Source organism: Nelumbo lutea, chromosome 2 (genome assembly GCF_056320005.1).
Source record: "Nelumbo lutea isolate HS-2025 chromosome 2, American lotus-T2T, whole genome shotgun sequence".
In the NCBI taxonomy this organism is placed as follows: domain Eukaryota; kingdom Viridiplantae; phylum Streptophyta; class Magnoliopsida; order Proteales; family Nelumbonaceae; genus Nelumbo; species Nelumbo lutea.
The window spans coordinates 23,176,210-23,303,460 of record NC_142685.1 but is presented as its reverse complement, the minus strand read 5'-3'; the positions used below and the strand labels follow the sequence as shown (position 1 = coordinate 23,303,460).

General features: G+C 38.5%; 4 protein-coding genes and 2 long non-coding RNA genes across 10 annotated transcripts; 2 read left to right on the top strand and 4 right to left on the bottom strand.

Moving 5' to 3' along the window:
- Positions 1 to 42,638: 42,638 nt before the first annotated feature.
- On the top strand, positions 42,639 to 46,348 carry LOC148869197 (uncharacterized). 2 transcript variants are annotated; one of them, XM_088968669.1, is made up of 3 exons: positions 42,639 to 43,057; positions 45,441 to 45,742; positions 45,876 to 46,348. In XM_088968669.1, exons 1-3 carry the CDS (start codon positions 42,829 to 42,831, stop codon positions 45,909 to 45,911), a joined length of 567 nt encoding a protein of 188 aa, XP_088824795.1. In that variant the 5' UTR covers positions 42,639 to 42,828; the 3' UTR covers positions 45,912 to 46,348. The 2 variants fall into 2 exon arrangements, with proteins under 2 accessions (XP_088824795.1, XP_088824794.1); XM_088968668.1 differs by having other exon boundaries at positions 42,645 to 43,057; positions 45,441 to 46,348.
- Positions 46,349 to 47,954: 1,606 nt separating this feature from the next.
- Positions 47,955 to 57,988, bottom strand: LOC148869196 (FRIGIDA-like protein 4b). Its single transcript, XM_088968667.1, has 3 exons — positions 57,039 to 57,988; positions 48,996 to 49,171; positions 47,955 to 48,687 (listed from the first exon to the last, which is right to left on the bottom strand). The coding sequence occupies exons 1-3, from the start codon at positions 57,916 to 57,918 to the stop codon at positions 48,124 to 48,126; spliced, it is 1,620 nt and encodes a 539-aa protein (XP_088824793.1). The 5' UTR covers positions 57,919 to 57,988; the 3' UTR covers positions 47,955 to 48,123.
- Positions 57,989 to 69,058: 11,070 nt separating this feature from the next.
- TAFII59 (TATA BOX ASSOCIATED FACTOR II 59) lies at positions 69,059 to 95,293 on the top strand. Its single transcript, XM_088969229.1, has 12 exons — positions 69,059 to 69,647; positions 69,815 to 69,901; positions 70,065 to 70,166; positions 70,255 to 70,363; positions 86,712 to 86,815; positions 86,902 to 87,039; positions 87,121 to 87,216; positions 89,921 to 90,045; positions 92,277 to 92,409; positions 93,934 to 94,059; positions 94,160 to 94,271; positions 94,782 to 95,293. Exons 1-12 carry the CDS (start codon positions 69,522 to 69,524, stop codon positions 95,153 to 95,155), a joined length of 1,632 nt encoding a protein of 543 aa, XP_088825355.1. The 5' UTR covers positions 69,059 to 69,521; the 3' UTR covers positions 95,156 to 95,293.
- LOC148869194 (uncharacterized) lies at positions 94,470 to 95,973 on the bottom strand. Its single transcript, XR_016107121.1, has 3 exons — positions 95,827 to 95,973; positions 95,599 to 95,717; positions 94,470 to 95,399 (listed from the first exon to the last, which is right to left on the bottom strand). It is a non-coding gene; the product is annotated as an uncharacterized LOC148869194 (long non-coding RNA).
- Positions 95,974 to 96,122: 149 nt separating this feature from the next.
- LOC148869193 (serine/threonine-protein kinase AFC3-like) lies at positions 96,123 to 103,678 on the bottom strand. Of its 4 annotated transcripts, none has more exons than XM_088971420.1 (12): positions 102,886 to 103,678; positions 102,589 to 102,709; positions 101,753 to 101,779; positions 101,513 to 101,666; positions 101,359 to 101,407; positions 100,463 to 100,577; positions 100,192 to 100,283; positions 99,944 to 100,091; positions 97,164 to 97,228; positions 96,975 to 97,084; positions 96,778 to 96,880; positions 96,123 to 96,547 (listed from the first exon to the last, which is right to left on the bottom strand). In XM_088971420.1, exons 1-12 carry the CDS (start codon positions 102,973 to 102,975, stop codon positions 96,410 to 96,412), a joined length of 1,212 nt encoding a protein of 403 aa, XP_088827546.1. In that variant the 5' UTR covers positions 102,976 to 103,678; the 3' UTR covers positions 96,123 to 96,409. The 4 variants fall into 4 exon arrangements, with proteins under 4 accessions (XP_088827546.1, XP_088827548.1, XP_088827544.1 ...); XM_088971422.1 differs by having other exon boundaries at positions 96,975 to 97,072; XM_088971418.1 differs by having other exon boundaries at positions 102,799 to 103,231.
- Positions 103,679 to 121,401: 17,723 nt separating this feature from the next.
- LOC148869192 (uncharacterized) lies at positions 121,402 to 123,217 on the bottom strand. Its single transcript, XR_016106450.1, has 2 exons — positions 122,592 to 123,217; positions 121,402 to 122,514 (listed from the first exon to the last, which is right to left on the bottom strand). It is a non-coding gene; the product is annotated as an uncharacterized LOC148869192 (long non-coding RNA).
- Between the last annotated feature and the right edge of the window lie 4,034 nt (positions 123,218 to 127,251).

Sequence of the window (127,251 nt, the reverse complement as noted above, 5' to 3'; positions counted from 1 at the left end):
AATGAAAACTATTTATTTTAAAATTAATTATTACTAGTTTAAAATCCATTTTAATGATATTTAAAATAATATGATAAATCTGTTAATGTAAAATTAACCTAATTTTACAATTTATATGAACTATTTTACATTCTACATATTTGTATTTACACTTATTTGCAATGTTATAGGGGAGATAATGTTTCAGTTGGGCCGGTTTTCGTTATTATTTGTTCCAAACTCCTAAATTGACTATTTTATTAAGTAATATATAAAGATTCCTTATTTTTTATATAGTCTTTATATTTCTGTTAAAAGGACAAATTTGATATAGATAATATATAATCCGATTATTAATCAAGACGATTTTGGGACTTGGGTCTACTGATTTGTTCTTAATTAATAATTGGTTCAGCCCATCCCTGACCCGACCTATTAACAGTGCTAATCCCTAAGCGAGCTTCTGGTGCATCAGCCCTATTCTGGGAAAAACTTTAGCCGTTTGGGGCCAACAGTCTATGCTATTGAGAGAATTTCTGAGAATGTCATATTATCCTTAGAATTGGTAAATTAATAATTATATCTTAATATATTTTTACTAAAAAGTAAAAACTAAACTATAGGTGTGAATAGATGAATAGTCCAAAACATGTCCAGCCCATAAAATGTCGAGAGCAAATCAGCCCCCACAAGATTGTCCCCAACAATGTGCCATAGCACATGGCTGGCGAACTGCGCATGGCCTGCACGAGCTGCGTGCGGCGTGCGGCCTGCGTGACCTGGACTAGTCTAGTGCATGATTCGGCCAAGGCGCCCACTGGCGAACCTGGCCTAGACACTGACCCGCCGACTGACACAGGCGCCAGCTTGACGACCTGGTCTAGACACTGACCCGCCGACTGACACAGGCGCCGACCTGACGACCTGGCCTAGACACTGACCCGCCGAATGACGCAGGCACCCCTCTGACAACCCGGCCCAGGCGCCGACCTGGCCGCCTGACACAAGCGCCAGCCTGACGACCTCAAGGAGTTCACCACCGTACCCCGGTTCTGACAGGATGCGACGATTCTTACCGTTTGGAGGCTTTTCACCCACCTAACCCGCGAGGACTCCGGTATATAAAGACCTCACCCCCCAAAGGGGAGGGGGATGGAAAAAAGGGAAGTAACCCCTGCTCTCTAACTCTCTCATATTATCTTCAAAGCTCTCTACAATAAGAGTGCTAACTTAAGCGTTGGAGAGCCCCCACCGGGAAAATACCCCCGGGACCTCTGATTCAGTTCTCGCAGGTCCTTCAGCTCCCGCCGCCTACAAAGAGCAGGAAAAGATGGAGTTCTCGCAGGTCTCTCAGCTCCCGCCACCTACAAAGAGGAGGAAAAGATGAAGTTCTCGCAGGTCCCTCAGCTCCCGCAGCCTACAAAGGAAAGAAGACCACCTCATGCTGAGGGTAGTCGGATTGCACCGCACTAGGGAGCTCCAACATTCTCTAAGTCATCGGCCGCCTAGTAGGCAGTTTGCCACCGAGCAGCTCGCCATCGGGCAGTTCGCCACCAAGCAGTTCACCACCGGGCAGTTTGCCACCAGGCAGCTCGCCACCAGGCAGTTCGCCCCCAAGTAGCTCACCACTAGGCAGTTCGCCACCAGGCAGTTTACCACCAAGCAGTTCGCCACCAGGCAGTTCGCCACCAGGCAGTTCGCCACCAGGCAGTTCTCCACCGGGCAGTTCGCCACCATGTCACGGGGGTAATCGTTGGGGCCCCGTGCGGCACTCAAAATGGGCGAGTAAGCCTACGAAACAAAGCAAACACACACACAAAGGCAACAAGATGGCACACGAATTAGCAAAAGGCTATTTGTATTGCATTAATCAGTGGTAAGCACAAGCACACAGTACAGTGTCGAGGGGATCTCGTGCTTAACCTTTACACGCTTATGAGCACACTCGACTACCTACCTCCCCTCCAAAAGTATGTTAAGCTTTTGGGGGAGTGACAATAGGAAACATCAAAATGATGGAAAAGTATACTAAGTAATTACAATAACGCCATTGGCGGTCCCCCTTACAAAATACAAGCAAAGCCCACCCATGACACACATGTTGACACCATGAAGGCACGCGGTTGGCACTCGGATGGCTCACTGTAGGTGCTTGATGGCGCGACGAAAGAGTCACCTGTGACATTCTCCCCCACTCAATTCGATCTACATCCTCAGAGATCGGCTTCGGCTGGTCCCTTAGAGTCACTGTTGCGGAAGGAGGGTTCTTCTGCTGCTCCCCGAACCGGCTGTCTTCCAAGGCCGAGGTGTATATTTTGGTGGCATGGTTGGGTTGGCTCATTCTGTTGGGGTTTCCTATGGCTAAGTCCTTTCCTGGCAGCCTCAAGGTATGTTAGTGGCTGGTTTTGTTTGGCTAAGGGGTAGGTTTGGGCCAGGTAAGGATCAAAATGGTGTTTCGGATTATTAAGGTGTGGATTCCCATGCATTTTTCCCCAAGGGTAACTCACAGGGCTACTACGGGAACTAGCCTTAGGAATGATGTGAATGTGGTCCCTAGATGGCTTGGGTGGCACACGCTCTCCCCGGTGGTTGTGGTAGTAGATGTGGGCAAGGTTCGACACGGCCTTGGGTCTTCTTCTGTTGGGCCCACCAATTGCGGGCACTTGCGGCTTCTGCTGCGAAGTCGACTTCTGCTGATGTGGTTGGTGTTGAAGCTGATACTGTTACTAGTGTTGACATGGGCGCTGGCATTGGTGTTGGCGCTGGAATCTTGATGTTCATGGAAGCTAGGGTGGAGAGAGTGCTTGGTGTGTTGGCCACTGCCCTCTTTAGGAGAGTCTTCTCATCTCTCACCTCATCCAATTGCGCTTAGAATCTGTCTAGCAAGCCCTGTAGGCTGCTTTGGGAAGGCCCAGCTCCCGAATTCTGTATGGTGGTGTGCATGTCTCTGAAGGCGCCATTGAAACGTCCTTCTAGTTCCACCACTGCATTCTCAACCGTCTCTAGGTTGAGGTGGAGTTCATCAACCCGATCTCGGGTTTCTCCCACTGTCACCTCACAACGTAGGAGGCGCATGTCCACGATAGCTAGTTGGTCGACTGATTTGTCATGCTTGCTAGCTTTAGTTGTACGCCCCTTTGAGGCTTGTGTCTTGGTAGGTTCGTCAAGTGGAGCTTCATCAGTGTCTTGGGCTTGAATCCGCCCATGTGGTGTGTCATCGGAAATGCCCTGATTGCTCTTCATTGGGTTGATGTAGGGACGAAGACAAGGTCCAGAGTGTTTGTAGGAGCTCTTGCTCTGATACCAACTATCATGGGGGTAATCGTTGGGGCCCCGTGCGGCACTCCAAATGGACGAGTAAACCTATGAAACAAAGCAAACACACACACAAAGGCAACAACATGGCACACGAATTAGCAAAAGGCTATTTGTATTGCATTAATCAGTGGTAAACACAAGCACACAGTACAGTGTCGAGGGGATCTCGTGCTTAACCTTTACACGCTTATGAGCACACTCGACTACCTACCTCCCCTCTAAGAGTACGTTAAGCTTTTGGGGGAGTAACAATAGTCAACATCAAAATGATGGAAAAGCATACTAAGTAATTACAATAACACCATTGGTGGTCTCCCTTACAAAATACAAGCAAAGCCCACCCATGACACACATGTTGACACCATGAAGGCACGCGGTTGGCACTCGGATGGCTCACTGTAGGTGCTTGATGGCGCGACGAAGGAGTCACCTGTGGCAACTAGGCAGTTCACCCCCAGGCAGTTCTCCACCGAGCAGTTTGCCAGTAGGCAGTTCACTACCAAGTAGCTCATCACTAAGGCACGCCACCACCGAGTCAAATAATGAGGTACTTAGCCAAAAAATTTTACATCACAAAACATTGGTACGTGGCCGAAAACGGTTACATCAATTGGCGTCGTCTGTGGGAACACGCTACAAAAAGCTAAGCTCTCATCCTACAAAAGTTAAGTTCTCATCTTGCCAAAACTAAGTCCTCACTTTTTAGAAGTTGAAGCTATCGCTTTATAGTTTACATTTTTTATGAACTCAGAGACTATGCAGGGAGTTAACGGACTAAGTAGCTCTACCAACCTTACTTTCAATTCAGATAATGCCACATCAGTCCTCTCCGCAAGGTCCCCCTACAAAGATGAGCTCTTCGTGGCTTCCGCAGAAGTTGGCGGCCAACTGACTACATAGGCGCCCTTACTGGTCGAGCCTTCCAAGGCTCCCGTGTGAGCTGGCAACCTAAAGTTAGTAGTGCTGCCCCCGAAGGTCGAGCCCCTAGTAGCTTCTTGTAGGAGTAGGTGACCGGCATTACGAAGCTGATGCAGGCCAAGCCTACAGGCCACATTACTACTTATGACCCGGTCACCTCTCCGGCACGGGCAAAGTTAGAAAAGAGTAGACCACTGTTCACTCCCAAAGCCTACGGGCCACATTACCACTAAAGACCTGGTTGCCTCTCCGGCACGAGCAAAAGTCAAAGAAGAGTAGACTACGAGTCTCTCCCAAAGCCTACGGGCCACACTAGTAATTGGATCAGCACTTACTAGCTCATCGACTTACGGGCCAAAAGAAATCTACTCCCTTCGTTGAGTTACTATCAGCTCGGGAGTGGGGGGCTATTGATGACGGAAGATTTGGCCCTCCAGTGAAATTGTGACACGTGGCACCTCGTGACAACTAGGAAAACACCCAGCCAACAAACTTACGAATTGGTGACCCACCCGGGCACCAGTCTGGTCGGCCTGGCACGACCTGCACGGCCTGACGTGCGCATGTGCGGCACACGCGACATGCGCGAACTGCGCATGACACGCGCCAACTGCGCGGCACGCACGGCCTGCGCAAGCTGCGTGCGGCGTGCGGCCTGCGCGACCTAACCGACCTGGACCAGCCTAGCGCATGATCCGGCCAAGGCGCCCACCGACGAACCTGGCCTAAACACTGACCCGCCGACTGACACAGGCGCCAGCTTGATGACCTGGTCCAGACACTGACCCGCCGACTGACACAGGCGCCGACCTGATGACCTGGCCTAGACACTGACCCGCCGAATGACGCAGGCACCCCTCTGACAACCCGGCCTAGGCGCCGACCTGGCCGCCTGACACAAGCGCCAGCCTGACGACCTCGAGGAGTTCACCACCGTACCCCGGTTCTGACAAGATGCGACGAGTCTTACCGTTTGGAGGCTTTTCACCCACCTAACCCGCGAGGACTCCGGTATATAAAGACCTCACCCCCCAAAGGGGAGGGGGATGGAAAAAAGGGAAGTAACCCTTGCTCTCTAACTCTCTCATATTATCTTCAAAGCTCGCTGCAATAAGAGTGCTAACTTAAGTGTCGGAGAGCCCCCACCGGGAAATACCCCCGGGACCTCTGATTCAGTTCTCGCAGGTCCTTCAGCTCCCGCCGCCTACAAGGAGGAGGAAAAGATGGAGTTCTCGCAGGTCTCTCAGCTCCCGCCACCTACAAAGAGGAGGAAAAGATGAAGTTCTCGCAGGTCCCTCAGCTCCCGCAGCCTACAAAGGAAAGAAGACCACCTCATGCTGAGGGCAGTCGGATTGCGCCGCACCAGGGAGCTCCAACATTCTCTAAGTCATTGGCCGCGTAGTAGGCAGTCCACCACTAGGCAGTTCGCCACCGAGCAGCTCACCACCGGGCAGTTCGCCACCAGGCAGTTCACCACCGAGCGACTCGCACCGGGCAGTTCGCCACCAGGTAGTTCGCCACCGAGCAGCTCGCCACCAGGCAGTTCGCCACCAGGCAGCTCACCACCAGGCAGTTCGCCCCCAAACAATTTGCCACCAGGCAGTTTGCCATCAAGTAGTTCGCCACCAGGCAGCTCGCCACCAAGCAGTTCACCCCCAGGCAGTTCTCCACCGAGCAGTTCACTACCAAGTAGCTCATCACTAAGGTATGCCACCACCGGGTCAAATAACGAGGTACTTAGCCAAAAAATTTTACATCACAAAATATTGATACGTGGCCGAAAACGGTTACTGTACATCAGTAAGAATAGATAATGAAGTTCAATTCCATCCAGAGACTATTTATCCATCCGAGTTTGTTCAATTCCATCCACATACTGTTTATCCATCCGAGTTTAGTGGACCTGGCCTGGCTATATGTTTATTCCTGAGCGCTTGTAGGTTGGAAGGAATTTGGATTTAGTTCATAAAAATCCTTACGATTCTTGTATTCTTGTAGGCGTGCATCAATAACATTTTCATATTTATACATCAGAAATATCTTTTAATTTATGCGAAAATATTCTTAATACATGGCTACAAAGGCTGTGACGAAATCCAAACGGATAAGACCCGTCGATAAATCATTGGCATATCAGCAGTTGAATTTAAATAGGCAAATGCTAACAGGTGGGAGTACCATTCATTCTATATGATACTGTAATCATACAAGATACAACCCCTCTTTCATAGTCACGTGCGTCATTTTTATGACTCAGGGTTTCATTTTAGGACCTCAGCTTCCATCAAAAGAGAGTCTAGATGTTTCTTTTAGACACGTAATTATTGTAAATATGTTAAATGAGTACTTTTAAATTTTCTTGACATTTGGTTTGTTTGGGTTTGGTGTTGGATAGTGCCAAAGGTGATAGGTGGGTTAGGATAATCAAAATTGTCTAGGGGTGATAGAGGAATGACAGATGTGTTGGGTTGAGTAAGTAATGGCCGATTGACATTTCTTGTGGTGAAGATTTTATGAGTTTCTAGGTTGTAAATTCTGTAACCACGTTGACCATGTGGGTAGCCCACAAAGACACAAGGATGGGTTCCAGGGGCAAATTTTCCATGTAGACGTGGTCGTAATTGGGCATAACAGATGTAGCCAAAAATTTGTAGGTGATGGTAGGATGGGGATTTGTGAAACAAGGCTTCATATGGAGAGACATTAGATAATAATGGGGTGGGTAGTAAATTTATGATATAAGCTGTCAGGAGTAGATATTCTCCCCAAAAAACAATGGGAAGGGAGGCTTGAAACATTAACAAAATATATAATAAAATATAAAACAAGCTGAGCTTAGATCGAGCTTATGAACTTTTGACTTGAGTTGAGCTTGAGCTCAAGGTTCTGGCTCGAATCGAGCTCGAGTTCAAGGTTCTAGCTCGAATTGAGTTCGAGTTCAAGCTCGAACCTTGTAGAATAATCTCGAGCCAAATTCAAGCTTGGTACTATTTAGCTCGGTTCGGCTCGAATCTACTCGTAACCATACCTTGTGGCAGGGACCAATCCACACCACACTACAATTCAGAGTTGTTCTAAACTATGGACAAACTATGTGAACTAAATCAGTCTAGGCTCACAGTGGTGTCCTGTAGACGTGGTGTGGATTAGTTTTTTTATTCCATGTATCCCATATACAATTTATGAAGTAATCTACACAGTCGATCATAAATGTCTAATTTGTAATATTAGATTCTCTCTCTCTCTCTCTCTCTCTCTCTCTCTCTCTCTCTCATAAATAAGCCTATTTAATAATTCTTTGTTTCTCTAATAATAACTCCTACATTTAAGGAAACTTGCCCTAAATAATTCCTAATCCCTTATAATTATTACCTCTCTCTTAATAACTTTTTTTTCTCTCTTAATTAATAATTAATTACTACATTTATGACAATATTCAATTTCAAATTACTAGAGTAGTGAACCCTAGTAATTTGTTTGTAATAAATATAAACAAACCACTACATCATATTTAATTGTTGATTACAATTGTATGTATTATTATTCTTAAGCAAATGTTTGTCTTCTTAATGGATGTTCATTAATTAATGTTAAAATTGATTATTAAAATTTATATACTAATAAACATTAATATAAATTATATTGATTTTCTGAAAATTAATACACATTTTACACCTTCCATTATCTACAACAATTACCAATTTGTCCCTATATCTCACATTTTATATAAACTATTGAGGTATGGATTTGTATGTTTAAATAACTTATTTAAGGTCATATAAAATTTATATTTACTGTTATTAATGTATTTTTTAAGATTTATATAAGTTTCCTAATGTATCTATGTGTATCTTGATTTTCCATATGTGTCCATGTATCCAGAACGTATCCCGAAATGTCTCTTAAGATTATATTTCCCATACTTTGAACCTTGGTGTGGGTAGACTTATCGTGGGTAAGAAATTCAGACTCTGTGTTGACATAGGAATTATAATTATTCCTTTTTCTTATTGTTGGTGGTATTATAAGTTGCATTTCCCGTAGAGAATTGCCCATGTGGGCTTTGGCATGGGTGGGTACTTGGCCAACCTAGAGCACAGATGTTTTCTTTGCAAAATGGGAGTAAATTTTTATTTTGAATATAGGGTTTAGTATCCATGTATTTCAACCTAAAGCTAGCATGAACACAGCCTTCTACACAACTGGGGTAGCCAATCTCCCAAATACATAACCCTCCAACCTTGTTGGTAGTGGGATATATTTCTCCACTACAGACAGCCAAAAAAAAAAAAAAGACTACCAACTTAACTACCATTAGCTGGTTGTAATCATCAACTAACCAAGCATTCTAAGCCCCTATATGGGGGGATGCTTATTGGATAAATTGTGGTTTTGAAAATCAGACAGGATCGAATGGTTGGACCGTTTGACTTAGGAACTAGTCATGACTTTGATCTGATTTTAGACCCAAAAACTGTTTGATTGGTGCTCAGACCTGATGGTCGAACCATTTGACCCAGAAATCGGTGGTCAAAGCAGCTTCATTTCCTATTGGTTTTTAAAACCATCGGATAAACAAGTGCTTATAGGATAAGCCATCATCCTAATAACCACTTACAAGTGTTTGATAAAAAAAAGTACTTCTTTCAAATGGGGGTAATATAGGTATTTTGAAAATTGAGTGGCCGGCCAAGATGGGCCAAAAATGTGATAAGTGCTTTTAGAGGAAAATGCTTAAAAAAGGCAAACTTTTAACCTATCTAAAACAAGCTTGTTTGCTTAATTATTAGTGTGATCTAACCTAAAATAAGCATAATAAGTGATTAAAAACAAACACTCCCAAATAGGAGTTACATGTTGTAATTAGAGGAGTAAAATGAGTCGTGCCAGGCCGGCTCACCTACGGCCCGTGCAAATTACGGGCTGTCTTGGGTCGTGCTGCCCTCCCCAGGGATAATTTGGGGGGTCAGTCCAACACGACCCAAGCCTGTGTCATGTTGTGCTGTGTCGCAGGCTTGGGCTGGGCAGGCTGTAGGTCGGGCCTTGGGCGTGGGCCAAACCAGGCCAAACTATTTTTTGTTTTTTAATATTTTTTTATTTTTTTATTTCTTTGCTAAAAATATTTAACTTTCCTTTGGGAATTATTTGAAAAAAATAAGAAATCTAACAAAGAAATAAAAAAAAATACTTAACCAAATAAGAAGTCAAAGAGACAAAGACTCAAACTAAATAACAAATTGGTAGAAAAATAGGAATTTTGTTTCATTTAAATTTGAATGATGCAAAGCATACAATGGTTGGATGAATGAGATATGAAAATTGGAAAATGAAATAAATTAATAAAATATAAAAAATACAATATAGTTACAAATTGAAAATAAAAAAGTTATGTTATTAAAAAAGATCAAATAAATTAAATAAAATTAAAACAAAATTTACAATAATTTGAAAAAATGATATACAACTATTGAGTATACAAAAAATATTAACTTCATCATTTTCTCCTATTGTTCTTGGTTTTGATCATTGTAGGAATTGAAAATGGTGGAGGATATGGCTATTTATAGGAATTGTTAAATTAGTGTAATGAGAATGGTGGAGGATAGGACTATTTGTAGGAATTAAAAATAATTCAATTGCCAAAAGTACCCTTAAAATTAGTTGTTTTTAATTGTTAGGAGAAGTATTTTGGTCATTGTAAAGTTATTTATCACTGTAAAGGTATTTTGGTCTCCCTTAATCTGTAAGCATAATTGTGGAGGTGGTTCTGCAATTATGTTTGTGTTTAACTAAGATGGTGAAATACCTTGAAAAATAGAATTAATTTTTTGAATGACCCAAATGTGTGAAATGTTATTATCTCTATTTTTTTTTTTTCATTTCAGGCAAACCAAATATAGTATAAAGAAATAGCATACCAAGAAAGAATTTGCCTTAGAAAAAATTTATCTAAAATCTTATGATCAAGATCAAGAATACAATTAATCCAAGAGTCATATGGAATATCAGGAGATAGAATATTCCAAGGAGCAGCAAATAGAACTGATATTGTAAAAGGGAAATCAAGGAATAAATGGTTCATAGATTCAACTTCCATTTGGCAAAAGATAAAAGATCTATATTGTTGACTAGAAAAAAAAATCTTTGACCAGAATAAAATTATGAATAATTCTCCAAAAGAGAAGTTTATATCGAAGAGGACAAATCTGGTACAAAATCCATTTGTTACAACATTTTAGTTGGTTTGATAATTGAGGGATGCAACCATGGTTAAGATCTTTGTAAGTTACGGAATTTTGAACTTACCCAAAAAATGTTTGGCCTAAATCCATTGGATTGTTGTATTACTTGGGAGAATAGGAGTATCAAGAATCTTACATGCTTGATTAGCATCGAAAATATTCTGAATAGAAGATGTATGCCAATGTCCATTGTTAATAAGGTCGGCAAAGGTTATTGATGAAAAAAGATTTGGCCCGACCTCGTAATTATGCAACACATGGCAAAAGCAACAGCTCGGCACAACAGCGCACCTAAGGCGCGAGCACCAAAGGGAGGAACTAGCGGTCTGAACTCCCTACCAGCAGTCCGAACTCCCTACAAGGAGCCCGAATTCTCCCTTCGGCCCCGAGCCAAACCCAAAGGGCAGTAACCCGAACTGGCCTGCCCTATGGCAGTTCGGGACACACCTCTCTGAACTGGCCTGCCCTATGGCAGTTCGGGACACACCTCTCTGAACTGACCTGCCCCATGGCAGTTCGGGACACACCTTCGAACTCAAGACTTCACCTCGCTCACCACTCCAGCACTTCGCCTCCAGGACACAAACTGAACAGTCGTACCGTGCCTGACACCGAGGAAGTTCGTATCCAGGGGCGACGCACCTGACTGACTTGGGATCTGACACTTGACAGCCGCACTTCAAACGGCCACCTACCACCGCCACCTGCCACTGCCATCTCCAGTTACAGAGACGGCTCCAACAAGGAGCAGTGGCGGTTCTGTCCCAGCAGAAGGGATGACACCCGAACTGGCAGAAGCACAGAAGTAATCATACCCAACCTGACAGAAGCCTCGGAGTGAGTGAGCGAAGTGGTTATAAAAGGCCCCCTACCCCCAACAACAAGGTATGCAAACTTTGCACCTTCTGGTTTTCTCTTGCCTTAGGAAGAATACTAACTTGAGCTTCGGAGCAATCTCACTGGTTTCCCCCAGAGTTCCCTCATCTTCTCCGTTTCAGGCTCCCCGTTGCTCCAGTCAGAGGCAGGGTCATTGACAGATAGGACCGGCCAGATTGCGCACCATCAATTGGCGCCGTCTATGGGAAAACGCTACAAAAAGCTAAGTTCTCATCTTACAAAAGCTAAGTCCTCTTCTCCTAGAAAGCTAAATCCTCACTTTTTAGAAATCGAAGCTATCGCTTTATAGTTTGCATTTTTTATGAACTCAAAGACTATGCAGGGAGCTAACAGACTAAGTAACTCTACCAACCTTACTTTCAATTCAGATAATGCCTCATCAGTCCTCTCTGCAAGGTCCCCCCTACAAAGATGAACTCTTTGTGGCTTCCACGGGAGTTGGTGGCCAACCGACTACATAGGCGTCCTTACCGGTTGAGCCTCCCAAGGCTCCCATGTGAGCTGGCGACCTAAAGTTGGTAGTGCTGCCCCCGAAGGTCGAGCTCCTAGTAGCTTCTTGTAGGAGTGGGTGACCGGCATTACGAAGCTGATGCAGCACAATCATATCTCGACACCTCACAAGCAAAGCCTACGGGCCACATTACTACTTAAGACCCGGTCGCCTCTCCGGCACGGGCAAAGTCAAAAAAGAGTAGACTACGAGTCACTCCCAAAGCCTACGGGCCACATTACTGCTTAAGACCCAGTCACCTCTCCGACATGGGCAAAGTAAAAAAAAAAAAAAAAGAGTAGACTACGAGTCATTCCCAAAGCCTATGGGCCACATTTCTGCTTAAGACCCGGTCGCCTCTCCGGCACGGGCAAAAGTCAAAGAAGAGTAGACTACGAGTCACTTCCAAAGCCTACGGGCCACACTAGGAATTGGATCAGTACTTACTAGCTCGTCGACTTGCGTGCCAAAAGAAATCTACTCCCTTCACTGAGTTACTCTCAGCTCGGGAGTGGGGGGCTATTGATGAGGGTAGATTTGGCCGAAAGCCTACGGGCCACAGGCAGCTCACCATAAGCAGCATGCCACTGCTCGCCATAAGCAACTAGCCATAGGCAGCTCGCCACGGACAGCTCGCCATAAGCAGCTTGCCACAGACAGCTCGCCATAGGTAGCTCGTCACTTATAGAGAAGCTCGGTACAGGAGTAGTTTGGCGTATCGCAGGAAGATCTCCTGCCTGACGACCTAGCCTAGACACTGACCCACCGACTGACACAGGCGCTGACCTGACAACCAAGCCCAGACACCGACCCGCCGACTGACGCAGGCACCGCCCTAACAACCTGGCCCAAGCGCTGACCTAGCCGCCTGAAACAAGCGCCAGCCTGATGACCTCGAGGAGTTCACCACCGTTCCCTGGTTCTAACAGGATGTGATGAGTCTTACCATTTGGAGGCTTTTCACCCACCGAACCCATGAGGACTCCGGTATATAAAGACCTCACCCCCCAAGGGGGAGGGGGATGGAAAAAATGGAGGTAATCCCTGCTCTCTAGCTCTCTCGTTTCTCCAATATTATCTTCAAAGCTCTCTATAATCAGAGTGCTAACTTAAGCGTCGGAGAGCCCCCGCCGAGAAAATACCCTTGGGTCTTCTGATTCAGTTCTCGTAGGTCCCTCAGCTCCCGCCGCCTATAAAGAGGAGGAACAGATGGAGTTCTCGCAGGTCCCCCAGTTCCTTCCACCTACAAAGAGGAAGAAAAGATGGAGTTCTCGCAGGTCCCTCAGCTCCCACTGCCTACAAAGGAAAGAAGACCACCTCATGCTGATGGCAGACGGGTTGCGCTGCACCAGAGAGCTCCACCATTCTCTAAGTCACAGGCCGCCTAGTAGGGAGTTCGCCACCAGGTAGCTCTCCACCAGGCAGTTCGCCACTAGGGAGCTCACCACCAGGGAGCTCGCCACCAGGCAGTTCGCTACCAGTGAGCTCGCCACTAGGGAGCTCGTCACCAGGCAGTTCGCCACCAGATAGTTCGCCACCAGATAATTTGCCACCAGGCAATTCGCCCCCAAGAAGTTTGCCACCAGGCAGTTCGCCACCAAGTAGTTCATCACTAAGGCACATCACCACTGGGTCAAATAACGAGGTACTTAGCCAAAAAAAAAATTACATCACAAAACATTGGTACGTGGACAGAAACGGCTACATCAATTGGCGTCGTCTGTGGGAAACGCTTCTAAAAGCCTCCCTCTAAAACTCTCGTAACCTCCTCTTCTTCCAAAAAACTCCAACCCCATGGCTTCTTCCAGCAATGCCGGACGTGGCACAGAAACGAACACCATCGAGGAACAACTCTAGTTCCCGTGGTGTGCATCGGGCAGTTCACCATCCCACTTCCAGTGGATGGGATCCCCATCTTGAAAGCACCACAAGCATGGCGCCCCTGAACCTTCCTGCCTTGAACGTCCCTCTTCCACTCCCTATCGAAACAACATTTGCTAAACCAACTGTTGTCCCACTGATGACCCGCCAGAACCAGCTGGACGACCTAATGCAATGCATGCAGGCAATGCAAGCCCAAATGCAACAATTCCAACAACATCAACTCCAGTAGCACCAGGTACTACACCACCTCTCTCAACACCATTATCAGCAGCAGTTCCCTCAGCTAACCCTGAACCAGTCACTGCTACCACCTCAGCACCCTGTTCCGAAGCCGGTTAAGGCCTCCCCTCGGGGTGGACACCCTCACCGAGGAGAAGCCTCCCAACTCCAGAACCCCCCTAATAGCTAGGCCTCATCCCTAGGCTGAAAGGAAAGAAAAATTACCCCCGCCTCGCAGCTCGCAGGTGGGTCGGGAACCTCGCCCACAAAGTCAGCACCTCGACGCTCCAAGCCTGAGTTCTTGCTCACGGAGAACCAGTTTAGTGCCCTAGCAGCAGACCAACATTCCGGGCCCATCGAGCTCGGCAACACAGAGGCCAGTAGCGCCAATACCAGGCCCGCTCAACGAAGGCGCCAACGAAGTCGCGGAACTGCCATCCGTGTCATGCCCGACCTCAGAGGTAACGAAGAGACGAGCTTGAACGAGGTAAAAGCTGCCCCAATTCTCTCAGTTCCTTCCCCCCTCGCATCAGAATTCCTGGCAGTCCCCATGCCCAAAGACTTCAAGCTCCCATCTTTGGACAAGTATGATGGGTCCTTTGACCCCAACGACCACGTCGATGCTTTCCAGTCCCAACTACACCTCGCTAGGGCCGGTGAATCATGCATGTGCGTGGCCTTCACCACCACCTTCAGGGGGGTGGCCCGCACCTGGTACCGAAACCTAGCCCCCGAGTCAATAAGAAGCTGGACCCAGTTCGTGTAGGTCTTCATCGCACACTTCGTTACCAGCAAGCGGTGCCCCAGAACCGAGGAAAGCATCTTCGGGGTAGTCCAGAGGGAAGGAGAATCCATCTGGGTCTACATCAAGCGGTTCAATGAAGCATGCTTGCAGATACCGCGACTAGACCCCGCAATACAGCTCACTGCAGCCAAGAGAGGGGTAACGCACAAGGAGTTCAAATGGCACATGGTGGCCAGCCAGCCCGCGACCATGGCTGATTTCCTCAAGCTCACGGACAAGTTCATGAGAACAGAGGAAAAAATCAACCAAAGAACCGAAGGCGGGGTCGAGAAAAGAAAAAGAGAAGGTGAGCCTTCCAACCCAGGCAACAGAAGAAACCAGGCCCGAGAGGCGAAGCCAAGCCAGCCGTCCTGAGCTCCCTTAGCAGTTTGAGTGGATTACACGCCGTTAAACACAAGGCGGACCGAGATCTTGATGACGATCAAGGACGCCCCATGCGTAAAGTGGCCACCTCGCCTAAAGAGTAATCCAAATGAGAGAAATAAAAATCTATATTGTAGTTTTCATAGAGATCATGGTCATAGTACCGAATAGTGCAATGATCTCCGGGACGAGATAGAGGGACTTATCCGTCGCGGATACTTGAGAAATTTTGTACAACATAATGATAATAATAATAAGGCAGGTCGGCAAGGGGAGCACGGAAAGGATGCCCCAGAATCCAGCAGCAGACCAGCCGAAGCCTTGCAGCGACCGCCTCCAGAAGAGAGGCCAGTTCGGGGAACCATCCATGTGATAGTGGGAGGTTCGGTGGTAGCAGGGTGCATTTCGGCAGCAGCACGGACGTCAGTTCGTGAGGTATCCCGAGAAGAACAGAACCCTTCAAAGATGTCAAAGACAGAAGAACTGATCTTTTTCACGAAAGACGACGCGCAAGGTGTCCACTACCCCCACGATGATGCGCTCGTCATAAAACTAAGGATCAGCGACTTCGAAGTCCGACGCGTACTTGTGGACTCAGGTAGTTCGGCGGACATCCTCTTCAAGTCGGCGTTTGACCAGCTACAGTTGTAGAGAAGCGAGTTGAAGCCCGCAAATACTCCTCTGGTGGGCTTCAACGGAGAGGAAGTCAGGCCCCTCGGGAAGATAACAGTACCTGTGGAAGTTGGCACATGGCCTTGCGCGGTAAGACTCAACCACGATTTCCTGGTGGTCGTGACCCCCTCCCCATACAATGCCATAATAGGGCGGCCAATTACGTATATTCTACGGGCAGTGGTCTCCACCTACTATCTAGCAATAAAGTTCCCCACAGACTTTGGTGTGGGGGTAGCGCAGGGCGACCAGCTTGAGTCCCACAAGTGTTATGTTGTCGCCCTGAAGGGAAAAACCAAGGCAGCCGACGACCTCGAACTGGAGCGGCCTACGGAGCAGGGTGAGGAACGAGCTTCGCCAACAGAGGAAACGGTCGCAATCCCGACCTCGACTACAGATCCGGCTCGAACGCTACAGATCGGTGCTTCCATCAAAGAGCCTCTATGAACCGAACTGGTGAGTTTCCTACTTCAAAATTTTGATATCTTCGCATGGTCCGCGGCCGATATGCCCAGTATTGACCCTGGCCTTATAACTCACAAACTTAACACTGACCCTGTAGTCAGACCCATTAGACAAAAGAAACGCAACTTAGCCCCGGAGCGCTGGAGGCGGTCGACGAGGAGGTCGAAAAGCTCCTCGCAGTGGACTCCATAAGGGAAATTCATTACCCGAGCTGGGTAGCCAACCCAGTGCTGGTGAAAAAGGCAAACGGCAAGTGGCGCATATGCGTCGACTACACTAAACCAAGCTTGCCCAAAAGACAGTTTACTCCTCCCCCGAATTGACCGCCTAGTGGACGCGACCTCGAGACATGAGTTGCTAAGCTTCTTGGACACCTACTCAAGCTACAACCAAATCAGGATGGACCAATCCGATGAGGAAAAAACCAGCTTCATAACCGAGTTCAGCCTGTACTGTTACAATGTCATGCCCTTCAGACTGAAGAATGCTAGGGCGACCTTCCAAAGACTTGTAAATAAGCTTTTTCGGCCCTTAATTGGCACGAAAATAGAATGTTATGTAGACGACATGGTCGTCAAGACGCTGTTCTCACAGAAATTAATACAAGACTTGGATTCTGTCTTCCAAATTCTACGTCAATTTAGCATGAAACTGAACCCCAACAAATGTGTCTTCGGTGTCACCTCGGGTAAGTTCCTAGGGTACATTGTCAACTGGCGCGGTATTGAGGACAACCCGGACAAGATAAAGGCCATCCTAGATATGAGATCACCCCAAAAAGTAAAAGAAGTTCAGAGGCTAAACGGCCGCATAGCCGCCCTCAGCCGCTTCATGTCCAAATCGGCAAACTGCTATCTCCCTTTCTTTAAGGCGATCAAAGGCAAAGGGTTCGAATGGACCCGAGACTGCCAATTCGCGTTCGATGAGCTAAAGAGCTACCTCGCCACTGTGCCAACCTTAGCCAGGCTCGAGGAGGGCGAGGTCTTAGAACCGTACCTCTCGGTGAGCGACGAGGTGGTCAGTTCGGTACTAATAAAAGAAGTAGATCGGGTCTAGCGGCCCATCTATTATGTTAGTAAAATTCTGCAGGGAGCAAAGACGAGATACCCGCAGATGAAAAAACTAGCATGCGCACTGGTAATTGCAGCTCGGAAACTCCGCCCATACTTCCAAGCTCACACTGTCATCGTCTTGACTGACAAATCTCTGAGACAAGTCTTGCTCAAGCCCGAGGTTTCCGGTCGGCTGACAAAGTGGGCCATCGAGCTCAGCGAGTACGACCTCCAGTGCAAGCCACGAACTGCCATTAAGGCCCAAGCCTTAGCAGACTTTATCGCCGAGTGCACATTCAGCCTCGAAGCTCCTGGGTCGGTTGAGCCCGAGATCCCCAGTTCGGGTGAACCCGGAGCTCCCAAGCCAATAGAGTCTGAACCCCGTGAAGTAGCAGCCAGTGTGGCATCTCTCCTGGTTAGGCCAAGCGCAAACTGGGATGAGGAACCCTGGATCCTTCACGTAGATGGCTCCTCGAACCAGCAGGGCAGTGGGGCTGGAGTAGTCCTACGCGACCCGAGTGGCACGAAATTGGAATACACACTATGCTTTGAGTTTGTGGCATCCAACAATGAGGCAAAGTACGAGGCACTGATAACCGGGTTGAACCTAGCGCAAAAGGTAAGAGCAAAGCACATAGTTATCTGCAGCGATTCTCAGCTCGTGGTCAACCAGGTTATGGGCGAATACGAAGCACGCGAGCTCTTAATGATCGTATACTTGGCAAAAGTAAAGGAGGCTCTGCTCAACTTCTAGTCACACTTCATCAAGCAAATCCCGAGGTTAGAGAACACTGAGGCTGTCGCCCTGTCCCGGTTAGCCAGCACGAGTCACAACACCATGAGAATCGTGTACATAGAGGACTTACCTCGGCCTAGCATTCTCGGTGGGGTAGAGGAGGTCGCTCCCGTCCTTGAAGCAGAGTCGAGCTGGATCGACCCACTCGCGAGCTTCTTGCTAGATGGAACCCTATACAGCCAAGAGAGTGCAGCACCAAGCAGCCAAATACGTCATAATAGACGAACGGTTGTACCGACGGTCCTACACGCTCCCCTACCTGCGTTGCTTGCGACCTGTCGAAGCCGAGCTTGTACTCCACGACACTCATGAAGGACTGTGCGGCGGACATCTAGGGGGCAGAGCCCTCGCCCAAAAGGTACTTCGGTAAGGATACTACTGGCCAACGATGAAGGCAAAAGCCGTCGAGCTCGTCAGAAAATGCGACAAGTGTCAGAAGCACGCCAATATCCACCATCAGCCTGCTGCCAACCTCAAATACCTCACTAGCCCATGGCCCTTTGCGCAATGGGGCATCGACCTCCTGGGGCCATTCCCGCTAGCAACAGGTGGGAGAAAGTTCCTAGTAGTGGCAGTAGATTACTTCACAAAATGGATAGAAGTTGAACCTCTGGCAACAGTTACAGCCCGAAACATACAAAACTTCTTTTGGAAGAGCATAGTATGCCGCTTCGGGCTACCTCGGGTACTGATCTCTGACAATGGCAAATAGTTCGAGGATATTAAGTTCCAAGAATGGTGCCAAAATATGGGAATTCGTCAAAACTTCACATCGGTCGCACTCCCGCAGGCAAACGGTCAGATAGAAGTAATGAACAGATCCATCCTCCGCAGACTGAAAGCACGACTAGACCGAGCTAAAGGGTTATGGGTGGATGAGCTACCAAGTGTTATATGGGCTCACCGAACTACAGAAAAAACCACCACGGGAGAGACCCCCTTTAACCTCACCTACCGCACTAAAGCGGTAATCCTAGTGGAAATCGAAATACCTACACTACGACTAGAAGCATATGACGATCAGACAAACGGAGATGAGTTACGTACCAACCTCGACCTACTGGATGAGGTAAGAGACCTCGCGCACATCCGAACAACGGCCTACTAGCAGAAAATAGCTCGGTACTACAATGCTAGAGTAAAGAAGCGGAGCTTCCGAGTCGGCGACCTGGTTCTTCATAAGATTATGGTGCCCGAACCCGGCGTGGGCAAACTTGGACCAAATTGGGAAGGGCCCTATAGAGTAAAGAGAGCGTTCGAGGGGGCATAGGAGCTCGAAACCTTAGAAGGCAAACAAGTAACCCGAGTGTGGAACATCGTCAACTTAAGACGATACTACCTATAGATCGCCAAGCGAAGTGAACGAAATCGCTACCAGAGCCTAAAGGCCAGGATGCCGAGCTAACAAAGGAACATCGGCATAGGCAAGAAAAGAGAGGCGAAGCGGAGAAGTATTAAACATTGAAATAGGTCGCGCAAGTAACCCGGACAAGAAACAGATCGGGCATATGGTCAATTCGGCAAATACGTCAGTTCGGGAGAGAACAACCAACACTTAACCAAAAGATAAGTTCATTCCCTTACAAGATAAGGAAGACTACATTTGACAAAAAAATGCATTTTCACAATCCCGGAGCTACTTCTTCATTATTAGAAGGCACTTCAACGACACCCGAAGGTCCTGCCTCGCCTTCGGAATCCGGCTCACTATCGGCAGCGTTGGCCATCTCCTGAGTTATGCGTGAAGTGGATAAGGCATTGATATCAAGCTCGGGGTACGTGTTCTGGATCATCCACGGGCTCAGTTTAATCCCCTTCTATACGAGTCCACCATCAGGTTATTGAAGCGCGGCGAGGCGATGTACTCATCAACGACCTTCTTCTTGGCATCTTCGATGCCTTGAGAAAAGATCTTCGCCCTCTCCCTAATGTCCTCTTGAAGGTATTCAACCTGATGCTGCAGATCCAGCCTCAGGTTCGCCATGTGCTTCACAACAACCCCCATTGCCTCGGCATCCCTCTGAGACCTTGCCTGTCTAGCCATAGCAGTGCGAGCGGCCTCCTCAGTAGCACGAGCAGCCGCCTCAGCAGCTCAGGTAGTCGCATCGGCGGCGCGGAAAGCCTCTTTGGCAGCTCGCACCTGCCTCGAGCTCCTCTCCACCTGGGCCGCCAAGGCATGAATAGAAGAGTTCACCTACCAAAAGGAAAGAACAAGTGATTAAGAGAACGACAGCAAGAGGGATAAAAACAAAGAAGCCCGACAAGAAATTTGACTCATCACCATAGCATGAGTAGCAGCATGACAGGCGACCTGTTTCAAAGGAAGATCGGTCCAAGCCGCGATCTCCTCGGGGAAGGTAGCCTCCCTACTCTTCTGAAGAGCATAGTTCAGCGACAACATGCTCCTGAATTCCCCTTAAGCTCCCGAGCCTGAGGGCCCAACTCGCGTATGAGCGGACCTAGAGTAAGTGGGAGCACTAGAGCAAGCGGGAGCCCCCGTGTGAGTAGTCTCGGCATAAGGGGCCCCTGCCGCTTCTTGCATTGAAGGAGCCACCTCGGGCTCACTGGGTGGATCCTCTGACGTGTAGTCTAGTACATGAGGCTCCGCATCCTGGGGCAGCTCGACACGAGTTTGCTTGGCAACTCGCTTCCTCCTCTTCATGTCTTGGAACAGGTGCCCACTGCGAGTCCTTTCTGAGTCCATCACACCTGCAAAAAAGAGTTCGGCATCAAGAAAAAAAATATGAAAGAACAAAGCAAAACAAGAAACCTCTGAGCAAGGAACCCACCCGAACTCAGGCCGGCCGCAATGAGCTTGGCCTCCGTCAGGTACTGATGGCATTTTAGCCCTAGTCGTGCCCATTGCCAGAGGCCCTTCAATGTCTCTTTATCAAGCGTAACACCAGAGTCAGGGGCGGTCATCCCCCACCCTGTCTAAAAAGGCCACCCTAGTACACTTCGCACCCCGAAGTAGTCCCGCTTCCACGCCGGGACCTTGTTGGGAAGTTCGTGCAAGAGCTTAAAACCCGGGTGAGGAGACAGGTAGTACGTCCGCTTACACCCGGGAAGAGGACCCGCTTGTTTCTTAAGCATTAAAATAGAGGAGATTATCTCCAAGTCTAAAGGAAAGCCTTGTTCGCAAAAAAGGGAGATTGTCCCCACCAAGTTACGAATGGAGTTCGGGTGAAGCTGGCCGACGATAACGCCGAAGTGGTTTATGACCTCGACAAGAAGGGGGTGGAAAGGCAGCCGCAGCCCTACAGCGATCTGCTCCCAGAATATTACGATCTCTTCAGGACCGTGTTCCCAAGGAAAGCTACCCGAAGGAATGAAATAGGCATACTCTCCAGGCAAGTTATAATAGGTAATAAGGGATTGGAGCCCCTCAGGCATCATGGTCGAAGGACCAAACCTGTCTAACATCCAACCTCAATGAGAGGTAGACGCCAAACTGCCCGAAGTGGCTCGGCCTACGGGCTCAAACTCTTCCTCAAGTTCTACCTCAGGCTCGCTAAGGCCATCGGGGGATGCAACTCGGTTCGTAGAACCTGCATCAAACCCACTTGAAGAACTGTCTGAGCTTTCCAAGCTAGACATCAAGAAGAAAAAGTGGATTCCAAGAAAGTACTCACCCAAAAAAAGGTTTGAATAGACTTTGGAAACCGGAACAAAGCAAAAAGCCTTGAAGGTGAAATAAAAGCTTGGACGCGAGCTGAAAACTTGGACGCGAGCTCAAGAAGGAAAGCACAGAAGTGACAAAGCGACTGGGGTCCCCCACTATTTATATCCACAGTGACCAAGAACCAACAACGCAGATCAAAGCCAATCTGATGGCCCGCAGTCGCGTAGACCACACGTCCCCCGAGACCGAGACGTGATTGGCGCATGTCTTTCTGAAACTGACAGAACGACAGCGCACGTCTCCTCGCCTTACAAACGGCAGCGGTGCATTTTTTCAAATTCGAAAAGACCCGTTGTCACGTCTCCCAGTGGTGCACTTTTTTGAAAATTGAAATAAGCACACGCCGCCACGTCTGTCAGCATTTGTAGGCAAGTCAGCACGTCTCCCGCCTTTTGGGCGCTCGAGAAACCCAAAGAACTCTGACAATGCACCTCGCGCTATCGAAATTTGAAGTACGGGACAAATCCACCTGCCACCTCGCGAACTTCCCGTGCCAGAGCAAGACTCAAGCACGAGGAGTGGGGGGCAATTGATGAAGGAAGATTTGGCCCGACCTCATAATTACGCAACATGTGGCAAAGGCAACAGCTCGGCACAACAGCGCGCCTAAGGCGCGAACACCAAAGGGAGGAACCAGCGGTCCGAACTCCCTACCAGCAGTCTGAACTCCCTACAAGGAGCCCGAACTCTCCCTTAGGCCCCGAGCCAAACCCAAAGGGCAGTAACCCGAACTGGCCTACCCTATGGCAGTTTGGGACACACCTCTCCGAACTGGCCTGCCCTATGGCAGTTCGAGACACACCTCTCCAAACTGACCTGCCCCATGGCAGTTCGGGACACACCTCCGAACTCAAGACTTCACCTCGCTCACCACTCTAGCACTTCGCCTCCAGGATGCCAAACTAAACAACCATACCATGCCTGACACCGAGGAAGTTCGTATCCAGGGGCGGCGCACCTGACTACTTGGGATCTGATGCTTGACAGCTGCACTTCAAATGGCCACCTGCCCCGCCATCTCTAGTTACAGAGACGGCTCCGACAAGGAGCAGTGGCGGTTCTGTCCCAGCAGAAGGGATGACACCCGAACTGGCAGAAGCACTGAAGTAATCATACCCGACCTGACAGAAGCCTCGGAGTGAGTGCGCGAAGTGGTTATAAAAGGCCCCCTACCACCAACAACAAGGTATGCAAACTTTGCGCCATCTAGTTTTATCTTGCCTTTGGAAGAATACAAATTTATAAGTTGTTCTGAAGCATCTTGAAATTATCGCAGAAGAGATTTTAGATTATCTAATTCATCTCTACGATTTCTAAGAAATAATAAAATAGCATCTACAAAAAGATGGGAGATGATAGGAGTTTGTCTTGACAATTGTATACCTTGAAGTTGGTTATCAGATTCAGTTTTCATAATCATTCTGGTTAGGCATTCCATAGCTATAATGAATAAGTACGGAGATAAAGGATCTCCTTGCCTAATCCCTCTGGTGGGTAGGATTTTTCCTTCTAGGGTACCATTGACGAGAATAAAATATGAAATAGTAGAAACACACTCAAAGATGATTTGACGAAAGTCTTGATTGAAACTTAGGGCTTTGAGGATTTCAAGAAGGAAAGGCCATTCTATGGGTCATAGGCTTTGGCCATGCCAAGTTTAATAACCACAAAATATGTGCCTCATTTATGGTGCTTCAGAAAGTGAAACATTTCATGGGCAACTATAGTGTTGTCTGTCATTTGTCTTCCTGGAATAAAGGCAGATTGGTGGGGGAAATACACTTGTTCAGGATAGTACGAAGTATATTTGCTAAAATCTTAGAGATAATTTTATATAAGACATTATAGAGACTAATAAGACGATAGTCTGTGACTGTAGTACTATTTTCCATTTGGGGAATAAGACAAATAAAAGTATGATTCCAGTGTTTCAACAGTTTCTTATTCTGAAAAAATTCCCTAGTAAATTCAACAATTTTAGTTCCCATGAGATCTCAGAATTCTTTGTAGACTAAAGCAGGAATACCATCAGGTCATGGGGATTTGAGACAACCTATACTAAAGAGGACTAATTTGATTTCTTCCTCAAATGGAATAGTAGTTAACCCTTGATTATCCTCTTCAGTAATAATGGGAGAAAAAAAAGAGTATTAACAAGTGACAAATCAGTAGGTGGGTTTTGAGTGAAAATATTGGAGAAGTACTCAATAAACGTGGCTCCAATATCTTTATGATCAGTTATCCAAGTTCCTTGATGGTTTTTAACTCCCTGTATTTCATTCCTTCTCCAGCGACATATTATGCTCTTATGAAAGTAATTAGTGTTTTTGTCTCCTAGATTCAGCCTAAGTTGTCTTGATCTTTGTCTCCAAAAACTCTCAATTTGTAATTGATTCTCATCAAATTCCTTATAGAGAGCCATAATATTTTGATGATCTCAAGGAGTAGATTGTTCCATCTGAATAATTCGGGTTTCAATGTCCTTCAATTTATCATAGGGATCTAGGAACTTATATTTCCTTCAATTGATAAGATTGCTTTTTATTTTATCCGGTTTTGAGGAAATTCTAAAGGCTACATAACCATTAATTTAAGAGATCCAGCAATTGAGATTCTCTAATTTACAAGTCATCTGATAGTCACATTTTAAAGAATTTAAAAGGTTTAGGATATTGGGTTTTAAGAGGAGACAAGTCAAGTGCAAGGGGATGATGATCATATCCCCATTCCGCAAATGCAGAAAGAGTGGCATGAGGGAAAAATGAGATCCATTTAGGGGAGGCTATACCTCTATCTAAGGTTTTGTTGATGAGACCAATAGAGCATTTATTGGACCAACTAAATGTACCACTTTGAATGTAAAGTTCTATAAGATTATGATCAAATATTAAGTTTCAGTATTGAGTAGAGGAAAGGCGATAAGGGTTGTCTGAAGTAGAAGGATCTTGGATAGAAACATTGTCTGCTTCATTAAAGTATCCAATTAAAAGGAAAGGCAGGTTAAAATGGTGGAGTTATTTATTTAATTGAAACTAGAATTCATCATGATGGGTTGTAAATGAAGGTCCATAAATAAATCCTAACAGCCAATCATTAATTAACAGAGTGGAAGAAACTTTCAGAAGCACATACCTTGGATGGCTCAAAAAGATAGAAGCATTATTACCAATTTTCCAAAACATTGCTAATCCTCCAGCTTGTCCTTCAGGCAATAGGAAAAACATATTAGGATAATGAAAATGATGAGCTAACAAAGTCATTTTGTTGGAGGGGATTTTGGTTCCACAAAGAAAGATAAAATTTGGGTATGAGTTTTAATCAAAACCCCTAGTCCTTGAACTGCCTTAGGGCATTCTACCCCACGGCAATTCCAGCTCACAATCAACATTGGCGACCTTGTGACTGTTAGAGGCCACCCACCACCGCCCTTTTCAATGAACAGAAAAAGTAAGATAAGAAACTAACCAAATTAGTTGTATTTTTATTGTCCTGTGTCAGTAGATTCCAACTTGGAGTTGTCTCATCATTGAGATTGGAAGGAACAATGGACAAAATTCTCTCTCTTTGGTCACTTCGAGAGAAGGACTCTGGTCAGTCATAAACAAGAAGGTTAGTGGACTCCTCAATTTCCAGATGACGCAAAAGGTCAATGCGGGGACATTTACCTCTAGAGGATGATAGATCAGAAGGTCCAAGGGAAAAGACATGAGATAGGATTTTATGGGTTGGTTGTGCAAGATGGAAGGTTTCAAGGGTGACACTTACAGTGGAAGGGTTACTAGTGGAAGGAATGAAACTAGATCCAACAAAGGTGACTCTAGTGAGAGTAGTATCAGTTGGGTGGATGGAAGGTTGGGGTTGTATAGGAGTAGATGGTGGTGAAATGGTGGAAGGAGGGATAATCTCTGGTGCATGAATATTAACAAACTCTCTAAAGAATGGACATTTCCAGCTACATCTCATTGGAATTTCTGCTCTTAACCAAGGACAAAGAGATTGATGAATAGATCGTTGGTTGAAGAATTTCTCATAGGATTGACCAAACACTTAGGGAATAGGTTGAGAACAACGTCAAATAAAAATGCCCAACTCATCCACAAATATAACAAGTTGCAAGAAGATCTTCATATCGAAAAGTGACTCAATTCATGACACTAAAAAAGCAGCCTAATTTGAGAGGTTGATCAATGGTGGTTGTAACTTTAGCACAAATATAGTGTTGAATAATTGAGATGTGGTTTGGCAATCTAAGACCAACAACAGCGGTTCGACTTCAGCAGCTGTGAGTGGAGGTAGGGCCAAGAGTTCTACCGAAGGGTGGTTACACGGGACCCGCCATTCGCATAAAACAAAAGCACTTTTTACCAAAAGCACAAAGTATGAAAAATTGGCTTCGTAGTTTTGTTTTTTATAATGTAAAAGTATAAAATATATAAAACAAACATCATATAAATACAAAAGTACTTCATAAAAATCTTTCCAAACCAGCCTAATCTAAACAGTTATGCATATGGTTGATGGCCGGTTTTTTTTCAAACATAATTTCTCTCCCGGATTGTAGATCATTGACTTACAAATAACCAGTGTTTTCAACCCACTGTTGATCAGCTGATTGAACCATTTGGACCATCACTCAACCAAGATTCTGGGTCCAATTTAGTCAAGACCCATAAGATGGTCAAAAACTGTTGACTTGGTCAAGAACCGTTCAACCCAGCTAGTTCAACCATTGACCCATTTGATCCGGTCATCGGGTCGTGGGTTGCACACTCAATGTATGCAAACTTTTAGAGGGCATAACTTTGCACTCTGATGTCCGATTGGAGTATTGTTTTTCTTTTGATTTTGGGTAAATCTTTTATATCTATGCGTCCCAAGGGACCATAGGCACATTGCCCCGCTATTTTCTCAAAAAATGTCTTTTTAACCTCAAATTACAATTTTTAATATTTTTTTATAAATAAAAATTTAAAAACTTAGTTAAAATATAAAAATACATATAACATATCTAAAACATATTTATACATTATTTATTAATAAAATATATATTTATACATATACATACATATGTATTTAAATATATATATATATATATACACATATTTATACTTAATACATATATATACGATAACGTAGAACGATGTGAACCATTTGACCGGCCGATTGAATCAGTGGCCCTAGGCTTGTAAACGGTATCCAGAAATTTGAATTCGAGATTTGAGATTCGACTTAAACGAATCGAATTTGAATTATTCGAATTGAATAAATGGTCGAATTCGAATATGATTTTTGTATTGATTATTTAATTGGATCGAATTCGAATATATATATATATATATATATATATATATATATCAATTCGATCCGATAAATATTCGAATTCGACAATATATTATAATGTATATCCGATAAATATTATAATGTATATTTAATTGTACCAGTATCCATGTCTTTGTTTTGGATTTTAGATTTAGGGTTTTCTCTATAAAACCAGTTAAATTGAATATTCAAAATTTTAATCAAAACCGAATTCGGTTGAGACTTTTGCATATCCGACGGATTTTAAATTGAATTCAAATCACTTGTTTTATAATCGGAATCAAATTCGAATATGACTTGATTCGATTTGAATTTGCTTAAACAGGCCTAAATGTCCCATGAATCGAAGACAAAAACGGTTCAACCCCCAAGTTGATTTTTAAAACATGACAAATAACTACTGTAGGCCCGACCCGGGCCCTCACTGAAGATGGTACTGCACTTCTGGGGATCTGACCGCTTCTCAGTTTCTCCGGTCATTTTATTTCAAACTTTCCAAGTCCACCGTGAATGCCAAATTTATGATCTTGTAGAAGCATTTCAACTCTGACAAAGGAAAAAAAAAAAATTAAGGCAAAATTTCCCTCTCCTTATTGCACATGCTTGAAATTGGTTTTTCCATATCTTTTGTATATCAAGGATGATTTGACGTTTTAGCTACTTATGACGATTACCCCACATGACCAGGTTTTATACAATGAATCCCAATACGCACATTTCCATGATCTAGGAAGATTGTCAATTATGTGATGTCATAAGGTTCAAAGTATGATATGTATCACATGATATTGTGTCACGGAAAAGTGAAATGCTATAGCATTGGGGGAAATTTACACTAATAAGCCTATTTGTAATAAATATCAAAATTTTGCAATGTATCAACTGTGCTAGTTTTTGTCCCAAATAATTTAATTAGATCAGGTCCCTCATTTATTGTGTGATTATTGAACCTATCAATCGCTTAGACAAATGTTTGATTTGATAGAGAATCAGAAAGAAACAGAAAGTTTTAGGGAAAGTTCTAAAGAAATTTCGCAAAGTTTGATATGAATTTACCCTCAACCCATTCTGTTTCTCTCTTATTTTCCATCCAACTTTGTTTGGTATTAAAGAGAATTATATGGCACAAGTCTTATAAAACAGAAAGTCTTATAAATCTTGTTTGGTATTAAAGAGAATTATATGGCACAAGTCTTAAATAGCACTATCCTGTATGTTTTTTCAATATTTCTTTATGTACAATTTGCTATAGCTCACGTTGGCAGATATATATATATCTTAATCCTTTAAGAGAGTTGGTTGAATTGTTCCATCATACACATGCACTTTTCAGGCTGCATGGTTGTTTGTAATTGTGATATACAATCCTATCTGATATGTAATTATGTATTTGCACTGTATTTATTTGCATTTGTACTCCTTCCAATCTGAGTCTTATGTCTCTTGCGAGAATGATGTTTAAGCATGTGCTCGTTTTAGTGAGTTCATGCTAATTTAATTTACATTATCAGCTAGCAAGTTGCAATATTAAAGTCAATATTAATATAAGCCAGCTAAGATAAAAAAAAAAAAAAAAAAAGTTAGTCAAGTTAGTTCGACCGTGACAGCCATACAAACATACTTTTGTAAGGTTATTCGCTTTATTTTATCATTAATAAGTCCGGTCTCATAGGACCTGATAATATTTTTAACATGTGTTGAAAATAGATTTATTTATATTTTAAATAGATACATTTGGACATAATATTAGAAAAATAGATAACAGGTAGGAGATATGCCAATTCATATATGCATAATTACTTGTACAAGTAGTACAATTAGTCAATTCTATACATGGTTAGAAGATGTCTTAATCGGTTTAGAATAACCAAAATAATTTATACCTAGGGCCTATATAATTAGGTTCAGTTCTGTCGGGTCTGCTCCAACTCATGTACCACTTGGGGTTTTCTAGTCACAAACTCTTCTCACATCTCTATTCACAAAACTCTACTGACGGGTATTAGGAACATTTCTCTATGAATGATAAGGAAAATTTTTGCAATGCACAGCTGTAATGTTATGTGGGAAAAATTTGTGGATAGGAGATCCGAGGCCCTCAATGACTGTCCTATTATGAATATGATGCAATTTGGGCTGGGTGGTCCGAATTTGGGACCAACCCAGCCCCATTCTTAAGACCACCTCACAACCCAAAGTAAAACTAATCTGGCCTAGACAAGCCCAAGGACATCTAAATCCACAGATAAGTTACGTCAGCTTTAAGTAGGGATGATCATGGGCCGGGCTTTGCACCATTGGTAAAGGAATATAGTTTGGACCTGGCAAGCCCGACCCTAAAATTTGCAGGCCTGATGCGGGTCCAAGTCTTTTGCTTTTGCGCTTGGGTGAGCTTGGTCGGGTATAAGTTAGGTTGGTCTAAGTTTGAATCTATCATTTCCAATGTTCTTTCAGTTTTTTATTTCTATTGACTGTATTCTAACATTATAAATAAAAGAAAAGGAAAATTATATAAAAATATTATTAGATGTATCATCGTCGTCGTCTAAGTCATGTCCCAACCATATGGATTGGTTACATGAGACCTATTTATCCATTCCATTCTATTTAGGGTCATATCCATTATTAAATTATGAACACTTAAATCATTTCTTATCACTTCCATGAAGTTCTTTTCAATCTACCCTTAATCTTCTGGTCCTTTCAACATGTAACAAAATTTTGTAACAGGTGCCATACATAATCTTCTATGCACATGACCGAACAATCCCAATCTACTTTTCTCATTTTATCACATATTAATGGTCAGAGTTACACATAAGTTGCTTCATATGACTTCGTTCTAACTCTATCCTTTCTAATTTTCTCACTTATCCATCTAAGGATTTGCATTTCTGCCACACTTATTTATGAAATAAATAATATATGGTATAAGTTCATAGCTTTTATGCACATATAATATACATATTTATGACAACTAAAGGTTGGGCGGGCTTGCTTGGGTTTGAGTTAACTGAGGCTTCTTCAACCCAAGCCCAATCTTAGGTAAGGTGAGGCCTCGCTTACCAGGAAATGCGGAAAGGGCCCAAAACGAAGACCAAAAGTCTAAGCCCAACTTCTACAAGAGCTTAGGTTCGTGCTAGGTTCATACAAATGTGGGCCCTAATTCTTCATACGTAGATTCTGACAGACCCCACGGGCACAAAGGAAGCCACAAGGACCATGAGATCTGGATCATGTATAGTTCTTGTCTCTCCCAATTCAAGATGTTCTCATAAGTTAGGAACTGAAAAGACTTAGGTTGTGTTTGGATAAACTTTAAGACTTGAGCTGATGGTCATAGCTGATATGAACTCCAAGCAAAAGGTTAAATCATTTAGGGCTGCAAATGGTATCAGATTATCTGAATTCTAATTCAATTTTAATCTTGTTTAAGAGTGATACACGGTACATAATGGAGGAGGAGACTGAAAGGAAACAAAAGAATTCATTAACATGAAGCAAATTTGATAGGCCCAACTTCCTTCGATAGCGATAAAATAAACTCAAAAAATCTGTCATAGTAGAGAATATGACGACAGTTGAAGAACAGATACTATGGCCAAGAAATATGAAAAAACAACTATATTCCACCAGTGATGAGTTTTAGCCTTCAACAGAAATTGATTGATTTTCCTTCTTTTCCCTAACATTTTCTTTCGCACCAAATACAGTCTTAGAGTCAAAACTATCTGCTCCAGTACCCATAAATGATTATTGGAATCAAAACAAACATAATCAAAAGAAATTTTAATTGGATTTACAATACCACCATCACAAAATTGTTAATAATCAGTAGATCTCAGCAAAGCAAAGAAGGACAATTGAACCCATTATAAATCATGGATTGGGAACAAGAAATAGTTTATTGAGAGGGTGTTCGACAACATGGTTGATTTTATTTTTAAAAACAATAAAAATAATTACCGCATTAACAAAAAATCAAACCATGGTCTTAAAAGGCTGCAGAGGCGAGACCAAAGGCCTATGCCTTGAGACAAAATTTGAGATTAAGGCTTAGTTTGAAAGGAGTACAAATGCAAATATGTAGAATGCAAAACCTTATATTTTGTAATATTTTGTATGTATTTATATTGTACATATTTGCATTTATACACTTTCCAAACTGAACCTAAAGAAATATAAACAAATCCAAAAGCTTAGGGCACATTTTTCTATGTTACTTTTGAATTAGAGTAGAGTTGTAGAAACTGTAGAAACTGAAGAATGGGAGACGAGAGAAGAAACTAACTACAGTCAATAGACTAGAAGACGAACCAATGTTAAGGGTGAGAGAAGAAGGGTGAGGCTGTACTGGTGCACCAAAAATAAATAAGAAAGCAACAAAGATCGCCAGAGTTAAGAGTTAGACTAAAACGAACCACTAGGTCCCTTCTTTTCCTATATTCTTTTCTAGTTTTTTTCTTTTCATTATACTTTCTTCTTTTCTAACGATGCTTTGTTTTGGTGGCTGTTTTATTCTTCGTTAATATGCAATGTTTAATTTGGAATTGAATAAAATTTAGGCTCCATTTTGTTCACGGGAAGGGGTTTGGAATTGGAATTAGAATGGGCTATTCTAATTCTAACTGTTTGATTGGACGGAATCGGAATTCCATTCCCATTTCTGCTGGAATAGCATTCCTCCATTTGAGGGAATAGTCATTCTCTGCCCTTCCTTGGGAATGAAATTTCATTCCTGCTGATTTTAATTCCTATTCCCATTTCCATTCCTGAACGAAACAGACTATGAGAATGGACTATTCCAATTCTAATTCCAAAGAATTTTGATTCTAATTCCGATTCCAATTCCGACTGTAAGCCAAATGGACCCTTATTTGTTAGTTCAATAATGTCCTACGATCTTGATGTATTCACTCAAAATACTAAAAGCATTTATATATCTATTTAATTTGGATTGTGGGGGTTGCTCTGCACTCCATTCTTCCATTCTGACTTGAGATTGAGCCTCACTCTAAGGCTTTGAACCTTAGTGCAAGTCAATAGACACCCGCCCGCACAAGAAAGTTTACACAAAACAAGACATAACAGATCGGCCAAATGAGTTTTCTCACCCTGGTCGTTGCCAGCACATCTCCCTTCTTGCCAAATTCAAATTAAAATAGGAGTAGTGATGATCGATATGGAATCATCACCCAGTTGCAGAAGTGCTGAAATATCAGCTAAGTCCACTCACTACATGCTAGAATAATCAAAATAAGCTATGAGCAAGATCATTTTGTACTATTTGAGATGATTCATCTTTTCTTCAACCACAATTCCATGGATTATGCCACCAAGGTTTTTAATCTGATTGATGACAAAAATACTCAGACTCAGGTAGGATTCAAATCCATGTCTAATATATCAAATAAGCCACATAATATTATATAAAATTTTGATTTTGTATTTTCTCATGCCTTTATTATTTATAGATTATATCCATCAAATTTTACTTTTTTTTTGTTCGAGGCTTAGGCCTCACCTCTATCACACTCAATCGCCTTGTCTCCACCTTTAGCCTTTTAACACCTTGTCTCAAACATCTCCTTAGATGCCATTCTTTTTTATTTAGGGATGTTTTACAATATGAATTGTTTTTCTTGTTATCGGTTTCCAAACCACCTGGTTTAAATGCAAACTGTTTTTCAAAACAAAAACACAAAAAAAAAATTGTATTCTTTGTTGTGTATGTGTTTTTTGTTTTTAAAATTAAAACAAAAACATGTTTTTATCTGGCTATTTAATATCATGTCATATAAATCATATAACATGATTTATTTTGTTTTAAAAAACATTATTTTGATGATTCCCAAAAGATGTATTGATGTCTATTGAAACAAAACCAACCTGTTTTTTTCTTTCAAAATAAAACGTAGTTAAAAAATGTGTTTTTTTTTTTTGCTGATGTGACGATTTTGCAAACAAAATGAAAACAAGAGCATTCATGTTGTAGAATGCCCCTTAAAAATTCACTTATGGACAAAGTTTTTTTCTTATTTCTATCATAGCCAGATATTGTAGAGATATACCAGAAGACAAACCAAACCAGACAGCTTTTGCAAACATGCAAACATTTCTTTTCTACCAAAAAAACAGAATAAAATTGTATTTGGTATCATCAATGCTTCTACTAGAAATGTTCAGGGTTTATCAATACAATTTTTGATAAAATAGGTCATTGTTTGTATAAAAAATTCCATTTTAGTATTAAATGAAGGTACCATTGCCACTTCTTCGTGAAACACCAAATTGGATGCTTCCGTTATAAATGCCAACACCAATCCAATGCATACATTTTTTTAGTGGAATTAGTTATCTGATGTGCCAAGATAATCTATATTACTTTAAAAAGCACCAATAGCCCTTAAAAATTTTTGGAATTTTAGTTGGACAAATTTTGCCCCTTTGTGTTAATGTTTTTAGATCTGACTTGAGGACAAATTTGATATTTTGTTGATTGCTTTAAATGAGTTACTTAAATGAAAGTATCTGAAATTTCATGGAGTATTTAGTTGGATATATTTCTCTCTCTTTTAATTAATAATGAATTAAATGTATTTCCTTCTTTTAATTAAAATTGAACAAAATCATTGCTATTTGATTGTCATTAAAAGTCGGTCCAATTGTCACTATTTAATTATTTTTAATTGTGGATTTTGAGTGTGGCTCCACAACTTTGATTATGGCTTTTGGCAAGGTTTTAAAAACCGACCCACAAATGGAACCACCTTGACCATCAGTTTCTAGGCTAGCGATTCAGTCATCTAGGTCAAATGATTTGACCCTTAGCATTAAGTTTTTGAGAAACAAACCTTGTAATGCTCGTATTAGATTCACATTCTAATTTATAATTTTTGTTCCAGTCGTTCCATTAAAATTGACGTTTAAAACTTAAAAGCCTATGCTAACACATTAATTGTATTAGGAGATAGGAGACTAAAGGGAGAGATAAAAGGTGAGATATGAGAGGTGACAGAGAGAAAGTGTGTTACAATAGTAGAATTGAATAGGGAGTAGGGGGGAAGAGAGAGAGAGAGAGAGAGAGATTGGGTCGGACAATTTAGTGGTTTGACTGCCTGGGTTAACGGTTTATTTGACAAAATCAATGCTTTTTTTTCATAAAAAGCGGTCCAGCCCAAAATTAGACCTAGAACTATCACCAATTTCCAGGTCGAACTGTCAGGTCGTCCAATCCGATCCAATTTTTAAAATAGTGGTTTTTAGTTTAGCTTTTCTCTTGGTTTATAAGTAGTTTTTTCCCAATCTCAAGATGATTGAGAGGGTCTCATTCGAAATGTCCATTTCAAAAGGTTAATTTTTTTAAGAAAAAAAATTGCTAGATATGCTTTAAATTTTGATTTCTAAGATTACTAGTGAGAAACCGTGCGATGCGTAGGATTTCTTAAGAAAAGCTAAACAACAAAACACATAAGAGTATACAATTGTTTTATATTTCTAATTTTTTAAATAATGACTACTTATTTGTATTTTATAATACTTTTAATAACTTTTTGCAATACAAAAATAACAATAATCTATCTCAGCTAAGCTTGTTCATTGAATTGATGAAACCAACCAACCTGACCAACTCGACCCGAATTGCTTAGTTTCTAATATTTCCAGTTGAAATGGGGATCAATTTCATTGTCGCCATTTGTAAATTGACCAAAACCAAATGACCCAAATCACACACACACACACACACACACACACACACATATATATATATATATATATATATATATATATGTTGTGTGTGTGTGTGTGTGTGTGTGTGTATTTTATATTTTAAATGTAATTTTTTAATACGGGAAAGTGGGGAAATTCCCATATTTCTTAGTCTCAAATATTTTATATTATAAATTTATTTTTTAATAATATTAATGTAATTTTTAAAATTTAAAATTAAGATTTTTAATGCAATTTTTTTAACCAATTGAGTAAACTAAAAATCAACCCAAACTAATACAACCCAATTTAGTTGGTTTTCATTAATGGTCAGTTGATTCTGGGTAAACAACTCCCCAACCTGACCATGTTGATTTGATTGGCCAAATAGCCTACAACCGAACTAAACCAGGTTGTGATCAACACTCCTAATTTTATCTAAATTATTATTTTAATCTTTAATAAATAAAAGTAGTTTAATCTCCAATAATTATTAAAAAATTATAACAAAAATGAACAATAATTGAAAATATATTAAAAATGAAAATAAAATAAATAAATAACAAAAATAAAATAATTATAATAGTTACAAAACTACAAATATATATATATATATATATATATATATATATATATATATATATATATTAAGTTAGTCAATAAATATTGTAATCTCAAATAATAGTTTAATCTCTAATAAATATCAATGAATAAAGTACAACAAAAATACAATAAATACAACAAGTATAATAAATTAAATTTAAAAAGTTAAATAAAAGTAGTTTAATATCCAATAATTATTAAAAGTTGACTAAATAACAAAAGAAATATAGATTTATACATAATTATTGAAAATATATTCATAAAAACTATAAATACTTACTGAAAATACAATAAATAATAATTTATTTATATTATATATATAATAAATATAGATTAAGATTTTAAAATCATTATTAATGAATATTATTTTATTTGAAAGTTATTTTTCTAGAATTATTCATTTATATAAGTGAATTTGGTTATTTAAAATATTATTTAAGCATTGAAATAATATCCTTATTTAAATTTTATAATTTTAATTATTAATTGAATTTAATAACCATTAAAATTATATAACTTATTCTATTATTACATAATTTCATTATTAATTTTGTAAAAAAAATAAATTATTATTAATTTTAATATTATGTTATGATTTTTTTTATTTTAAAACTTTTTAATTTATTTCATAATTTCGTTATTTTAACTATTTAAAATATAGTTATGTTAAATATTTAGTTATTTAAATTTTTAAATATTATATAAAATGTTGAAAATATCATTATTTGAATTTAATATATTTATTTATTGAAATATTTAAATAATATTTTACTTTTTTTAATGTTAAATTTCTATTATTTGAATAAAATTTAATTTAAATAATCTTAAAAATCATAATTTATATTGTTAGTACATAATTTCGTGATAAATTTTGTAAAAATATAAAACTATTCATAATATGAATATCATTAAATCTATTTTAAATATTTTGTGCGTTTTTAATAATTATTTTAAAGTTTATACTATTATTAGATAATTTCATTATTAACTATTTAAAATATAGTTATGTTAAATATTTCATTATTTAATATATTTAGTTATTTAAATATTTAAATAATATATAAAATATTTAAAAATACTCATTATTTGAATTTAAGGTATTTAGTTATTGAAATAGTATTTTAATTTTTTAATGTTAAGTTTCTATTATTTGAATAACCTGGAAAATCATAATTTATATTGTATTTTTAATAATTATTTTAAAGTTTATACTATTATTACATAATTTCATTATTAATTTTGTAAAATTGTTAAATTATTGTTAATTTAAATATTATGTTATTCTTAATTTCATTATTTTAACTATTTAAAATATAGTTATGTTAAAAATTTCATTATTTAAAATACGTAGTTATTGAAATATTTAAATAATTAAATATTTTTCTATGTATTATTTTAGTTGTTTTTAGTATTTTATTATTTAAGATATTTTGTTATTGAAATATTGAAATAATATTTTATTTTTTAATGTTAAATTTCTATTATTTGAATAACATTTAATTTCAATAATCTGAAAAATCATAATTTGTTTTGTTAGTACATAATTTCATGATGAATTTGGTAGAAATATAAAACTATTAATAATATGAATATTATTAAATATATTATAATTATATTTTGTGTTTTTAATAAATATTTTAAAGTTATTATATAATTTGTTAAAATATTTTAATAATTTTTAAATATTTAATTTAAACTTTCTTTAGATAGATATAGATAAAAAAGTGGCAAATATGATAAATAAGAATTAGAGATAATTTGGAGAGAAAATTAGAGATAAGTTAGGAGATAAATAGGAATTTGATATGATTTAGGAGAAAGTGGGGAAGATAGTTTAGGATAAATTTTAGGAGAGGAGATTGCTGGGGAAGGAGAGCATCCCATTGGTTCTTTAAAAAAATGATATGGAATAAAAAAATGAAAAAAAGAGAAAATTTCTTGACCACTTTGTTTTAATATATACATACATATATATATATCCCATATTTGGGTGCTCCAACTATTCAATGCATAATTGATAAGAAGGCTCTGAATAACATCACAACTAAAATTAAGAAGAAAAGATAGGATTGGAAATTGAAAACTCTTTTTAAAGAAATAAGTTTTCAATGTGGTTCTTCTTTTTACAAGGCGCCAATTAGCCAGTTGGTAAAGTCTCTTGGTGGTTATAGTTGAGAGACTTGGAATCAAATCCCACATACACATGGGTTGGGAGCTTATGGATTTAGGGGATGGGCCACCCCTATTCTGTAGCCCCATGGAGCCAAAAAGAAAAAGAAAATATAATTTCTCCATCTCAAAATGTTGTTTAAATGAATATATCCTCAAAAAGATTGATAAAATCCAAAGTCAGTTCTTTTAAGGCCCAAGAAAAGGCAATGGAGCAATTATATGACAAGTTAAAAAAGGCTTTAATTAGTGACTTATTTTTAGGGAAACCATTAAGAACCCCTGGAGTTTCTACATAATCTATGAGAAGCATTTTTCCTCTTTGTGTTGATGCTTTTGTATTTGAATTTGAAGGAAAATCAGGTATTTTGTTGATTGTTTAAAACGAGGTCAAAATATGACAAATTGAGCCCTCCATTGTTAATTTCTTGTTGAGTTGTGTAAGAAGACATAAATGAAATTCTTTTATGCATCTTAAAGAACTACACAACATTAAAGTTAACTTCCATTCTCACTCATTGAATCATATGTTTAATGTATTTTTGTTTCTCAACATTAAATTTCACTAATAAATTCATGAATAACAATTTTAATAGTATAAAAATTGAATATTAAAAATGAACTTGGAAATAAAACCAGTTTTTAAGTGATAAATAAGAAGAATTTTTATTAATGATAGAAAGGGAATACAATATTTAAAATTGCCTTAACAATGAAACCACTTTCTTAAATGATGGAAAAGGAATACAAAAATTATGAAAAGAGAAAATTAATGTCTATTCCATCACCTATTAAATAAATCAAATGATTCAATGGTTTGATTAGCTAGGTCATCATGTTGTTGGCCAAGTCAATGGTTTTCTTTTTATAAACAAGTAATTTGGTGGAAAACGAACCTAAAATCCACGTCAAGTAACAATTCTATTAGTCTAACCGGTCTCTAGGCAAACAATAGTTCAATTAACACAATAAATTGAAAATATTGATATAAGCTATAGAGTAAGAAGATTTTATACAAGTTTTTAGGTTGAAAGGCAATAAATCACCAATATATATACAATTGTTGTTGTTGTTGTTGTTGTTGTTGTTGTTGTTGTTTTCGTTTGAAATTGTTACGTGCAAAGCATGTAAACATTTACTAGTTTCTCAAAAAGTTTGTATTGATAAACCCCAAATGTTTATAGTAGAAACAGCAATGATACTAAACATAATCCAAGAGAACCAGAGATTTCAAATGCTTACCACATAAAGCATGGCTCCTTAAATTAGGATCTTCATAATTCCACAGCTTAGTTTTAAGCATGAGAAATTCATTAAAATATCGCCAAACAAATATTTTGAATATGAGAGCAATTAGCTTAAGATTCCAAATCCATAAAAATTGAAATGATTCTTTTAAGATGAGGGGGTTTATTGCAGGAGAGTGACAAACTAACCAATATGCACTTTTAACTAAAAAGATGCCTCCAAGCTAGGGGTGAGCATGGGATGGGTCAATTCCATGGCAGAGCATGGAATCTACCCTATAGGGATCGGATCCAAGTTTTTGGAGCACGAACCTACCCTATAAAGGTTGGTTCTAAGGTCGATTTGGCCTTGGTGGTTTCGAGGTCGGTTCTAGGATCTACCCATAGAACTTGTACTTTCTTTACTCTCCCCCTTTACCAAAAAAAAAAAGTTCTTTATAAACTTGATTTTTAATAAATATAATATATAGTTTAAAACTTATATTATCTTTTTTGATTAAATTGGATAACTTAATATGTAGTTTATCATTATATAGTTAAAACTTGAAAATTAAATTTAAATTTTGTAAGTACTACCTTTTGCACTACTTATTGTACACATTCAAATATTAAAATGAAAATAAATGATCAAATCATTTAAGTAACTTAATGGTCAAGTGAGATTGTGGCCTTTGTAACAATGAATGTTTGGGCTCAAACCTTCACATCCCCAAAAGTATTATGGGGTTTATTTCAAGGCAAGTTCCAACAAGGTCAGTTCCACCAAGGCTAACCAAGTGTAGTTTATTGGGTTGGTTTAGGTAGGGTAAACCCCTAGACCCTAAAATTGGCCCGGGTAGGGATCGGTTCCAAGAATTTGGAACTAAACCCTACCCTATAACAGATTGGCTAGGATCAGTTTAATGCTGGTTTGAGGTTGGTTCCATTTGGTTCTAAGTAGAACCTACCCATTTGTTCACCCTTACTCCAAGCTAATTTAAAAAGTAAGACAAGGTTAAAATCAGATGCTTTCTTGATTCCTAAACCACCTTTTGTTTTAGATAGACAGAGTATATCCTACCAATACCATTTAACCTTTGAGCATTATAAATCACCAGAAGACCATACAAAAAAATTCTCTGAATTTTATCAATCTCTGTAGTCACCTTAACAGGCAATTTAAAAAAGACATACAGTGGATGGGAATAGCCTAAATGACCAACTTAATTAACACCAGTTTACTTGCAAAGGACAAAGAACTTAACTTCCATTTACTCAACTCACTCTTGAGGTTTTCAAGAATATATTGAAGAGAATGAACTTTGTTTCTTCCAAATTGCACATATATTCCTAAGTACTTTGAATCCTTAGGTAGAGGCTTGATTCTCAACTGAATTCAAATCAAACCTTAGGGCCATGTTTGCTTCACTGCTCTGGGCTTCATTCTTTTAAGAATGAATAACATTAGTGTTTGGTTACAAAATTTTTGCTATGAGGCACATTCTTTTTAGAATGAAAAATCAGCCCATAGCACAAAAATTGAGGTAGCCTGAAGCATGAAAAATAATCATACCCCATCTTGCTCATTTTCATTTTTTGAGGAAAACTTGCCTATAAAACTGTTGCCATAAATGTTTGTTAGCGCACTACCGTGGAAGTACTTTTACGAAAGCACTTTTATAAAAGTACTTTTACACAAGCATTTTTACAAAAGTACTTTAATAAAATCACTTTTACAAAAGTACTTTTATAAAAGCACTTTAACAAAAATATATTTATAATAGCACTTTTATAAAAGTACTTTTATCAAATTATTTTCATAAAAGCACTTCTACAAAAGTACTTTTACATAAGACACTTATCAAACTGAAAAGAATTCATTTTTAGGAAAAAAAAAACATTTGGTTCATAGCAATATTTTCTTATTCTGCCTATTTTTACCCATTCTTGTTCATTTTAAATTTTTTTTTGGATAAGAATGAGAAAAAATGAAAATTGTACCAAACATGGCTTAGATTTATCAAAATTAATTTGCTTTCTAAACATCAATTGAAATTTATCCAAAAATTCCTTGAGGTTAGCTATCTCATCTCTATGAGCATGAATGTATATCATGAAATCATCACCAAAGAAAAAGATGAGAAATAAATGGAGCTTGTTGAGCTACTGTCCAATAATCAATTTGCTATCTGATTAAGCTTGAAAAAGTAATCTACACAGGTCTTTAATCGATAGCTAAATTGAACAAATACGGGGATTAGGAGTCACCTTGTTAAATACATGTAGAAAGCCAAAAATGGCCTTATGAAGAACTATTAAAAAGAATGGAGTAAATACCAAATGATGCACACTGAATGGTCATTGTACATCGATTTTCATCAAACCTTACGGTTTTTAAATTTCAACAAGATATAATTATTCTAATTGATCGTAAGCTTTTGACATATTTAATTTAAGAGCCAAAAATCCAAATCCCATTCATGATTAAGAATAATAATGATAATTAGCTTCTTGGGGGAAAGTCCGCGTTCTCTGCACTGATGGGTGCACTGACGAATGCACGCACCAATCTTGTTCGGCCACATCGTCCATCCTAACGTTAAGGGAAAAATGCACGTTAACCTGGGTTAGGTGGTTCAACCGAGCACAAACCGACCACAATATGGCCCAGAGTAATCAAAAGTCCCCCATTCCTCATTCTGCGAATTTTTACCACTCGATGTTTTCCTCCTTCCACCCCAACCCACACATCGAACCCTCCCTCCATCAGCAGCGGCAAGGAGAGCTCCGACGGCCATCAACAGCGATAAGAAGAGCTCTGGCGATTACCACTGGATGTTAACCAATCGGTTTGGTATTTTTGAAAAACCAAAAGACTGGTTTGGTTTTTAGTTACTCTAGAAAAAAACCAACGGTAATCGAAATGATCGGTATATATTAAATATGTTACATATTTTCTATATATTATATATAAATATATATGTATTATATATATATATATATATATATATATATTTTTTTATAATGATCTATTTATAAATATATATATATTATATTTATAATGATCTATTTATAAATATATTATATATTTTTATAATATTTATAATATATTAAATATCATTTATTATTTATAATATAATATTATACATATATTTATATAATATATAATATATATTATAAATATAAAAAACTAAAGAACTGAATCGGTCAAAAACCAAAACCGACATACTGATTAATTAGTGGTACCAGTTTAATTTCAATTTGGAGAAATTAAAAAAAAAGGCAATTTGCAAAGATTTTGTTAACCGACAGACTGATTAACGTTTGGATGGACAACATGGCCGAACGTGATTGGCGAGTGCTCTTGTCCGGTGCACCCTCGGGGTATAGAACGCGGACTCGTCGAGAGTACAATAATATTACTCTTGTATCCTATCTTTTGACTCCCATTAGACCTATTTATTTTGATAATTTTTTTAATAAATAAAGTATATAAAATAATATAATTTTATGAGATTAAAAACACTAAAAATTTTATAAAGGTAGAATATTTATGTTACGATATATCGGGATTTGTATCGATACTTTGATATGCAATATCTGGTTGTAACTTGTAATTCCAATTCTATTTGAATCCGAATATAAACCAATCTGGATATTCGATTCGATCCGTTTGCCGCCTTATGATATCAATAGAAACTAGAAAGTTGAACAGGTGAATTGGCTAGCCCGGAGCCCGGAGCCCGGAGCCCGGATTGGATAAAAGGCCGAAATGAGCAATCCCGTTATATGAAGCAGTAAATATAAGAAGATATGGAGGGTAAATTTCAAATTTATGAAAATATATATAAGATTTAATCAGGGTAAATCGACCGAAGGTTTCAGAACTCGGTTAAAAAACCAGAGGATGGTAAGGAGATTGTCCTCGTAGTCGTAGAAGGACAAGAACGAACGCAGAAACCAGGAAGTAGACTCCAATCAAATCACGAATAAGCTCTGTGGTGAAGCGAGAGACAGAGATGGAGACGAACGCTAGAGAAACTCGACGAAGGAAAATCGTTGACAGAGGGGCAGATCGTCTCGCCCTCATCATGGGCAAAGCCCAAGATTTACCATCAATTCCAACACCAGCATCAACACAAACACAAACACCATGTTTACTACCTAGTCGCCATACGTATACAGCCTCATCACCACCAGTGCTTTTCGATCAAGATCTGCGGGGAACTCTCTTAGCCGAAAGCAACGGTACCCTTTTTCGCCTTCTCTGCTAAATGTATATACATATAATTCGTAAATCTGTTATCTATGCTTCTAGTATTTTCTCTAATTTTCTGATTTCTAACCTTTTTCTGCTACTTCCTTGGTTTGAAATTCTGGTCGAAGTTCAATATCTTGAGTTCGCTGTTTGATTTTATAAACATAAATAAATTAATGATAATGACGGACGAACCGGAAATCTTTGGCCAGCTTCCTGTTTCATCTCCTTGATTGATTTCCATTTTCTAATTAGTTTGTTGAAATTGATTGTATTTGAAATCTTTCAGAAATTAACGTATTTTTCTATTGATATTTATTATCGTGATATTAATTCTTCATCTATGAAATAAGGGAAGGGAACCGTGTGAAACCCAAAGAAAGTTATCTTATTTTCTGCATTATATAAATGTTCTTTTGTTTTTCTTTTTCTTTTCTCCGATAGGCACCATATAGCTTAACTATAAACAGAAAAATGGAAACAAGGTAGCACTGAGGGAAGACATTTTAAATTTCACCTTATCGTATCCAATCGATTGAGGAACAAAACTCTAAACCTGGAAGAGGTACAAGAGTCTGCGCTCTGAGTTTTCCTGCCAAATCAATCAGAAGAACTACACGTAATCCTTAAACCATAGGATTACAAAGAGAACATCCATAAAAAGTTTTGCTTACAGCATCCCAATGGGGGAGAAATTACATTCTAAAGATAGTGAATACCACTGGAGAGGAGTTCAAATGGGCCACTAGTTTCTTATAATCATGTTAAACCAGGATTTCTTTACATCGTCAATGGAAAACCGCACAGTTTATTTATTTATCTTTTGATTAGTTACTGCACAGTTTTTTTGTTTTTTTTTTTTTTTTTTATTTGCTACCAGGAAAACTGCTCAGGGGATGGTAAAGTTACAGGGATAAGGTTTGTGGTTAAAAATGAATAAGATGAATTCTAAATCATAAATGGACCCTAGATAAGCGATGTCATCAATGGGTTATTTATCCAGCTTCCAGCCTTCCACATTAAAAACTTGACAGTTCCTTTGTATAGATAAGTGATTCATCCAATTGGAGATACAGGGTCAAGCCTATCTTGACTCCACCATCTTCACTTGACAATGACCTTGTAAATATTTGACTGATGTCAGATAGCTGGTTCAATCAGAGAATTAAAAAATGTTGCACCAAGTATTAAGCATCGAAAGATAATTAACACATACGCTTTCCTAATTGTAATATGACTATTGGGTTCTAACTTTCTACTTGATGTTCAAGTCTTCAAGAGTTTATGGGAGTGGGTTAATCCTTGTCAGCAGATGCTTTTTACTTAGTAACTTTTGCATGATTTCTCAAACAAGGAAGTGGTACCATACAAGGGGATGTTAGCCTTTGGGTGCAATATATTTGCCATTATGAGCTTTTAATGGGTGGCTTTGTCAAGGTTTTGGAGCTTTATGAAACAGAGTGCTAGAATTCCAACAGCAAGGTAATAAAGGTTGTGTAAAGATTTTTGGATTCAAGCATAGCTTATAACTCCATATCACAAGTTCACAACTTGGCTTAAGGTTCATTCATACCTCAGTCCTTGGGAAACCATGATTAGAGTATTGGATTTATGATCAGTATTATACCTACTCCAACAAAGAAAAGAAAATATAATGATGCTATTTAACCAAAATTTCCTGTTTTAATTCAACATGTTGGGTGCAGCCTTGCTAACTGTTTACATGGATTTTCCAGAAGTTAAATTGCAATTCTGAATGGTGGGATGTTTTAGATAACAAATATGGTTGTCTTTCCAGTTAATTAAGCTCTTGAACCTTTCTGCCTACCATAAAAAAGTAACACCAGAACTGTTATTTTGTAGGTCGTTGTTTTCTAGTGAACATGCATTTGCATCAACTATGTTCGTACCATCATCAAGTCCAAAACTTGGGACTAGATAGAGAATCCATAGCCATAATGCAGTCTGGGATCCAAACCCACCATCATGGAGACTAACTAGGCCAAAAGTTAGCTAAACATGACGGCAAATATGTTTTTTGATCTATATACTCGGATGGTGAAGTTCCATTAAAACTCTTTGAAATCTCTGAAAATAATACATAGAGAGTAGTTGGGCTTAAAATCATATGCACGATGACCTTTGGTGTACTCCCTCTCTCTATTAGGTGGCATTATGTAGTGGCGGATCCTGATTATGTACATAGCCAATATGTGGCAAGTTGTCCCTCAAACTGCAATTATGTCTTGTTGCCCCAATTTTTGAAACTTGCAAGTTTCATAACTTTTTATTAATAAGATGTTATTGCTGTCTTGCTCCACTTTCTTTACTACTATGCCATGTTATTGCTCATAAGTTTGTTTGGTAGTGCAGATGCCCCCCGTGGTGAAGATAATGCCTTGCCAAAACATGAGACTAGTAGTGAACCTTTACAGAGTGATACTCCTAAAGCCATTAAGAAAGCAGAACCCCAGTTGCGCAAATGTGCAACAAACATTGGATCCAGAAAACTTCCTCTGGATGTCATCAAGGAGATTGAGCCAGCCATGGACTCACCAACAGCTCAACATTCATCCAATTCTATGATTGATACTGAACCACGTGCAGAAACACAGCTGCATCACACCAATAAGATTATCTTGAAAGAGATCAGCTCCTCCATCTCAACTTCTGAGGTTACCCGTCTTCTCTGTTCTATCACCATAGCCCTTCTTGTTGTTCTATCCCATCTCAACATTCCTCTATTAAGCAGTGTCTTTGTAAAGAGCATTATCACCTTCAGACCTCTCTACTTAATCTTGTTGACAGATGCAACAATTGTGTTTGCACGAATTCTTTCTCTGAAACAAGGATGCACTGAAAAACCTAAGGAAGAAGAGCAGCGATCTTCAGAAGACGGATTTGATTGGATAGCGGATGTAGGTAAGGCCTTGGAGATTGTGTTGGTGTTACAGAAGGCAGCTGCCGCGGCATTCCTGGATTGCGGTGTCTACGTGGTACTTCTTGTCTGTGGCCTTCTTCTGGTTCATTGATGGCAATACAAGTTTGACACCTGTAGCTCACCCTGTGGAGAACTGAAGATATCAATTGACCCTTTCTCATTTCTTCCTTTTGTAAGCGTTATTAAATGCGAAGTGTATCAGTTGCCCTCACTGGTTGATTTCCTTACCACTCACCCTAACTTACAAGGACCTGGAGGGGGGTGCTTTTGCTTTTATTTGCATTGCATATTTGATCATTCTAGTAAACTTGATCCTAATTCAATCTCTTTTTTTGTGTAATTTCCATCACCCTGGCTTTTGTTTACACCATGTGGAATAAATTCAGATTGCTTAGGACAGTGGACTGCTCATCCGGCAACCAGCTGATGGTTGGTATGGTTTGACTAGGCTTAGGCTGCGTTTGGAATCTTTTGCTTTAGTGCTTGTGAAAGCGAGAAATGACAGCAAAAACAAAGATTTAGGGGGTGTTGGTTAAAAGCTGATTCCAGCTGGTTTGGAAATGCACTGCAGAGGCCATGGCATGTTTGGGAATGAGTTATATAACTGGTTCCAAAATGCCAAATATTGTGAAATTTGGAACATACTTATTTCCTGTGTTACATAGTGCACCGCACCTATTTTCGATTGTTAAACATTGATTTGGTATAAATAACTTTTGTTAATTCCAATGTCTTGGAAACACACCACACCAAGAGATGTGTGTGTGCTACAGAACTTTAAATTTCAAATATGCCAGACTTAAATAACCTAAAAACGCACCACACTTGTTTGATATTACAGTACTGATGTGAATTCAATTTCATGTCCAAGCATACCACGGTTAGGCTTTGGCCATGTTTGGGAGTGTTTATAAATAGATGCTTATTTGAAATAAGTGTTTATTTTGGCCGGGATTACATCATTAAGCACTTGTTGGTGCTTAGAAAATAAATCCAAAATAAGTGTTTATTTTGGCCGGGATCACATCATTAAGCACTTATTGGTGCTTAGAAAATAAGCCCAAAATAAGTGTTTATTTTAACAGTAAGGGTTTATTTTTCAAGTCTAAATTTTTAAGTGCTTATATAACAAGTATTTATTCAATTTTTTTTCTTTTAAAATTATCCCTAGTTGAATTTTAAAATACCACTTATAAAACCATCCTTTGTTGAATTTGATAAAAGTGCTCCTGTAAAAGTACTTTTATATAAGTGCTTTTATAAAAGTACTTATATAAATATTTTTATAAAAATACTTTCATAAAAGTACTTCCATAAAAGTGATTTTATAAAAATATGTCAACTTATTTTTAACATAATCACTCCGCACCACATTTGTTTGAAATTCACAGCACTAAACATGCCCTCAAACACTGCTATGGAATCATACCAGTGCCAATACCCAACTGCAGCAATCGAATAAAGGAACATTTAATCATAAGTCGCCAAATTCAATGATACAGTTTACCATTCATGAGTCCAAGTAAAAGTTGAGCCCTATTAATTTTTTGGAAGCTACTTACTGGGTAAATGCAGTTACTTACCCACTTGAGAGATGGATGGATAAGTTACATCAGAAAAAATGAATTTTTGATAAACACTACGTAAAAGGGAATATAAGTATCTTATTCAATGGGAACCAAAATCCTGTTGAATTTCGCCTCTATCAAAATCCCAAAAAAAAAAAGAAAAGAAAAAACAGACCCTTTGAATTGGATCAATCAAAATAACCACAAACCCCCCACCTCCCTCGGGAAAAAGTATTGATGTTCGACTTCGTCCCCTAAACGTGTAGACTCTTTTTTATAAGGCTATAATCAGACAACCGAGATGAAACTGACACGAGTGATGAAAGGTAAACAACGAAAAACAGAAGGGTTCAATGACATACAGCAAGATAGGCATCCTTCTCAAAAAAGGAGGAAAAATATATCATAGCCTTCTATTTTAAGAGACAATAAATCCTTTAGGCTTTACATCAACACAAGCCTCACCCCATTGTTAATATAACATCCATTAACCATTCAAGCTGGCATATAACAAATATCCATCATCCGTCCGAAACTTTATTCAAGACTACAGTGGATAGGAAGGCGGATAAGTAGGCTGAGAGGCAGCACCATAATCGTAAGCACCATAACCAGTCTGTCCCCCATATGATCCACCAGCCCGAACACCACCAGCACCCATATCTTCAGGCTTGAATGCATAGGGCTGAGGAAGTGGTGCAGTTGGGTTTTGGGAATGAGCTCCATATGGTGATGCAAAAGATGTTGGAGGAGGACCCTCGTAGGCATTCTGACTTGGATAATTGTATGCTGCCGCCCCAGAATATCTAGCTGGAGGTGCAGGTCCAGTGGGTGGTGGACCCCTACGGCCATAAGATGGATAAGAATTTGAAGGCCTGCCTGCTTTGGATGGGCGGAAGTTAGGTGGGCCACCACCACTGCCCCCTCGGCCTCTCTTGTTTTGAGGTTTGCTGGTTGCTGCCATGTTCTTCTTTCTGTCCGCCTTGGCCTTCTCCAACTGAGTGAGTCGCTTCTTTAGGCTGTCAAGTGTGAACTCAGCCTCAAGCTTGTGATCTTCGACGCATTTGATGATAGCTTTAATTGAGTTCAACTCTAGCACACTAGCTTCTTCCTGATGAACCAACAAAACATGCAACAAGGTGTTGATAAGCACAATATAATTGACAATTAAATCTTTTATTAAGCACTAGAAGATGATTAAGAATTGAAGCTAATTACAGTTAGATGTCAACATAATGTCCATGCAGCTGTGTTACAATGACAGCAAAAAGTAGAAAATTTTGGCGCATTTATACATATATATTGATGTGCATACGTACTATAAGCACAATGCACATGCAGGAGTGAATATTAAATAATTCCTAATGCACTAGAATGTGATGGAGAATCAAGATTAAATGCAATTGGCTGTGGACGTACAGTTGCAGCTGCGCTATAATGTCCATTCTTCAGTATCGTAGTGGCATTTCTTCTGGAGTTCCTAAGATAAGACTTAAGCAGAGAAAGAGGAGGAAACCGTTCAGTTAAACCAGACTCTGAAGCAAAATATATGGCCTCGATCTCCTTGCCATTCTTCACCAATTCATCAATTATATCTGTGAATAAAATGCAGAAACATTTATTAAGAAATACACTCAGAATAAACAACTTCATGAAATACAGATCATTGCATTACTGGGAAAAAAATTAGGGCAGAATCCCATTCCATGGAAAACAGAGAAAAGGTTTGATGTTATTTTTTTTACTTGTGATAAAGAGTTCATTAATCATTTCTCATTTAAAAGCATTTTCTCCCTCATCAACAAACTATGTACAGCACATATGTAATCTTCCAAGTTCTAATAAACCAAGGAAATCTCATGGAATTCCAAGAGTTCACATCCTCTGCACCCACAATGCAGAAGATTTTCTGCAACCACAAATGAAAAAAGGGCACACCACTCCATCTTATCTATCATAACTCAACAGGAGTTTCTCTCTCCCCTCCCGGCAACCACAGCCGCCCACGGCTGAGGATGAGAAACATTTCTCTCTCTTCTCTGTTGTTTCTCTCTCGATATTCTCTCTCTCCCCCTCCTTCGTTCTCCTTCAGTAGCCATCCTCACCGCCTGAGATTCTCTCTCACAGATGACAAGAAGGCCATTCTCTTTGAATCCCAAAACCAATTGCTGTGATTGGAATCTCATCACAAAACTAACGAGTGAAGCCAAAAAATTATTGGTCAACAAGGGCATCATCACTCCTCTTGTCTTCATGCTTCATTCTAAAACAAGATTACGAGGCCATCGAAGCTGCTCTTTTTGCTTTACTCAAGTCTCACCATTCATAGCCAAAGGTACGTTACATACATTATATTTCTCTCATATTCAGTTGAGTTATTCACCAATCCATTCGTGGCCGGCCTTGTTTATTTTCTGAAACTATTGTTCCACTTTAATTTCTACTTATTCCAGGAACAAGATCCTTATTGCAGAATCTGGTGCAGTACCAACTATTGTGGATCTCCTCCGACAAAAGAGCAGCAGCGTGCCAACTGAACTTGCTATGACTGCTCTGTTGATGCTCTCATCCTGCACCAAGAACAGGAGTGTCAGAGGTTGCAGCAGCGGCACTGGTTGGAGGGTTGGGTTGCCAATTCCAAGGAAGAGAGATGAAGAAACAGGAGAAAGAGAGAGAGAGAGAGAGAGAGAGAGAGAGAGAGAGAGAGAGAATTCTGGCAGTGCAACCAGTAAAGGTAGATGGTGGTAGATCATGAGAGGGAGAGCGGAGGCAGGAAGAGAACGAGAGATAAAAAGGGAAACAGGACTTTCGAATCCAGCCAAAAAGGGGATTGGATGGGTTTTACCTTTTAACAAATTTTAAAAGCCTTTGGAGTCCAAACACCCGTTAAGTCTGGACTCCATTAGTCCTAAAACCCATAAGTGATATGGTGTTTTCTCATTCGCGGATGCAAAAAAAAAATTCTGCATCCCGGATGCAGATGGTGTGAACTCGAATTCTAAAATGAATATCTTCTAGGTTCCTACGTAAATCAGATACTAATTCACATCTCGTTGCAAAGCACAATATATTACTCGGTTGTTGTTATGGACGCATTAGTGGGGAAGAAGTACTGCTGCCGACAGCAGCAGTAACGTGGGACCCTCATCAGATTATCTGGCTAGCCACTGCTTTCTTACTCTTACCTTATCTGTAAGCAGTTTAGTTAGTCTTATCTAGCAGTCTTATCTATCTTATCTGTAAGCAGTTTAGTTATCAAGGAGTCTTCCTACAAGGAGGACTCTTACCTCTTGTAATCTCCTATTTAAGGAGCTGAAATTATTGAACAAAGATATCAAATTTCCAGTCAAGAAAGAGAGTAAAAGGAGAGTTCGGTGATCTCTTGGACAAATCACCCTCTAGGACGCCAAGATAGGTTCAGCTAGGAAGGGGAGGAACAAGGGAAAACAGAAACTTTTCCCCGTGGACCGACCTGTGATGCGATCCTATTCCTGGGCCCATAACAACTTGGTATCAAAGCCAACCATCATGGGAGGTCTGGAGCAGCTAGCATCCGGGGTCCACGAACTGGAGCATAGGCTCGTGGAAACCAGCATGGAGGTTCGTGAGGTCAAAGACGATGTCTGGGAGCTGCGACGCTTGCTGGAATCGTATTTCTCTAACAAGGAGAGGAATCTAGAAGGGGTTGTAACCACAAACAGCCACCGACCAGACTTGACAGAGTCGTCCGACAAATAGCAGGTCGTCGCCCCAGTAGCCGCAGTCGTTCCCAAGTACAGCAGGCTGGAGTTCCCTTCATACATCGGCGCCGAAGATCCTTTGGGATGGCTGTACAGATGCGAGCAGTTCTTCCACAACCAACAGACAGGGGACAACGACAAGGTAAGCTTGGCCGCATTCCACATGATGGAGGTGGCGCAACTCTGGTTTTATAAATTGGAGAAGGAGGAACCCGGGCTCAGTTGGACCCAATTCAAATCCTACTGCCTCCTCAGGTTTGGTCCCCCATTGACGAGCAACCCGTTAGGTGAACTGATCAACCTCAAGCAAACGGGAACGGTGGCTGAATACCAGCGCCAATTCCAGACCCTCCTTGCCAGAGCAGCTTCGGTATGACCGGACCAACAGGTAGACATGTTCACCGCAGGGTTAGCAGAACCCTTGAGGGTGGATGTGGAGATGCAACACCCCCCCAACCTGGTTACAGCCATGAATCTAGCTCGCGCCTTCGAATGAAAGATGCATCTCAGCCACGGAACCTTCACTATGGGGCGGCCTCCATCCGCATGGGCATCCCCGGAACCACTCAGAATGACTCCATCTTCAGCAGCCAGCCAAGAACGGAAGCCACAGACGAGCCACAATTCCAGATCAGCATCCAGTGAGGGGAGCAGCGTTGTTGCACCCTCTATTAAGCACTTGTCCAAGGCTGAGATGGCGGAACGCAGGGCGAGGGGATAGTGTTTTAATTGTGATGAACTCTACTCAGCAGAGCACAAGTGCAAGAGACTTTTCTGCCTCTTGGTGGAACAAGAGGACAATGAGGATGAACCCCCTTCATTGGAACCCGATCCAGGAGGGCTAAATCATTCCACCTATCCTAGATTCCCTTGACTGAACTCCAAGACACATATCCAGGTTTCGAGTTTGAGGACAAGCTCGTAGTCCAGGATGGGAGTAATGTTATGGACGCATTCGTGGGGAAGAAGTACCGCCGCCAGCAGCAACAATAACGTGGGACCCTCACCAGATTATCTAGCTAGCCACAGTTCATCTTACCTTATCCTTATCTTATCTGCTTTCTTACTCTTGTCTTATCTGTAAGCAGTTTAGTTAGTCACAGTTCATCTTACCTTATCCTTATCTTATCTGCTTTCTTACTCTTGTCTTATCTGTAAGCAGTTTAGTTAGTCTTATCTAGGATTCTTATCTATCTTATCTGTAAGCAGTTTAGTTAGTCATATCTATCTTATCTGTAAGCAATTTAGTTATCAAGGAGTCTTCCTACAAGGAGGACTCTTGCCTCTTGTAATCTCCTATTTAAGGAGCTGAAATTATTGAATAAAGATATCAAATTTCCAGTCAAGAAAGAGAGTAAAAGGAGAGTTTGGTGATCTCTTGGACAAATCACCCTCTAGGACGCCAAGATAGGTTCAGCTAGGAAGGGGAGGAACAAGGGAAAACAGGAGTTTTTCCCCGTGGACCGACCCGTGACGCGATCCTATTCCCGGGCCCATAACAGCTGTAAAGTAAGATTCTTGTATTCTTAAATCTTAATTAACACAAGTAAGGAGGTGGACTAGTAGTAATTAAGCAATATATAGAAATAAGTGGTCATGGGTTCAAGTCTCATCAAATGCATTTTAAAATTTCAATTATTAAAGGACCTAGGCAGTTTCATGAAACCAGACCGGTTCACCAATTAAACCGTCCAGTTAGTCGTTTTCCTCGGTCTTTTATCAAAAGCAGTTATTGGGTATGACCGAACCAGTCGAGATCCAAGGTCATGGTTCAATTGATCCGACTGTCCAATCTAGTCTGGTTTTCTAAACACTGGTAAAAGCATACAAGTACAGTGATGTTCCTGATTTGCAACTGCAAGGGCTTTGAGGTGGTTTGAGGACCAATTTTGTGAGGAGGAAATCTGACTTCCATACAGTACATGGACGCCAAATCAGTATTGGTACTTCCAACTTTTAGTACAAATTCCATAACCAACATCTTGTCCAGTCATGTCCTTGCCATATCCGGATATCATGGCTTCTGGAAACCCTCAACTGGCCACACATGTAGGAAGCCATCATGTTACCTAGACTGACACATTGTAACAAGGGGAACAAAAGAAAAAAAAAAAAAAAAAACTCCACTAGTGCCATGTTTGCCTCGAACTACTGATCCCAATTCCAAATAAACACTTACGGAGTGATTCTTGGATGGTTGTTTCATATCCATGGCCCCATGCTATGCCTTAGAAGTTGACCCTTGATAGAGTGATTTGGCACCAGAACAGGATTGGTGTAACTAATCCCAAATGGTTGGATAAGCTTGTTGAGTTTATTATCAATTTTATAAAGTTGAATTTACAACAGATAAGAATACAGCCAAGCCAATTGATGGTGGCTCAGTTGGTAGGATCTCTGACTCTCGGAATAGAGACCTGGGATCAAATCCCACTGCCACCAGGGCTGGGGGGTAAGGGAGGGGGATGGGCTACTCCCCATTGTGTAGCACCTTGAAGCAAAAAAAAAGGCAAGTGTATGAATATAATATGATGTCCAACATTGTTTAACATACAGAAAACTGATTGTTTAATGCATGGACAACCACCAGAATAAGATCATAACCCAAGATCCAACTAGTGCATCATTCAAAAACATCCTTAAAAGAGACAGTCGTAGCATAAAGATTTAGGCAGGAGATCTGTCTTAATTATCTACACACCAGCTACAAGGTTGTTGCTGCAGACGGTGGATATTAAAACCTTTCTAGGTGGAAGCCACATAAGGCTATTAAGCAATATAAGGAGCCCACAAGACAGAAAAAGAAACTTTAGAGTAATGTCATTGTTTTGGGTCATTAAATGGTGCTCCTAGAACAGGTAGGCAAAGCTAATGGCACCTCCAAGGAAAACCAAGCCACAGTGCCTCTATATACCCCAAATGGGTATGTGCTTAGTATAAAGATCCTTCAAGAACTTACCTGTTAAAAGCAAGCAGCATATGCATGCAATACAGGTACAGTATTAGATCATTAAGAGAGAACAGAATGTAATTGGATTGATTGGATGAGGCAAAGCCATCACCCTCATATTTCTTGAAAGCCTACATCTATCATAATATATTAATAAATGTAAGGACCTATCAGATTTTTCTTGACAAGAAAAGAGGTCAACACAGACCACCACATGTAGATTACTAGATGTTACAGGGGTTCCTTTTATGTGTTTAAGTTAGAAAGCTAAATACTTTATTAATTTCACACACGAAAAAGGTGAAAAGGTAACGACCCTGTGTAATGCTATTACTGGCCTAGAAAAACTGAACAAAATAATGGACATGTTGCAGTTGAGGAAGTAATTCAAAGTGAAAAAAGTAAAAGAAGAAAGAGGGCATGCCAGTGTAATAGTTCAGGATCAAATCATACTTACTTTAATCTCGTATTTAAGTCCTTTTTTGTTACTCATCCACCTGCTTACATTCCTGAATCAAGGCTTTGAAGGCTAATGACCCTTTATGCCTAAGATATCAACTTCAGTAGCCTTTAATCTCACCCCAATACCCCCGGATATTTATAGTCTATATCAGAAGCTTCTTTCCCATCAACAACATTGACTGGAAAATCTTCATAATATTCATTCCCTGTCCCTACCTCCTTGCCTTCTAGATAGGGGTGAGCAAGAAAAACTGAATAACCGAACCGAAAATCCAGTTAACTGAACCAATCGGTTCGGTTTTGGTTTGGTATTTAAAAAACCATAGGTACCAGTTCAGTTTCGGTTAACCAATACAGAAAACTGGCGGTTAACCGAACCAATCGGTATACATCTATGTCTATATATTTTATGTATATTTATGTATAATATATATATATATATATATTTTTTTTTATATATTAAAAATTAATAAATGTGCATAATATATAAATGTATAAATATATAAAACCGAAAACCAACAATTAACGCATCGGCTTCGGTTCGGTTTCTATTACCAGTTTTCCAGAAACCAATAATACCAGTTCGGTTTCAAAAATAGGCCCACGGTTCGGTTAACCGAATCATGAGCACCCCTACTTCTAGACTCTGGTTGAAAAAATTACAAACAAGGTAAATCAGTGTATACAAATCCTATGTTACATTTGATGGGGATTTAGTATCATATTTACATTATAATTCTAGATTATGTTCAGGTGGAATGCATTACCATATAAATATTGGACATCTTCTACTTCCAAGCTTACAGCAAGCCAGCAACCAGACAATTATGGTCTTTTTTTTACTAGATAAATTTGGGTGGCATTTGGCAAGTCTTTTTGTGCAGTCTTTTGGGCTTTGGCAAGCTCAAAAGACCAAATATCGGTCTTTTTTTGTTTGGTAACCAAAAGTCGGAAAGATGAGAAGACGCATGTACGGAAAGACCCGAAAAGACTGAAAATGTCGAATTTTGGGAAGTTTCAAATAAAGCTTCTGATCCTTCTGTGTGATAAATAGCCTCTACATGCATTTTTAAAAGCCCAATAGACCAAGCCACTTACCAAACAGTCTTTATTTTTAAAGACAACACCCCAAAAGCTCAATATGTCTTTTGGCCATCTAGGCTGCTGGAATATCTTTTTAAAAAGACTAGCCAAACGGCACCTTGATTAGCAATCAATCTGAAACCAAATGTCCAAGGAGACACAACTATAGTGATAGGATGGGTACGAGTAGATGTCTGCCTTGGTGCTCATATCAGTCCACCTAATTAGAGAGGCTTAGGCTATGGCTTCAGTTTACTAGGTTGATCACCTCATTAATCTGGAACTCTACTGTGGATGACCCCCTAGCACTTCTTTGTACGAGTGTCTTTGCATTGTCCCATGTAAGATCTAAGGTTGCAAATCTATGAACTGCCTTGCCCCATCTAAAGTCTAGCATCTGGGATGAGCACCTTATCCATCTAGAACTCTAGATCAGTTCTAGACAACATGGAAAAGGAGAGGCCTCAGAGGTACTGGGTATTATGGAGGACTCTCCATTAGTAAAACTTTATGTATTAAGTGGACTTGCCTTGATACATCTAAGGTCTAAGATTGCATATAATATAACTCTGTCATCAATAATAACAATTTAAGAAAAGTGCATGTATTCAGACAACAGAACCCAGGGGTAGCTCCACCAGGTTACAAGGTTTAAGAATGTCAACTACAATAGTTTGTTCATGTGACATAGGAGAACAGTAAAGAGACTAGTGAGAAGTGATAAGATGACAGTTGAGGCACTAAAAGAAATAGGGAAAGACTAAAAAGGATGTGGATTGAAGTAGTGAAGAAATCTGTGACGGCCCTTGATATGGTAAAATGGTGCAAATGGATTCATGTAAACAACCCAAAAAAGTTCCTAAGGCTTTGTTGATCTAAATTGAGCATATGCTCAATGGGTACGTGGTGTACTATTATACCATGAAAGTTAGTTGCAAGTTGAAAATGTGCATATACTCACACGCTGACAACCACAATAGACAATAAAAATACGTAAAATTTTGATATAAGAAAAGGACAATAAACAGTGATAAATATAGCAATTAATATATGATTTGCAGATGATCTGAAATTGACAGCTAATAGTAATAGACTACAGTTGCAAAGAAAGTTTTGAAATGAAGAAATCCCATGATGATTTCCCTACTAAACAAAATATATCAAGAAGTAATGATAGTAACTTTATTTGAATGGGCAGAAAGAATAAACAGCGCTCGAAACCCAGACCTCCCATTTTCTCCCCAAATCCTAATGAAGCAGCAAGCTTTGGCATTTCCTTTCTCGATGGGAAATCCAACACCAACTTCCTTAGGAATTCTTCTTCAAACCGTGACTGCAGCCCAAACCCAACAACCAACTGAAGAAACATCGTAGCTTCTGCAGGACCAAACCCGCCCGATTCCTTATCATCCATCTTCGCCTTCCATGCTTCCGCAACTTCATATGCTCTTTCACCAATGCTTGAAGCCACAACCGGTGCTTTCTCACTAGAATCAGTGGCAGGAAAATGTGCCTGAAGCATCATTCCACACGCCCAACGACGGTCAGGAACCCCTCCCTTTGCAGACTTCTGGTTAATAAAATCCTCCATGGCATCCAAAATTAGACGTGCAGGATCAACTGATTCAGCAATCGACAGAGATATTTCCGCCCTTAGTAACACCGGAGATTCCTTCCGTTTCGCCACCAGAAACCTCAACAAGCCGGGGGAATCCATCTTCCGGCAATAAGACCTGAGAGCTTCCGCCAGACCCAGATTCGAAGTTCCTGTTTTCTCGAATTCCGCAAGGGCAGCTTCCTTCTGCTCCTGAACACGGGCAATGGCAGCCGATTCACGCTCCGGAATCGATTTCTCCCGCTGTTCCAAGGCTTCTAGTGTCTTCTTGGTCTCCGAATCCAGGGCTTCGATCTTCGAATCTAGAGCTTTGGATTTTTGGAGGAGAGATTCTTCCAAGGAAGAGAAATGGCTTGTCAGCTTCTTCCATATTTCGGTGCAGTTCGTTAGAAGTGTCTTTCGTGTTTCGAGTGCTTCGAAAACCTTCTGAAACCGATCTCTGTCGATCACTTGGGTCGCCATGACCGAAGCCACAACGCGTTCACTGCTCATCCAAAAAAAAAACCCTAAACCCCTAATAACTGTCTCATCTCATGGATAGACAGGTTAGAAACCTGAAATCCGTCCGATATTAATCTCTTGGCAAAATTACTTAAACCGTCTCTATTTTCTGATAATATTTAAAACCCCCTCCATTTTGATCTCCATACAAACCGCCTTCCATATCTTAAATAAACATGTGAATAGGCCCTTCCGTTAATTACCTTAACAGAAAACGCTGAAGTAATGATTTAAAACTTTTAGAGTTCCATATAGGGACATGGGATACACCCCGAATGAGACAGGGACAGGGATGATTTTTCCCTCACTGGAAAGGGGATGGAAAAATTTTCATCCCATGCGGAGAGTACTCGCCGCCTCATAGGGACCAATTCCCACCCAAAAAATATAATTGAATATGTTTGAATCTTTTTCAATATTATTGTAAATTTTAATTATTTTATTTTTATTTTTTAAATAAAATAAAAAATAAAAACAATATAATTAATATTATAAACAATCACGAGAAATGGGGATCCCATGGGGATGGGATAACTTTGTCCCCCTTAGCGGGGATAGAGATTTTCACGAAGAAAGGGATGGGGAGAGGCTCCCCATCCCCGCCATGCCCCATTGCCATTCCTAGTTCCATATTTACCTATCGCTTTGTATTGGATGAAGATTTATCCAATCTATGCCACTTAGGTGGCCTGAGCTTTATTCTTTACCCCAACAATATAACTCTGAGCTACTCTCATTTCAGTCTTTCTTACTCCCTCATGAAGCCATGTCATCACTGTCTTCACTTTGTTAATCATTCAGCTATTGTTACATTTCACCGCTACTGTAAACCATTTAGTTTTTATCCAACATACCTCTCCACTGTTATTATTTCATTCAATTGATTTAGGTGATCACAGACTCAAAATAGCAGTGGAAGAAGGGTTGTGTTCATTGCACCGGTTTTGGCATTTTGCCACTGCAAACGTATGCTATTACATTCAGCATACCTGTGTTAGTTGGGACGCATCTACTGTGCTTGTCCATTCGAGCGATATGCAAAGTGGGTAATAGAGATTATTCAGACGGGTCGGATCTTTGCTATGTTCGTCTCAAATCCGACCCATTTTCTGTTACTGTATTACCATGTTTGTTTTGTTATTGTGTTCTTCAATAATTTTTAAAATATTTTTTGTTTAATTACTTTAATCCCAAACAAACTTCTTAATCTAGGTTTGTTTACCATAACTACAGTAAACTATTTAACTAAAAATTATTAATTTATTTAATTAAAAATTGTATTATGTTGAAAGTAATTATGTTTTCCATTCACTAATATTTTCAGTAGTTTTAAGCTTTTAATAAATTTTAAAATAAATATAATATTTATTAATAGAGAATGTTGAATATCTTTTCTGAAATTTGCTAAATTTTTTCAAAATTTACAAAAATTATGAAGATCACTAGAAATTACTGAAATTTAAAATAATTACTTAAAATTTATTTTGAAATTGTTTTTAAATCATTACAATAAATTAAAATAATTATTGAAATTTAAAATAGTTATTTTGAAACAATTGCTGAAATTTTAAAATAAATACCATATTTATTTCTTATGGTATTTATGTAATTGATAATAATTAGTTAATTAACAATCTTCTCTTTGGACCCAAGTAATTACACGTATAATATATATCATGATTTTAGGAATCCAACCCAATATAATAGGAAACCAATCCCTGTATGGTAGGAAATCTTTCCACATTTGAAATTCTACAGTCTATTCTCTCTATTTATCTTATACTCAACACAGCAGGAAAGGTTTCTATAACTGAGTTACAGCTCTATCTAATCTCCAATTCCAATATTCTCAATTTCGTCCCCATAACATCTTTTCACTCTGCTGTACTCTTTCCTTCTCTTTATCTTTCTTCTCTCTTTCAGCAGTTGATGGACAGAAGGTAACCAGGTAAATCCAATGGAGGGAAGACATGCCATAGTTGATGCTACATTTGCATTTTGTCTTCTTTGGAGTACAAGTTAGGATATGTTTCATTTTATGTTTTCAAAAGGTTTTCTGGTGAAGTTTTACAAAAGATTTGGGAGTTTTGGGGGTTAATTTTTCTTGGTGCCATTAGAAGGTCAGTATTTTTTTTATTTTTTTAGGTCTATGATCTTCTGTTTTTTTAGGTAGGACATGCTAGGATCAAAGAGAAGTTAGTTAAATCAAATTAACTTGGGTACCTTAACTAATTTGCTTCATTAACATAAATGAAGTAAGTTAATTAATTAAAAGTAATTAATTAGTAGTTAGTTAACTTTGTGTATGCCTAACCTGGGTTATCTAATAATTTAGTTTTATTTGTTAAAGCAACAACTTATTAATTTTCTTCCTATATATAAAAATGATACAAATTAATAGAAGTATTTTAATATTTTTTATTTAAAAAGAAAGTAAATACAAATTAATACATGTTTAATTTTAGTTTCAAAATTAAATCTTATAATTTGATAATGATACTATAAATTTTTTATTTAAAAAAGTAATAAAATTATTAGTTTTATATTCAATTATTATTATTTTAAAATCATTTAATCCATTTTAAAATAATAATAACTAATACTAAATAAAATTTTATTAAAAATTAAAACAATGTAATAAAAATAAAAACTAATACAATCTGGAATGTCATGGTCCTCTTTTTTGAGGCGCAACTTGGGTGGGTTGGGTCGGATAAAGGGTCAACCCAATCCCGTCTCAAACCTCGAGCTTAGGTTTGGCCCAAATCAAGGTTAAGCTTGAGTATACCAACCTAGGTGCAATTTCTACCCTACCCAATGGGTTTTTGCTTGAATAATGGGTTTTGGGGAAAGTTGGGTCTTGGTAGAGGTGTAAATCAGGTTGTGCCACCCGCGGCCCCGCACGAACTTGGACGGGTCCGGCCCGGCCCAGCACGACGGTCTGCGGGCCGTGCTGGGCTTGGGATTTTAGGTCCACCGGCCAGCACGGCACGGCACGACCGAGTAGTAGCACATCTCATATATATTTTTTATATATATTTAAATATATTTTATATATATTATAATTATATAATAATGCATAGTATATAATATATTAATAAAATAAATATTTTTTAATTTTATTATACTAGTTTATTTAATTATTGCATATATAAGCAATTTTATACGCAAAATTTATATAAAATCAAAATTTTAAGTTTTTTTGTCAATTTTTTTAAATAAATAGCTTTGGCCCGATACACAGCCCAACCCGGCCCAAGGCTCAGCTCACGGGCCCATATGGGCCTGGGCCGGGCCGAGCCGACCCCCAAATTTTTCATTAAGTAGGGCGACACAACCCGTGATGGCCCGCAGGCCAGCACAACACGACCCACTTTACACCTCTAGGTCTTGGGATTCTACAACCCATACATTACAAGTAGGATATGGTACTATGCTAAACCCGACCCTCCGATCCCCAACCCACATATTGTTGGAAAGCATATAAACTTTTGTATACTAGGCGTTGAATTTAATAATATTTTGATTTTGATGTGAAGGATAATCGATAGTTTATGTGTTTTTTTTATGTCTTAATCAAATATTTGGAAACTTTGTTATTTATTTAAGTTACTTTACTTATTTATTAGTTATATATAACAAAAAATAATAGGAAATTAGATGTGGATTCTAAAGCCTATCACCCCTATCCTTGAATGTGGGGTCAATGAGGGTTTTACATTTTCATTTGCGGAGAGGGTTTGGATCCTCAAAATCCAACCCAATATGGGTTTTGTTGTGGGTACCGATTGGGAAGTTTAGGGAGGTAGGTAGAGTCTATAATTTACAAAGCCTTATTAAACCCACTCTATTGCCATCCCTACTTGGGCTAAGCTTGGACTTGGGCATATTGATCTTTGTAGCTCAATTTCCATATAAAGTAGATTGATAATATATAGATATGTATAACACAAAATGTCGAGCAGGCTTAGATTGTATCAAATCAATACCCAAGCCCTTAACCTAAGCCTACTCCAAGTTTAGTTAGGCCTAAGCTTTTTGGCCCAAGTCTAGCATGAAGTTCGGAAACTCAAGCCCGACCTATGCAAAAGCTTTGATTGAGTAGCGTTGGGCTTGGGTTGAGTCCCCGCTAATTACCTCATAAAGGTAATTTTACATTTGGATTTCATTTAGGAAGGAGAGAATAGTGTTACATTGATCATGATGTTCATTTTGCACTTTTTTTATATTAATCACTACCTAAGACCCGCTTAGTACACCATCACATCAATGGCTCTTTTCTTTGATAATAACCATATTTGAAACCACATAATCGTTAGGATAATTCATCCAATGCACCAACTAGGCTACCCCTCGGTTGGTTTTTGCACATTTACAATAACGACCTATTAAGGATATCAACCCACAACTACAACATAGTTAAGAGAAGGGTGCATTTGTGTAATTATTTGAAATGTGAAGATAGGTTTTTGTGGAGGTTAAAAGTATAAAGGGATGTTCATGTAATTTTACCTTATCTCTCTACCAAGTAGATCCTTATATAGCTAACGTTTATGCAAAAAGTAAATTGTTAATTTATTTTTTTTTTGTGGGTGAAATAATTAAATAATAAAATATTCAAATGTACTTACACGTATGCTTGGATGAATTCTCCTCCAAAGAATAAAGTAAGATTTTTAAACGGCTTTTTAAAGGTACCAATAAGCACGCACATGCTTTGCATGTTACAATTCTAGATGATGATAATGATAGTAACAATATACCCAAAATTTTATATGAACTTTATGTATTTATGTATTTTTTGTTTTTTTATTTCCATTTTTTATTATTAATCGGATGCAGATTGCAAAATTCAAATCGGATTACATAAACACCTCATCCAAATATGTGATAAATGAATCGAGTTGTGAAGTTTCAAGTATCATTGATAGGCCTACTTGTTTGGCTTAGAATTTTCTTTTTGTAACGTTTTATCTTTTTCTTTTGTTCATTTATCAAAAAAACGTAAGATTTAAATTGAGAGAATTGAATGAGGTGAAAATAGTAGTTCGTTCAATTTACAATTGAAACATTGGGACTATATTAAAAAATGGGTATTTTAGTAAAAAGAAAGTTTCACAATCTTATTCAAAATTTTAATAGTAGTGTAAATATAGAAATATAGACGTGTTCAAATTTTTTTATTTTTTTATTTCAATTTTTGTGTGTAAAAATAATTTTGATATATCACACTTACTTTTTGTTTAATATGATAAATACATGATATTACACATGTGTCTGAATGTCATTTTGCAAAATTTAATATATATTTTTTATTTTTTTATTTTTTTATTTTATTAATTTCTCTTATTTGTTTATGACATTAAAGTTTATCACATTTAACCCAAAAGTTAACTATTTATTATTATTTTTTATATTTCATTTTTTGTCGGTTCTAAATTATGTTTCGTCTTCATCAATAATAAAAATACTTAATGTTTATTACACTTATCTTTTAATTTGATTAATAAAAAATATCATGTGTGTATATTTTTTACATTTGTTGTAATTTTTTATATTTATTTTTATATTAAAAATTTTATTACCTAACAATGACTTCATAGGTTGATTAATTTGTTTCGGATTGTTGAATTTCTTAGCCACCACTTGGATAAAAAATAGTTTTGTTTTTTTATTCAGTTTTAAAATATGTAGGTTTATATTGTTAAAAATATTAACATAAATTTAATTAGTAGCATTTATTATTGAAAATAATTTAAAAATATAGAATTTAATAAGAGAATATTGGATTTAATAACTTAATTATAAGACTTAATAGGGGGATTAAATGAGGTGAAAAGTAATAATTGAAGTTACATTTTCAATCATTTAAATAGAAATGGATTAAATACACATATATAAGCATTTAAATAGCCATTAAAGCTGACATTAAAACTATAATTAAATGACTTTTATACAAATTTTAAATAAATACATAGAGGGTAATTTTAGTCTCTATTTGGGAAGAGTGTTCATGCAAATGCAAATGGTTTAGTTTTGTGTTGACAAATTTACTTTATTACTAAATGATATTTTAATTGTAATGTGTGAAAACATGAATTCCTATATTAAAATCTACTCCTTATATTGACCAAATATGGATATTGTTATTACTTTCAATACAAACATGCTTTTAAATTTGTCAAACTATAAGTTTCGGTACACAAATGTGCTATTGCCAAAAACCCACGACTTAAATAGAGTGCATATATGCATTAAAACGACATTTGCTCGTCCGAAACTGAGCCATAGGGGTAATCATCTTTTAGCCTAGCTTGACTTAGCTTGCAAGTTTCCACACTTGGCCTAGGTTTTGTGTTCATCCTTAACGTAGTCATAGGCTTGCATGATGCTCATAAAACCATGAGATTGGCTTGGGCCCAACGATAGCCTGATCCTACTATTAAATAAAATGTATTTAGGGTCCTTCAAGTTCATGGTTGGAATTGGAATTAGTTAGAATGGATTTTTATTTCTGAGTTCTCGAGCGAGGGGGGAATGGCCACTCCCTCAAATGGAAGAATGCCATCCCACTAAGAATGGAAATGAAATTCTGATTTTACCAACCAAACAGTTGAAATTGGAATAGACCATTCTGATTTTAATTCCAAACTCCTATATAAATAAAATGGACCCTTGTAAACATAGAGCCCAACCCAACCCATCATATGATCATCCTATTTTTCATGCATTCAATTTAAAATTTGTTTCTTAAAATCACTAAATTTTTCAAAACTAATTCTCTAGAAATATAGCCAGAGGTAGATTAAGGATAGGAATCCAAATATTTTTAGGGCTTGTTAGTTTGCATCGAAAGTAAGATTTACAAAAGAAACTGACAGAAGCTTTCAGAGCAAGGTTTAAAAAGGAAGGTACAATAAACTATGACACTTTTTCTCAATGTGCTAAATCCATAAATTTCAGAGGAAGAGAGAGAGAAGCTCTCAACTATATGATGGATATAAAGGCTCCATGCCCTGGTGGATTTAATGCCAGCTTCTTTGAAAAATACTAATATATCATTACTCATTAGGCAATCAGTCAGGACAATATATAAAAGCTTTCTTTCGCTCTGGAAAGAAAACATGACAAAAGAGACTAAACAAAACCTTTATTTCTCTCATCCCAAAGCATAAGAGTCGAACAAACTTAGACCAATAGAAGGTCATCAGTCTATACAAGGTAATTGCTAAAATCCTAGTCAACATGTTGAAACCTATCTTATTGAATCTAAATTTTTCATATCAATCAGCCTTTGTATTGGGTAGTCAAATTTCAAACAATATTCTATTAACATAAATTTTTTCACACTCTGGGAAAAAAAAATAAAAAACAAGGCTAGTTGCATACAAAAATAGACATGAATAACGCATATAACAAGCTTGGTTGTGAATACTTATAAGCAGTTATGAGAAATTTGAGTTTCCATGCAAAATGGATAAACCAGATAAAGCAGTGTATAACTACGGTGAGTTCCAAGTTTTATTAAACCGAGTAAGGGAATAAGGCAAGAAGACCCCTTATCCCATATTTGTTTGTTTTGTGTTATGAAGCCCTGACAAGACAAGTTGAAAAACTAAAATTGAAGCCAAGGGCAAATTTAAGGAATTATATATAGCATCCAAAAATCCCGACCTTACAATTTGCAGGTGATTATCTTTTCCAAGGCCAACCTAGAAGTTGGACACGAAGTCAAGGCAATCCTGGTAGAGTGTGCAAATGCTTCCGGTCAATGCAAATTAGGATTCCTATGGCAAATAAAATTGAGAAATACCTAGGAGCTCCCACTATAACAAGAATTGTCACAAAAAAAAAAAAAAAAAAAAAAACTTTGAGGGTTGTATTTGGAAACATCCCACAATTCCAAGGGCTACTTCAAATTTCCGAAAGAACCGAAGAAGGAAACGGATACACTTCAAAGGCAATTTCTACGGGGAAAGAAAGAAAATAATAAAATTTCCGAAAGAACCGAATAAGGGAGGTCTTGGAATTAGAAAAACCTCCATAATAAACCAAGCAAACATGATGAAGTTGGGCTGAAAAGTTCTCAATTAGGAGTTAAACCTCTGGGTCGGAGTGGTGAAAGAGAAATATCCAAAAGGAAGGCGATTTTATAATGGTGATGAAAATTTTTGGAATTTTGATAAGCTAAATGAAAATATCCCACAAGTTATAGTTGATAAAATAAGAGCCATTGGTATATGTTCCCATAACAGAAAAAGAAGATAAACATATTTGGGGCAATTCAAGAAAGGGCAAGCTCCCTCTCAAAGAAGAATATAACTCTCTAAAGACCCAAGTGACTAGAGATTTGTTGAACGTCTTGAAATTCCTAAACAATTTGTGGAAATTCAAATGTCTGGAAAAAAAATAGAAGTTTTTCTCTGGCTCTTGATAATAGATAAGCTGCCAATGGAAAACAAGGTGGAATATCAAGACTAGGGGTGGCAACTAGACCTGTTCATAGGCTAGGCTCGGGTTGGGCTTTCGCTCCTCATTAACAAATTTTTTTTAGGCCTAAGACCGAGCTCGACCCTCTTAAAAAGCCCAAAGCCTGACCTAACAATGATTTTTTTTCACTTTTATTGAAGATTGCATCTTGAGTTCGCTTGAGTTTGTTGGAGTTTACTGGTGGCACTGGTGTTCACTAGTGAGAATGAAAACATTGAGAAGATAGAACCACGCACGCACACACACATAGTGAACTCACTGCCATAGTTTACTGGTGGCGCCAGTTCATGAGAAAATGAGAATATGCGACAGTGACTCAATGAATGAGAAACTAAGAATGAGAACTGAGAGAGAGGAGAGAGAGAGAGAGAGAGAGAGAGAGAGAGAGGACCGATGCTTGAGCTTGCATGTCGCCTATGAGATTGACAATGGTCGCTGCCTGTCTGGGTTTGTGCCGATTATTGAGAGTGAGAGTGAGGAGAGAGGATAAAGATTGAAGAGAGGAATAATAAAGGGTATTTATTTGGCTAGGGTTTAGAAATTAGAATAGATTACATTGGGTTGGGCTGACCCATCGGGCTACTCGGCCCATGAATAGGTCTAGTGGCAACAAATCGAGCTTCTCATGAGTTGCTCGAGCTCGGCTTGGATCGGTTTCAACCAAGCTCGAGCCCAATTTATTGGCTCAATTATTAAACGAGCCAAGCTCAAGCCTACTAGAGCTTATATATAATATAATAAAATTATAGAAAATAATATATATATATAATAAAAATATTATAATTATTAATTATTATAATTCTTAAGTTTTTAAATATCAAATTAAAAATATTTATATATATATATATTTCTATTTTTATAAAATATTTTTTCTCAAAATTGAGCTCGAGTCAAGCCAAGCCGAGCTCGAGCTCGAGTCTTGTAGAATAGTCTCGAGCTGAGCTCAAATCTCGTATTATTTGGCTCAGCTTGGCTCGAATCACCCCTAATCAAGACCATCTGATATGGGAAAGAGATAAGTTGCTTGTTATGGTTTTTATGGAAAAACCCCAATGACAAAATTTTCAAGAACAAAAGTAGCCAACCTCAAGAAATAGTTTAAAAAAAAGCTAAGGATTACTTGATGGGGGTAATATAGAGGCTTTGATTCAAAACTCAATCATGGATAAGATGGATTCCCCCTCCAGAAAAATGGAATAAAGATCAACCTAAAGGAGGAGGTAAGATTGATTTTGGTTGTATTGTAAGAGATCATATAGGTTAAATAATTCTTTTAGCAAAAGATTCCAGAGTTTCAACTATGCCTCCAAACATGATGTAATCTAAGGAGATTCATTATTAGTTATTATAGGCACTAGCGAAGGGGATTCTGCATTGCGGGGGTTCACTCATAAACTATCAGGTTCAAACTCGATTCGAATTAGATATTTGAGCTCAAGCTCAAAATCGAATCAAAAGCTCAGGAACTTGACTACCATAGGTATATATCCTTAATCGGTATATGTATTTTAATTTACCTCCTTGGAACTGTGTTGACCTATTTCGAAGATTTACAGATCTATCACGAGAAGGAAATTATCCGGCAGATGGGTTAGCAGCAAAGAGTCAACTTTAGTTTGGAAACGTTCATGCAAGACTACTTCCCTACTGATCCTATCCTCATTACTCATTTCGTTGTTGCGGGAACTGGGAAGGGCTCTCCCCCGGCCGATGTAATGTCTCTATCTTATCAGCAAACAAAAAGCGAGGAGACATTTTGGGTAACTGAAAAGCACTCTGACAGATTTTTTACCTTCACAGTCGGTTGCTCATGTTAAGCATTTGAGTTTTAGATAGTTACTCAACATGTCACTCATCTTAATCGTCTAGCATTCTGAAACTAATAGACGACGTTGGTGTGTTAGTTGGTTTATTCCGTTATTGACGGGAATTCAATCTCTCGCAACCAGTATTTTGGGAAAAAGGGAACAAAGGAGAAGTTATTAAGGGTGCCAATACCAGAAAAAAACGTAGCGCGTTGGGTTAGACTTTTCAAATTTTCACCAAACATAATTTATGGCTATGGGCTTTTTGTGTGGGACTTTTCCCTAATAAATCATTGCCCTAAAGCCAAGACCTGATATAGTCTCAAAAACGGACATGGGAGATGGGAGATGTTCCCAATGCATGATTACAAAGGCCGTTGTGATTAATTGTTGGGACCTCTTCCAAACTCCCTAAACCTAAAGCCTTCCAAATAGGATTCTGGATTTATTCCTTACTGAATGCACCTCACGCCAGTCTCACAGCCCCATCCCACCTTGAAACCTCAGCATGAACACAATTACACAGGAGATGTTCCTCTGGGGTGCGTCGTGAGGAGCGCTTTGTAAAGATCTGATCGTGTGCATATCACACCAACCTCAGTCCCATACTCATGTGACTCAGTCAACGTGGTTCAGGCCCCAACAATGCATCATAACAAGTGTCCTGACAGGGCATGTAACCTGCAGTACACCAAGGAATGGAGAGAGATACTGTCAATGTTCGGCTGTAGTTTTAGGTTGGAGACCTCTCCCGTGAATAATAATTAATAAGTACGGAAGATGTTAGCACGATAGAATGTGCGTGTAAAGCGCTTGTGAGGCGTTAGGTGTTAGGAGAAGATTCGATCTCATGTTGGGGCGCTTGTTGGGACAAAATCCGAATTCCTCACAAATGGGCTCCTAAAACAACTTGCCCAATAAAAAGCACACAACCATAAAGCTTTTATCAAACGGCCCCCTACGCTTGACTTATCGGGTTGCTTGATCATTTTTACCCCGATCCGAATAAACATCTCTCAGACGCGATCTGGGAGCCCTTTCGAAACCCTAACTCTCTAATCCGACGACAGTGCTCTCCAGCTTCGACCTTCACCATTGATGATCGATCCCCTTTACACAGAACTTCCCTCCAAAAGCTGAAGTAAAAATGAGAAATTGTAATTTTTCTCTGTGAAGAGTACCAATCAGGCGAAAGTGGCCATGGCCGAATTGGATTTGCCGCCATGCCAATCATTTTATCTTCGCTAATGCATATACTGTATTACAATTTTGTTGACGAAGAGTCTCTGAAGAGCAACGATGAGCATCGTGCCGAAGGAGACGATTGAAGCAATTGCGCAGAGCATCGGGATTAACAACTTGTCTCCTGATGTCGCACTCGCTCTTGCTCCCGATGTCGAGTACCGTGTGCGCGAGATCATGCAGGTTCAAGTTCATACCTTTGTTGTTTCTAGTTAAGTTTAGTTTCCATAGTTTCAGCAATATTGCTAGCACTCATTTAGTTATGCACACTTTTGCACAGTAGCTTATGAGAAAAAGGTGGGAGAGGATTACAATGAAGTTCACAACGGTTTATAATTTTCTTAACACAGGAGGCTATCAAGTGTATGCGCCACTCCAAGAGAACTACTTTGACAGCGGACGATGTGGACAGTGCACTTAGCTTAAGAAATGTAGAGGTAGGATGATAATTCTCAGCTAGCGTCAGCCTGCAAGGGCTTACTTAATATCAGAATGGTGCTTTTGTTTATAGTCGAAGCTAGATTCTTTATTTAAATCTTTGATGGAGGTATAATCATCTTTAGATTCATCTGCTTATGTGTATTTCTTTTACTTTTATAGCCGATTTATGGGTTTGCCTCTGGAGATCCTTTACGGTTCAAAAGAGCTGTTGGACACAAAGATCTGTTCTACATTGATGACAAGGATGTGGAGTTCAAAGATGTAAGAAATTACTTGTTAGTACCAAAAACACTGTTTTATTTTGTTGTTTAAGACTTTCCAAAGTCTCATATCATTATTTGGCACATAGGTGATTGATGCACCTCTGCCAAAAGCACCGCTTGATACTACTGTAGTGGCTCACTGGCTTGCTATTGAAGGAGTACAACCAGCCATTCCAGAAAATGCTCCAGTAGAAGGTTTGTCTTTAAACTAGCTTTTTATTACTAAAGGGGTCTAGTATCAATTTCACTTCACAACCATGAGTTAATGGCTTTGCACCTACCCTACCTTTCTCTGCCAGCAATACCAGTAAAAGGTTTTACAGCACTGTTCTGTACACAAGAAACTGGTCCTTCCAGTTTACCAAGCCATAGATTTCCTTTTGCTATAACTTGCCCAACATCTTTGCAACTTAAAAATTGGAGTTAGCATGCAGATGATTAAGTTTTGTTCCTTTCAAGACTTTATTCTTAACTACAACCCTACAACCTACTTCACATTGTAATTGCATTAGTGTTTATTTGTACACTGATTTACTTCCAAGACCTGAGAAGTAGAAATCCTTGATATGGTAAGCCACAAGTTGATTACTTAAAAATACCACACAGCTAAAGAATAACAACACCAACACCACAAGAACAAATGCCCCCCCCCCCCCCCCCCCCCCCCCGGGCAGTTCATAGGGCCAATAACAACTTTTTTGGATAAACATAGGGCAATCACCAATATAATTTAATTTCCTCTACATCTCTCTTAGCCAAGCTGCCGTTCATCCTTCTACCCAGTAGAACAGGGCTTTCAATTTGGCAGATAGATAGAAGGTTTACTTGATCCAGTGTTATAAAGGTGACAAGTGCAACTAAAAGTACAAGGAATTCCCAGAACCTGAGGCATGAGGTGCAAGGTGAGGCATGTGCCTGAATAAAGTGAGGTTCTGCATATGAAAGAAATAAAGAAAAATTGACAAAGAAATAGAAGAAAAAAATCACTTTTTTTTGAAGGATAAAGGAAAAAGAAACTTTTATTAAAATAAAAAAAGATGTTATAAACCAATTGGTTGTCAAGGAGACGCACCAAATTAACAAGCAACTGATCAAACTGTAATTCAAGAATACCCCAGAAATTTCCTATCAAATCAGTTCGTCTAAGACTTTAAGTTTGTCGAACTCTGGCAGGACCAGCACCCAATCTGTTACCAGTTTTCCCACAGCTGCTAGGGTTAACTCAGTACTCTTAGATTTATTTTCAAATACTCTTCTATTCATCTCTACCCACAATGACTAGCAGACAGCAAGGGCATGCAGCTCCACATGATTCTGGCTTTCTTGCTTCCTCTAATTTTCAGCCACGTAGAGAAAATTTCTGCAAGAGATGATGGCTGAAAAATACTCATTCCAAAAAGGAAAGAGTAAAATTACCAGATGAAATTTGCCACTTTTCAGGAGAAAAAATATGGAAAACTGTCATTTTACACATTGTAGAAGAAGCTTGGAAGGATGAATCCTCTTCTCTTCAAGTGATCTGTGGTCAAGATGGTGTGAAGAGCTACCAGCCAAGCAAATGCCTCCACTTCCCCCCCACCTTTCACATCACCAAGAGCCTGATTGTCTCTGACCAATGCCAAATAAAAGGACTTCACCGATAACCTTCCATCCTTGCACTCTTTCCACCAAAGACCATCCTCTAAAGTAGAAGAGGCATTGCATTGTTCTAATTTACTTAGTGACTGAATGCGCTTATCCACTTTCTGAATTTTGGGCTCCAAACCAGCTACTCCCCCCTCAACTTATATCACTGGTCAATAGTAATTTGATGCTCAGTCAGCCTATATATCCTCGGGTAGATTTCACAAAGTTTCCCATTTCCAGCCCATTCATCCTCCCAAAACCTCATCCTTGAGCCTTTACCCACTTTAAACTTGGTCAAACCCTTGAAGTCCTGAATAAATCTCATAATACCTTTCCACATACTTACCCCATAGATCCTTGATACTTTTCGATTCCTACTCAAACCTCACCACCTCATTTCCCAACCACACCCTCCTCCATAAAGCCTTTTCTCTCTCCTGCACAAACCTCCACAGCCATTTCCCTAATAAAGCTCTGTTGAAGGTTCTAATTCTTCTTATCCCAAACCTTCCATCTCCTTAGGTCTGCACACTTTTTCCCAACCAATCAAATGGACCTGGAGCCTTTGATCTATTTCTAATGGATAGACCCAAGGCTCCGGGTCTAGATGGCTTTGCAATGGGCTTTTATCAAGACTGTTGGAAGGTGGTGAAAGAGGATTTAGTTGAAGTCTTTAAGGAATTTGCAGACAATCACACTATAAGCCCTGGAATTAATGCCACTTTTTTGGCCCTGGCACCTAAGAAGATTGATGCCAACCACCCAAAAGATTTTAGGCCTATTAGTCTGGTGACAAGCATCTATAAAATTCTGGCTAAAGTGCTCTCATTGAGGATCAAAATAGTCCTCCCTTCTATCATTAGTGAAACACAGGGGGCTTTCATTCAAGGGCGACAAATAATAGATCAGATCTTAATTGCGAATGAGTGTGTGGAGGAAATGAAAAGGTCTAGTAAGAGAGGATTCATTTGTAAATTGGATCTTGAAAAGGCCTATGATCTGGTGGACTGGAAGTTTCTATTAGAGGTTATGCAAAATTGTGGGTTGGGGGACAAGTGGTGTAATTGGATATTTGGGTGTATCAGTACTTGTCACTACTCTATTCTAGTAAATGGTATGGTGAGGGACTTTTTTCCAGCTTGCAGGGTGTCAGGCAAGGGGATCCACTCTCACCCTTCCTTTTTACCTTAGTAGCTGATGTGATTAGTAGGATCGTTACTAAGGCTGACAGCGAAGATGCCATTAGGGGTTGAAGAATAGGGAGACACCAAGTTCCCGTCACCCACCTTCAGTTTGCAGATGGCCTAATGATCTTTTGTGAAGGAGGTCTTAGCGAAAAGGTAGCAAACCTAAAGGAGCTAATAAAAGGTTTTGAAAGTATCTCTAATTTGAGAATAAATCTGGAAAAGAGCTGCATAGCGGGTATAAATTTGGAGGTAGGGGAGGTTGAGGCTATTGCGGAGTGTCTTGTGTGTTCCACTTCTGCTTGGCCTATGTCATATTTAGGGCTTCCTTTAGGGGCAAATCCTAGGGAGAGTAGATTTTGGACCCCAGTGATAGAAAAGTTTGAGAAGAGATTAGCCTCATGGAAGAGGAATTATATCTCTTTAGGAGGGAGAATTACCCTAATAAGAGATACCTTGGCTAACATACCTACCTATTATTTGTCTGTTTTTATGATACCAGTTAGGGAAGCTAGGAAACTTGAGAAGTTGATGAGAGATTTCTTATGGGAGCCGGCACAAGAAAAAAATGATCACTTGGTTAATTGGGAAGTTGTGTATAGAAGTAAAGAAGAGGGGGGTTTGAGACTTGGGAGGGTAACTAGAAAAAATCAAACTCTGTTAGGGAAATGGTTGTGGCGATGGCCTTTGGAAAGAGAGAGATTGTGGCATGAGATGGGGGGAAGCATTCATGGGAGGTCAGAGAATGGATGGGATGCTGGTGTATTGAGGCAAACTAACCTAGCAGCACCTTCGAAGGCTATTCACAACACCCTTCCTCAATTCCTCAATTTTATTAGGTATGAAGTTTGTTCTGGCAACTCTGTCCATTTTTGGGAGGATATTTGGGTAGGAGACACACCGTTAAAGGATTTGTTCCCTTCGCTATTTTGTATTTCTTTGTACAAAATAGATGTGGTCTCAAAATTTGTCTCACCTTTGGGAGCACCCTTAGATCCTACTTGGGATTTTGGGTTTTGTAGAGGTCTTAGGGATGATGAAGTTGATTCTCTTTCTACTTTGCTTGGTTGTCTTAATCACGTTTGTTTGGATCCCTCCAAGCCAGATAAGAGGGTTTGGACTGCTAGATCCAATGGAACCTTCACTTATGCTTCTTTCTTCAAGTCCATCTCTCAACTTTCTACTCACCAACCCTTTCCATCAAAAGAAATTTGGTGTAGGCCAGTTCCCCCAAAAATTATGGCATTTTGTTGGGAAGTATTCCATGGGAAAGTAAACACTTTAGATAACCTACAAAAGAGAAGACCTTTCCTCTGTATTTCTCCTAATTGGTGTATCCTCTGTAGAGCTCATGGTGAGGATTGTTACCACCTATTGATATCTTGTCCCTTTTCTGCAGACCTTTGGGCTTGGCTACTTTCATTGTTTGGGGGTAGTTGGAGTCTACCAGCAGAAGTTCACATGATTTTCAACCATTCTACTTTTTATTGGCCTACAAAAATAGGGAGAATTATGTGGAGATGTGCTCGTGCTGCTTTGATTTGGACTCTTTGGGAAGAAAGAAATCTTAGAATCTTTCAAGAAAAGGAAAGGAGCAGCCAGGATTTGAAAGACTGTGTGTTGAAGACCTTGGAAATCTTTCATCAATTCTCCTTTAATGACCTTTGGAGAAATTGGTCAGCAGTAGCGAGGTGCTCATCTCTAAAGGACAAATCAATTACAAGCTGGTCTCCTCCATCCGAAGGCTCACTAAAATTGAACTTTGATGGAAGTAGCATGGGTAATCCAGGTTTATCCGGAATGGGGGTGCTTTGAGAAATGCGAAGGGAGAGATTTTGTTGCTTTACTCAGGTCCCTTGGGATTTGGGAACTCCATCAGGGCAGAACTTTTAGCTGCTGTACAAGGGGTGCAATTTGCAAACCAGCTGGGGGTACAACAACTAATAATAGAGGGGGACTCCAAAGTGGTGGTGGGTTGGTTGAAAAATTCTGAAGAGGCTATGTGGCGATACAAGAATGAAATGAAGAAATTCAGTTGGTTGACAAGGAATATGTTGGTCACTGTACAGTGGGTGGGGAGATCAGCAAATACTTTGTCAGATATGTTAGCTAAGCAAGGGGTAAATAGGGAAGAATTATTTTGGGCTCAGTTGTGATTCTTGTTTTTCTTTCCTAGTTTACTTGTAAGATTCAAGGAGGGGCTGCAGCTCGCTCCTCTCGCTGGGATGATGTATGAACTCACTCTAAACTTGTTTCTGAATCAATAAATTTATTATTATTCATCAAAAAAAAAAAAAAAAGAAACCTCTTGGGACCCCCAGCCCCCTCTCACAAGAAATCCCTTTGAATCTTATCTAGCTTACTTGCCACTTCCTTAGGAACCTTCAAAAGTGATAGCTAATAGGTTGGAAGGCTTAATAAAACACTCCTAATAAGGGTAATCCTACCCCCGAAAGACAAGTACTTTGCCTTCCACCTATCTAGACTCTTCTCTACCTTCTCTAACAGAGGGCTCTGTATATTTACAGCAGCTGACTTGGAACCAATCGGGAGCCCCAGATAGAGAAAAGGAAGTTCCCCAATCTGACAATTCAACATTGCATACTGCTCCATATTATTTTTGCTTATATCTCCAACTCCAATGTGGTGTCTTTTTTCAAGCTTCACTTTCAATCCTGTCACCATTTCAAAGTTATCCAAAATAGCTCTTAAACTCAGCACCTGATCAGCAGATGCATTCTGAACGATGAGAGTGTCGTCTGCATATTGAAGGTGAGAAATGCTAGGACCATCTGAACCCACTCTGAATCCTTCAATCCAGCCCAACTGTGAGCCTTTTTTTTTCATAAGTAGATTTAGAACCTCCATAACTAAGTAGGAAAGAGATTAGGTTGCCTTTCCTCAACCCTCTAGAGGCTTGGAAAAATTCAGATGATACTCCATTACTAACAATGGAAAAGGATTCTGAAGAAATACAGTCATAAATCCAACTTCTCCACTTTTCCCCAAACCCCATCTATCTCTGAACCTCTTCCAAAAAACCCCACTCCACGTGGTCATAAGCTTTTTTCTATGCCTAGCTTACAAACCAAACCAGGTATCCCACTTCTTAATCTTGAATCTATCCACCAACACCCCATCCATTATTTGTCTACCTTCCACAAAAGCCATCTGTGTTTCCCCTACCACCTCATGAACCACTTTTTTCAGTCTACTTGCCAAAATCTTGGCATGCAAAATACGCAAATCTAAATCTAAGAGATATCAAATTATACACCATATACTGGTTAGAGTGTTTTATGTTATTAGCATGGTGGTCAAAGCCTTGTAGGTTCAAGTCAGACATAGGGTAAACTGTTTAAACTCTAAATGCCATAGTTACAGCCTATCATAATGTAGTAAATTATATTCAAACATCACATTGAAACTTAATTCATCCACATATAGAAACAACCTAGGTTAGTTGAACCCCACAGAGTGGGCCTGACTATGAGAAGAAGCACCTCTTAACAAATTAATTCTTTCACCTATCAAAGAAGTCCAACAGCATGTGAACATTACAAGGTTCAAGTTATGGCAAATTTATGACATGAATGGTTTGTGAGAATATGTTTTTAGGTTATTGGAGTTTCTAAACTTTTAATTTTTTTTTGATCAATAACTCTGAAAAGATTTCATTAATTAGAAAACTTTAAGATACAACAAGAAGTTGTGAAAGAAGTCAGCTTTAGTAAGCTGACCCAGAACAGAATTACAAATGTGCCCAAAACATATGTGTTCTTTGAGCCCCTTGATTTGCTAAGCTGTCTGCCAAACTATTGGCAGATCTCCTAACCCATCCCACCTGGATTGACATGTCCCTTGACATCCATTTAAGTCTTTGGAAATCATTCTTCAACTGCCATGTCACCCCTTCCCCTTTCTGCAACCATTTTATCACAGTTTTTGAGTCTCCCTCGATGATCAGTCTATTAATACCCAACTCCTTAGCCTTCTCAACCCCATATGCTGCAGCTAGAAACTGTCTTTGCCACATTACCATGCTCCACAGGACCGGGGTACAGAAATATAATGTTTCCATTTTCATCTCTAATGGCCCCCCAATGCTTGAGGTGCCTGGATTACCCAAATAACTCCCATCAAAGTTCAGCTTCTTCCAACCATCTGTTGGAGACCATGCCTCAGAAAACTGTTGTCTTGTAGATGAGGAGGCAGCAATAAGTCCCCAAACTCTAAAAATGTCTTCGACCTTAAAAGCTGAAAACAACTTCAAGCTTTTTACCCAATGTGCCACCCTCAATGTTATTGTTTCGACTAATGCTTCCTTACATTTTTCTTTTCCTTCAAACATTCTTGCATTTCTTTCCTCCCAAATAGTCCGAAGTGGTGCTGCTCTAGTACACCTCCATAGAATCCTACCCCTCTTTTTCATGCTACTAATACCATTAGGGCTGAATAAGCCTTCCAACCTGTCAGGAGAAGACCACCTGCACTCAAAAAGGGAAGTAAACTAATTCCAAATAAAACTGACAAAAGGGCAAGATATTAGAAGGTGGAAAGCATCCTCACCACTCAACTTACATAGGACACACCAGTTGGGGGACAAGCACCAATTTGGTTTTTTCCTTTGAAGTACATCAAAGGTATTAATACAACCATGAAATACTTCCCAACAAAAAAGCATTGATTTTAGGGGGAGTAGGAGGGTACCAGATTTATTTGATTGGGAAAGGAAGAGAAGAGGGAGTGGCAACCAACAATTGTAGAAGGGATTTACAAGAAAATGATCCGTCAGAATTAGGACCCCAAATCCTAGGGTCTGATCCACCTTCTTCCAAGAATATTGAATTTAGCAATCCTAACAGCTCGGACACTGCAAGAAGTTCAGATTCTCTATGGTTCTTGTTAAAGCCAAAGTTCCAATTCAACCTTGGAAGGTGAAATGGTTGACTTGGGAAATCTGAAGTAGGCCTACCCTTGAACCTGGACAGACCACAAAGAGGAGGAAATATCTCCCCCAGAGGAGTATCCCCAATCCACACATTCTCCCGAAATTTGATTTTGCTACCAGAAGACAAGTTGTACTTGATATGATTTAGGAAGGTAGGGAGAACATCATGGATGGCCTTCCAGGGAGCAACCAAGGTAGCTCTATGGAGACATCCATCATCCAATCCATTGCTCGACATGCCATGAATGCTTGCAACAACTTTGTGCCATGATTTCTCTTCATTTGGAAACCTCCAAAGCCATTTGCAAAGTAGGGCCCGATTCTTCAGCCTAACATTACCAATTTCCAAACCCCCTTCTACCTTGAACTTCCTCACCTTTTCCCATCTAACCAAAATGATCCTTCTTTTTCTCCCCTGGATTCCAAAGAAAATTCCTCATGATTTTTTCAATTTTCTTTAATATCCCTTGTGGCATCCTAAACACCGACATGTAGTACACTGGAAGATTTCCTAAGGTAGACTTGATTAGAGGATGAAGTGAGGTTTTTGTCATCCTAAACACTGACTAAACTTGAGGATGAGGATTCATCATCAAGTCTAGTCAGTGTTTAGGATGACCAATTAATCCTCAAGTCTAGTCAGGTTCCAACCAATAAGTTTCACAACCAGCCTCAGATTTTCCATTCCCTCCCTACTTTCTCCATCACAAAAAATAAGAATATCATCTGCAAACTGTAAGTGAGTGACCAAAATATTATCCCTCCCAACTGACCAACCCCTGAATAGTTGCACACAATTTGCTTTCAGAATTAATTTACTTGGGACTTCAGCAATCAAAGTAAATAGAAAGGGAGAAGGAGGGTCACCCTGCCTAAGCCCATAGAATCCTTCAAAGAAATCATACATTGTCTCATTGACTATTACTGAATAGTGACTAGTTTGTAAACAACCCTAAATCCATTTACACCACAAATTTCCAAAGCCACACCTCCTCATAATATCAATCAAGAAGTTCCAATCCACTAAATCATAGGCTTTTTCCAAATCCAGTTTGATAGTCACTCCTTTCCTCTTTAATCTCTTTTGAGCCTCCACACATTCATGGGCAATTAAGATTTGATCGATAATTTATCTATCCTGCACAGAGGCCCCTTGAGATTGAGAAACAAGTGGGGGGATCACCTTTTTAATCCTCAAAGATAACACCGTTTCTATCGCCTTGTAAATATTGGTGACTAGACTTATTGGTCTGAAATCCCCTGGTTGGTTGGCATTGTTCTTCTTTGGGATCAATGCTAAAAATGGAGAGTTCATTCCCGGACTTATCACCCCTCATCTATAGAATTCATTGAACACTCTGATCGGATATCCTTTAATTATGTTCCAATAGTCTTGATAGAATGCCATTATGAAACCATCGGGTCATGGTGCTTTTGATCTATTCATAGAAAAGACCGCTTCCTTAATCTCTCCCTCTTCAAACCTTTTTTTTCCAAAACTTGGACTTGAGTCTCCCCCAATGTCTCCCAATCAATGCCTTCAATCCTCCACCTCTCAATTAGGGGTTTACTATAAATTGACCTAAAATGCTTTGAGAATGCTTTAGCAATCTCACCTTGGTCCGTGATCTCACTTTCCCTCACCAATAAAGAAGTGATCATGCACTTCCTTCTCGTTCCATTTGCAATGGCATGGACAAATTTTGTATTTCCATCACCTTCTTTGATTCATCTCTCTCTTGATTTTTGCTTCGAACATATTTCCTCCCTCAATAAAGTCTCTCCTAGTTCTTTCTTCAAATACCATCTCAACTCCATTTCACCTTCACCTAAAGTTCCTTCTATAGGTACATAGTGCTCACTCAAACCATCGAAGTACAGAAGACACTAAAGTGGTACCACATGGATGCTTGCGATGAGTCCATAACTCATCGGTTACCTACAATGAGCTTATAACTCATCGAATGATTGCGATGAGCATATGACTCATCTCATGTCCACGACAAACTTGCATTTGACACAAGTTAGAGTAAACGCTGGCTAATGTGAATTTGCGATGAAGTCTAGACGTATGCGGTTCTGCGATAAACTTTGAATGTGCATGGTTTTGCGATGAACTTTGGATATGTGCAGTTCTGCGATGAGCCCGAGACCATTACAGAACCGCAGGATATTGTGAACCGGAGTTAAATATTGGTTACACGTGCAACTTCAGGATCACGTGTGTGATAATGCGCTATGTAAGTTTAGTAAAACACACCTGTTACGTCGATTAAGTAGGTCATGATAGGAAGTAACATACGTGGATTATGAGAATCCTTGGACGAAAGGAAACTCAGTCCTTGAGAAGATCTCGTAAGACACGTGGCGAAACCCTAGCAGTGTCCCTTAATGACCGACAACGAATCTAATATTCCCTTTTCAATTGGGAATCAAATTCTTTCAACGCCTTCCTTTCGGGACCTCGGGATTCCTTCTTATAAATGAGAGTCCATCCCATGACGAGGGGATCATTGGAATCATTCGATCTTCCTACTCTACTCCCTTATCACTTCCATTCACTCTAATCTCCAAACCCTAAACCTGCACCCAGTCTTCCTTTGTCCTTCAAGGAGACCCCCTGAACGTAGCCTGACCACCTTACTTACACCTTCTACCTCTTTGCTATCATTTGCCTCAATTTGAGAAATCAATCAACTTTCTTCTCCTCCAATCTTCCAAACTTCTCCCTATTTCACTCCTTGATCTCCTTTTTCAACAATTGGAGTTTTTTTAGGAACTTTTGGCCTTTCCACATTGGAGACTCGTCCAAACTATTCCACCAAACCTTGACCTTCTCTTTAAAATCTCGGTGAGTGAGCCGCATATTTTCAAATCTAAATGGAGATGGGTCACCATCACTGGTTCTCTCAAACAAACATATGGGCCAATGGTCTGAGGTGATTCTAGGTTGATTTCTCCTAACTAACCCTGGCCAATGCTCTTCCCAATCGGGTGAAACTAAAAACCTATCAAGCTTGGATAGAAGGGGTTCTTTGAAGGTTTGGCCAAGTGTAGCAAGATTGCCCGAGGGGAATATCACTCAGCTCGAAAGCTTCAATAAAGGAATTGAACTTTCTCATTTTCGATGTAGTTCTTTGCCTACCCTCCATTGTCTTACTCACAAATCTTACTACATTGAAATCTCCCCCTAAACACCAAAGTCCTTCCCAAAGTCCCCTAATATCCCCATGCTCCTCCCCCAATTTATTCCTTTCTCTATATGAGTTTGGCCCGTAGACATTCGTGAGAATCCATTCAAATCTGTCCTGCACACCCTTCAACTTAATAGAAACTGATAATCTGCCCACTAATTCTTCCAAACATTGAATTCTTCTCTCCACAATGTTATAAAATGCACCCCAAGAGGGAGCAAAGCTCCAATTAATATTCCTCTCTTCCTACATGCTCCTTATCCACTTCTTGTCTACTTCTTGAATTAGAACAAAATCCGGTCTCTCCTTCCTCAATACTCTTTGATTACTCCTCTTTTTGTGGCACTTCCTAATACCCTTACATTCCAACTAATAATCTTAATGGTCACACCAAATATTGATCACAGACCTCACCTCATCTAGCCTATAGGTCCCCCTCTCCTTCTCAAGGTTTAAAATGTTGATGTCGATGGAAATGTCGCTTACCAAAATATAGGACATAGGTTGGAAATGTCGAGGGGAAATATTGTAAAAATTAGAGACATTGTGGAAATATGTGGAAATATGCAATGATATTTTGTAAAATGATAAAAGAAGCATTAATACATATTTCTAGACTATTATCTTATTCCCAACCATTATATAAAGCTAAGAAACTAAGATCAATGACAAATTAGTAAACGGTGATTTACTGATTTATTATGCATTTTGATGTTTTTACAAGGCTATCTGATATTTTCTTTTCTTAATTTTATTTCTGATTTATTATAAATTCTAATATATTTATTTCACACTAGTAAATAGAAATACATTTATTTTGATTTTTTAAATATTAAAGTTATAATACATTGTGTTTTATTATAAATTTAATAAATTGGTTCTCCTTTTTGTAGTATTAAGATTATGGTAAATTCTGATTTCTTATAAAACTTAATGTATTTATTATGATTTTTAATACTAAACTTATAATAAATTATGATTTAGTATAAAATTTAATAAATTTATTCTGATTTTTTTATTAAATGTAGAATATGGTTTATTATAAAATTTAATAAACATTTTCTGATTTTAATAAATATTTTAAAAAATACTAACTAGTTAATATTTTATTACTTGAAAAATATTGTATGTTTTATATTATAAAGTAATTAATTTATTCTTTTGTTAATTCTTTTTTATAAATATTTTATTTGAAATATTAAATAGAAATTATTAATGGAATAATTTATATTAATATGCTGTATTCTAATAATATAGTATACTAATATGTTATATTATTAATGTACATTAGTTGACATCTTGTCGACATAATAGGAAAAACTGTTTTTTTTTTGGTTATTTGGACCGATTTGGTCGACATAGGAAATGTTGACCAAAATAATGTAATTTTTATATTACCATCCATTTTCATGTTGGTGAGCCTCGACATCGACATATGTCGGGCGACATTAGCGACATTTCGCAACATTTGAAACCATGCTCCTTCTCCCTCCCCTAGCACTGAACTCCTTATCCCCTTCCACGTTACTAATGAGTTTTTCAAATTCATTTAGCTTCCTTCTCTTTTCTCCCTTTTCTTTACTTTGTTTAGAAGTTTCCCTTTAATTTTTTCCACTTTCAACCCCATTTTATCAGCCAAGTCCACCACCGGGTCCCTTGCACTCTGATCTTCTTGACTTCTTTTACTTTCTCTCGCCTCCTTCTTTTCTTTCTTTCCCTTAACTAAAACCCTCCCAACCTTCTCATCTCTCGATTTTCTTGGGATTGAATCATTTTGGTGATTTTTTCCCCCATCTGTACCCAACCCCCAATCAGTCACCGCTCCTTCCTTAGTCTTTTGCATTCTTTCACCCCTAACCTCAGACACACCCACCCTCCTTTCTCACCAATTGTCTCTCTCTCACTAACTTCACCTCCTAATCCTCTACTCGTCTCTCCTTCTGCCGGCAGATTCATGGGCAAATCATAGCCAAGGATGGGAGCTGAAGAATCTGTAGGACCATTAAAACACAGATTAGCATAAAAAACCAAACCAACAGAGTTGCCGAGGTTACCAGTGAAAGGCTGAGAAGTAGATACGACAGGAGTTTTAGTAACAAAAGCTTCGGTACCCTATTCCTTTTGGTGCCTCTCCAAACCCCCAACTTCAGTTCTTATTAAATGGGAAGGCTTCGAAGGAGTATTTGACTTGGCCAACTCAATACTTGAACCCCTGCCCAAAATATCCTTTGTAACCTCCTGGTTCCCCTGCTGAAATACCAACTTGTCATCTTGCTCTTGTCTCTCGCCTGGAATGAGATCCTTACCCCCTTGGATACCTCTATTTCCCTCCTGACAGTTTGGAAGTTCCTTCAAGCCACTATCCAGTATCAGCCGCAGATCACCATCTCTGTTCTTAGTTGAATGAGAAACGTCTCCACCATGTGAACTCCTCTTGTTAGCTACGGCCTCCTTTCCATCAAAAAGGGAGACAATGCAAAAGTCATCATCACTCTCCACGCTGACATGAACTGTGTCTCCAAAACTTTTGATGCTAGAATTGTCTTTAGCGGGGAAGCCATCGCCGGAGTCTTTACAGTTGACCCACTGATCATCCTTGTCGTCATCCTTCCAGTCCGCCTTAGTCCTATCATAGTGAGGATTAGGCCTGTTACAATTTACCCACTGCATCTGTGAAGATTTCGTGCCTGTATGACAGTCTTGGGTCAATGGGGACGGTGATAGAGTGTGATTACTGTCCCCCAACACCTTACTAAAGCCCCTGCATGTGCCATTTAAGTCATCATGTGGGTGGGAATTGGTTTCTGGTTCGACTCGCCAGTTTGGCCCAGGTTCAGCCTATGGCGCATCCTTTTTGACCCCGTTTTTTAACACTTCCACGTAAGATGGTTTATGCTTCAGGTCGACCGACCGGTGAAATTCAAGAAAAATTGAACAACCCATTTTTAATGGCAAGTTGGAGCCAAGCGGCCTATTGTTCGACGGTCCACCTTCTAAAACAGGGCCGACAGAGAGCAACTGGTCTTCCAAAGCTTCATGTCCACCTGGCAGCCTTCTGGACACATCACCATCGCCTCCTTCCTCCTTACCTTTTTCCCACAACAACGTTCCAACTTCCAGCGCCAACCAGACTCCCTGCCACCGCTCGTTGGAGAGGATCTCGACTGATCTTGAGACCTGCTGCGGATTAGAACCCTTCACCTTGATTTTTGCCGCTTGAAGAGAAGACAAATTCACTGCTACAAGCGACCCTCCACATAGTACTGCCACTTGGGAGAAAATCTCCTGTGTCCATAGATTGAATGGAAGCCCAACCAGCTTTATTTGAAGAGACTCCGCCTCCTCCAACTCAAACTTGTTGCAGGATGGTTTCCAGTTCTGCAACAAGGCCCAACCCTCCAGTGTCTATTCTTGTTGTGACCTTGAGAGAGTGACCAAAACCAGAATAGCTGCCGTGTTCTCAAACGGGATCAGGAACGCTTGTTCTATCAACGGAAGCGTCTTCATGACATCAACTAAAACTCCATTCCAGTCTACTACCTCTTCGAGTCTTATTACCTTTTTTTTTCAGTCCTCCAAAGTTCCATCTATTACCATCTTTGGACACACAACGGCTCTACTTACACCTTTGTTCTTTTCTTTCTCCTCTTCAATCTGTGATATTGCTAGGCTCTTATCTGCTGCGATTTCCTGTGCTTTCCAATCCCCATCTCCTCTGTTCGAAATCATCTAGAGCTCCTGCAAACAGAATCCAACCTTGCTTCCTTTTCACTTCTGGTATACAAATCACTTGCTTCTTTCCATTTCCAAATGCCTCAGCTAGCTGAATGAAGGCACCCCTGTTATTACTTTTCTTCTCCACCATGAAACTTTTTCTGCCACAAGCCAACTCTCCTTTCTCCAGGCTCTGTAATCGCAAAGATTGTACCAAGAAAACCTTTGAACCAGCAAATCGCCTCCCTCCCCAAAACTACTAATGCTCTCTTATCTTCTCTGATTTTAATCGCTGATCTTTTCCATGACCATTATCTTCCTCCACTTTGTTGCCGGCAGAAACCTTTCCTTTGCCTTCATGGTTGTAATTTTTAATCTTTTCTGTTAATTCTCTAGATTTTTACCGAAGTTACATTCTTATGAGGGATCATGCAGTTGCAGCTCTTAGTTGGGTTTTAGGATTTCGTTATTTTAAAGAAGATATTGTCAAAGCATTGTAAAATGTCATTTTATTCTATTTTTTGATTGGAAACTGTAATTTCCATTCAATATTTATTTAATAAAATAATTATACAACTCGTTTGAGGAGTGCTGACCCAACATAGCACATAGGAATCCGCCATTTCAATATAGCCCAAGAAAATTCTCCCCTCATTGACCCTTGTTTTGCTAGTCCATCAGCCAAACCATTGGCTGACCTAAACCATCTAATATTTCTCTCATGACTTGCCTAAGGGTCCAGATTCCTAGATTTCTCACCTGCATCCATCCTATTACCATCCTTGAGTCCCATTCTGTTTCAATCTGATGGAGGCCCAATTGTTTAGCCAATCTAAAACCTTACAGTATAGCTAATACCTCAGCTCTTAACAAGTCGCCCACCCTATAGGCCCCAAGTATAGAGCCAGGATTCTTCCATCTCCATCTCTTAAATCTCCCTCTAAACCCGATGGCCATGGATTACCAAGTGAAACTCCCATCAAGATTCAGCTTTATCCTTTGCTGTGTAGAAGGTGCCCAACTTTCATGGACTGTAGGCTTAGATTTTGAAAAATTTGTGACTGCATTCCATCTCCTAATTATATCATCAACTGAGAACTCCTTGAACAAATCAATTGCTTTTACCCAATGTGCCATGTTGATGGTAATGCAGTCGATCAATTCCTCTGTTTTCCTTTCCCTTGAAAAATCTTGTTGTTTCTTTCTTCCCAAACTGCCTATAATATTGCTGCTCTTGTGTCTCTCCATTAAGTTCTTCCCTTTTCTTCAGTTGTCTAAAAATGCTTGCTTAAAAGAGGGCTGTTACATTAGGAGTCCACCTCCAACCAAAGTGAGATGTTGTTTTATTCTTGAGTTGAAGTTTTTCTTTTTAGTTTATTTTCTTTGAGAAATCTTTGCTTGCTTAGTTTAGCATACATTAGTGGGTTTTCGTTTTGTTTTGCTTTTAGAACATAGGCTTCAATTGTGGTTGAGGTAATTTGCATCATCTTCAACTTTATATCACAGGGTAAATTATCTCATTACATTTCATAATCTAGTAAACTCAAGTGTTAAATTAAATTGAATTATCAAAACAAGTGTTAAATTGAATTGTGATTGGAATCAATTTTGAATTGAAGAGATTTCTATGTAGTTTCAAATATTATTGAATTTTCAGTTTCCAATAACTAATCTAAGAATGTCATGAAGGAATTGAAAAGTTACAATAGGTTCTCTTTCATTGTCTTTACCAGTTTCTCTTTATCTCCAAATCTCTGTCTTTGAGTAGATATGAATTTTATCTTTCTTTATGAAAAAGGTTTCAACTTTTTCTATAATCAATATCCCTAAGGAACAACAAGCTGCCTTTTTGATTGACTATGCTTTCCTCACAGCACTTGTAGCTCCCTCAGATAACAAAAAGCCTGAGCACAAAGAAGATGGACTTCCTGTTGACATAAAGCTACCTGTCAAGCATGTATTGTCCAGGGAGCTTCAGGTAAATGTTTTATTTGATTTTTTTTTTTTACTTCATCTGTTTTCATCTAGTTACTTATTCAAGTTCCTTCATGATCACCTATGCAGCTGTACTTTGATAAAATCACCGAGCTTACTGTTAATAAATCTGATTCTGTCCTATTTAAAGAAGCATTACAGAGTTTGGCTACAGATTCAGGACTTCATCCTTTAGTTCCATATTTTACATACTTCGTTGCTGATGAGGTTTGTAATTCCAATATTGGTAGTATATTTGCTGAAAAAAGACCTGTTGCTCATACCGATTTGTATCTTTGACAATTTCAGGTTACACGTGGTTTGAATGATTTCTCTCTCCTGTTTGCTTTGATGCGCGTTGTCCGGAGCCTTCTCCAGAATCCCCATATACACATTGAACCTTATGTAAGTTTCATATTGGTTTATAGGGATCATATATGTGAATTCACTTGCATGTAGAACCTTGTGTGAACTTATCATATGCTTGATGAGCCAACATGATTAGTTATGGTTTGCTGGAATAGCGCAAGAGTTTCATAGCATGTGGCACTGAGGTGGTCATGGATGAAAAAAATACAATTCTAGTAAGAAGTAGGGGTGAGCATTTGGTTAAAAACTGAATTTTTTAAAACCGAAATAAAAAAATGGGAACCGGAACCAAAACCAAATTACAATAAAACCAAAATAACCGAACTGAAATTTTTGGTTCAGTTTTCGGTTATTTCAGTTAAAAACCGAATTTAATTAATATATAATATTATATATTATAACCTATAATATATATTATGAAATTTACTTTCATTATAATACATAATATGTAATACATTAATATATAAATATATGGCATATTATATATTAAGTATTAAATATTGTATATCGTATATTATATAATGAATTTTAATTAATTTATTTATTTTTCGGTTAATCGAATTTCTAAATCTGAAAACCGAAATTGCTAAAAATCATATTAAATGAACTGATTTACCCAAAAACCAAAAAAACTGAAACCAAAATTTTTGGTTCGGTAATTCGGTTTTAACCAAATAATGCTCACCCCTAGTAAGAAGAAACTAGGAATATGGTTCTAATGGCCGCTGTTGCATGTCATCAGCTGTTCACCTCTGGATAGGAGATAACTAACTGTTTTGAGGAGAGGAAGACAAGAAGGCTGAGAGATAGTGAAACTTGGCATTCTTGTAGGAGTACGAGGTGCTGACCTTTGATACTGTTGGCAATTGTTACTGCCATTTTAAGTGGTTGAGATCATCTTATCTAGAGTCTAGACAGTTGAAAAGTGGGAATTATATGGTGCACCAATCACTTAGGACTGCAAACTTATCAAGTCGAATCGGATATACCTAGGTCCAAAATTGGTTCAGTAGCATTCATTTTTGCCAAAATGTTATCAGGGGGGAATATTGAGAATTTCCTGGTTGATAAAATTTGGAGCCAGATTCCCCCTCATAAAATAAATGCTTTACTTTGGGCTGTGGCCTTGTATAGAAACCTCACTAAGCAGAATCTGGTCAGAAGGGGAATGCAAATTCAAAATCTGGTATGTGTGCTTTGTGGTCAAAATGAAGAGGATAACAACCATCTCTTTATCCATTGTCCTGTTTCAGCAGCCTTGTGGTGTCATTTCCTTTCTTCTGTGCGCCTTTCCTGGACCATGCCGAGTATGGTGATGGATCTGTTAAGAAGCTGGGAGCTTCAAGGCCTCTCCTAGTTGGCAAAAAGTGTGTGGTTGGCTATTCCTGAAGCAGTGATCAGCACCATCTGGGCAGAAAGAAACAGAAGAATTTTTCAAAACAAGTCAAAGGATGTAGACAGTCTTTTATCTTGTAGTGTGGGGAAATTAGTGTCTTGGATTGCAGCCGTGAAAGGTCTCCAATCCAGGGCTCTTGGAGCACTGAGGTCTAGAAGTTTGTTTGAGTTGTAATTTAGTTTTGGGGTTTGTTCTCTGTAAGCTTGCTCCATTTCTGGAGCCCCTCTGTAATCTGTGACGCTTTAATAAATTTACCTTCTTTCAAAAAAAAAAAAAAGAATCAAATCTTATCCATTGGGTTTAGATCAGTGATTTAAAAGGCACGCACAGGCGAGGCGCATTTTAGGGTATGCGCCTCGCCCAGGTCCTAGGCGCACCCCTTTCAAAAGGTGCACGCCTGGTGTGCCTAGCGCCTCAGCCCAGGCATGCGCCTTTTTAAAATTTTGTGCTTTTTGCCTTTTTTTGAGTCTAACGGCTGGGCCGGGGGCGCCCGACCACACCCCTCGAGGCAAGCCCGAACAAGTCTATGTTAGGATCTGAAATTCTTATTTCTCACATGAAAAATAATGATTTTATAACTTTAATTGCCTTTTAAGAAGATATTTTATTGGAATGAATGAATGAACAACATTAGCAAATAGGGGGTTTTATAAGATTCAAAAAAAAATATTTGAATCAAATCTTATCCATTGGGTTTAGATTGGATTTGAATCGGATTTGGATATTGAATAAACTGAAAATAGTCAAAATATTATTTTATTATTATGAATAAAATGAATTGAAAATAACTTATATGGTTCTATAAGACTTTAGTCTTTGGCTTTTTAGCAAATAGAAAAACACTTGCACCAACTTTTCTAATAGATACAGTAATCTTTATTTACATGTAAGCATAGACACACACACACACATACACACACACACATTCTGGTTGCATCATACTCGACAATTTAGGGGTGGATCCATAGTCGTCCACATATAAATGAATTGAATTTGGATCACCCTTAGATGGATCAGATTTGCATTAAATTTGGACAAATGCATGCTGTTTGCAGCCCTACTGCTACCATCAGTCTACCTACAATCTGATACCTATCTCATTAGGATGTAAGCAAAGGCACTGCCAATGGTATGGCTATTACCTTATATATGCTTTGGCAGTTGACATTGGTTGGGTCCGGTCTTGGTGAAGAGATTGGTTCTGCCAATTATGTGCCTCTAAATCTTCCTGTACTTATGCTAATATTCTTGTTTTGATTTAATTTTTCAAAACAAGTATTTTTGTTCTGATTTAATTTGTCTAAGGGTCTATTCTATGTAATGGAGCATTGTTTTTCTGTTCAGCTACACCAATTGATGCCATCTGTCATTACCTGCCTTGTTGCCAAAAGGTTGGGGAATAGGTTTTCTGACAATCACTGGGAACTTAGAAACTTCACAGCTGACCTGGTTGCTTCAATATGCAAGAGGTGAGATATTGTCTTGTCTTATTGTAATATGCATATATATGGTATACACATACTCACATATCTATGCACGTATGTATGTTTTCAATTATATGTATGTGTTTATGCAGATAAGATTAAATATAGAATGGGTTGGAGACCTCTCTAACACTAAGTTTCATTTTTTTCTTCTGCTTTTCCCTGACCCATTTTGACTCTCTATTCCAATTCTAGTGTATTTGATCTCAATGGTATTAATGCCAACACCGGTCCAGGGCATTTGGTGTTGCTGCTTTAATTTGATATTTCTGCAACTGCATGTAATAGTTGTCAAGGCAACGCTGAGGCCGGCACCTAGGCGACAAGGCACCCTTGGAGGCTCACCTTGCCTAATCGCTATATAGTTTTGTACATCGTGTTATAAAATACTTTTATGTTCTTATTTTTTTGAAATTGTAATTATAAAATAGACATTATTAAACTAAAATATTCATTTTGTGTGCTTATATACTAATTTCCTTTTATTATTTTCTTATTTTGTTAGGGTTTAATCAACACCAACATTGCTAAATGCTGTATTTTCTTCTTTTTCTTCTTTTCCTATAACAAAATAGGGGTTCGGCCCCCATATTATTTATTTATTTTTTCTTTCTTCTTTTTCTTATGAACATATTGATTTTCTATACTTCAACATGAAGTTTATACTTTTCTTATGAAAATTATGGATAATTATCAAGGAAATTTGGTTCTGGAACCTGGGGAACTACCTTAGGGTATCTATTTTTTACTTGCAGAAATCTATTGCCTAGGCGACTAGGCGACAAAGTGATCCCCTGTTGCCTAGCCTTGCCTTGGCACCTTGAAAACTATGCTGCATGTATGTCCAACATATTCTTCACCACACGGTGACCGATATTGCATGGTACATAATTTCATTTATATAGAAGTTATTTTTTAAGCTAGGCCTGATATAGAAGACAGATCAGCTATAAAGGGGTGATAATATGGCCCTCAATGCCTATAGAATCCTCAGAGTTGTACCAAGGTATTGTACTGCCAAAAAGGCATGCTAAGTACCCAGTGCTGAAAGAAAGGGAAGCTGGAGGTTGTTCAGAGTGAACAAAGAAGCCTGGAAACAATTCAGCAAAGTCTCAGCCTTTTTTTATGTATGCCACTCTCTATAGTCTATACCCACTTCTTACTCTTGCATTTATATGGGCAGGCATATACACCTTGGGAATGGTGTAGGAGCAACACCTATGCATACAGTGTGCTTGCACCTGTGACCTGCCTCGGCAAGATAATGGTGGAGATTTAACTAGTTACTTTTAGGCCGCTGATAGGAAAGCATTTTAATCACATGACTGGAAGGAGGTTGTCCTGTTATGATGCAGTGAAAGCTCATTCATCATGGATTGACTTTGGTCAGAGCCTAGATGCGACAGACCTCCCCAGCTCATAATAAACCTTTTGTCAAATTGGTTGTCCCTCTGCAGTTTTTTCTTGTACCAGCTTCTCTGTCAACTTTACCATGCCCAATCTGACTTCTGTATTTTTAAAAGGGGCAGGTATCTTTTTCTGATTCTAAGTTATGTTACCTATACATGGCAAGAACACAGCTGGACATGTTGGATACAGAATTTGCACTAAAAATTGACATATCCAACACCACACAGCACCCTTATATACAGGTATTTGGGTATCATAGATTCTAAGGGTGCTTAGTTTCAGAACACCAAATTCTATCTTTATGTGCTTTAATTTTCAACCCCTTGAATGTGTCGAAGGCAGAGCATCTCAATATAGATGTCCTCATTCTCAAGGGTGGATATAGAAGCATGCCTGAGGCCAGACTGTCTCAGGGCAAGTTTAGGAGCAAGCCTGAGGTGATACCATCTGAATACAGACATCTCTGTTCTTGGAGCCAGATCAGAGATGTCTGTGTTCAGATGTAGATCTAGATTAGGTTATGCATTTATTAATGCATGCGTGCACAATTCTTTGAAGTACAAGGGGAAAAAAGAAATACCACACACACACAAAAACACATATAGTGACTGGTACATGAAATACTTTCAATGAAACCCCCATGTTTCATACCTTTGTCTAGAACTTTAGATTCAAATGCATAGGACCATCTCTTAATAACCCGCATTCCATTTCTTTTACTAAAAAACAGTGACTGCCACTCTGATGTTGATATTGCAAAATTTGGTTTCATTGTCAACATTTTAAAATATTCAAAGCTTTTGCAGATTTGGGCATGTTTACCACAATCTGCAGCCACGTGTGACCAGGACTCTGCTTCATGCCTTTTTGGACCCAACAAAAGCATTGACTCAACATTATGGTGCCATTCAAGGGCTCGCAGCACTTGGACCAAGTGTGGTATTTTCTTTTCTCATGCTTACATCAGTAAAGAAAGGGCAAAGTGTTCGTGGAATATAATATTGATATTAATAATAACAACAATAACAAAAAATGTATTCTGAAAAGTAGCTATGTAATGTGCAAATAAAGTGTAACTATACTGGAGTTGGATTCCGGGGGGAGGGGGGATCTGATGTGTAGTGATTAATGTAGATAGTGCAAGCCATTCTACTTTTGTATTATTTATTTATTTTTTCTGAAAAAGTGAAGCCATTGAAGCTTGTTTTATCCTGCAAGCTACTGTATATGTTTTTAACACTTATTTTCTCTAAAGGATTTGAGAACAAACTAACGCATTCCACAACCCCATTTGATGTGGAGGAAAAAGAATTAATTTAGCTGCAAATACAAATTCATTTACTATGTTTTAAATTCCTTCTAACTTCCCAATTTTTTGCCTTTTATTATGTCCTTTGTTCTACACAAGGATTTTTCAGTTTCTTAAAAAGGCCAATTGTCTAATGTTGGTCCCAGCTATCTGGGGTCTTGGGGGGGGTGGGGGTGGACTGGATACGGTCCTAACCTTTGGCATTTTTTTTTCACAAAGTGTCCGCTCTCAGACTTAACCCGTGTGTTCTCATGCTTGGCAACTGAGATATTACCTAGAGAAAATAAATAATGGCCCCCAGTTTCTGAGTTGTTTTGTCTTATGCATTGGACCTGTGGGAACATGAAAAACGCGACAATTTAGTACCCGAACTTTCAAAACGTGCCAATCTAGTACTTGCCATTAATCAGCCCGTTAACCAGCTGTTAAGTTTCATTTGAAAAGACATACCCTTCGAGTGCCATCTAATTCTCTTTATCAACTATCCAAACATTGACAAAAAATGAACAGTCCCATCTGTTCAAGAAAGTTGGGGTCACCAGAATGCCCACTGAGACGTAAACCCAACTTTCTTGAATAGAAGAGGCAAGGATTTGAGACTGTTCATTTTTATCAACATGTGGATGGTTGATAAAAAAAATACACTCAAAGGGCATTCGTGTCTTTTCAAATGCCACTTAATGGCTGGTTAATGGATTGGTTAACGTCTTAACGATGGGTACTGGATTGACACATTTTGAAAGTTCAGGTACTGAATTGTCACGTTTTAAAGTTTGGGGACCAAAGTGGCACTAGGCTCAAAGTAAAGGGCTCTAATCGGGAATTTTCCCAAAAAAATCAGTTTAGATTCTACCTATATCATCTCTTGGTTCAGCTGGTACTAGTGTACAATTGTTGTAATCTTAGTTTAGATTCTACCTATTATGTTAGATATAATATACTTCTGTTTTTCCAATTTCAGCAACATCGGTTTTTGGTCCTTGTTAGGTTGGCTGTTTTTTCTTTTGTGTAATTGCTGTTTCAAACCCCCAAGTCTTAGTATAGTGTTTTCTCTTTTTTCTTTTTCCTTGACCTCGTAGTATTTCAGATATCACATCCAGTTCTTTTTCTTCTTAGAGTTTGAGTGATTTATGGAATCTATTGTGTTTGAATAGGTACGCCTCCTATTACTGCCAAATCTAGAGCCATATCTACAACTTCTAGAGCCAGAAATTCTACTTGAGAAACAAAAGAATGAGATGAAGAGGCATGAAGCTTGGCGTGTCTATGGGGCCCTGCAGGTTAGTTTCTTCCATAACCTTATTTTTGTATTGTATGGTAGTGTCAAGGAGTCTCACCATGGCTTTATATTGGATAGTAACTAGGACATGCCCCTTGCAGTGTGCAGCAGGTAAATGCATGTATGACCGTCTCAAGATGTTCCCAGGTTTGCTGGCTCCACCTGCACGTGCAGTCTCAAGGACCAATGGAAGAGTCATAATGACAACGCCAAGTATGATTTCAGTGGAATTTCATTGTTTTAGAGTAACCCCACTATTTTCTTAATCATATAGAAGAATCACATCTTTATATATAAGAAGCAACATACATGCCCTGACATACATGACAGGAGGTGGTGTTTTGCATATGTTATAACTAAGCAGCCTCATCTGTCCTTTATTGAATGCTAGAACACCTTCAATTGGTCACATTTAATGGAATATAAATTGCTTCTCAATTTTTTTTTTTTTTTGCTTTCTTTAGAGTTTCATGAAACATCTTGAGATCTTTTGGTATTCAAGTGAAATACAGCCATTAAATTGAAGTATTAACTGGGTAATCAGGATAACTGAGTCTTTGACTATTGAATAGCATGTCAAGATCCATTGATAGATGGATAGCATATTGATGTGTCAATTCTTTAGTGGACATGCATGGCATTGTATTTTTCTGCTGTAATTGAACTTATGGCTACCCCTCATGGTCACGTTGTTCTTTAATGTTTTGTTTCAATTCAATGAAGACAAACGCAAGGCAGGAAAGGATGACATGATGCAGCAACCACCCGTCAAGAAAGTCGCAACAGATGGGCCAATGGGCATTGTACCTCCAATCTCCTTGCCGGCAAACATGCAAGGGACCGTTGATGGATTTCCTGCTGCTTCAGGGCAGTCCAATTTGGGGCCATCATCATCTGGACAAGTCACAAACGATAGCATTTCAGGCAGCAGCTGTAAGAGGGAGGACGATGGCCGAGCAGCCAAGATGTTAACTGTCCTCAGTCAGGCTTGGAAGGAGGATGTGGATGCTGGACATCTGCTGGCTTCTCTTTTTGAGCTATTTGGCGAGAGCATGTTCTCCTTCACTCCTAGACCTGAGATGTCTTTCTTCTTGTGATCAAATAAATATGGGTTGGATTTTTGTAAATGATCAGTTAAATATGCTAAATTTCAAGCTCTTATGTATTTTGTTGACGTTCTTACTTGTAATTCACAAATACGTGAGAAGGTAAATTCGGCAGTTTACCATGCAAAATGGTTAATTTTGGCTGGACCGGCTGTTGGTCTGTTCTGTTACCCAAGGCTGGCAAGCTCGATTTGACAAGATCTGAGAATCTCAATGCAACCACTGTGCAACAATCCTACAGATAAAAAAAAAAAATCAATGAACTCGTAAAACAACTTATAAATATGAAACGGGTGATTTGTTGGTATGTTAGCTGGTTTGTTCCAGCATTGATGCGGAATTGATTCCCACAATCACCGATTTGGGATGTGGCACTAAATACCTAAAAAGAATACATCCACTGTTACAAAAGGTTTTAGGGACTAATTTGAAACCTGTCTCGACCAAAATTTGAAGTCTGAATTATCTCCACTGATAACTGATACAAGGCAAAACCTTGACTGCTGGCGGGCTTCGCAAGGCCTCAACGGTAATGAATTAATTCAGAAGGAACCTGGGTCCAATTCCAACCTACTTAATTCATTATTTGCATAGAAACTAATAAATTATGGGTTAATGCGCATTTTTACGTAGTATTGAATGGCCATAAAAAATGTACTTACGAATTTTGACATCTTTATAATGACGCTACAGATTTTACTTGATAGGGAAACCAAACAATTTGGGTGGTGGTCTGGTGGATTTTTTAAAGCAGTCACTCTAATTGGAAATTTGGAATATAATGAATTGGTTAAAGTAACATCCTGATCGTAACATTTGACACAACCAGCCCAAGTTTTTCCCCTCGTGATTCGTGAACCATCTCCCCCCCACCCCCCACTTCCCACCTACAAAAAAACAAACAAATTAGTAAATAAAGAATGACACAAACACAGACAGTTGTTGCTACGCCAGTAAGTGCTGTGAAACGAACCTTGATCTATTTACAAACCACCTTTTTGGTACAACATAATTTTATGATGGCATACATAATCATATTGCGTACAAAGAGGGAATATGCTCTCTAGTGCAAGAAATAAGAATCCCATTCCCGGGTATGCCAAAATTAATTTGGAAGGGCACATGTTAAGCTGCGGGGGCCCACCCCCTGGTCGGCTTCTTATCTTCCAAAGACAGCTGAGAGGGTCCAAAGGAAATTTGGTTTCTTCTGATGCTGCCTACTGCTCTATCTCTTCGTTTCCTTACTCAAGTTGGATTTCTAAAAAAAGGGTGGTTAAGGGCTTCTCGAGCTGTTAGTCGTTCTGATGGCTCGAATTTTAGCAGGCCATGTAGTAAATCTGTTAAGGAGGCACTTGAAGATTCAACATGTTGTGAGACCAGATTCTGCAATGATAAATGTAAGTTGTTAAACAAAAACTATAGATAAGCCAACATTTTAAATCCTTCAATGGGAAAAATTTTTGGCTGTCTAAGCTCAACAGCCTGGGCTGTCAACAAGGGATTCCCCAGCAATGACAACCAGAGTTTTCTGCCTTTAATGAGGTGAAAACTTCTGATGTTAATGCAGAATAACGCAAGTGCCTTTCCAAAATAAAGAGTGGGGGGGAACAAACCTTCAGACGGTCAAGTTTCTTCACTGCCCTAATACTTTCTCTTGAAACAGCTCCTTCAGGCCAATTTAACCTTGCTCGTCTGAAATACTTCTCAGCACCACGGCTGCAGAAATAAGGTGGATATTTATGTCTCAAACCATTACCGCTAAAAAACTACAAACTAACAATTTCGGATGGTATAGAATGCAGACACTCACTTGGCTTTCCGAATCATATGCTCTGGCAATGGTCCCAATACTCTCTCCATCATCGCTAAATGCTCCAAGTTCTCATGGGTCTGAAACAATGCTTCACCCTGAAATAATATCTAGAATAATTTCAAACCAATGATTTCCTACACCCAATCAAACTGCAACATGAATTTCTAGAAAATTTAGATAGCTAACCGAACAAAGTTCAACAAGTATGCAACCAGTACTCCACAGATCACAAGGATAAGTCCATCCTAAACCTGCAACCAAATACGCATATGATGAGATGATGAGTGAAGTAAAAAGGTACCAGCTACATAAAAAAAGACATTAGCTCCACAGACGATACAAATGTAGAGAAGCATTTTAGTTGCCAAGACATTTCTAAACAGAGATTCGATTATCTTGAATTAGAGTTCAGTTTTCTGTTGTGTTAAAATTAGATCTAGGATTTTTGGATAGTATCACTCCCCAAGAGTTCCATCCATAAAATTTGGTCCCTTGATGTGGTGATAATGTTAGGGCTTTCTTCCTCCCTAATGAAAGTATGCCATTGGATTCTAAAGGTACTATTCTAAAATATTGCATTCTACAGTAATCCATAACGCTAATAGCCTAGATCAGATGCATGGGTGGGTGACTATTCTTTAAAGACCTTGTTCCCATCAATTTATGCCCTGTCTTGCCTTAAGGGTAAACCGGTTGCTGATTTCCTGTCCCCTTCTCCTTCACAGACTGGTTTTGCTTGGAATCTGGGTCTCCGCAGAAATGTGAGAAATTCTGAGTTGGATTTGGTGTCTTCTATTGTTCAGTTGCTTGACAGGGTATTCATTGATCCTGCCAAGCCAGATACTAGAATCTGGGCTCCTAATCCCCTTGAAGCGTTCAGTTGTGCGTCCTTTTTAAAACTTTGACCTCTAATCACCCTGGTGAAACTGCTTTTCATATATTTGCTTCCTGTCCTGTAGCTAGCAGCATTTGGGATTGTTTTTTTTTTATTTTTTTTCTCTTTGGATGCAGGTGGGATACCCCGGTGACACACAGGCAGCAGTACTGTGGATGATATGGGAGGAAAGAAATCAGAGAATTTTTGAAGGGAAGAAAAGGTGCAAGGAATTGCTGATAGATGATAAAAGTAATCTCATGGGTGAAATCTATGGATTTATTTTCAGACTTTACTATGGATGACATAATCAGGAACTGGAGGACTGTAGCATCCTCGTCAGCTGCAAAAAAGAAGGTTTTAAGAAGTTGGGATCCCCCTGAATCCGGATTCCTCAAATTAAACTTTGATGGGAGCAGTTTTAGCAACCCGGGTGTGGCTGGAATTTGTGGGGTCATATGAGATGACAGGGGGACAATAGTGGGGCTGTACTCAGGCCCGACTGGTTGGGGTGACTCCATTACAGCTGAACTAAAAGCAGTGGTCTTCGGAATACAAAAAGCCATGGAAATAGGGTTGAGAAGGTTGGTTTTAGAAGGCGACTCCAAAGTAGTTATAAGCTGGCTAAAGCAAGATGGGAAGACCCCATGGGTATTCAGAAATGGGATCAAGAAAATTATTCAGATTACGAAGGATAAGCAAATATTATCAGTGGATTCTAAGAGCAGCAAATGGATTTGCAAACCAGCTAGTGAAGCAAGGGGCTAATAGGGAACATTGGCTTTGGGCTCAGGTGTTAGGATGTAAAGAAAATCCTAGGTGGAATTTCAAAGGTTATTGGGGTAGCCGAGGCTACTCATTCTCTGTACTAAATCTATTATCATCTTCTTAATAAAATCACTTTTACTGAAAAAAAAAAGCCTAGCTCAGATGCATTGTTACCTTGGTACATGGCATAATTGCCTAGTACCCGGGTATCCATAGTTGTCCGACATGTCAACCTCCAAAAGTAGCTAATTGCACAAATAATTAAAAAATGTAGTAGATGTTGAAGCATGGATTTATTATGTATCCTTTGTAAGTTTTTTTTTTTTTTTTTTATAATTGAAGAACAAGACCCCTGAAGGTTAATAACAGATAAAAAGGAAACCTCACAAAACTCCCTCACATGACAATGAATGTCCAGCAACCAAATGGTTGTGTTCAAGACATGTAATAACTTCTGCGTACACAAACAAAAAACAAATCTAATGTTTATAACTTGGTTTACTAAAATGATAATTATAACGTCAAGAACCAATCTAAAAATAGGAAGATAGGTATAAGATTGTAGTGTACAGATACAAAGCACTCTGAAGTGGCCAAATGTGAAATCTGTCAGGAATATGGAGGTAAGAAAGGTTTCTGAATTCTAAGAATAGAAACATAAGTGGAATTGTAGACGTATGGGGATTGATTATTTTGCAAGTACGAGGTAAGAGAAAAAATAATTGCTATTCTCCAAAGCAACCAGAGATAATGCTGGCTTGTTCATTAGCTAGCAGGACAAAATATAATTTAGAACCAAAAGGAATTCCTTGGGGGAAAATACCACAACCATTTGGGATAAATAGAGAGGTGTTTTGGGCTTGTTTTGTTCTCTTTTTGATTCCCTTCACTATTTTTCTATCCTAACCATTCTCCATCCATTTTTTGGGTGACAATTGTACTCTTTAGTTAATCTTATTAATGAAAGTTACCGTTTCTTATAAAAAAAAAGAACCCCACAACTATTTGAGATCAATTCCTGTTTCCAGGTTTGCAAGTGCAAGAAAAGGCTACCAAATCACCAAAGTTCACTGTTCACCATTTCCTTGACAAATTGCACTAAACTAGACTAATGAAGTAGAGAAGGAGATTATGACATAAGACTAAAAGCTGAAACTATAGAAGAGGGGAGAGAGGGAAACTAAAATGAAAGTTGGTTGTAGCTCTACTCTACATTGATTTGAGAATTCATTAATCAAGTAGCGAATTTTCCCCTTCAGGGAACATCTCATACAAATGCAAATAAAAGAAGTACTATATTTCACATCTACAGTAACTGGTTTACCTAAAATGACTTCTGGTGCTCGGTAATGCCTTGTAGAAACAATGGAGCTATGATCCTGATTGTCAAAGGTAGTACTACCAAAATCAATCAGCTTTATGGCACTTGACTTTGGCAAGCACCTGAAATTCACCTCATCTGAAGAATTCTTCTGTACCATTCCAAGCATTTACTCAACATAATTACCAAGTCTAGATACCCGATACCTGAAATGGCACTATTTCCAAATAATTGTGGAAAAGGCAAGATACCTTATACCCTGGCAGCTTTACATACTCAGAAGACACAAGAAGTACATTTTCTGGCTTCAGGTCAGTGTGAATTAGACGTAAATCATGCATATCTGTCAGATGTTATAAAGCATAACAACTGAATTAAAAAAATGTACACATTAAAAAAAAAAAGAAAAAGTGTCTGGGCCCTGGACAATCAAAACAGAACAAAACAAAGCTTGGGACAATGGTTAGGATAGAAAAATAGTGAAGGGAATCAAAAAGATAAGGCCAAATATAATCCACACACATGCTACAGACTCCAAAAGCTGACGTCCGAACTCCCGGACAAGATCCACAGGAAATGGGCAGTATTTATTTCTCCGTAGAAAATCAAACAAACTTGGTCCAAGCCTCTCAAACACCTGGTAACACCATTGAAGTTCATTTAAAGAAATGTTTCAATATCAAGTTTTCCAGTATCACAAATTAAGTCCATAGGGGCAAATGAAATCGAACCAAACATTAAGCTTTATTATCCATTCATTATAAAGAATGTACGCAACATAAAATGGTTATAGCATCCACAGTTACTTTTTATGAAAGTTGAAATGAAATATGCATTCCAGTGTTCCCATGGGAGGGAGAAATACTAAAAAGATTAACAATCTATATTGGGGGAGATTCAAAGTCATATTGCCCTAGCCAATGGACATATGGAAAGTTTAACTGAAAGCACACCACATTTCATTAGCCTACCATCGTAGGATGCGCGATGAGTTCCCAAACATGATAGTCAGAAGTTCATAGATTGGTAAGCATCTTGCATAAAATAATGGGAACTGGGAAATTCATTGAATGAAGATTTACCTAAAGCTTTGGAAGATGCTTGCTATGGAAGGTAAGGACAAGTGCGACTTTTACTGGGGGTTGTCTCTTTCTCATTGATGCTGGGGTTGGGATTGATATTATAGCAGTAGTATCTTTGAAAACAATTACAATTACAATGATCAGTGGAACACATAGATCTTTAAAAACCCAAAGGTAGAAAGATGTGATGATTATGAAAATTGAGTCTTATCGGTCCGATGTAGATGGTAACACTCAGCCACCACTTAAGAACTTTAAATAGGAATAACAAACACTATTTTCTAAACTGCAACAGAGAGAATATATCTAAAACAAAGGCATGGAGTAAGTACTTACAATACATATGTGATTGCGATAGTCAAACCAGTCTCGAATCTGCACACAGCTGCACAATAAGAAAAAAAAAATTATAAATATAACAGTTGGAAGTTGGAACATATTAGGGAGTAGCAGATTTTATTTGAAATGCAAACACAATATATATGCATACCAGGAGCCACCTCTATCATCCTTAGCTAGATGCTGAAGCACATCGATTTCAATTTTTGCTGCTTCACGGTATTTTCTTAGGCTTCGGACTACTTTGATTGCCACATACTCTCGTGTTTGACGATCCCAACATTCCAAAACACGGCCAAATGTGCCTACAGTACTAGAAATTTTCTGACATGGACATAACCATAATCATAAAGAAAAGATCTAGAAGACAGCACGACACTTGATAGCTAACCTTCACCCATCTTGCTAAGGATTTTATCTGCAAAACAGTAGAAAGAAAACCCGACTATAGTTAGAAAAAGGAATCCAAAATCCCTAAACCATGGCTTCTTAGCATGAGATTATGAGAAGGAATCATCATCCATGATCCAATTATTAATATATGAAGAAATGAAAAGTCGCCCAACCAAAACCAGCAATAACTAAAATTTTGTCATATATTAACACCTAAAACAAACAAACAATGATCTAACTTTTGTAATTGAATGCATTTAAGAGGAAAGCACTCAACAAGTGATTTGGGAAACAGAAAAATACTGTGCACATAACTCTTAAACTCAAAAGGCCACAAATTTACAGCAAAATTCAACTATATCCATAAAAGAGATACTAGAAAGGATTCTGAACTCTGTGTCACGATGACTTCTTATACAAATAAACAATAACAGTTTAAACATATTTTTCCCCCAAAACACATAATTGGCTAACGGGATTCGAGCATAATCATAAAACGGAAATATTAACATAAGAGCTCAACTTCTAAAGCTAGAACCTAGTCAAGGTCCTAACCAAGAGCCATGAAAAGGAATCACGAAAGAAACAGAAAACAGAACAATGCGAAAGCAACGATCTTTGTTTGTTTGTTTGTTTGTTTGTTTGTTTTTGGATCAATAAACAAATAACTTTCAATGCGAAAGCAACAATCTTCCATAATTCACTCAATTAAAGAGTCAATTCTAGCACCCGCAAATTCTTTCAAGCCAAGAGGGAGTAGCCAAAAAGAATAAGATTATAAGATATAGGAAATACAAAAAAAAGGAAATAAGATTTCGTGATAGTCTTTCTTACATCTTGGAGTCAGATTCTCCCCTAGATTGAACACATAATGCCCTTCACGATCGTCCTCCCTCCACGGCGGCGACGCAGGGCGAACCAAAGTCCCTTTAGTGAAGGTCGGCAGCCGAGCAGCCTACACAGACGCAGCGAGCCATTTCCAAGCGGTGTCAGATTCCAAGACAGATAAAAACCCAAACTGTGCCTCACAGCGTCCATACAAACCCTAGCTTTATATTGTCTCTCATGGATGCCACCGGGCGCCCTTCGAAACCCTAACCCTAACTCAACTTCACACAGATCCAAACCAACCTCTGCTTCGGCAGGCGTAACATCCCACGCCAGGCGGGGGCGTTTTCTCGTTCGCTGTCTTTCCATCTCTTCCAATTCGATCGTCACCATAGACGACTCCGATCTTTCTCTTATCTCTGTATCTCCTCCCTCTGCAACAAAACGATCCCTACAAAAATCTCAAGAAAATATACAGTTTTTTGTTTTCTTTGTTTGTTTGTCGACAGAGAAGCGAAGAGGGATGGAGAGAGAAGCGCACAACACAAGAGAAAAGGCTAAAGCGAAGGGGTATGAGCCAGTGGGGGAACATCAATATTTATCGGAGGCTGCTACCGAAACTCGAGTGGCGCTACCCTCAGGTCCGACCGATCATTAAGGATGAGAAAAAAAAAGAAAAAAAAGGGACAAAACAGAATACACCAGTTACTCGTACATTCACCAAAACACCCACAACCTTCCTTCCTTATTACAAATAGACCTCTCTTAAGTCTTATGGAATGGTGACAATATAATTACTATTATACCCCTATTATTTATTATTCTTTTCACTATAGTATAATCTCTTTCCTCTCCATACGAAGAAATTATCGATGGTTGTCACACTTCCCAATTACCACGATTCAAACTGACTTTTTGACCCGAAAATTGTTGAAACAATCCGTTTTATTTCGTCTTTCATTTTATATTTTGGCCAAAAATGTTGATTTGATAATGATCCGTTGACCCGAATGGTCGAATCTTCAAATTTTGATCGCCTTTTATTTTAATTATTCATTTTAAATTGAAATGGGTTATCTGTTCGAACCGAAAGGTCAAACTGTTAGTCAAAAACCAGTGAGTAAAGGGGTTCTATTTCCAATAGGATTTTAGGTTTTAAAACATTGCTTTTCAAGCCTAGCGGTATATTATTAAAACACCCCTTATATTTTATCATGTTAATTAAGACGCCCTTATAATTTGTATCTGTCTTACTTAAAGTTTTGCCCATCAAGATTCGTTTGCCTTTTTGTTTGGGAATAGCGAAAGGGCATGGTTCCACAACCTTTGATTAGTTGAAGAAGAAGAAGAGATGATTACTAATTTGGTTCCTGTTCGAAAAGGTTGAATATGGTGAACAATGTCGGTATTTTCGAGATCAAAAGTTGTGGAAATTCCCGAATAAAAAGACAAACAGAACTTGACAGGCAAAGCTTTAGGTAATACACACAAGGTATAGAGGGTGTCTTAGTAAATGACCCTAAAAAAAAAATTAATATTTCATATACCAAACTCGACCCTTTCTTTGGGTTGTGTTTTGAAACGATGTAAAATGTCATCGATGTAAAAATTTATACTGGTTGGTTTTGTCAGAGTTTAGATGGAGTGTAAATCATGATCAAAATAAAAATCAACTCCAATTTAGATTTGTTGACATTTGGATGAAGTGATCAAAAATAAAGTTTTACATTGATTATCGATATAAATACTATATCAATAAAATCGACGCAAAACCCTATGCTTTTCAAAGATCACGGGTAACTTTTTTACAATTCAGTGTAAAACCTCATCGATGATGTTTTACATTGCTTAAAAATGCAGCGTTGACAAGTAAACACAATATTTATTAATTAATAACAATAAGCATTACAAGTATCCCTTAGAAAAAATAAAGTATCTCTTAGGGAGGTATGAGGTGCTACCTCTCCCAACAAAATGAAAAGTTATATGTTACATTAGAGTTCAATACATTTACCATCTCATCAGCTAATCTCCTCACCCACAGTATCTTCAAGCTCATATCTTTAGTGAGACATTTAATTTTCTTCATCTCATCCCTAAAATGCCAAACCATATACTTAGGTTCATTCAGCATCTCACCACCAATTTTAAATCCCCACCAATTATCGCATTTAACATATTCAATTAATTTGCACTTCATACTCTTTATAATGCAGCAATCAATTCAACCTTAACAATGTCACCCATTCCTACTAGGCCTTAAAACAAACAATAACATGTCCTACTATATCTCTCATTATCTCTCCTATTCCAAAGGGCCAGGGTTACCTTGGTTATGGTTTAGTTGAAATTTAACTTCACTTATCCTTCAAGAGGAGGTAGCCACACTTTGTTTGCTATCTCCTTCTTAGAAGAGCATCAAGCCACCACCTCCCAATTTCTTCATATATTATCAAAAAGAGAATTGCAAGAAAGAGTCCATAGTTCTAATCTAGTAATATCACACTCACCATCATACAATCTTTCATCACTTCTTTGCTTCTCTCCTCTTTGAATATTTGTTGCGTTTCCTTTCGTCTTAAAAAATCTAAACCAAAGCTACCTTTACACATCTCCACATGACTCTTACTTTTTTCGTAAGCAAAGTAAAAGTAGAATATCAATAACATATTTAGTAATTTTACCTTCACCCAAACAAAGAGAAAAACTAAATAAATTATAAAGCCCCCGTACTATGGGGTATGTAACAAAGACCCCTTGTACTGTATTTTGCAACAAAGACCCCTTGTACTATGATCCTGAGACAAAGACCTCATTCCATCTAAAAATGCCGTTACAATATTTTTTTAATCCTCATACTACCCTTATATTAACTGTTTTGACAATGAAAAAACACTATTCATCTTCCCCAACCTTATGATACAGGAACAACAGCGATGATATTCAGATTCTTTCCCATTTCTTAAAAGGTCAAATGGCTTAATTCGTTGATTTCTGAGGTTCTGGCATCTGCAGACGATCCCGTCGATGAAGAGGTTTCAGACATCGAGTGGTTCTTCCTTGTATCGATGATGACGCAGTTGTTCATCAACGGTGGTGGCCTTCTTGGTCAGGCTTGGTAAGGCTTTCTTCGCGTCGTCTTCGGTGTGGCTTGAAGAGGCTTGCAAGCTCGTCTTGTGATGAGGCGAGACCAAAGCCTAAGTAAAGGAATGCGTACTACAAACTTCCTTCTTACGAATCAAAGCATGCAGGATATATCTAAGGTCCAGGTCCCCAGAACAGAGCAAAGAAATTTAGACAAAATCATTCTTTTTCTTTTTAAACAACTCATACAAGCCAAAAGAAATATGTAGAATGAACTGATTCCTAGCCTTTTACAGTGACACATCGATCAGATGGGAAATTTGGTATTTTTGTTCTCAAATTATTCTGACAAAAATCTTCCCTGCTAAACTAAAGCAGTGAAGCCCACCCCCAAGAAAAGAATGCTGCTTTGCAGCTACATACAATTTTTCCTGTAAGAAAAAAAATTAAAATATTAAAAAAACATCAAAACCAGAACGAAATTAAAAAAGTAAAAAAACGAAAATGAATTTTGAAAAAAATCTCATACCTCTAGTACAATGCTATAAACAAAGAGAAACAGCAAGGGCGGTTCATTGTACGCCAGTAACGGCTGCACCTGATAGGATCTCCTTGTGGAAACCTGGAGGAGAGGAGAGAAGGTGAATTCTCTGGCGAAAACGAAATTTCTGGAGGTGCAGCTCCCACCCCTGCATTGCCACTCCTCGTCGCCCCAAGGGCTTCCTTCCCAAAAATCGCTCTCAGCAATAAAGCCTTCAAAACTGCAAAGATGGAAACTGGGTTTTGATAAAAAAACTGTCTAGGTTACCGTCGCCTGAACGATCCCCGTATCAATCGCCACTGACCCATTACCCTCGTAATATTCAATGTGAATGTCTCAGCACCCATGGCTTCCGTCGCTAAAGTAGGTTGCATATGATTCACAATCGACTCTAGCAAACCCAATGGATAGTAAGAATGTAGAACATGGAACTTCAAGACCACAACTTCCTTTTCTCATGGCGGGATTGCAGAGCCAACAGCTTAGTTCAGGCGGTGGAGAGAGAAGACCAAGGGGTCTAAAGACTAGAAAGTTTGGACAAAACAGAGGAAAGCGGAAAGAAAAAAGGGTGTGAGTGAAAGGGAAAGGGGAACAAGAGAGATTGAGAGAGAAATGTGAAGGAATTTGAGGTAGAAGGGATTACCACAGTTGTGTATCTAGGTGGGGGAAGATGAACAGTGTTTTTCTCCCCGTTGTGAGAAGGGTAGTACGAGGATTAAAAAACATTGCAACGGCGTTTTTGGACGAAAGGCTAACTGAAGAGGGTCTTTGTCTCATGATCATAGTACGGGGAGGTCTTTGTCGCATAACAAGGTACATGGGGTCTTTGTCACGTACCCTATAATAAGGGGGTTCTTTGTAATTTACCCCAAATATTTATCCATTGGATTTACACAAAATACACTAGTTTGTGCATACATATAGATAATTTTTTCTTATTTTTTTTTTCACAAATCTAAAGTGTGAATCTTCTAGTGCCCAATAGAAGGCTTCTGTATTTTAGGTGGAACGCATCTACATTAAACCTCCTTGAAGGGAAAAACACATGAGAGGGAGAAGAAAGAAAGTGCAGGTGGAGATCTAAACATGTCTATCCACTTTAGAAGGGTCCAAGCACACATTGTCAAGGAGTTGTAATAGTCTAGTTAGAGAGGTTAGTTCAACATCCTTCATATCTCTTCACAAATCAAGATTCCCATTATGACCCATAGGAATTTTTGATACACACTCAGGTATAAAGAATGAAAGAGTTTCTTAAGAGGAGGAAAATCAACCCCAACATCCTCCCAAAACCAAATTGAATCCCTTGAATGGACATCATACCTAATGAAAATGAGAAAGTAATGGAAGATACCATGAATAACCTTCTAAGGTGATGCCAAAGTAGCCTAATATAATACACTTGCGTCCTACTAGTACCCAATGTGCCATGGATGCTAGCCACAACCTCATGTCAAAGTCTCTCTCTCTCCCTTATAACAACTTCCCTAACAAAATCAAATTCTTTTTATTTACATTACCAACACTTGATTCACCTTCTTATATACTTTTACATATTAGCTCCCATTTGACTAGATGATCTCTACTCAAGTTCCCATAAGAAGTTACTCATGAGTTGTGACTTTCTATATATCTTTTATACCTCCTTTTGTGGAGTCCTAAATATTGAGATAATAGATCTCATTATCTCCCAACTTTATCCTTTGATTGCACTATTTAAGTAGATGCCACTTACCTCTCCAAATTTACACAGATGCTGAAATCCAACTTGCCTGTTGTTTAGAAAGTCAAGTTCACAATGAATATGTAAAAGAGCCTTTTCTTTTTGGAGGGGGGGAGTATTTTAATCAATAAATACCTTAATATTGCATAGAAGACCATTATCTATTACAAGTTGAAATAACTAGAAGAGTGATAGATATAAAAAAAGGACTTAAATGGAAATAATAGAAATAATTTAACCACCCTAATTTAACAATGGATATAGCACTAAGGCTTTAGTGATGATGACCATGAATAAAATACTTCAATGTTGTCATGGATGGATAAACTACAAATTTTAAAGTGTTAAAAGCATGACATCATTATTTTCGGTTAATGACAAGCTAAAGGAAAGGTAGGTGAAATCACGAGGGAGATTAAGGCATTTGTCAAATAACATGTGAGAGTTTTAAGCAATTTACCTATCATAATAGCTGCTTTGAGTTGATATGTATTGCCCACTTGGGGATTTGCTGTTCACCATGAATACTGGCATGCTCATTTGTGATTGGTTATGTAGCCCGTTATACAGCGTGGCGAGACAACACCCAATTTGGTGAAGGGTTTAACATGTGTAGTCCATATTTCCTACATTTGAACTTGAAAGAATTTTCCTTCAAGTCCGCACTAAATGGCGCCGCAAACACTAGTTGGGATCAACTGCACTTTTTTCTACTGCATGCCTCCATTCGGATCCTGACTCTGGTGTTTGAGAAGTCCATTGAGGATGGATTTGTATCTGGTTAATAAACCCATTTAATTTGCTATGCTTTTGAGGGGTGATTCATTGGTATGTTAATTGGTTCGTTCCAACGTTAACGCAGAATCAATTCTTATAACTATCAATTTGGAGAAAAAGAAAAGGGTTATTAGTAGCGTGTGACATCAAACATTATAATGGATTTAAAATATGAAGCATCATTAGTTATTGACTTCAGATTCTCTAAAAGAGGATCCTATCATAGTCTTGACTTTGTAGAAGTAGGTGTTGATGCTGTATTTGGCCGTTGTCTTCCATTTCTTGCCACCTTAGATTTTTGAACATAATCGTATAGCCACTATTCATGAATAGGATTGAACACAATTTCATTTAAGATTACTGCAAACTAATAACAGCTTCATCAACACCCATTTGCACTTTTGGCTCAGTTTGGAAGTAGTATAAATGCAAATATATACAGCGTAAGTACATATAAAATAATATAAAATATAAGGTTTTAGACTCTACATATTTGCATTTGTGCTCCTTTCAAACTCAGTTTAGGCTTAATTTATAAATAGTACAAATACAAATATATATATATAAATGTATACAAAATAATACAAAATATAAGGTTTTGCACTCTACATATTTATATTTATACTCCTTCCAAACTGATCCTTAACTTTATTTGAGAAAAGTATAAATACAAATATATACAGTGCAAATAGAAGGTTTAGTAATATGGTATAGAATGTTTTGCAATGTAAATATTTGTATTTGCACTCTTTTCCCAAATGGAGCTTTACGTTCTTCCAAAGTGAGTCTTAATAGCAGTCTAAAGGAGTCAGCAAATTATCAGTAAAGAAAATGCTTTTTTCCTCAAATAAATTTCATAATAATTACAAAAAAAAAAGTGCTAATAAATGAGATAACCTCACATCCGAGTGATCAAAATCAGATTCAGGCTTCAATTTCTTCATCTGCCATGAAGTGATACAAAAAAAAAAAAATGCTGTAAACAACCTTTGATGTGGAGTCATCTCATTGACCAGTGTGAGGAAATATTTACATTGTTTTTAATACCGGATTGGACCGGAAACTGGGAATCGGTCAGGTGATCAATTCCGTTTTACCCCAAAACCATTAATTTGCCCAAAAACGTTGATTTAGCTAATAAACTGCTGACCCGGGTGGTCAAACCGGTTGAATCATTCAAATCATTCAGTGATTTTGACCATTTTTAATTTTTTAATTTTTTGTCATAATAGACCATCCGTTTGATTCGAATAATCGGACCGTTCAACCTAAAAACCAGACCCTTGACCCATTCATTGTCCAATTCAGTTTTAAAAACCTTCAATATTTATTACGAGCCAACGTGAACATGTTAGCTATTAAATAATGAAACAGCACTTTCTGTTGGCTTTTTCTTTGAGCTATTTAGCTAGGGCCTATGCTACGCTTAATCAGTATTTGAGATGTTGACGCATCATGCACATGAAGCTTTGTTTTTTGATAAATCTACAAGAGAGGCGGGGGGACATGCCTGTACTCCAAATCCCTCTCCAATTGCTCTTTTAACTCCCAGTAGTCTTGATGATGTTCTTTAGCTTCTATGGCGGGCCAAGGCTGTTTTATAGACAACGTACTACCAGCTTTGAATCGCCCTTGAAATTAAGCACCAAGTTGTGGGCTTTCCGACTGTTTGTTCCAAAATGTGCAAGCTTTTCTTTAATTAGGGGGTTGAAAGAAATGCTGCAACTGTATTTGCAGCAGTGAGAGGCTGAGAGCTCCCTTCTGTTTTTTGATAAACAGCTTCGCAGATTGAAAAACATATTTCAAATTTGTTATAAATACCAATCTAGTTGTATTATTTTTTTGGGATAAATAATTATATATATATTTTAAGAAAGAGGATCTCAAAAGTGATTATTCGATTTTAACAAGTCATCCCACCCACAAATAATGTAGCTACATCTGCAGAGAAAATAAAAAAACCTTTGGACATCAACGGTTGAAGACAACACTTCAACACTTCTACAAAGACATCTGTTTCATCTGCTAATATTATTAGCATCATAATTAACCAGCGAACTCCCCCTTCTTAATTTCTCCATCTGAGCGCATATACGTGGATGGAGGCACTAGACAGCTCAGAGCTCCCTCTTAGCTCTTCTAGCAGAACTTTCTTGGAAGATATATGCATCAATCCAAACAATTTGTGTGTCCAAATTATAAATGCAAAATACATTAAAAGAAAAAAAGTTTCTTAATTGATAAATTATGTCAAAGGCTCGTGGGACTAGAAGAATTAACGTTTTGGCTGGTGGAAAAGTGATGCTGCATGGGGCTAAATCAGAAATGGGCTGTCGATAATGGACAAAATATTAAGACATGAAGGACCTGCTGATCCAAAAGATTGATGGGTGTTAAGTAATAATGGGCTTTAGGCCCAACCGCTCAATAATAATGGTCTTTTCAAGGTGGCTGAACTTATTGACAAGGGAGAATCTATGATGCCGGAAAGACATGATACTGAAAAGCTTTTGATTAATCACACCACCTTGTGAATTTTGATGAAAATTCATCTACTATTACTTTTATGGTGCCGGTCGACTGGTTGCAAATTTTCCCGGTGTCATGCCTTTCCGGCATCATAGTCGAACCTGATTCACAGTGATACTAAGACCATCCAAAATAAAAATTGTTCATGTGGTGGCCGTAAATGGTAACCTTTGGATTAGGGGTGTGAGAAAGGGTAGGTTTGTGTAGTTTGTGCAATATGGGGGTAATAAACTGTGCTTCATGCAATGGTTGAGACTTGAGAGATGTTGTGAGCAATGAGATGTCTTTCAAAGATTGGTATGCAATGGTTGAGACTTGAGAGATGTTGTGAGCAATGAGATGTCTTTCAAAGATTGGTTGAGACTTGAGAGAGACCATAGACACCCTAGAGAAAAATCAGCATGCTTCGATTAGAGGGGTGGTGGTCATTCCAAGGTCGAACAAGAACCAGAACATGCAGTGACTCCCGGCCATGACTCCCATGTACATAAAAGGGTGATTAAAAATGAACATGGATGTCAATTTCAAGAGTATGGGTGTTGCTAGGGGTGTCAATTATATTGGACCAGAGTTGGTCCAATACTCCAATCCAATCCGGTCAATATGAATCCATTATAGATGGATCAGGTTCAATTCAATTTGATGGATACTTTGGACCATTTTGGACCGGTTCAATTCAATATCTCAATCATTCAATTTGTTCAAATTGGTTATAACTTAGATTGGTTTCAATCTAAATTTGGTTCAATCTGATCCGGTTCAATATAAATCTGTTAGGATGGACCAGACCCGATCAAATTCAATAATACTTTGGACCATTAAGCCTGAACTAGTCCAATTCAATGTCTTATTTGTCTATCCAATCCAATTAAATTGATTTTGATTTGGATGAGATCCAAACCAAAACCAATCTATTGACACCCCCAAGTGTTGCCTTCTTTGGTTCAGTTTTTGAGATTAGAATGGAGATTTTGCTGCTCTCAAATATGATTTTAGTTCAGCATGTTTGGCTTTTCAAGCAGAAACAGCTGCAGTTTTGAAAGAGATTGCATTACCTACAGCTGTGGTCACAGATTCACAGATCAATTCAACAATTACCACACGTTTAATATAAATTTAAGGTTGACATGATACGTGAAAATTTTACGGCCAATCAACTGTTATCATAAAAAATATGACCAATCAGTGGGTTCATCAAAATTCACCGGAGTGCTTTGATTGGTCAAAGCTCCTCCAACATCATAGATGTTCCCACAAATTTAACACATCACATCAATTGATTTTTTTATGTCAAGCAGTAGCGTTTTTGCATTTCACTAGAGGATTGTGGAGTTATTCTGCAAGAAGGTAACGTTTTCCCTAGTTTTGAAATTGGGCTAAGAAAGTTATTACCGAATCGAATTCGCAGTTGAGCCCCACTGAACACTCCCCCATGGGCACCCCACACCACATCTCAACCGTGTATTAGGACCATCTCCCAATAACAATTATGGGAGATGTTCCTGATACACGGTTGAGATCTGTACGTGGGGTACCAATGTGAATTCTACCGAATCTGATTGTAAAATGTTGGTAAAAGTTATTTTGAACCCAAATGACGGCTGGCCCAACGTTTTAAAAAGCGATCTGGAAATGGAATCGTTTTGACCATTGGTTTCTGGGTTGATGGTCTGATCATCCGGTTCGAACGGATAGTTTGTTCTGACAAATAAATTAAAAAAATTAAAAATAAAAAATGGTCAAAATCGTTGAATGGGTCAACACGTTGATAGTTCGACCACCCAGGTCAACGGGTTGTTGACTTTTCAATGAATTTTGACCAAAACTGTGTTTGGGGTAAAATATAACCAGTTGCCTAGACGGTTCTCGGGCCGGCCAGTCTGACCGTCCAAGTCAACAACGGTTGGAAAACCTTGGGCTGGCCAAAGGAATCAATCTTTTTGATGCAAGACATTCTCCATGTATGCATAGACTTGGATTTAAAATTTATGTTGTTTGTTGGTTTGTTCTTTGGTTTAATGAATTTTTTCTTTATCGAAAGGATAAAAAGGGAATTTCAAAGTACCATGTTGAGACGAATAAAAAAGGAGAATGTCCATTCAGCCTAGGGTTAGAATTCATAGGCCCAAAGTATAGTTGGGGTAGGTTGGGCTGAAATTGATGTCAATTTATGGGCGGGTATGTAGGGGTGTCAACAGTATTCGAAAATCAGATTTCGAATTCGATATTCGACATAATCAAATCGAACTTGAATAATTCGAATATCTAATCGGTCGAATACGGATATCCAATTCTTATCGAATAGTTAATCGGATTCGAATTCGGATATGACCTGATTTGATTCAATAAATATCCGAATTCGACCGATTATTTAATTCTTATATATAATATATAAAATGTTTTATATGATATATATAATAATTAAGTTATATAAATAAAATATTTATTTTATATATTTATTAATTATCTAAAATAATTAATTAATCGAATTCGAATCGAATATTCAAATATTTAATCGAATTCGAATTTGGATATTAATTTTCAATATCCGTCGGATATCGAATCGAATTTGGATATCGAATTTTCTAATTGGATTCGAAATCAGATATTGTCTGATCCGATTCGAATTCGATCCGTTTACACCTCCATGGGTATGGGTGCATAAAGTGTGGTTTTTTGACTTTTTGAATGTTTATGAATTTAAAGGGGAATTTAGAAATCTGCACTAAGCATGTCTGTACTTGTCCAAAAAAAAAATATTGGACAAACATAAGACTTGGGACTAAAAAAAATGCAAATATAAATACATACAGTACAAATACATATACAATAATACTTTTTTCTGGATTTAAACATGTTACAAGTAGAATTGGCAATGATACAAACACAACTTAAATGTCATGAAGTCATTTATCAAATAAAAGTGTGTGGTACCTGCTTCAATGGAGGTTTTAAAACTGTTGTTGATCCGGATGGTTAGGCTGTTTGGCGTGGAAATTGGCCAAAGGCATAAATTCTGTTTTTATCTTCAACCGTTATTTTTCCAAAAACTGTTGAATTTGGTCAATAACCTACTTACGTATTCAAACCTAGACAATAATTTTTGAACCAATTATTATTATTATTATACAAATTTTAAAGCATCACAGCCTGATGGCCGTTGAGGTGAACCAAGAAAAGAGTGGTAGGGACGGTAAACGGATCATGGGCAGATCACATTTAAATTTTTGGTTGGTTGTTCCAAGTTTGCAGATAAGTTGTCTTTAAATTTCTTGACATAGTCATGTGAAATCCCGAAAATGGGGGATCGATGATCAAATGATCAATTATGAGGGCTGGAATTTCCACAACCGTTCTCAGGCTAGATTATTTATGTCATAATTATTGTTTCATGTAAGTTTTTTTTTTTTTTTCGTACACAAACAAATATTTAAAATTTGTTGGTTTTATATTTGCCTACTTTAAAGTTAAAAATTCATTTAAAATCAAGATTCGAAAATATGGCAACGTATTGATAATATATCCTTTTTAGGCCATCTTGTTCAAAGCATGAAACCTAAGCGTATAAATACTTTGAACAATCTCCTCTGATTTTGTTGACAAAAGGTTTGATGAATCACATACCCCCTATTCTTTGAACTTACCATCTGGTTCATAATAAAGCTCATATATGCATCTGATCTATAAATGAATTTTAAATGACAGAAATGACCTTGACTCATTTGACATCATTTCTTCTAATTTTAACTCTCATGGCATGGAAATGGTACTGTTTGATCTATTTCATTTATTGTTGATCGATTTGGTGTAATTTATACATATGATTCAATAAGAAGCAAGGAAGAATGTTTATGCCGAAATCTAAACAGTGAATTGGATCATGTTTGTAGTTGTGAAAATCTACTTTGATCAGGTTCATCTACTTAATTCACTAAGACAGCATTGGTCAATCCTTGTGTTTATACATTTTTTTTTTGGCTCAGGTGGTTCTTTCATTTGCGGGTTGAATGTATTGATCAACTTTTAACTTTGGGTACCCCTTCACATGTTTGGGGTAAGAAAAAAAAAAACTCTTATCATCATCATCATCATCATCATCATTCTATTCTTCTTTCTTTTTCGTATTAATAAAAAGTATTGCTAAGGTCCCGTATGTTTGCTTTTTGTTAAGTTATTTACCCGAGTAAATGCAATTACCTGGATAATTGTTTTCTTGGGAAACACTTACATGTGTAAGTGCATTTACCCCATGTTCTTTATTTCCCAAGTAAATAAGGTAAATGACCATTTTATCCATAAAATTTCATTATTAAAAGGGGCATTTTTGTTCCATTCAAGTGTGGGAACTTTTCCCTTAGGTAGGAAAGTTATTTACCCACCTACGAGATAGGTATCACTTACCCGAGTTAGTGATAGTGATACCTAGAAAAATAAACTTTTCTTAGTCCCCACATAAATGTGAAAAAAGAACATGGGATTCTTGGTCAATGGGAACCAAAATCCCTTTGACCAACTTTTCCCTCTCAAAATCCAAAAAAAGGTGCACTCTAAAGGGTATAAAATGGAGTATGGATAGGGTGCAGTTTTACATTTTCAATTACCACAACAAAGATTGGAGTATGAAGGGGAGGAGGAAATTTTAGACATTTTCAACAAAGTCAAGGGAGGTTTTAGATAATTTCCCTTATTTAAACTTGAATGTAACTATAGTAAAAACTCCAAGCTGATTAAGGATCTGTTTAGTTCCATTGCCGTTTAAGAATTTATTAAGGCCCCATTCACTTTTTGGTAAAATTCTTACCGAGACAAGTGCATTTACCCATATTCTTTTATTTCCTAGGAAAATAAGACAATGACCATTTTAACCATAAAAATACATTATTAAAGGGGTATTTTGTCCTATCCAAGTGTTGTTAACTTTCCCCCAAGTGAGAAAGTTATTTATCCACCGGGGGATGGATATACCTAGAAAAATAAATTTCCCTGATCACCACACAAATATGAAAAAAGAACATGAGTTTCTTGGTCAATAAGATTGACCAACTTTAAAATCCAAAATAGGAACGTCCCCTAATAAACATTTTGTATGGCATTTTTTTGGAAAAAAGATAAAAGGTTATTGAGAAACATTATTAATGTATTTAGACAGTTAGAGACCATTAAATGTCGCATGTGCCAAACAGTGAAAACACGTCTTACCATGTGTGGGGGGGGGTGGGGGGGGGGGGGGGCTTCCGCCAAGAGATGGCTTTCAATATCCCTAAAAAAATGTTACTTTGAAAACAAAATTTCAAGATCCATTGGGGGAAATGCCTATTTGGTGCTGGGTTGGCATTGATTGTTTGCTAAATGGTAATAGAACGAAAGACCATCTTATCAAATAATTGGTAGTGATTCAGCACCAAATAAGCATTTTCCACAATGAAGATCAAAATTTTCTTGGGAGAATGACCATTCAGCCCAGGGTCAGAATTGATAGGCCCAAAGTATAGTTGGGGTAGATGCTACCTCGGAATTGATGCCAACTCACGAGCAGGTATGGATGCATAAAATGTAGGTTTTTGACCTTTTTGAATGTTTATAGATTTGTGGGGAATTCAGAAATCTGCATTAGGCATGTCCTTACTTTTCCAAATTTTCTTTGGTTGAGCCATTTATCAAGAAAAATGTTATTCTTGAATTGTGTGAGAGTTGGAGGAAACACTAAAAAATGGGAAAATTTCATATTAGTACCGTATACTTTAGCTCAAGTGACAATTTTGTCCTCAAACTTTAAAATGCAACAATTCAGCACCCAAACTTTCAAAACACGACAATCTAATACCTGTCGTTAATGGACCGTCAGTTATGTATTTCATTTAACCTCATGTGTGATTTAAAACTTTTAAGAATATCAAAATTACCCTTAAAAATAAAATACACAGTTCATTATCTTCTTCTTTAAGAAATGAGAGAGAGAGAGAGAGAGAAATCTGGTTGAAAAACTAAATTGAGAGAAAGCTTTGGGGCATCAATCCTGAAAGCCCGGTCTTGGACCAAATTGTCACTCAAGCCAAAAAATCTCCTTTAAAAGCACAGAAAGCAGAAACCTTCCTAGCTAGTTCCCTCACCCTGATTGTCGATGGACAATAGCTTCGACGTGCATACTGAGTGTGCAATAAGCAACTGTGCTTAATTTCTTCGCAGCTCCAAAGCTCTGATCCCTCTGTATCTGTGTGTGTCTCTGTCATTCTCTCCCCTCAATTACTCTATTCTGTTATAAAATGCAAAACCATTTTTTATGAATTCAACCGTTTCAACTGGGTTTTAAGCAGCACCCAAAGAGCAAGGCTGGACTATCCGATTGAGAGGGGAAGAGTAGGGAGGACTGTTAGTGGGGATCTATTAATTTAAGTGGATGATCAACTGATGAAAGAGGGCGGGGCAATAAATTGAGGCCAGGGGTATTGGTGTTTAGCTGACAAGTCCAATTTTCTCTGCGTATTTGTAGAAGATTCAATATACATGTCAATCGGTAACTCTGTTTTATTCCATTTGATTTTCAGTTAATACTAAAGAGCGAGATATTTGGGATTTTCTCTTTGGAGGTGCATTCTTTTCATCACTTACAACTAGGGGAAATTGAAAACTGGTTAAATAAGTATTGAGCGCACATCTGAAATTTGAATTTTCTGCATTACTAGCCTTATTTTTGTGTCGGTAGGTTGGTTTTGATTTTAGCCTGATGATTGATAAAGCAAATTAATTGATACTTAAGGGTCATTTATGTCTTTTTACATGCCACTTAACAGCTGGTTAAAATAGCAGGTATCGAATTATTGCATTTCGAAAGTTTGAATATTGGATTGTCACATTTTAAAGTTTGGGGACCAAATTGTCACTCGAGTCAAAGTACAGGATTCTGATCGGGAATTTTCCCTAAAAATTTTCTCCCAATGCTAAGGCATATGTGGCCTTTAGCCGTAAAAAAATGCTAATAAACATTTATCAACAACTTCTTTCACTTTTCCAAAAGAAAAAAAAATCATATAAAACGTTTCTTAGATAAATGGAAATGAAACTAAACGGCCTCTAAACCATTGTCCATCAAAATTTAGAAATTACCTACCCACAAGACACCTCAGGTGTGGATTGGGAACATCTCCTCATGAATGACAAGCCAGATATTCTCAATACACAGCAGTAATGTCTTTTGGTGGTTGTTCTTAGGGGTGTAAAATTGAATTGAATTCGAATTGGATCAAGCAATATCAAAATTCGAATCTGATTAGAAAAGTTGATATCGGAATTTGATTTGATATCCGATGGAAATTAAAAAGTAATATTAGAATTCGAATATTCGATTGGAATCGAATTTGACTAATTAATTATTTTAGATAATTAATAAATATATAAAATAAATGTTTTATTTATATAAAGTATGTAAATATATAAATTATTTATATAATTTAATTATTATTATTATATAAATTATATAAGAAATTTAAATATTTAATATATTATATATAATAAATAAATAATCAATTGAATTTGGATATTTATCAAATTGAATTAGGTCATATCCGAATTCAAATCTAATTGACTATTCAATATGAATAAGATATTCAAATTCGATTGATTAGATATTCAAATCATCTGAATTCAATTTATTTTGAATTTCGAATTCAAAATCGCATATTCAAATACCGTTGACACGCCTAATTGTTCTCTTAAAGATATTTCCAATACTTGGCAGTTGTGTCTTATGGGTACGTGTGGATGTGAGTAGACCCAACACTATTACTATGTGTGATGTTGAGGGCGGCTGTTCTTGGATGTTGTCATTAGAATAAAAAAGGAATTGTCCAGGTTAAATGGCAAATGCCGAAGTGCACACGTAATTCTTGGTTAAAGGCAAACGGAAGCTTGGCTGAGACGATACTTACTAGTCAAAGGATTTCTCTCTGTCACCAATCTGAGTGTCATGGTCATGTTTGTCACAACTGTTATTTAGCTATTTTTCATTAGCACGTAACCCATGACTGAACCTGCAACCTGGAGGTGACAAGATTGGCTCCAAGAGTGAGAGAGTTTCCTTCCTTAAATTTAAAGCCATATCCTTTTCTTTCTAATCTTCCTCCTTAACTACTGGGCTTGTGTTTTATCATTAAATTGTATTAGCTAGGTCACATGTGAAGGAAATAAACCCATGTAAATTGGTAGGTCCCATGTAAAGGAAATAAACCCATATTTGTTTTCTAGTATTAGTGGGTATCATCCAAAATCGCTAATATGTGATGGGTTTATTTCCTTGTTCAACCTATTGTTACTTCAATTATATTGTCACTTTTTTGGACAAATATGTTATATTATACACCTTCACATGAATTCACATCTACACTCCACAAGCATTCCACAACATATCCGAATCATGTATAAGGAACATCTTTCACTGGTAACTTATAATTTGGGGAGATGTACTCATTACACGTTGAGATGTGCATATGAAGCATTTGGAGGAGCAGCTTTCATCTCCCTTTACATAGGGAATAAAAGAAACACTTGTTGAAATAATTGCATTTACTCAGGTAAATCATTTATCGAGACACAAATGAAAATTTGAATGGGGAGAAAGCAGATATTATTGTGCTCGGATAGAGATCGGCTTCGGTCAGTGCAATGCCTATTCAAATGCTGTTCGAATAGCCTTTATAGTAGACTTCTTCATAGGCCAGGCTGGACTTGGGTCGGGCTTTTACTTATCATTAATGAAAATACGTTAGGCTTGAGCTCGAGCACGGCCCGACCAACGGGCCTATAACTTGAGCCCGAGCCCGACCTAATAAAAAAATACAAATTTTCCTATTCAAATTAGAATTACAAATTCAGATGGTTTTTTTTCCTATTTAAATGAACAATGGGCCTACAAGATGTTTTTTTTTTTTCCCTTTCTTTTGCGTTTTAAAACACAGTTTTACATTCTTAAATCAAAAAAATTATTCAAATGGACATAATCACATAACCCTTTTTAAGTCTAATTTTAAGTTGGGCCAGGCCGGGCTTGGGCCGGGCTATTTTGACAAAACTCGAGCCCGGCTTAAATTTATTATGGGCTGGGTTTTTTGGCCCGAATTTAAACCTGCGGCTTATAAACATGTTCAAACCCGTCCGGGGACCGGGCCGGCCCGTCGGGCCACCTGGCCCATAAAGAAGTCTACTTCACAGCTTTGCATTGAGAACATCTCTGTACTTCTGCATTTTATTTCTTCCTAATGCAAAGCTATAATGATTGTTCGAATGGGCTTTCCACTGACTGAATCCGGTTTCGTTTGGATAAGCTTCAATATTGGTGCTTTGGACGCCCAAAGACACAAGGCCCCGGTTTTGAGTTTTCTGCATTGGAGTTTTAAAGTGTTTTTGGCTTTAGATTGCTATGTTTTTAAAAACAATTCTCACGGAACAACTCAAAACACTTTTTTTGGCTCACTTTTGTTTCCCATGGTCAAAAGCAAAACTTATCCAAACGGAGACTAATTGCCTAAATAGAGGTATTAGGCCATTAGGGACTTGGAATAACTTCTTTTCTTTTCTCTCTTTATCTTGGTAGTATTATTTTGTTGGGTATTTCCCAAGGAGGAATCTAAAGCATTTATTCAAAACTTTCGTCTCAAAAACTCATCAAATATGTATGGGATCACTCTTGGTGTGATCTTGACCTTCCACCAATAGAGATAATATATGGGAAAGAGCATGATTAATCATGACTTAATAATCTCTGTTACGAAGCAATATAATAATATGAGACTGAAAAGCGTTTGATTGGAATTTGGAAGACACGGTACCAAATGAAGGTGAACCATCTCAAACCACTAAAGACTCACCTATGTTCAGAAATCTGTATGTGATAACCATGGTTCCTTCTTCGGTTAGTCGTCCAAATTTTAGTTCTAGTGATGAGAGTCCAAATACTTTTAGCCCGTGCAATCTTGGGTTGTGGGCAGTCCAGAAGATTGCCTACCATTGAAGTGTGCAGATAGGCTTCAGTGCTTCACCTTTCCATTTGTCATCTTAATGATCAGTCCTGAGTTCTGATGGGTCCTACTGTGAATAAGATAAAGTTGCAGTAGGGTTTGTCGAGCAATAATCTTCTCGACATGAACTTCACTGTAAGGATTTCTGTGACTCATGGCTACAAATAGTGAGTTATAATATAAAGATGATCTTCACAGATAAACAGTTGTATGACAAAGACTTTGCCTTTGGCGCATCTCGACACTGAAACAAACAGATTGATGGAAGTTCTCTGATCTGATCATAAAGCGTGAAGAGCCATAGATTGATGGGTTTCAACTTTCAAGCACGAATTTTGATTCTTCAGCTAACATTTTAGCCGAAATAAAGATGAAATAGTTGGGTGACAGAGACCTCTGTTTTTGTTACATATGAAGATACTAGTAACATACAGCTTGGCCAGCTAGTGATCCGTGAAGGGCCCTACTTGAGGCTTCCTTGCAATCAAATATGCTTGGGAGTTTTGGCTTGAGGCTTATACACAGCTAAAAGTCATAACTCATATTAATTACTTCTCTTATCTCGGGAAACTGATACAGAGAACTTGATCAATTGGGTGATTGGGTCATCATGAAAATTCATTAGTCATTGAGTTGATGTATTTTTTTTAGCAGAGAAAGACGGAAAACTCATGGTTCTATTGGCCCTGTGAAAGTTAGGCGTTTGATGGGACGGTAGGACTCTTGAAATCAGTATGGTTTTTGGCTCTAGCACAAGTAATTCGTGCATTTTGGGCCACCAGACCAGATCCCTTTCGCAGGTAGATAGTCGTATTTTGGCTTTCCATTGATTCCAGAGTCCAGACCCAAACCTACCAACAGGCATCTGTCTAGAGAGAAACCCGACTTCCTGCATAGTGTAAGCAGAATCCAGGAAAACATATCAAATGCTGCAAGATTCCTTCTGCTTTTGATTGTGGTGCCGTCCACTATCAACAGAGAAAGTTTGGCTGAGCGGCCATTAGCCCCTGGCCCCCAAGCATCTTCTCTTGCTGCCGAATAAAGTAAAAGATAAAAGAAGAATGAAGTACTTTCAAGCTGGTGATTCAGATCTTCAGTTTGGAATGGAGTCTTTGGACATGCTTCTTCACTTCCCCGGTTGAAAGTTGAAACCCATTAATAAAGACTGCGTTTCAGACATTTCAGCAAACGAGAACGACAGCAAGTTCATGAAGTTGATAGACCTTCAGCAAACAGGTTCACTTAAAAAGAGATTCATAGAAATAAAGCTGCAAATGCAAACAGCCTGCTGCCATCAAATTTTTAGGAAGGAAATAACAAATTAATTGATTGATAATGAGATTACCATTAACCAGAGTTAATCCGTCCATATACCAGATGGAGTACTAATTAACCATGAAATAAGGAAGAGATCAGAAACGTATGGAACTGACTGGTATTGACAGAGAAAGCATCACAACTGAATGAAAATGGGTGTCCATACAGAATAAAGATCAGAAGAGATGAACACAAAAAAGTTTCCTTTCTCGTTTCTCCCGAGTTCCATCAACCCACCAACCCTTTCTTCTGAAAGATCCTCGAAGGATCGGCGAAACGAGCGGAGAAGGACCGAGATAGGTTATCAGGCTCGGTCCACGCCGACCCTTGATCGAAATTCTGCGAATAAGTGTAGGGATCATAAGGAACCTGGAACCGAGCCGAAGAGTAGAAGAACTTCTTCTGTTCTTTCTTTATCCTTCTCCACAACACTCTCCACCTCGGCGTGTTTGATCGGGTAGCCGGAAAGCTAAACGTCTCAAAATCATCGTAGTCGTTCTCCATGAATCTTCGTCCTAGTCGGATGCTTTTGCTACCTGAATTGCACCAGCTTCTGATGTCCATGGCAAGACAAGAGCAAGAACAAGAACAGGAAGAAGATTTCTGGCCGTGAAGCTTGGGAGCCCAGTTCATCCTTCTCCCCATCAAGGGCGTAAGTTAGGCACGTAGAAGGAGACGACTATATATAGAGTTTACAGATATAAGGAATTAAAAAAAATGAATGAAGGTAGCTTTTGAACGGTCTATGTTGGTTAGCTGGCTTTGGTTCATGGCTCTCTTGACTGATCATGAGCTCGGCTTGGGGTTTGGCTGAAGTAAGTGGAATTGGAAGGCTGATGAACAAAAACAAGCAGCGTTTTCTATGTAGAGGAAAGACTACTTGGAATCCACTTTACCATACTAGAGGTCATTACGGATGGCAGCTGAGGTGGCAGCTTTGAGTGGGTCCATGTTGTACTCTATGTCATCCTTTTCCTGTCTCAGATTCCAAATTTATTTTCAGCCTACAAAGGAGAGAGAGAGAGATCCTTCGTCTGGGACCCCTGGTTTTATCCCAGTTCCCAACCTGTATAGGCATGAGTCCCATTCCAGACCATGCCAGGAAGAAGGGGGCAGAGGGCTATTGTACAATTCTCTTGAGAATTACTAACTTCTAATTTTCTCTTGGCTCCATTAGGCTGCGTTTGGAAGTGATGGAAATCAAGATCAAATCGATTTTGTTGGCGTTTGGAAGGAGTGTAAATCGTAAAACTCCACTCCAATTGGGTTTTGTCAGTGTTTGGATGGAGTGGAGTTTTATCTCATAAATCAATGTAAAACTTCATCTAAAGTAGAGTTTTACAGTAAATATCATTAAAGTAGAGTTTTACATCAATTTTCTTGTCACACTTCTCAAACTCAAGTGATCACTTTTTACAATTCGATGTAAAACATCATTAATGTACTTTTACACCGATGACATTTTACATCGGTCCAAACACAGCCTTAGTTTCAAATGTAAAATGGAAGGAAATTTTCTCAGGCTATTCTGAGTTTCTTTTTTATGAAGAATACTTTGTTTTCCTTGTCAATTATATCATGAAAAGAAGGGATGAAAAACATAAGTTTTTGCTATGAAAAGGGTTCAAATAATAGCAGAAATACTTGAATCTAAAAAAAGAAAGTCCACTTTAGAGAGAAACAAATGCAGTTTCAGTTTTCAATAAACAAGCATGAAAAGAATTAATGCATGGCTCCTTTTGCCATGTAAGGGCTATATCCTATGAGGACAACAATGGCTATTTTGAGATGTTGCTTTAGCTTGACATGTATATGGAATGTCTAAAGTATCTTAACATTATGATGCTGAAAGATACTCTGCTCCCATTCTTTCTTTTTCTTTGTTTCTCCCATGGTTTAAAGTATGGATTCAGAATGTTTAAAGATATATTTGTTAAGATGAATATTAACATTTGAATCTATGAACTAGGTCTAACTCTAATTATTCAATGTATGAGTAACCCTATAAACAGATACATCATAGATATCCACCTGTTAGGTTGTGATACTTTGAGCCTTGGTTTCACCCTAGTTAGGATTGAAACATCTAAAAAATTTCAGTTATGTATTTTAGGCCCTTTAACATGAAAACAAATGTAGCCTAATAGTTCTTTTTTCACCCTTTTAAAGAGTCAAATTAATTGGGTGAAGAAAAAGTAAAAGATACAAGAAGAAAAAACACTACATTTGAAGAATAAGAATAACCATCCCCAAATCATCATTTATATGGATCCTTGCCAAATAATCATGAAATGCCAAATGATTTTGGTCATTGTCCTTTCTTTTATGAGCAATGATTTTGAGATTTAATGCACCCAATAATTATTTTCAAATATTTCTAGGTTATTTATGAGGCAGGAATCATTAACTTTTCTGGAATCTGGACCATAGAACAGGGCAAGAGACTTGTGCATGTGATGTGGGGAATGCTAAGGCTAGGGCCAGTCCTTTGCATCATCAATTTGAAGTTGGTCCTTGGCATTTAAACCATCCAGAAATGCGCATCTCTGTTGGGTGCATCACTAACTCCAAGCTAGTCATGCCTTTGGATTAGGCAGCTTTAATGCTGCAGAGGCAGAGCGGCCCCAAGTGATTTCTGAGCTCTGGTCGAGCAGTTCTTTATTGTACAAAATAAGGTCGGACTTGTGTCTCATCTCTAAATGAAGTGGGTCTAAATCAGACTGGTCCCTACTCATTTATGCTTCTCATCTATGACAGTATCATCATCAATATAAAATCCGCCAAAAAATTAAAAGAAAATCATCAGTCGCCAATGCCACCATTGACATGAATATATGCTACCTAATTTGCAGAAGTATTTCTATTCTTGGTTGAACCAACATGAGATTTTGTGTTAAAAAAAAAGAAACCCACCATGGACTCAGACCCTCCACTGCATCTTTTCCAATAGTTAGAGAGGAGGGAATCAGTAGAAGATAGAGAAAAGAATTATATATCAAATGGTCTAATGAATATTTAGTTTTAGCATAGAAAAATCGATTAGATAGGACCTGACCATTGCTGTGTGTCACCACTCTCACCTATAGAGGTGTTCTGGTTTCTATGTGACATCATTCGATTAACCCATGTAGGAGAAACCTTGAAATTTTGAAATAGTTTTTTTTTTTTTTCCTTTAGACACAGACACGAAATCATGCACACTGGAATAGAAAAATTGTGAAAGTAGATACATTTATTAGGGAAAATAATGGAAAATTATGTGGAAAGAGATCAAAATCAAAGCTTAGATGCTTCTTCAACTATCCCACACTTCAGCCTAAAAGCAGTTTTATTAGGCTTAGCTAAGCCTGAGTTGTAAGCCCTTTAGATTGTGGCTGTATGAGGTGCTTCATGGCCAGCGTCAACCGCCGGAAAATTTCCTCAGTCAAAAGCAGCTAAGAGTTGGCACATATTAGTGCATGCAAGCATATGCTGAGTCAATTGCACATACACAGTCATTGAAGAAAATGACAGAGGTTGCCATAAGAAACGTTCTATAAAACGGAAAGTGACAAAATAACAATAAGATAAAAGGAAGAGATGGTCACATGGAGGTTGAGAAATATTGGGTCATGGCGAAAATGGAACTCTCATCTCATGATTCCTTTTCAATATTATATTTCTGATAATCCTGTCTTGTTTATGTTTATTGTTTGATTGGTCGACCCCGTGACTCAACAGTAATTTCAGGCTCTTTGCATGCTTCTCATCTATTTTTTCATGGTGGTTTCAGAGTTTTTTCCCTTCTTTTGTTAAACTTTCTTCTAATATGTTCAGTCCCCATGAATTGAGAAACAACTATTTCACTATTAATTCCCCAAGGACAAGTATCCTCTGTAGTCTGATGATCAGATTAATTTACTGGTACTAAGCACATGATGTATCTGGAGAGAGAGAGAGAGAGAGAGAGAGAGAGAGAGAGAGAGAGAGAGAGAGAGGATGGGGCTATGGGCTTAGAATGGTTAATTAAATGATCACTGAAGGGCTGTACAGTGTTTCTTCAACAACAAAAGAATGACTTGAGACTTCAATACAAAAGAAAATCTTCACTTTGATTCTATGTATAAGTGAGATTTCATTACTCAGAAGGATTTGTTCTTCATCTCATTAGATTGCTAAACAATACTGACCTAACCGTTTCTTTTCATTTTCTCTCTTACCTAAAACCCTTATTAATTGGCAATTAGGATTATCTACTGGTTTTTCAGAGCGATTACAATAGGTGCTTTCATCCAATGTTTTATATTTAAAAATGAGCCAAGGAAGGTATCTGGGCAGATAGAAAATTTGGAACAAAGATTAGAAAATTCCATTAGAGAACATATGCCATTACTGGGAATCTAACCTAACCAGACTCATGAATTCATAATTCATGGATACAGTTTCAGGGTCCCTTTTAATTTTACATGGGTAATCTTCCTGTTTCCAGATCGGTGCTCATATGATATGACCATCTCTTTTATCTTTATGATTGAGTTCATCAATTATTGATGCAAAAGAAATCATCTAACCAGAAACTTGTCTGAGCTCTACACATATAATATTCATTTCTGGCGATTCTGGGTCCATCCTATTGAACACAAATTTAGGAGAGAAAGATGCTGGGTGTAGTATGGTTCCTGTCATTTTGACCCAATTTCCTGCTAATG

Coding starts and splice junctions, on each gene's coding strand:
- LOC148869197 (XM_088968668.1), top strand. CDS start 42,829: ATGGAGACGAACGCTAGAGAAACTCGACGAAGGAAAATCGTTGACAGA. Junction 43,058..45,440: donor TCTCTTAGCCGAAAGCAACG/GTACCCTTTTTC, acceptor TTGGTAGTGCAG/ATGCCCCCCGTGGTGAAGAT.
- LOC148869193 (XM_088971418.1), bottom strand. CDS start 102,975: ATGGTGACGATCGAATTGGAAGAGATGGAAAGACAGCGAACGAGAAAA. Junction 97,229..99,943: donor AGCACCAGAAGTCATTTTAG/GTAAACCAGTTA, acceptor ATTTGGTTGCAG/GTTTAGGATGGACTTATCCT. Junction 96,881..96,974: donor CATATGATTCGGAAAGCCAA/GTGAGTGTCTGC, acceptor TTATTTCTGCAG/CCGTGGTGCTGAGAAGTATT.
- LOC148869196 (XM_088968667.1), bottom strand. CDS start 57,918: ATGAGCAGTGAACGCGTTGTGGCTTCGGTCATGGCGACCCAAGTGATC. Junction 49,172..57,038: donor ATTTGGGGAGAAAATGGGAG/GTCTGGGTTTCG, acceptor TTTTATTCACAG/ATATAATTGATGAATTGGTG. Junction 48,688..48,995: donor ATTATAGCGCAGCTGCAACT/GTACGTCCACAG, acceptor TTGGTTCATCAG/GAAGAAGCTAGTGTGCTAGA.
- TAFII59 (XM_088969229.1), top strand. CDS start 69,522: ATGAGCATCGTGCCGAAGGAGACGATTGAAGCAATTGCGCAGAGCATC. Junction 86,816..86,901: donor TATTGTCCAGGGAGCTTCAG/GTAAATGTTTTA, acceptor TCACCTATGCAG/CTGTACTTTGATAAAATCAC. Junction 92,410..93,933: donor CAGCACTTGGACCAAGTGTG/GTATTTTCTTTT, acceptor GTGTTTGAATAG/GTACGCCTCCTATTACTGCC.